We start from the raw sequence: 121896 nt of genomic DNA, 5'->3' as shown, positions 1-121896 counted from the left end.
CTTCGCCGCTGCTGCGAGCTCCGTGTTTGCCCGGGGGGGCACGGGCTGTTCAGGTTTTGGAGACATGCCTGGCACCGTGCCAGCCAGGTGAGGCTGCACGTGGCCCACGGCATGCCAGGCGAATGCCTCGCATGCCACCACCCCAGGCAATGCCAGCGCCACGCAGCACTTCTCCGTGCCCAGCCCCAGGGCGGGAGCTGCAATGAAAGCAGCTGCAGATGGAGAGAAGAAAATACAGGAGATCTTCGAGAAACTCACATCCAGGTGGCCAGCGATACCTCCTGCATGGAGGCCCGTGGAGGGGACCACGGACCGCAGGAGATTGTTCATCACAGGTATCCCAGGTCAGGCGGAGCAGGGACACAGACCGGCATCTCCAAGCGAGGGTGACCATGGATGCAGGGAGGAGAGGACCAACCCGGCATGGGGGCTGCAGAGCGGGGCTGGAGACCTCCTGGCCTCATCCAGCACACTTCTGTGCCACGCTGGGTCTAAAACCACGGAGAAGAGCAGGCAGTGGATGAGAAATGAGCCAGGCTCTGCCGCCAGGCTCTGAGCATGGCCAGCGGGAGTGGGAGCCCGGAGGAGCTGCGCTCGCGGACGGGGCTGGCTGGCTCCCAGGGCTGTCCCTTGCCGGTACAGCAGCCAGTGCTTCCCAGCCCTCCCCAGCAAGCGCTGCGGGACAGCGGGTTTAAATAGCTTTATTAGTGGAAGCTCTGCCCCCGCAGCCCCCACCGCAGGGGTTGTGGGGATGCCAGGCAGCCCCCAAGTGTCCCCTCGCCAACGAGGGAGAGGGCCGGGCTCCCTGCACTGTCCCTGCCACCAGCCCAACCTGCTCTCCGGGGTGACCTGTCTGTGTCCTGGGGCCGCGGCACGGCCCCGGCGCCCCGGCATGGGGCTGGGGGGGGGGTCCCAAAGCGTCCCGGCTCGGTCCCGGGCACGCCAGGGAGGCAGCGGTGTGGCGCGGGCGTCAGACACAGAGGCTGAGCTCCTGGCGCACGGAGCACTTGCGGCACTGCACCACGCAGCACCAGTGGAAGCGGCAGAGGCAGTTCTCCTCCAGCACCACGGTCTCGTCCCGGTGCCCTCGCCCGCAGCACAGCAGGTCGCAGCCGCTGGTGTCCATGGCCGTGCTGTTGCAGACGCGGCCCCGGGTGCCCAGCGAGCCCGTCTTGCGGTTGGCCGAGCAGAAGTCGGGCGAGTCGGCCGAGTAGATGAGGTCCTGCTTGTCGGGCGGTTTGATGTTGTCGCCCACGGGGATGAGGGTTTTCCCGTCGTTGCCCCCCATCACCTTGAAGGCGCCGTTGAAGCGCTCGAGCAGGCGGTCCCCCACCTCGCGGAAATGGGGCATCTTCCGCCAGCAGGTCCGCAGGGTGCAGGAGCCCGACAGCCCGTGGCATTTGCACTCTGTCCTCATGTAGCTCCGCACCGCCTGGGGAGACACGGGGACGCTCAGCTCGGGGCTGTCCCCCCAGCACCTCCTGGGCACCCGCATCCCCGGCACCCTCCATCCAACCCTCCCCCCCCAGCTCCTGGGTGCTGCCCTGGCCCAGGGGAGGGTGCAGGGGGGAGAGGTGTTTTCCAAAGCACCCGCTTAAATATATTGCTCCATATTTCCTCCAGGAAGGTGGCGGGGGACCCACCATGGGTGCCAGTGCAGTGTGTGGGAAGGGAGAGCTGCTTCATGGGGGAGACACACAATGAGGGCTGGGCTGGTGGGTGTGGGGGGGTCCCACTGCAGCCGCTCCGTGGTGCAGCGGAGGGCAGGGAGCGGTGGGGTCCTTACCAAGCGCCCGGCTTCGTTGTTGTGCAGGTCGATGAGAGCCCGGATGTCGTTTTTGCCTTTCTTGCTCTTGGCATCCATGAACTGCTGGGACTTCTCGTAGCCGAACTGCACATCATCCCCGCAGCCCCCCCACTCCCAGGCCGTGCCCTCAGTGCCCGGGCCAGCAGTGGGCGAGGGGGGAGCCCGGCTCCGCGTCAGCTCACAACCGCACTGCAGCAGCTCGCCCATGCTGCAGGCCTGCGTGATGGCATGGCTCACCCCAGCCGCCGTGATGGCGTACACGAAGGCTGTCTCCCGGATATCTGCGGGGGAACAACCAGGTCCATGATGTGGGGTCGGCTCTGGCAAGGACCCTGCAAGCAAAGCAGGCCCCCACCTACATCCCACGGGTGCTCGGATCTTCCCTCCTGCCCCCTCCACTGCGCTGGGAGCTGCTTGCTGGGCGATGCGCCCACCCCAGAGCCAGCTGCAGGAGACAGGGTCTCTCTTGCAAGCAGGTTTGCAGGAAGGCCGGATTTTGGCAACAGCCAGGCCAATCCTCCACCTATCAGTAGAGTCCTCAGGGCTACCAGTAGGTAAAAACCCCACCCCCAGCTGCAAGCTGGATCGCAGAGAGGAGAAAAGGGTAATGGCACTGGGAGACACCCTGTGGGTGCTGCTTGCCACTCTCCAGGGTGCCAGCCATGAAGCAGTCCCGCCTGGTCTCCCCCCTTACCCCCTTTTGCCATGGGGTGATGCCTGCCCCCCTCCCTCCGCCGGCACAGCCTCCACCCTGCAGGATTATTTATTATTAGTATTTGTTCCTGTCTCTCTCTGCTCCGGGACACAAATTCCAAGCATCCTTCCCCTGCCCGGACCTGCCGCTCGCAGCCGCAGCCAGCGGGGGATTCTGGCAGTGGGAGCGCAGCACTCTGCTCGGGGGGCTCCCGCGCTCCCCCCATGCCAGGCGGCCTCCTGCCCACCCGAACGCCGGGGTGGCCCAGGGTGGGGACACGCAGAGGGTGCCTGTGGCATGGGGATGGAGGGGGAGGTGGCGGGACAGCGGCATGGCCCATGGAGGGCTGACAGGGGGCGATGGGGGGGCTTTGCAGCCCGCATAGGGACAGACAGAGGTGGCTGGGGGGGAGAGATCCACCCCCAGCTAGACCCCCGGCTTGGAGCCAGGATCAGCTGTAGGCCCCAAATGCAGAATTGGATGGGCTGAACGTCCCCTTCCCGCAGCCCCGTGGCAGCTTTTGGGGGCCTCATCCTGCCAGAAGCAGCCCAGCACCCCAGCCATGTGTGCTGTGCACACATCCTGACCCTGTGCACTCCTGGGCTTCAGGCAGCCCGTGCAGGACTGCAAGGCACGTACATGTGTGCAACGAGCACGCGCGGTGCACATGTGCAGCAGATAGGTTCCTGGCCTTGTGTCTTCACACTTACAGGGGTAGGTGTGCACACCTGCACCCCAGAGCTCTCAAATGAGGGGTCCCACGAAGGGTGTCTTCTGGCCCCAGGGCATCCCCAGCTGCTGTCACTCTGCCTCCAGCTGGTGACACACTGTGGGTCCGGGGACATGTCCCAGCAGTGTGGCGGGGGAGTGCCATGCCGGGCATGATGGTGAGGACGGGCTGGAGCTGGAAGGACAGAACTCTGGTGTGCAGAAGGGCTCCTATTTTCCCGCCACGTGCCCAGAAACGCCCCACGCTCACACGGGCGGATGGGACCCTGGGCTGCAATGTGGGATGGGACCAGCTCCCCATGGGGTGCCGGAGAGGGGCAGGGGGGCACGGCTGGAAACCAGGGCTAGCTGCAGCATCTCTGCTTGGAAAGAGGAGGCTGCTGAACAGGAGATGCCAGGGCGGCTGGGAAGCCCATGGAGCCTGGGACGGCTTGTGCAGAGCTAAAGCAAGGCTGGTGCCTGCCTGCAGAAATGCTCTCAGCTCGAGGCAAACTGTCTGCTTGTTGCCCACGACTGCGGCCCCGAGGAGCTCTGCACCTCCAGCTGGGATTTCCCGCACCCTCAGCCTCTCCTCTCTCCTAGCAGAGGGCCAGGGGCTCCCAGACTCACCGCTGTCCCCGGGACACTGCTCATATCCATGACCCCAGCAGTGCTGCTGGGCCAAACAGAGCCTGGTGGCTCCTTCAGCATCCCCGCGCCCAATGTGTCTGCGACTCCTCCAACCCGAACTTCCCTCCAGATACCAGACAGTTCATCTGCCAGCATCACCCACTCGCCATCTGGTCTGGCTCTGGCAGCCTAGCACATCCCGCTTCCAGCCTGGAGCCCATCCTGGCAACGGTCCCACCTGCCTCACTGCCAGGATGGCGTTCAAACAGGTTACTCCGGAGTCAGGACTGTCCCCCGTGTGTCCCTGGCTGTCTGCTCCCAGACTCAATACATCTTCCCACATCAGGGGGAACCCATGGCTGCAAATCAGTACCTTAAATGAGCCTGCCTCCCCGAAACGAGCCGGTTTCCAGGGAACAGGGGAGCGCCGCGGCCGCGTGCCCCCGCGCAGGGGGCAGCAGTGGGTGGCCCCCCTTGAGCTCTCCGCTCTCCCCTGCTTTGGCGTGTTCGGCGCTGCCTGGGCGCAGGAGTGGCACGCTGCTCCTCCCTGCTGGTGGGCAGCTCTTGGAGCAGATTCCCAGCTCGACAAAAATGAGAAGCATCTCTGTGCTGCAGGGAGAGCTTCCCGGGGAGCTGCATCTTGTCCCTGCTCTGCCCCCCGCCTGTGCCTGAAGCCGGGGGGTGCCCCGGACGCTCGGCCCTTGCCAGCACCCCCAAGGGAGCAAACCTCCTGCCGATGGGACACAGCCACCCCCACCTCCTTGCAAGGCCCGAGGGCATATCTGCTCTGCCTTCGCCTGGCGGATGCACACAGTGCCAGCGCGGCCAGCTTTGGGGCTTTGGGCATCCCCATGAATTTGCCTAGGGCCAGGCCGGTGCCCATGCAGGACCTGCTTGTCCCTCCCTGCCACCAGCCCCTTTCCCTCGGGCACAGGAAGGGCACGCAGGGGTGACATCTGGGTGCCCACCTCAGGGGCTCGGGGACCACGGGCGAGCTCTGCTCCCCCTTGCTCCCTCCAAGGCCGGCACACGGGGTTTGCAGAGCACCCGTGGGGTGAGGGGTAGCTCCCAGTGGCCACGTGCTGCCTCCCACCCGGCCCCCTTCCCCCAGCACGCGCCGGGGTCCTGGGGGAGCAGTAAATCACTGCCAGACGAGGGTGCATTCTTGGGCTTTGTGAAGCCCTGTGCTGTCTGGGAGCATCAGTAATTGCTTCATTACAACACGGGGAGACATGTCCCAGCAGTAAAACCTCAGCATGACTGCGCTGCGGAGCACTGAGCAGCCCCCCCCTACACACACACACACACACACACACACACACACACGAGCTCACACACACACACACACACACGCGTGCACACACACACACTCACTGCGAGGGGCTGAGCTGCCACCCAGCTCCCCCGCGGATGTGCACACCCACACACGCACGCATGCACGCACCTGCACAGCCCAGCGCAGCTGCTCGCCAGGCATTGCACCCACGCTCTGCCATGAACCTGGCCCCACGCGGCTTGCGGGCACACGCACGCACGGACAGGCGCGCACCGAGGCTCTGCTCCGGGCGTCCCAGGGCAGTCCGCAGCCTCGTGGCTGTGGTGCTGGGGAAAAGGCGGGGCCGGGGCGGTGGCCTTACCCTGCTGCAGGATCTTGCCGAAGTACTTGCTGTGGCTGGTGCAGTTCCAGCGGCGGAAGCGGAACTGGTACTGGCACTCCCGCACGCCCAGCTTGGTGCCCTTGGCCACCTCCTGAACGATCTCCGGCTCCAGCTGGCACAGCTCCGCCTGCTTCCCCGCCAGCCGCTTCGTCTTGCGGCAGATGCTGTTGGGGTCCATGACCAGGGGGCTGCCCACTGCCCTGCAGGAGCGACAGCGAGCAGAGCAAAAGCAGCGCCAGAGCAGGGCCGGGCCGCGCTGGGGGGCCCCCGGGGCGGAGGGGACGGCAGGGCAGCGCTGAGTGTGGGTGCGGAGGAGCCGGGCATGGGTGTGCAGGGCAGTGTGGGTGGCACCTGGGCGCCAGCACCCGTGGGGACACCGTGCCCTGCCCAGCCAGGTGGGGCACGGGGGAGACAACCCACCACCAGAGCAGGGCGACGGAGGTGCCCCCGCAGGAGGTGGTGGAGAGGCCCAGGGGCCGCGCAGGGGCAGTGGGGACCTTGCACCGCCCCAGCGCTGTGACCAACACAGGGGTCCACTCCGGCTCCCGGCGCCCCGCGGGCATGATGCCACAGCGCAAGGCAGAGCCCAGCCGCAGGCCACATTCCTGCGCCGTCTCCCCCCCACGCCGGGGGCACCGCGCTGCTTTTCCCCGTGGGAGCCGAGCCCGGCGACCTTGCCAGAGATAAAGCCCTTTGGCTGGGGGCCAGGTCCCTTCCCAGCTCCCATGCTCGCCTCCCCCTGCCCAGGCACCGGCCTCGGGGGCCAGCGCCGCGGGCTGCCGCGGTCACACGAGGGAGGGATGTGTGCAGCATGGGCAGCCCTGCCGATGCCGGCGCGGGAGGCGAGCCTCGGCCTGGGCTTGTGCCAGTGGCAGCTCCTCGCCAGCGCAGCTGTAGCGAGGTGCCTAGCTCTCCAGGCTAGGAGGCGAAGTCTGAGCATGATGCCGCGCTCCCTGGCATGCCGCTGGCTACAGAAACTCCTGTACTTTCTGCACACGTTTAGTCTCAAGTGCCCTCCGAAGCACAGCTTGCCCCAGCTGCGCAGCCCGCCAGAGCCAGCGCGGTGCCCCGGGCAGGCAGGCGCCCCGCGTGCCACGTGCCTCCTGCCCACACCAGCCGTCTCACAGGTCGGGGACACATTCAGCCGGCACGTAGCCACCGACTGCCTGAATTGAGCAGGCCCCAGGGCTACGAGAAGGCTGGAGCCCAGCTTGGACCCTGCAGGACTTTTGAGGGTCCTTTGCCCTGCAAACTGGAGCCCCTTTGCCCAGAGATGCTGCAAACCCCCGGTGTCTCCACACCCTGCCGCAGGGCACCGCGGCGGTCCCAGCCTCCTGGAGCAGGGCGCATTTTGCTGAGGACACCAGGGTCACTGGGGCTGGGACAGCAGAGCCAGAGCTGCCCCGTCTCCGGCGTCGAGCGGATCTCATGCACTGGCCTTGCCGTGGACTCTCTCCCCTCCTGGGAGCAGAGGCTCCTGGCCGTGTCTCCCAAGGGCCCCCCAGGGACAGGCACCCATGCCGCCCGCAGCCCCGCTCCCGGGAGAGCACAGGGTGCTCCACAGCTTCCAAACCCCAACAAGCCTTTATAGTCTGGCCAAGCCCCAAAGGCTCCAAAATCCTAAGATGAATCTCTGTGTTTAAATATCTTCTGAGTTTCTTTTTTCTCTTTCGCAGCTGGGGGGGCTGGAGATCTTTGGCTGCGTTTGGGATGCAGGCCTGTAGGACTTGGCTTGCAAGCCTGCCCAGCATGTGGCCCCCTCCTAGCTGCAGGTCCTGCCGGGCCCCCCTGCCCCACGTCAGGCTCCCGAGCCTGGACCGTGTGAATCCATCCCTCACCCCTCGGCACCAGGAGCCTTCCCTCAGCACCCAAGCCAGGGAAAGCAGAGTCGAGGCCAGGCTGAGCTTTGTGCAGCTCCCATCCCCTCCCTGGGACAGCTGATGGAGCCTCACAGCCCTTCCCACCAGCACGGACCCCACACCAGCCTATGGGGCCCCTCCGGCAAGACGTGGGGCAGATGAAGAGCCTGGGACTGCCTGGGGGGCCGGGCCGTACCCAGCAGTCACACGGGGGATGCACAGCTGGCTGGGGCACACTGCCACCAAGCCTTGTCACCATGCACGCAGCCGCTCCGACCTCTCGCAGCGACGGCAGCCGGGGGACACGGGACAAGCAGCGACAGGGTGTCGGGATGGGGAGATCCCCCTTGGAGGCTGCCTGGCGAGCAGCTGCTGGACCCGTCTGCGAGAGAGGCTGGGTTTGGGAAGGACGTGCCTGCGAGGAGAGCCCTTACGAGGGCTAAAGCATCAAACAGCTCAGTCGAGAGACACAGCCGGGAAAGGTGACCTCCAGCGGGGAAACGGAGGCAAGCGCGCTTGTCCATGCCCGGGGTGCCCAAGGCAGCGTGCCGAGAAACAGTCCAGCCACCGGCCCGAGAGAGAAACTGAGGCTGGCAGCAAGCCCGCCCCGTGCCGCGATGCTTGCGGCAGCATTCGCACCCGCATCTCCAGCTCTTAGTGGCAACCCTGCACCCAGCCGTCCCCTCTGCAGGTGCTCACCCCCGCCGCGGCGCACCCGGCCAGCGCCGGCCGGGGGGTCTGCTGGGGCCGCGCGCTACCGAGGTCTGCCGTGGCGAGGTTTGGCTGCCTGATCCAGTGGGGTGGGGGAGCCGGGGAGCCGGGATGGGACTTTTCATTAAAAGAGGACTCTTTGTACTCTTATAAAAACGACGCGTGAGCCCTCGGGCTGTCAGATCAAATGCTGAACTACAGCTCACCCCGGCCCGCCAGATCAGACGGGCCGGCAGGACGGGAAGCGCTGGGCCCCGGCGGGCCCGGGGGCTCGCGGGCGGCTCGCCGGCACCGCGCGGGTCCCCACCCACGGCCCAGGCCATGCAGTAGCCCGCTGGCCTCGCTGGCGAGGCGTGGGGCAGGCTGCCTAAGTCCGGCGCGATATTAATTTCCGCTGGGCTCTGCTTTCTCGCGCGGGGAGGCTGCCGGGAGCCCGCGAGCTGTTTTGCTTTGTAGGGTTGGGGGGGGAGACAAGGGCAAGAAAAATGCTGCCAAACTGCTACTGCTTTGGCAAGGGCTCCGGCGCGGGGCCCAGATCTGCCTGAGCTTGTCCTGCTCCCAGGCCTCCCGCATCTACAATTAAGGCGCCCCACCTCTGCCGCCGGGCTCTCCTCCCCCTGCCCTGCTTGGGGAGCCGGGTCGCCAGCACGGCCCCCCAGGCTGCCCGGGCGCCCGGCCGCCGTGCCTCTGCCCCCAGCCGCCGTCACCCCCGCAGCCCCTTGCAGCTGCTCTCCGGCCTCCCCGGGGCTCCCCCAAACGGGGCTGCTGTGGGCACCCGGGCAGGCACATCCTGCTGGGTCACTCTCTCTCCCTCTCCCCCAAAGGAGCCGGGATGATGAGCCCTGCTTTCCACAGTGATTCGCAGGACCTGGCACTGAATCACTCCCATCCTGCCTGTTTCCCTTTGCTGGGAAAACCATTGCCAAAAGGGGAAACTGAGGCACAGAAGAGGGCCTGGACCGACCCTAAGGGCTGCGCAGGGAACGGCAGGACCAGGAACACGACCCGCGGCCTCGCCAACCCGCTGTCTGCAGCCTGACTCCAGCCCCGGTGACGTATGGGAAACAAGACTTGCTCCCGTTTCTGAAACAGTCCCTGCACTCTGGACATGGTCTCTGTTGCGACAGAGCTGGGGGCTCATAAGACACATATTTGCAGGCTTTTCCGGCTCAGCTCAGGGTCACAGAGCCTCCAGTAGGTCCCAGCCTAGTTCCCAGCCGAAATCATAGACGAAGGAGTCTGGCACAAATCCCTTTCTCCCCTTCGGACACTGCGGATGGCGTGGATCAGGATTTCTTTTGGCCACTGTCAGCAGCCCCAGTGCGAGGGGAGCAGCTGGGGTCCCGGGCTGCAGGGAGCAGCCAGGGAGGCTGCCGGAGGAAGCATGCCTCCTCTGCATTCCTCCATGTAGCGAGGAAGAGGATGGTCCCAAACGCCACGTGCACCTTAGGCAAGGCCAGGACAGCAGATGTGCATGGGATGGGCCATGCAGGAGAGAGAGGAAGCCAAAGAGAAAGGCGACAGGTCCCTCGCAAGCCACAGCCTCTGGCTCCAGGGGTGTGTTAAATCCTCCCAAAAGGAAGAAGCGACCGGGTGGAGGCTGCCCATACACCTGTGCTTGGGCTCCTGGCAGCAGAGATGCTAAGGTGTGATTTAGCTACGCGCTCTGCTTCCCTTCTCCCCGCTCCTTCCTCCAAAGCCCGTGTTCCCTGTGCCACATCCGTGCAGCAGGGTGGGACAAGGGGCAGCGACAGCTCAGCCCACACGAACGGATGGGACGTCTCTCTCGCGCTCGCCCTGTGGCCAGCCTGCGGGGATGGCTTCCAAAGCAGCGATCTCTCTTAGCAAAGAGGTTGCTGTCAGGGTTTGGGGTTTTAGCGAGCAGGACATGTTCTTTCCGCACCTTGCTTGGAAAAATGTCTCCTTTGGTGCCGATGATACTTCCCCTGAAACTTCTGAGCAAGCAGCCCTGGAGGATGGAACAGCAGACTCCCCGTGGTGGCTGGGAGCTGAGCTGTGGCCTGGGGACCTCCCTGCAGATGTGCTCCAGAGGAGGAGAGACGTGAGCTAAGTCAGAGGGCATCTCAGTCCCAACGGGCAACAGGGCCCCTGGCAGAGGTGGGGCAGGAGAGGTGCTGGGAAGAGGCCTGGATGCAAGGAGGAAAGGGATGCAAGGGGGGGTGGCCAGAGGGATGCTCCCTGCCCATCACCGTGCTCCCAGGCCTGCTGTCTGCCCACAGCCGGAGCTGCCTGAAGCAGGGTTTTGGTTGTGCCGCACCGGCTCCCTGTGGGATCGGCTGTGGCTGTGCCCGCCGTGTGCTGCTGCTGGGGCTTTCCCGCAGAGCGGGTGAACCCCACTCTCCTCCCAGCCAGGCTCCACGCAAGCCTCCAGGTGCCGGACGATGGGGAGGCAGGGCGCCAGGGTGCGCAGCCACCACCCCGAGCCCAGAGACACTTCTGCACCTTTGTTCAGAGAGGCGAGACACAGGACACCAGCCCCGGAGACCCGAGACCCCGGGGAGACATCGCAGCACCTCCAGCAGCCCGACGCAGCTGGGGTGTGGATAACCCCGCAATCCCCATCCACGCTGCCCCACAGGCAGGCACGCACTCGGCGGCTCACAAGCCGCAAACCCAACGACATCCCTGCGAGGAAATTGGACTCCGGAGCCGGGGTGCTGAGCCCTGCTTCCTTTGCCCCATGCCTGCGGACGTGCCCGTCTCTGTCCAAGCTGTGCAAGCGGGGTGAGGCGGAGGACACCACGTTTTGCCAGTCCAAGTCCCGGCAGAGCACAGCTCCCCTTCAGCCCCCGCGGGCGCGCGGCAGGTGCCCAGGCCCTCACCCGGGGAGGTGCATGAGCGCTGCCGGAGGGGCGTTGCTAACTGGGGCAGCCGGGTGTTGAAAGCGGAGCAAGAGGAACACAGCGGAGTGGATAAGCAGCAAGTCACAGGCCTGGGCGGCACGGCCAGGGCTCGGCTGCCAGCAGCACCTGGGACATGGAGGGAGCTGCAAGTCCCCGTGGGGCTGGGCAGAACAGGGGGACCCCGCTACCTGCCCTCCTTGGAGGACCAGGTGCATGTGGCAAGAAAGGGATGCAAATTTACTGAAAGCTGCCCAAAGGAAAGAGGCTTTCGCATGGCATGGCATTGACTCATGGAGCTACCTGCTGCAGGGTGATGTGGAAACTGAGCTGCCCCAGTGCAGCAGTCCCAAAGCGGTGGCCAAGCCCTAGAGACTCTGAGATAAGAAGAAAGGGGTTTAACTGGGCTATATGCCACTAGTGGACGCTGTGTCCTTCCTTCGGTCTCTGGGAGAGCCTGGAGTAGGGGTGACACAAAGGCTGGCCCCTGTATTGCTAAGCACAGTTGCCGTGTATGGCTGTAGGACCCTGTGTGCCCCTAAGCCCACCTGAGCGAATCCTGGGGTGCTCTGTCCAGCACCTGGCACCCGCCTGCATGGGAAGGAGGCCTGGGGGGAGATTTGGAGGGGTCAAGCCCCAGATGCAAAGCCTGGCTGAGCCCTCGAGCTTGATGCATGCGCGGGGCACACCTGGGCACCCTGCGGGGTCACCACAGGAGAGCTGTGGGGAGGGATGAGGGATGGCATGAGGGAGGAGCCCACAGGGGTGTTTTGGCTGAGCCAGAGGGAGAGGGAGAGCCAGGCCCTTCCCAAAGATGAGCACCAAATAGGCAGCATCTGGAAACCCTCCTGAACTGTCTGGAACTTGTCTGAATCCTCCCATGGCCATTTCGGCTGGAGATGGGGGGAATGTTTCCAGCCTAAGCAGGAGACCCTCTGATACCTGCCCGGCAGAGGTGGGAGTCATGGTCAGCAAGACCAGAGGCACAAGCTCTGCAAGGTGCTCTCCTACCTGCCATGGCCCACAGCCTGTCCTGCTGCTCCGCGCTGGGGCAGTGGGGCTGAGTGCATGCCCGGGACAGCCGGGCAGTCCCAGCCCACTGGGCACTGTGGGGGGCCGTGGGCTGCGGGTGTGGGTCAGCGGGAGGCTGGCGCAAGGCCGGCGGGTGACTCACAATGCTCTCCCCAAAGGCATGCCAGGCAGGGCTTTGCAGCCCAGCAGCCTGTCCTTACAGGCTTGGCAACGGGCTGCGGTCGCCGGTAGGTGTTGATCAGACTGGGAGTCCACTGGCGCAGGAAACCTGCACCGGGGCTTGCTGGGCTAGCCGGAGCGTGGCTGCGGGGCGGTCGGGGCTGGGAGCCTCTTTGCTCTCCCAAGCAGCGGCGCAGCCGGCTCCCCGGTGAGGGAGAGCCCATGGGTGTCAGCAGCCAGGTCCTTCCCAAGGTCTGCTGAGGATGGATGGAGATGGAGACGAGGCCGAGGTGAAAGAGTGCTGAGGAGCAAGGGCTCAGTCCAGGGTGCTGTGGACATGGGTGGGAACGCAGTGCAGGTCAGAGATGCTGGGGGATGCACATCACTTGCATGCATGTGTGGGAAGGGGACGCTGGGCAGGTGCCCCTGGCAGGGCTCCATCCCTCTGGGCCACATCGGACCCACAGCTGGAGCTGAGCAAGTCTCCTGCAGGACTGCTCCTCCCTTGCTCTGACACTGGAGCTCTTTCTTCCACCTCCTGACCACCATGGTGCTCAGTCGTGCGTGGCAGCATTACAGAGAGCTGATAGGTGTTCGGGCAATGGAGAAAGTCCAGCTTTGCTTTCCCCCTTCCTTCTTGGCACCCCACATTCGTGCAAGAGCTTCCCTCCAGGCTTGCAGTCCCTGGACAGAGTCAGGGGATTGTGTGTGGTGTGACCCACTGGCCACAGCAGTGGGGGGACTGGACCTGCACGTCCATGCTGGCAGCGTGTGAGCAGGGCATTGCATGGGACAGATGGTGAGTGTGGTGGGGATGCAGCAGCAGGAACACGTGTGTGCACGGCAGGGGCCGGGCTCCCGTGCCAGCCACACATGACTCCATGCCTGTGTGGGCCAAGCTACCCCAAACCGAAACCATCTCAGCTGAAACCCTGCTGTAGTCCTGCCCTGGACCAACTTCTTTTTCCTTAGGGCTCCTGAAACGCTGGGTTTGCAGCCCCTTGTCCTTACACCATCCAGGCTAGATGGGAAGCCAACGTGGACCCTATCTGCCCTGTTTGGGGAGGAACTGTCACTGCATGGGGAGCCCGGTGGGAAATGAGAAGAAACAATGAAGGGAGGAGAAAGAAACAGATCAGGGATCATAAGGGCAAGACAGACCTAATCCCTGCAGCCTGGAGCTAACCAAGGGACCTGCAGCCACGAATGGCACACATGCCCCACCAGTGCTGAGTGTGGCCAGCTTCTCCTCGACCACGGAGCATCTGGGTGTCTGCCTGTCCCTGTCCTCTGACTTTTCTCAAACACAGGGGCACTGGGAGTGTAGGAGGAGGCAGTGGCATCTTCAGGAACCTGTCTGGGGACTGCTGCAATGAGGATGCTCTTCCTCAGGCTACAATGTCATCAGAGAATCATGATGTCACTCCTCTGACATCACACCCAAACCAGAGTTCCTTTTCTCTGTAAGTGCAATTGTCTGCCAGGATTCCAACCAGCAGTTTTACACCCATGAAAGGCTAAGCTCTGCTGTCCCTGGCTGGGGACTGTGCCCCGCTGGGACCCAGCCCTGCTGCATGACTGTGCTTGTGGCTGTCATCCAGCCATGCCACTCACAAATCAGTTCCCTTGTCACCATGATGGGGAAAAACCCTCAAACAACCCGCTGGGACAGGCAGCCCCATGGATCCCCCTCCATTGCACATCCAATGCACTGCAGATGGGGCAAGGGGAGGGAAACACCTTCCTTTCCTGCCTGGGGGCATGTGCCCCCTTGGCTAAGCACCCACGGGTGCCCCCACAGTCTCTTGCAACCCCAGGAGGGTGGATGGAGATGCAGAGATGAAGGCATGACACCAAGCTCCCCATGCATAGGTGACAGGGACAGCAAGAAACAGGATTACCAAAGCCACCAGCCCCTGAGGCCCCCAGTAGCCTGGTACAACACACAGCTTCATCCCAAACCACTTCTCAGCAAGAACAAAGCCAGCAGAGCCAGGTGGCACCCAGACTTGGCTGAGAGGCCAGGTACCAGGTGCAGGCATGTGGGAAGATGCCCATCTTGAGATGGCTCAGAGGGCCAGGCACTGCCTGGAGCTCTCTCCCCCTGGAAAATGAGGGACGATCTCAGCTGGGGGCAGAAGATCCTGAGCTCTAAGTAACAGGGGAAACTGGCTCATGAATCAGCTGATCTCTCTGCACCAGGCCAGAAACAGTGCCCTGTCCTAGGATGCCTGGCATGTCCGTTTGGTGGTGCTGGCCAGCCTCATCGCACATCGCCTCCTCCGGGCTCACTTGCTCCAGGCTCCAGAGCAAAGGACAGTGCATGCTGGTGATTCCCCTGCAGCCGCTATACTGCCCGAGCGCATTCAGCCACTCTGTTTGCAGCTGAGTTATTATTCTTAAATTAAAGGTTTCTTTTCTTCTTTTTAAGGGAAGAAAAAAGCAAGTTTGACCCCTTGCTCTCCTCTGCCAAATCCTTCTAATCTCCCCAAGCCAGCGATGCCAGCACATGCACGGCATGGTCACAGCACCAATATGACCTGTGTTTGACGGCAAGAAGTGGCTCTGAGCACCCAGAGCAGGAGGCAGCGGTGCTCCCGGCACCCTGGCCGTGCCAGTCCCAGCCAGCCACCCCCACATCAAAGGCAAAGCAAGCTCCCGTTTTACCCCTGCCCGCTCCGGCCATGGGATGGGTGGCATCACTGTCCCCAGAGCTGACTGAGCATGGGGATATGCTGGGGTGCAGAGCATGAGTTTGGGGACCACAGGATTGCCAGGCAGTTATGGATGAGGATGGGACGAAGATAACAGGGGCAGATCAAGAGACAGCCCGAGAATTAGCCAGGGAAAAAACACAAGTCTGTCACTCATCCGGAGGGACCATGCCCCGGGATAGCACGGGTATCCAGAGGTGTGTGGCAGGGAGCAAGGGGACCCACCACCCGCACCCTGCCCTGGCCAGGGCTTGTGGGACCGTACACATGCTCTCGCTATCCCATCCTCTGGCGAAATACCAGCGCAAGCCCCTCTCAGACCTGCATTAACCCCTTCCCTGGCAACAGACACAGCGCTTGGAGTGCCGGGCCAAATTCCTGACTGATGTAAAGCCAACCGCAACGGCACTGATTTCTGCCCACCAAGGCCCCCCCTTTTGCCTCGTGCCCCTAGAGCTGGAGCTAGTGAAGGGGATGGAGCCGCAGAATAAATCACTGCTGGGCAGGCAGGAGAACGGGAGGGGAAAGGCTTACGGAGAGCTTTATTTTAGGGGTCAAAAGAGTGTGACAATGTGGAGACGAATAGCCTCAGATAATGAATGATAGCCTGGACGGCACGCCGGGGAGCTGGAATCTAAGCACTTAAAACCGGATAAAGACAGGCTGGGTGAAATTCTTAATAGATTTAAATAGTTCATGTTTCGACAGATACCTGGGCTTTCCAAGGCTGGGTCCCAGCTCTGCGCCTGTAATGAATCCCCCACCCCCTCCGGTATCCTGCAAAGCACCGTCTCTGCCTTTGATGAAGGCACCATTACAAACAGGGGTTTTGTCCCTGCCGCATCCAGGGGCACCACTTGGGAGGGGACACCATGGGGACCCTCAGGCTTTTAATTAAAGTTGACTTATTGGAGAGGTCTGGAGGCTCGGCTCCCCCTCACTGCCCCACACATGCACAAACCTCCCTGGCGGTGGGTTTAGGGTGCAGGGACGGAGCCTGCAGCTCTCTCTGCAGGACCTGGGTGCCCCGTACCCCGCCGGGGCCATGCTGAGGACCGCCCCCGGTGCCCAGGTGTGTCTCCCTAAGTCCCCCCAGAGCATTGCCTCCCAGCCAGTCTCCAACGCGCCGAGCGTCCCTGGCCATGTGTGAGCCCAGTTCGGGGCAAACCCTGACAGTGTGGGGCAAAGCCCCCCAGCCCCAGCTGGATCTACCCCAGCATAAGGCAGTGGTCCCCACTGCAGGGGTCCACAGATATAGGAGACTCGGTCTCCTAGTGGGAGCAGGGGGTCTGTCCCCGGAGCGCGAGGGTCCCCACATGCCCTCCTCGCACCCAGCCCCGGGATGTCCTACTCACCACCAAAGGCCGATGATGTTGGCGGGGCAGAGGAGGATGAAGAAGAGCCCCAGCTGGGTCCGGGAGGAGGGCAACATCATGCCAGGGGTGGGGGGCAGGTAAGGGAGCAGAGCCCCCTCTGAGCCCCCTCCTCGCTTCCCCAAGGACAGCGGGGCAGGGGGTGCTCGCCGGCCGGCGGGCCTGGCTGGTGCCCCCGGCGGTGCGTGCCCGCTGCCTCCCTCCGCCAGGCCGTGGCCGGCGGGCACCCCGGCCAGCTGGGCTGGGCAGGCACCTCCGGCAGGCGGCTGGAGCGCGGCGCGGAGGCTGCTCCAGAGAAGGAGGAGGAGGGACAGGGCTGCGAAAGCATCTGCCTCCGACAGGGAAACCGGAGCCCGGGGGGACGGACAGGGCGGGCCGGGCGGGGGGACTCCTGGATGCCAAGCGGCAGCTCCGAGGGCGCAGCTGGCGACACGGCGCTGCCGCCGGGCATGGTGTGGGCGCACCGCAAGGCACAGGCTCCGGCACGGGGCCACGGCGGCTGTGGCCCCCTGCCCGGCCGCGCGTCCTGACACCGCGCTTGGCACAGCCCTATCCGGCTGGGGGTCCCTGGCAGCGCGCCTGGCACAGCCCTGGGGGCCCTCAGCGGGGTCTGCCTGGCGCAGCCCTGCCTGGCACGGCCCTGGTGGGGTCCTGGCACAGCCCTGCAGCCCTTGCTGGAGTCCGCCTGGCACAGCCTTGCCCAGGCTGGGGGTCCCTGGCGTTGCCCACTCAGCCCAGCCTTGCCTGGCCCCCGTCTCTAGGAGGGTCCGCTTGGCACGAGCCTTGCTCTGTGGCCGTGGCTGAGTGGAACATCACGCGGCCCCGGGGCCCTGGCACAGCCCCAGCCATCTGGCTGGTCCCCACCTGGCTGCTCCCGCTGCTCCACCGCCCCCGCCATGGAGCAGCCTTGCTGGGGTGGCCACGCATGGGCAGTCAGGCCAGCAGGGCTGGCTGTGCTCAGGGAGGCCAGCTAGCCTGGCCTGGCAGATTAGGCTGCCCTGGGGACCTGGGAGAAGTGACTCCAGCCACCCCGCTTCCCCCAAGCATCTCCCCCCTCCCAGCTTCACTTGAGGTCCCATGGGGGCATTTTCCCAGGGCAGTGGGAGACGCAGATGGAGAGATGGGAGCGAGCCCCAGGAGCAAACAGACAGCGAAAGGAGCAGGAGAGGTGTGCGGGAAGGGCCAGGTTGTTTTCGGTGATCTCATCTCAGGTGCAGCTGGGACCTAGGAGGGATCCCCAGCCCCCAGCGCAGGATCAAACCAGGCAGCAGGGAGCTGCCTGGGGCAGGGGGAAGCTGAGGGGCCTGGGACATGCGTAGGGGCAACATGCTGGGGCTGAGGGGGCTGGAGACAGCAGGGACCAGTGCTCCTAGGCTGCCTACACCCATTTCTGCACCCTGAGCAGCAACGGGAGAAGTTTCCCCGGGTTCAGCCTAGGGCCCTGGGTCTGCCCTTCCTCTTGCACCACAGGATGCCCTGGCACGGGCCCGCGACGCACAGCAGAGCTTGGGGATGCAGCTCAGGGCCAGGGATCCCTTCATGAGGGGCTGGCACAGAGCCGCCTGGGGGCCACAATGCACTGCTGCCCCCATGGCTGTCACCCCTCTCCTGAGCACCCTGCCACCCCACCGCTGGGCTCAGGGGAGAAGGGTCACCCATGGGAAACAGGGGGTCCAGCCACCAGCGATGGGCAAACCAGAGCACCCTGCCTGCCCGGGAGCTCACCCTCTCCCTCCAGCAGAGATCTGGGCTCGTTCCCCCACCCGGGAGGATACTGCTTCCTCCACCCCTTGCCCATCTCTGCAGCCTCTGGGCTGCCCAGCAGTGCTCCCCTGACCCCATCAAGGCAACGTCTTTCCCCTTCCCCGGGCATGTTTTCATGCTTCTCCTCACCCACCCTGGGCACAGAAGGTAAGAGACTGCCACCATCTCCGGACGCTCCCCACCTGCTCCCGCCCTGCCCTCCCACACAAGATTTGGGATCCCAGTCTGTGCCCTTGACAAGGTGAGCGGGGTAGAGCAGTCCTTGCCCCAGCCAGGCCCCAGCCAGTGCCAGCGTGGGAACACCAGGACCTCTCCTGAGCTGGGTCTGGTCCTGGGGGGATGTATCACATATCCACCTGCACCCCAGCAGCCCCAAGGGGCATCTGTGCCCGGTCCTCCTCTGCGACGCAGGTCCTCCCTCACCTCCTCAGCCACGGCACCGGGCAAGGCCCCACCGCCGCTGCATGGAGGGGACGCCCGTGCCCAGGCTGGGGACACCGTGCGCGGCCCCTGAGGGCAGAGCGCGCCGCCACCGGGTGCTGAAACGTGAGGCTCATCTGCCGCCTTGCTGAAAGTGCCTGTTGTCCCCCCGCCCCGCACGCCCGGCCGCTCAGCCGGCTCCACGGGAGCCGCAAAGGGAGCGCAGGGCAGGTGAGAAGCCTTTATCTGATTTCCTAATGGCAGAAAAATCCCTTTGATTTCGCCCCGAAAAGAGGGGAGCGGGGAGGGAGGGGGCGCCCCGGAAAGCAGGTGCGCCTGGCACGCAGCGGCTGGCCTCATTGCGCTCGCGCACCGGGGGGGCAGCCCGGCGCGAGCAGAAACGAGCCCCTCGCGAGGCTGGAGCGGTGCCGGGCGGGCAGCACGTATGGGGGAGAGGGACTGATGGAGAGGTCCGGGTGAAGGCTGGCTCGCTGCCGACTCCCCCGGCAGATGAGCCGAGACGGGCTGCCCTAGGGATGCCCTGGGACAGCCCCCGCCTCCCCCACTTGCATGGAGATCCCCCTTTAAAGAGGGGAAACTGAGGCACGGTGCTGCTGAGACCTGCATGGGGAACCTGGGGGCAGTCGCCTGCCCCTCGGGGCACCAGGACCTGACTCATTCACCCTGCTGCTGCAAAGAGACCCCAGGGGCTACATCCTGCAGGGGACCAGACTGCAGCACGGGTGCTGAGCCCCGGCCACAGGCAATGGGGCTGCCGCCGCTGCGGTGAAGCAGCCTTCACGCCACAGCCGACCCTTTGTCTCTGCCTTCGCTCACCTCTCACAGCTCAGCACCCCCCGCCCCGGCTTTTGTGTTTTTACAAATTATAAAACAATTTTTTCCTGCCGTCCCGCATTCTTCTGCCTCCTGCAAGAATTTTAATGTATTTATTTTTGCTATCAGGGAAAAGCGCCATGTTCCTCAGCCACCCCTGGGCGGCCCCGGCCCTGCTCGGCCACCGATGGAAATCAATGATGGCGAGCGCAGCGGGGACGCAGGTGCCCCCGTGGGAGGCACGCAGGGCCCGGATGCGCCCCCCCACCCTGGCGTGGGCTCCCAAGTGGCAAAGGCTGGCCGCACGCCGCAGACCACTGCAGCTTCTGGCAGGGCTGTTTCTGGGCTGGGGACACGGGGGCTTTTCGCACCAGTGCCAGAGCAGGGCTGGAGGGTGGGTGCATTAGGGTCCAGGCTCGGGAAGCTGCAGGGCGCCCCGATCTCCACCTCGCGCCCCCCAGGCAGGGCTTGGGGCGCCCTGCTCCGCGCGGGAGTGGGAATCGCCCTCTCGCCCGGCCATTCAGGCGCAGGGAGGGAGGGAAACGGGCCCTTCCCGCTGCGGGGAAACGCGGCGATTTCCAAGCCAAACACCCCGGCGCTCAGCAGCCGCATACTTTCCCAGCGTCCCTCCCCGCCGCTATTCCCGAGGACCTTGGCGATCAAACCGGAGCTGGCCCCATCTCCCACTCCTGCAGTGAGGTCATCGCGCTGTGTTTGTGACATCCTGGCATCGCCATGGCAGCGCGCTGTGATGTCATAAGCCCAGGGTTGCGACCTCACGACAGGAGCAGAATGATCTTATTAAAACAACACAGTCCCCGGCAGCGGCCGCGGGCGGACGGGGGACTCCGGCGCGGGGAAGGCTGCGGCGAGTCCATGGCGGCGGAGGCGGCACGGAGATGACGGCAAATTTGGAGATGGTCCCGCGAGGGTTCTCAGCCCAGGGCGCCCCGTGGGGCGGTGGGGCCCAGGCCGCAGTGCTGCCCCCCGCCGGGGCTGCGTGCCTGCGGCCTTATCGGGGCGCTGAGCCTTTCATGTCGGGCGGGCGAGCAGAGCTGACGAGGACCTGTCCCCAGATCAGAGCGCCGCCCGGCGCTGACAGCGGCCGCGGGGCCGTTCTTAAATTAGACTGGTCCCCCGCCTCCCCCCGCTCCCGCAGCCTCAGCCCCTGCCCCGTGGCTGGCCCCGCAGCCGGCACAGAGCCATGGCTGGGCACAGCCCGCGATGCCCCGGCCTCACACGCAGCCCGCTGTGTCCCGCGGCACACATGCACACACACACACACACGTGCACACGTGTGCACACAGCACCCCCGAGAGGAGATGGTTGGTGGCCGGGGCTAAGCAATGCTGCCTGGGGCCGAAGGCCCTGGAGGGTGCAAAGCCGGCGTAACCGAGAGGTCTCGGCCCCAGGGCATCCCAGGTCAGCCCCAGCCGGGTGCTGTGGATTTGGGTGTGTGCTGGCAGGCTGTGGGGAGCCTGCAAGGAAGGGACCCAAAATGGTCCAAGCTGGGCAACTAGCCCTGGGCACCCTTGGGCATGGAGGGAGAGTCTCGCAGCCTCCCGATGCGCCCGATGGACAGTGAGAACTGTGCCTGGCTCTGCACGCCTTGGGCAGGCGGTCCAGCCCTCAGGGACAGACAGGCAAATGATGGATGGATGGATGGCAGGATGGATGGACGGATAGGCAGATGAATGGATGGGCAGGTATGTGTGGGGATGGATGGAAAGATGGATGGATGTATTTGTAGATGGATGGATGGGTGAGTGCATAGAAGGCTAAGTAGATGGATGGAGAGATGGGTGTGGGATAGAAAGATGCTTACATGTGTGGATGGATGGATGGATGGATGGCCTGAGCACTCCTTAGCAAGCCCCTGTGGCTTTGAATGTTATTGCTCTTTCCCAGCAACCTCCATTTCACGAGACAGAAGTCAAGGCCCAGCTCTACCCTGGGAGGGAAGGGACCAAGTGGGGGCCTGACCTGCTGCAGCAGTCCACACCTACTGCTAACACGGGATCTGCTCTCCTCTATCCAGGGTGGCAGCTAAGGCACAGAGGCCAAGAGTGACCTGCCTGCAACGAAGTGCAGCCAAAACCCTCCCAGGTTGCCCCACTTCAGGGGAGCGCGATGCTGCTGCCAGTCCCGCTCCCTCCGGCTGCTCGCGTGTTTGTCTGCCCAGCACGGGGAGCAGCGGACACGGAGCCGAGGGCCGAGCTGTGCAGTGATGGGCCAGGCAGGACACGTATCGCTTGGGCAGGCTGGGAGCAATGCTGCTGGGAGGGGGTGTCCTTGGGCCCCCGCGGGCTGTAAACATGATGTCATGTAGAAGCGTACACAGCCTGCACTGTGCACGGGTTCCCGAATGGGCTTTACAAGTCCTGCGTAGGAGGCATCAACCGTGGCCCACAGCCAAGGGAACTGGAGTTGGGAGATAAAATCAGGTTTGCTTTGGGCTGGAGCAAACAGCCGTTTGCAGCGGGAGTAAGGGAGAGCGGGAAGCACCCAGAGGGGGGGAGCCCCTCTCTGCCTCGGAAGGGCTCTTGGGAGCTGCAGGGAGCAGAGGCAGGGGGAGACGTCCCAGCCGAGCCAGGCGCACGTCTCCGCGCTCCCGTCTCGATCCCAGGACAAGGCTGGCCAGGAGCGGGGTCAGCTCCCTCCGTGCCTACTTGACTCAGAATAACTCTGTAGCCACTTCAAGTCACTAATCAGCCTGGCCCACTTGAGAGCAGGCCGGGGCTGCCCCCGGCCCCACGATAACAAGCTGCCTGCGCTCTGGGGCCGGCATCCCCAGGCCAGCTCCAGCACCCGGCTTCTGCCTTGGAGAAAGGCCCTGGACCCCCAGGGTGCTGTGGGGCAATGACCAGGGGGGACTGGAGCAGGGTTTGCTGCTGAGACTTTGTGCCCAGGTCTGGATGGGTCTTGCCTGCCAGATGGAGGGAAATGCAAGGATGGGACCTCTGGGGCCCCAGCAGCCCCCAGAGAGGGACAAGAAGGTCCCTCTTGGGATGGAGGAGAGCAGCCAACCTGGGCCTGGCATGTGCCCCCGTCCCCCCCGGGTGTCCCCATGTCCCCCTGGCCAGCAGTGCAGCCCCGCCGCTCTGCAGTAGGAGGTCCCGGGGTGGCTGGTGACTCACATGGTGACAGTGCAGTGACACACAGCTGCATGGCGTGAGGGGCCAGCTCCAGCTCCAGAGCTATTTACAGTCCCCGGGAGGCAAAACTCGGCCTTCTCACAGCCTGGGCTTTCCTGGGGGTGACTCAGGGGATGCCCTCCCGTGGGACGCTCCACTTCCCCGGCTGTGGGAGAGCGAGGCGGGGGACACATGCAGCCCTGGGAAAAGTTTCCAGCTCCTGGGTGACACTGCACAAGTCACGTAAAGAGGCTGTTGCTCCACCCCTGGGGGCCACATTTCGAGCAGCGGGTGCTCACTGGGGATGAGAGTCTCCCTCGCAGAAAGGCAGAGCAGCAGAGGCTCAGCGCAGTGCACTGAACAGGGACTGGAGGGGCATCAGGAGCTCCCGCCGTGCCTCTGATCTGGCTCTGCATCCCTAAATATGGTGCAGTGAGGGGCCACTGCCACTCCCAGCTCTCCGTCCCCTGGGTAACCACAGCGTCCATTCGCCTGCCTGCCCGCTTCAATCCAGACGGATCCTGGGGTGGCCCTGCACCCCAGGGTTCCTGCTGGTAGCATCGCTGTGGGGATACCCTGGCAGGGCTGTCCCCTCTGGTCCCCACCTCACCGCCAGCCTCAGCAGCAGCCCCCCCACCCCGGAGAAACAAGGTCCCCAGGCTGCCGCGGCAGCCGATGAGCTGTCCCGGGAGCTGGAGATGCCCCAGGATCCCTGCGGCATTCTCCGGCTGGAAATGTGTCATGGCCCAGTCACTTCCTTTTGGAAGTCCCCGCCAGGCCGCTTACGGGGCAGCCTGACTCACCGACCCTCTCCCTTCCCGCACGGCCTCCCCCACAGCCCTTATCAGCCCCACCAGGCCGTCCCCGCTGACCCCCGCCGGCCGCCCCCGCACCAGGACGGCCACCCGTGCCGCCCGCTCCCTGAGGGGCGCTCAGCCGCGCCGCCGGGCTGGCCGAGCCCCGAGCGGGGCGTGCTCCCCGGGCGCACATGCCACCCGGCCGCGAGCAGGGCGCCCGTGACTCAGCCGGGCCCCCAGCCGCAGGGCACCCGTGGGAGCTTTGCTGGGGGGACACCCGGGGTGGCGCAATGAGGGACCCCGGGGTCCGCGCTGCCCCCGCATCCTGCCAGCCGCGCGGCGCGGGGATGCCCACCGGGCACCAGGGCCTGATCCTGCGGCGGGGCAGCCAGGGCTCGGCGGGGCTGCTGGCCTTTGACACCTCCGCTGCAGAACTGCTGCTGTCTGAGGTCCCCGAGCACAGCCTAGCGGTTGGAGCGGGAAGGAGCCGGGGCGCCTGGGTTCCCTGCCTGGCCCGGGGACAGGACTGGCCCTAGCAGCTCCTTTACGGCTTTAGGAAGTGCCCTTAGGATAAACCTTTGCCTCGGTTCTGCCGCAGGCTGGGTGTGAGCTCTCTGTGGCCTGGGTTCAACTTTCACAGCTGCCCCTGTCCACCTGGCTGGGTGCCCCGGCGGGGGGGTGGGGGGGGAGGGATTTTGGGGTCCCTCAGGAGTTTGAGCTAGGCTCATAGCACCATTTGCTCGTACCTCCTGCCTGTTTGGACCAGGGGCTGCCCCCCTTTAGGCAAGGGGCAGCGGGGGGAAGCCCACCCCCAGCCCTCAGCTGCCTCTGGGGCTGGCTGCCCCCGCCATCAGTGCAAGGATGGGGCACCCGGCGGGCAACAGCAGCAAGGCTGTTAGGAGGGGACCTGGGAGTGCGAGCAGAGCCCCCGGCACGTCGGAGGCTGTGGAGTGCTGGCTTGGCTCCGCTTTCCTGGCCTCAGGGGCTGCCAGATCAGCTCCCAGGCTGGCCACTTCCTGCCGTGGCCTAGGCTGGCCCTGGGGCTCTGTGCCCCTCCGTGCGTCCACCCCAGCCAAACCTCCCGCACACACTCTTGCTGCAGAGGGGAGCACCTGAACCCCGAGCCCATCTGCAGGGCATCCAGCCCTGGCCCTGAGCACACCAGCCAGGAGGGCATCAGCTCCGCAGCAACACTGTGATGAGAGTCAGAGCTCGTGTACAGCGTGGGAATGCCCTCCAGAGCCTGCCTTAGTCCTCTGGGCTGCACTCTGTGCACTAATTTCAACCCCCACCCCCCACCCTGGGGTGCCCGCAAGGGCTCCATGTACCCAGCATCACCACCAGGCCCTTCGGCCCCACAGCCCCCAGCAGATAGGACGTGCCCCAGCTGGGCTAGGCCCTGGGTCTGCCCCCCGGGAGCAGCAGCATCCCCCGGTGCTGGGTCCTCTGGACAATTCGGATAGCATTTCCCATGGGGCCTGAGCAAAGCCCTCTCCCCAGCAAGGGGACATGCAGCCGCAGCAGACAGGGACAGACCAAGGTGTGCAGAGCCCCAGGCAGCAAGAACTCTTGGTGGCCTTGTCCCAGCAGGTGCTGTGCAGGGGGACAGTGCTGAGATCCAGGCTGGAAACCCCAGAGCGGGGCCAGGGGCACCTAGATGCCCACCTTTCCTGCTGCCACCAGGGTTGCGCCCCGGCCAGGGCAGCGCGGGCTGCGGACCCGGCTGCGAGCAGCCATGAGGTGGCGTCAGGCGCTCACACTTGTGTCCCAGCCCCGGTGTCTCATGCGAGTCTTGGGCACCGAGCACATTGGGCACCGAGCCGGAGATGCTCCCTGCCTGCCCAGGGGACAGAAAGTCCCTGTGTGGGTCCTTGAACCCACCACCTGATAAGGGCAGGTGGTGATGAGTACTGGCATGTCCCAGCCAGGGCCACGGCACCAGCCTGGGAGCAGGGAAGACACCTGGGCACAGCAGTGACGTGCCCCAAAGTCTCCGGGGACCTGGTGGTGGCACCAGACTGTGCCGGGGGGCAGAGGGGACATGCTCGCACCCGGGCAGGCTGGGCAGGAGCTAGTGGCACGGTCCCTGGGGCGATGACAAACCAAAGCCGCAGCGGAGCACGGGGGGAGGCTGCGCCTGCGGAAAGGCACCGGCACCGCGCTGGGCACTCTGAGCCCCCCCACCCGGGCTCCCGGCCGGCAGCATGGGGAGGGAGCGCGGGGGGAGGCCCCCTCAGCCAGGCTGGGCTGAGGCCCGCTCCCTGGTGTGCCACCCTGCCCCTCGCCCGGGCTGCAGCGGGCCCCACACCCCCCGCAGCACTGCCTGCACGCCAGGCGGGTAGAGCCCCCCCGGGCTCCCCAAAACTGCAGCCCCCCACCCCAGTGCCTGTCTGAGGCGGGTGCCTTTCTCCTTGTCCCTGTGGGCCCTGGGGCAGATCCCCCCCAAGGGACTCACCGGGGCGCCGAGTGGCGCCGGGGGCTGCAGGGGGGGTGCGGGGGGGCTCTGCCACTTTCTCTGCGGGATGGCAGTGCCGGGGCAGGGAGCGGGAGAGGCGCAGCATGGGCAGGGGCGAGGACGAGCACAGAGCCGGGGCAGGGCAGGGGCAGAGCCAGGAGCAGGGACAAGGTGGGGACGGGGTGAGATGAGCAGGGGACAGAGCGGGGGCAGGGACGGGGACAGAGCGGGGAGTGAGAGGCACAGGGACGGTGCAGGGCAGAGGGAGGACAGCGCAGGCCAGGACAGGGCCCGGCGGGCGGTGCAGGCAGGAGGGAGTGCAGGCCCGTGCCGTGCCCGCCGCAGGTGTGCGACGCTCGGTGTCGGCGTGCCGTGCCGCTGCGCTGCCCGGTGCCTGTTGCACCGCGGCCGGTGCCGGTGCCCGGGGCGCGGCGGGCTGTGCGCGGTGCCGCCCCCGCCCGCCCCGCGCCGCCCCGCGCCGCCCCGCCCCTAGTGCCGCCCCGCGCCTCCCCGTCCCGTGCGCTGCCCACGGAGCATGGCGGGCCCGATCGGCGGGGCCCGGCGGCTGCCGCTGCCCCCGCGCCTCCGCCCGCCGCCGCCGCCGCGCAGCCCGCCGCCGGGGCGGGGGGCCGGGGGCTCGGCGGCGGCGGCGGCGGGGCCGGCGCGGCTGAAAGGGCCCGGGGAGCTGCCGGGGCCGGGGCTGCTCCGCACTTTCGTCTGGCTCTTCCTGCGCGGCTACCTGCTGCACACGCACCGGCTGCAGGTGCGCCCGGGGCGGCGGGGGCGCGGGGGGGCCTGGGCGCCGGGGAGCGGGGTGTCTGGGGATGCTGCAGCGGTGCGTGGGGCTGGGGGTGCGGCGGGGGTGCGTGGCTGGGGATCTTGGCAGGTGGCGCAGAGAGAGGAGAGTGGGTCTGCCCTGGGGGCAGGGGTGAAATGGGGCTGGGGGTGAGTGTACGAGTGACTGCAAGGAGTTAAGCAGGGGGAAGGCAATGCTGGGAGAGGGGAGGGCTTGGACAGGGAGCCCCCTGCCCCCGTGGGGTGATGCCAGGCTGAGCAGCACGCTGAGGCCAGCAGAGAGCCAGTGGCACCAGGAGGGGTCCGGCCAGGCCGGGGCTCCCCTGGGGTCCCCGAACTGGGCAGGGTGAGCGCTGTGCCCTGGCTCCCCATGCCGCGGGGCAGAGGCAGTGTGGGACTGGGGGCCCTTCCCCAGCGCCTGCAGCCCACGAGCCGGGGTGGTGGAGGCCTGTGCAGGGTCACCCCTGCCTGCAGGCTGCCTGACAACCGCACAGCCCACGCGATGGCGTGACAGGCCCGGTCCCCCCCCCCCCCCCCCCCCCAGGGCAAAAGCTCACGTTGACCTGGCGCCCCTGGCCAGCCCAGGCTGCCCCAACCGGGGCCATGGATTTGGGGGGCAAGGCGGCTGGGCAGGTGTTTGGCCAGATGGTGCCCGGGAAGGCAGAGGAGGAGGACACGGAGGTGCTTGTTTTCTTCTGCCAACACTTCCTCATAGATCAGAGGAAGCAGGGAATGGCTCTGGTGGCAGGGAGCCAGGTGGCATCTCCAGCGCCCTGGAGCTCCGAGCGTGCAGGGCCGGGGCTCCCCGGCGCCGGCAGGGCGCAGAGCAGTGCCGCCTGGGCAAGGGGCTGTCACACAGGACCCTGCCGCTCCGGGCGCCCCGGCTTTGCAATTCCCTGCGGGCTCCGGGGCTGCTCCTCCCGGGAGCTCTGACTTCTCCCTGCCACCCGAGGCCTGCGCCGGGCCAGGTTCGGCTGCGAGCAGATGCTGGCAGGCTGCTTTAAGCCCGAGAGGCGGCTGCCTGCAGCGGGCGCAGCGCCGGGAGCCGGGGCGGCCATCCCTCCCCCTCTCCTGCCGCCACCCGCGAGGAACGAGGAACGTCTCCCCACGGTGACGAATCTAGCTGAATCCGGGCTCAGGCTGCGATGCAGTCAGTCACCAAGGGAGATTGTACCACGTGGATCCCCGCAGCCGGGGCGGACCGGCACCGGGGCTCGGGGTGGCCGTGCTCCGGCGGGGAGAGGGCAGCTACGGCCGGCGGAGCCTGCAGGAGCCCTCGCCTCAACGCGGCCGCTGTGCCCCCCGAGCCGGCCGCCTGCCCTCAGAGCAGCCCAGCCTGCTGGTGACCTCCTAGTACTGATCATTAACCACGCTTATCAGCGGCAGGTTCAAGGCCCCGCGCGGGGACTTTTGTCCCTGGGGTGGGCAGAGCACAGTGCACAGCGAGTGGATGGGGTGGTGCTGGAAGCGGTGCGGTTTGGAGCTGGCAGCTGCTGCAGTGGCCCTGCATCTCTGCAGAGCCCCATGCGTGGCCATCATCCCTGTCCCTTCTGTCCCCTCTTGGTCTTGACTCCCCAGAAGACCTGCCAGGCCCCCCATGTGTCCTCAGGATGGATGAGGGATGCCCCAGGCTGTGCCATGGGTCGGTGCCTGGTGTATTCAGCGCCCTCCCCACTCACACTGGGGACTTGCTCTTGCCACTGGTTGGAGGCAGGCGCTTGGGCCCAGCCAGTGCTGAGGGGTCCCTGGGCCGGGTGCAGAGCACATGAGACACACACAGGACAGGATGGGGGCAGGGAGGGACTGATCCTGCCCCAGTGCTGAGCACTGCTCCTCCTGATGTCTCAATTACCCTGCTGTGCTCTGGTGCATCGCAGCTGATGTCGCGGCGCATTTACGGCCCCATCTGGAAGTCGACCTTTGGGCATTACGAGAACATCAACATCGGGAGCCCCGAGGTGCTGGAGCAGCTGCTGCGGCAGGAGGGCAAGTACCCGATGAGGAGCGACATGGCCCTGTGGAAGGAGCACCGGGACACCCGGCGCCTGCCCTACGGCCCCTTCACTGAGTGAGTCCTCTCTGCGGGGCGACAGGCAGCTCCTGCCCCTTCCCCAGGCCGATCACCTCAGCTGTCAGATCCAGGGAGGAGGTCACACTGCTCCCTCTTCTGCCAAGCAGCGTGTCACCCCCAAGCAGACGGACCTGGGGATGGAGGGTGGAAGGACCCCCGGGACTCAGGCGATGCCCAGCATAGCATGGGGAGGATGCACCCAGGGACTGGGAGCCTGCTCCCAACCAGTGCCCCTTGCCTGGCCACCCCAGCGCTGATGCCCCGTCCCCACGCAGGGAAGGGGAGCGCTGGTACCGCCTGCGCCAGGTCCTCAACAAGCGGCTGCTGAAGCCCTCGGAGGCAGCGCTGTACGCGGGCGCCATCGGCGAGGTGGTGTCAGACCTGATGGTGCGCCTGCGGGCCGAGCGGAGCCGCAGCCCCTCAGGGGTGCTGGTGGGTGACGTGGCCAACCTGCTCTACCGCTTCGCCCTGGAAGGTAGGGGGTCCTCACCCTTGCTCCTGCCCTGCCCTGCTCGTCCCCTCCCTGCGGGGCTCTGGACATGGCCTGTCGCCCGCAGGGATCTCCTACATCCTATTCGAGACCCGCATCGGGTGCCTGCAGCAGCAGGTCCCCACCGAGACCCAGCGCTTCATCGACTCCATCAACCTCATGTTCAAGAACTCCATCTTTGCCACCGTCCTGCCCCGATGGACCCGGAAGGTGCTGCCCTTCTGGGACCGCTACCTGGACAGCTGGGACACCATCTTTGCCTTCGGTGAGGGGTGGCTTTGGGAGGCCCAGCTCAGTGGGATCAGATCCCTCTAAGGACCCCCCAGCCAGCCCACCCAGTGCAGCAGGGGTAAGCGGGGACCCCGCAGAGCTCTCCAGCCACCAAGAGAGGCCAGGGCCTGCTCCTCTTTCCGCAGCCCTGGGTTTGCACCTCGGCACCGGTTGCGGGGGGGGGGGGGGGGGGGGGTGATGCCACCCGTGCAGCCACTTCTCCAGTGTGAGCTGGGATCCCCAGCCCCTTGCCTTCACCACCTCTCGCTCCCTCAGCGCTGGGTCCTGCTGTCCCTGTCCCCACAGGCAAGACCCTGATTGACCGTAAGATGGTGGAGCTGGAGGGGCAGGTGGAGCGGGGCAAGGAGGTGTCGGGCTACCTGAGCTACCTGCTGGCCAGCGGCCGGCTGAGCCTGGAGGAGGTCTACGGCAGTGTGGCCGAGCTGCTGCTGGCTGGTGTGGACACGGTAAGAGCTGAGCAGCTGCCACCAGGGCATCTCCACTGAGCTCTTCCCTGGGGCATCCTTCCCTTCAGTCAGGCTGTAAACTCAGCTGGTGGTTTGGGTGGCCCCATGGGGGAAAACCCTAGGGGATTGGTTGGTGCAGACCCTGCTTGTCCTCCCTGCTCCACCACTGCCTTGCTCCGAGTCTCAGTTTCCCCCGTGCTCGCTGGCCCTTGCCCCTGGTTCCCCCCTGCACTGGTGCAGGGGCCGTCTGTTGCTGTATCGGTGCAGCGTTTGGCGCAAGCAGACTCTGGTGCCAGAGCCGCATCCCTCACTCCCCTCTGCGCTCTGCTCCCCCAGACCTCCAACACGCTCTCCTGGGCCTTGTACCACCTCTCCCGGGACTCGGGCATCCAGGAGGCCCTGTACCAGGAGTTGATAGCCGTCGTGCCCCCTGACCGGGTCCCCGGTGCTGAGGATATCCCCAAGATGCCACTACTTCGTGCCGTTATCAAGGAGACGCTGAGGTACAGCCCAGCCTTGCCCCTTGCCTGAGGGCCCCTATGGCTGCCCTGTTTCCCGGGCCCTGTGGCAGCTCCATGCCTCCCTGCTTGGGGGTCTGGGATCAGGGAGCACCACCTGGGATGGCAGGTAGAGGTCCTGGGGGCTGGGGCCTGGGGACATCTCCCAGGCAGGGTGTGTGGCTGGATTTGAGTCCCCTCCCTAGGGATGGACACAGAGCCACTGAGCAGCGGGAGATGGTCCCCCTTGTCCTGCCTGGGGGGACGTCTCTCCTTTGGAGGCTGGTGGCCAGATGGGACCTGCTCCCGCGCTGACTCTCCCTGTGTCCTGGCCCAGGATCTACCCCGTGGTCCCCACCAATGCCAGAGTCTTCTGGGAGAAGGACATCGTCATTGGAGACTACCTCTTCCCCAAGAACGTGAGTGGGGCTGTGCAGCGGGGACCCCGCTGCGCTCGGAGGGGACAGCCAGGGGGCATTAACACCCCCCCATTCCCGCAGACCCTCTTCGTCCTGGCGCACTATGCCATGTCCCACGACGAGACCCACTTCCCCGAGCCTGAGCGGTTCCTGCCCCAGCGCTGGCTCCGGGGCCATGGCTCCCCCCACCACCCCTTCAGCTCCATCCCTTTCGGGTACGGGGTCCGCGCCTGTGTCGGCCGCCGCATCGCTGAGCTGGAGATGCACCTGGCTCTGGCGAGGGTGAGTACGGGGCACCGCCAGGCGGCTCAGCGCCGCGGGCCGGGCTGGGTGCACGGGGGGCCCCGAGGCTCTGACGCCCCCCTCTCCTTGCAGATCATCCAGGCGTTCGAGGTGCGGCCGGACCCCCGCGGCGTGGAGGTGACGTCCGTGTCCCGCATCGTCCTGGTGGCCGACAAGCCCATCAACCTGGAGTTCATCGCCCGTCCGGCAGCCCCCTGAGTGCCCCTGCCCCGGGCACTGAGCCGGAGCCGACTCTGCCCCCGAGGGGCAGGGAGGCAACTGCCCCCCCCCTGGCACCCTCGGGCCCCTTTGGCACTCAGAGATGAGCCGTAAGCGCCCAGCACCCACCCACTGCCCGGCTTTGGACGGGGGGCTCCCAGCCCTGCTGCAGGGAGCTGGAGGGGGTGAGGGCTGCCCCCAAACTGCCCCCGGGGCACTGGTCTCCCCCCACCCCGTGTCAGCAGGAAGCCTGGGGAATCGCTGTGCCTTTCACACGCCGCTCGGGCTGCCGGGGCTCTGCCTGCCAGGGGGCCGCGGGGAGGGGGCCGCCGCCGTTCTGTCTCTGTCCCGTGATTGTGTAGCTGCGCATTGACCTGTGCCTGCTGGAGCCAGGATGCCTGAGTCCTGCCAGAATAGCTGACCTTGGCCGCAGCCACCGCTCCGTGCCTCAGTTTCCCTGCTGGCCGGGGCCGCGCATCGCCTTGCCGGGGGCGGGGGGGGGTGAGCCGCCAGTGGGGGCTTTGGGGTTTGTGCACGGTGGAGCAATGACACCAGGGGGGTGGCCCTGGGGGGGAGCACACCGGGAGCCCATACAGTCACGGGGACACAGTAGGGGGTCAGGGCCACCTCCGTGGCCTTGGACGAAGCAGCCAGGGGAGGATGATAGGCTGCCCGGCACCTCTCCGGGTCTTGGAGCCCCAGGCGGGGGACGCTTTGCCCCTTCCCTTGGCTGCTGCAGGGCTGGGACTGCAACGGGGGCCCAGGTGATCCCGGCACGGGCGCCCCAGCCCAGCCGAGCAGCCGGCACCCCCGGCCTGTCTCCGCCAGTGGAGAGAGGGCAAGGACACGGGGCCTGGAGAAGACTGGTTTATTAGCACGTGGCTGAACGGGACAGCGAACCCCCCACCCCAAACACCTGAAGGGTCCCCCCACTGCCAGCTCTGAGGACTGTCCAGGCACCAGCCTCTGCCAGGGGGCTCCAGCCCCGCGCGACCCTACAATAAACAAGCCGGTGCGTGCAGCGGCACCTGTGCTACCCACGCGCGTCCCACCCCCAGCCCGGGGCACCAGGCACGGCCGGCAGCACGTGCCGGCGGGCAGAGGGGGCCAAAGCTCTCCGGTCCAGCAGCAGGATGGGCCCGGGGTGGCCGGGATGGGGGAGACGGCGCAGCCGAGCCCCCGGGGTGCTGTGGGTCCCCGCTGGGGTGCAGTGCAGCGCCCTGTGGCACGGCGCCTGCCCAGTATCCCCGCCGGCACCCTCGGGGCAGACGCTCCCGGGGCCTCGAGGTGAGTCCCGGGGCCGAGGGGGTGGGCAGACCCCCTCCACAGGGAGCCTCCGAGCCTCCTTCCACAGCCCTGATGCGGCCCGGGGCATAGCCAGGGCCACGCGAGAGGCTCCCGAGTCGGGCAAGCCAGTGGTGCTTCGTGGCGTCTTCGGAGCGAGCATCAGTCAATGCCTGCAAGGCGGGAGAGCGTATGGGGCCGTGAGCCACAGCAGGCACAGGGCCAACCGGGACCCCCTTGGCACAGCCCTCCATCTCGCCCCAGCGGCCACAGGGGCAGCGCAGGGGCGCGAGGGCTTCAGCTCCAGCCGTGGCCACCAGCCTGGGGGGTAGGAGCAGGAGCTGGCCCCAGGGGCACGTCCCCGGCACGGGGGCAGCAAGGGGAAAGCAGAGGGGCAATGCCCCCAGGAGCGGGCACCCAGCCCCATCCTGCCCCACAGAGGGGGCACACGGGGATCAGCCCCCAAAACAGTGCCCACACACTCTGTGTAACAGCTCTGCCCCAGTGACAGACAGCGGCTTACACCAGCGCTGCCCCACGCCTCCGCCGGGACCTCGGGGGCAGCACCCTCTCTCTGGGGCCAGCACCCAGCTGGCCTCCCCTTGCCCCACGGTGGGCGCAGGCAGGGCTGGTTCAGATGGGGGGGTGCATGTGGGGCCCGAGGGAGGGGGCAGGCGTTCTGCGGCCCCGAGCAGCGCCTACCTGAAGTGGAGAGAAATGGAGGGTGCAACTGGAGAAAGCCGGAGCATCGTGGGCTAAGAGTTAAGAGCATCAATACCTGCGGGTGTGAGCACGAGGGCCTGGAGGATGTCGGAGAGGGAGACAATGCCCCGCGGGTACCGGTTCTCGTCCACCAGCACCAGACGATGGACCTGCAGGCGCAGCCAGAGCATCAGAGCCGAGCTGAGGCGGTGGGATGGGGACAGGGACGGGGACGGGGATGGGGACGGCACTGCGGTGCAGGAGGGATGCGCCCTGTGCCACTCACCTGCTCCTCGGCAATGCGGTCGATGATGTCCTCCATGGTTTCATGGGGGTAGCAGATCAGGACCCCCTCCAGGCAGATGCTGCGCTGCCGCAGGGCCTCCCGCACACTGATGTCCAGGTTGTTGTAGGTCTTCTGGGCTGCCAGGTGCTGCGGGAGGGGAGGCCGCACTCAGCACCCTGCTGTGCCCGCAACAGGGTCCACCGGTACCAACAACAATGCTGCCCTGGCACCGAGCAGGGCACGAGTCCGGCAGCAGTCGGAGCGGCAGGATGGGTGTGCACGGGACCGATGCACAAGGGCACATCGCGTCTCTGTGCATGGGACATGTTCCTGGCCCGCGCATCTCTCCGTGGGGCAGGTGTGCACAGTGTGTGCGCGTCTGCGTAGATGAGAGGTGCACGTGGTGTGTGCACACCTGCACGCAGGCAAGCACAGGTGTGACCGCGTGTGGAAAAGATGCACACAGGCATGTGCGTGCCTCTGAGACCGCGACACAAGTGCACTGGTCTCCGCGCACGGGACCGATGTGCACGGCCCACACGCACACGCGGTGTGAGCCCCCCAGCCAGATGCATGCAAAGGGCTGCCCACACGCGCCTGTCTCTGGCGCACCCCTATTCTCCCCCACTCATGCTGCCACGTGTGTGCGAAGATGGGTAAACGCGCGCTACTCACAATGACGTCAAACCTTGAGTAGAGGCCGACCACTTGCCCTGCAAAGAGACATGAGCACAGGGTCACGGTGGCTCGGGAGGGCCCCGGCTGACGTGCCCCCTCCAGAGCCCTGGGACAGCAGAACGGGGGACGGGGGGCTGCTGGCGTCCCACCCTGAGCCCAGAGGTCCCACGTGAGATGGGACAGGGAGGAAGAGTCTGCTGATGGGGACGGGGCAGGAGCCCCAGGCAGGGGGAGAAGGGGGCCGCCGGGCCCCCCCCCAGGTACCTGCGTCGTTGACAACCGGCAGTGCGGAGACGCGGCGGTCCACAAAGATCTCCAGTGCGGCATAGATGGGGGCAGACTCGGGCACGACGGCCACATCGCGGAAGGTGCCGACACACAGCTCCTGCACCGTCTTCTTCAGGAAGTGCGGCTTGGGGATGGTGGAGCCCTGCAGCAGGGCGGGCCAGTGGGCAGAGCCCCTGCGGCACACCAAGCCGGCCGCCCGCCACCCCAGCATGCACCCAACGTGCTGCATGCGCGCACTGTGCGTGCACATGCCATGCGTGCATGGTCTGGTGCACGGGCTGTGCACGCTCACACCCAGTCGATGCACCCGCAGAGAACCTCACTGTGCACACTGGTGCTCCGTGCATGCTCGCATCCAGCGGGTGCACACACTGATACACTCGTGTGCATGCACACGCTGCATGTGCACACGCACATGCCACATACACGCACTCCGCTGTGCACACCCCCAGCCCAGTACAGGCACACCCCACATGCACACCCCACACCCAGGCACACCCCCACGGAGTGTGGGTCCCTGAGGCAGGGGCCCACCGCATGCCTGTGGGCCCCGTACAGACCCCCCCCGGCCCCATTCGCCCCCGCACTCACGAAGATGTGGAGGAACTTGAGGATGCGCTTGTGAGTGAGGATGTGCAGGACGTTCCCCGAGACAGGCTCGATCACAGGCAGCCGGTGGATTTTGTGCTTGATGAGGGAGTAGACAGCGTCGAAGAGGCTGCAGGCGACAGGGCCACCGTGGGCAGGGGGACACGGCTGTGCCCAGAACCTCCCCAGCATCCCAGGCACCCCCCCAACAGGGTTGCCGCTCCCCGCTCCTACACCCCCTGCAGCCACCAGCAGCTGGGGCACCCGGGCTCCTGGGCTCCTTTCCCCCTGCTTCTGCCATGCTGGAGCCAGCCCCAGGAAGGGGCAGCCTCAACGCCGAGGCCCCAGGGATGCAACGAGCAGGTGGGGAGCTTCGGACTCACCTATCGCTCGGGGAGATGTGGACCAGTGGCTTGAAGGAGCCTTGCAGATACACCTCTGGGAAGGGAGAGAGGTGGGAGCAGGGGCACCCGCAGGGCTGTGCCCACCAGCAGCAGGGTTCAATTGCACCCCCCAAACATCACCTACAGCCCCTCCGTGCAGCCGCACGCCCCTGTGACCCATCGTCTCGCACCCCCCAGCACCCACCACCACGCCGAGCATGATGTCCCCAGCCCCGACATCCCCTTGTACCTCTCCACGTCTCGATCTTGTGCTCCTCCACCTCGTAGATCTGCACCTGAGGGCAGCGAGAGGCTCCATCACACTGGCAGCTGCGGGGCTCTGGGAGGGTGCAGCGAGCCCTGGGTGCTGCCCCTTCACTGGCCACCCCACCCCATCTCCCTGAGTGTGGGGTTCAGGGCTCGGGGACCTCTTGGGTGCCAGGCACAGGGGGCACTGCACCCACCTCCACCCAGGCAGCATCAGAGCAGATGCACCACTGGGCCCTTCCCCGGCATACTGCAGGGTGCAGTGGCCGATGCCAGGCACAGGGTGGGCTCAGAGCACCCCCAGGGTGCAAAAGTCAGCCCCGAGGGGAAAATAGGAGATGCGGGTCCCCAGGAACCTGGGCCGGGGACAGACCCATCCCTGACCGAGGGCTGGCTCTGCCCCATGCCCACCCTGGCAACCCCACCCTCCCCAGCACCCCGTGCCCCCGTGCCAGGCTCACCAGGGGCGAGCGGTAGTAGCGGTGCAGGATGTTGATGAAGTCAGTGATGGTGAGCATCCCTGCGGAGACGCGTGGGGCTGGCACTGCCGCCGGGGCAGCCGCAGCCCTGCGGTGATGCCCTGGGGCCCCCTGAGCTGCCGGGCAGGGGAAGGGGCGGCAAGGCGCTCCCGGCACTCACCCACGAAGCTCTGCATCTTGCTGTCCCAGAGCGGGGCTGCCCGCACCCCGTTGGCCACCAGCGCCACAAAGGCCTTCTTGATCTGCCGGCAGAGCAGAGAGGGGCATCGGGGTTCCCCAAACCTGCTCTTCCCCCATCCCCGCTGACCCTCGGATGCCGCGGTGCCCCACGGCCTCACCTCCAGGGTGGTGTCAAAGACGACGAGCTTGCAGCTGGTGGGGATGGCGTCGTAGCAGCAGTGGCTCCTCATGAAGTGCATGTAGACCTCGGCGTCGGGGCTCTGAAACTCACTGTCCGGGCCCGGCCCCAGCCCCAGCATCTCGATGCCCAGCGTGAAGGTGATGGGCCTCGTGCCCCTCCACCTGTCCTCGTCCTCTTCCTCCTCCTCCTTGGTGCATGGCGCCTCCAGAAACCCTGCAGCTGGACCTGCCCCAGCCCTGGGTGGTGAGCTGAGCTGCCAGGTCTCAGCAGAGGGCACCAAGGGGATGCTGTGGGGGGAGATGCTGTCCCCACCGCCCTGGCTGGCAGAGCTCTCCTGTGCCTCAGTCCCCAGGGCCAGGGATTGCACATGGCACAGCAGTTCTCCAGCTATAGGGCCTGGGGGACATGGGGAGCAGCTAGGCGGGAGCTCGGGAGTGGGGTAACAAGTGGCACCGGCAGGGCTGCATGGGGGACACGGGTGGCCCGAGGCTGGACACACACACCACACACAGGAGCATCCTGCCGGGATGGGCACGGCTCACCTCCCGCCTGCTACCCACCTTCCTCCTCTGGGCGGGCATCAGCATTCAGCAGCGACATCTGAGGGTCACACAGAGCAGGGGATCAGCAGGAGCCAGCCCCCCCTCTCCTCCACCCCAGGGTGGTGCTCGCACCCGTCCCGCTGGCTCAACACCCCCTTCCACAGGGCCAAGCCATGACAGTCCCCACGGGGCCAAAGCCCCCAGCCTGGGCCAGCCCCAGCCAGCCCGGCACCCCGGAGCTTGGCCCTGGATGCCTGGGTCCTCTCTTTGCCGTCTCAGCCCAGCAGGTCCCGCAGCAGCTCCAAGCCCTTCCTCTCCCTCCCCTGGCCCCAAGGTGTAAATCCCGGTGCTGATTCCTCCTGCCCTTCGCTGGCCTGGCCCACCCAAGCAGGGCAGGCGATGCCAGGCACCTGGCCAGCCCCACCTGCCACCTGGGCACCGGGTCTGCCTGGTCCCGCACCGGGGAGCCCCTGCAGTGGCAGCGCTGGTGGCACCAGGCGGAGGGATGGCCGTGCGGTGAGCGGCTGGCCCCGTGTCCCCCTGGGCTCCCCGGACACGCTGCCAGCACGCGCTGCAGCAGCAGCAGCCCCAGACCGCAAACCCACCGGCAGGACCAGTGTTTACAAGCAGCCCTGCCCAAAGGCAGCCCCACGGACCACTCCACCAGGGAGCCGAACCCCCCCGCAGAAAGGAGGGGACCCGGCGATAACACCCCCCACTCCCCGGCCGTTCCCGTGGGGCTGGGGCAAGCCAGCGAAGGGGGAGGTGCACAGGTCAGGCCATGCTCCAGACCCTCGTCCCCAGGGCCGCCTGGCTGCAGGAAGGGGGCCGCCAGCCCCCTGAGCCCCCCACCCAGGGGTACCCACGTCCCCATGAGGGGGGCTGCTGAGCCGGGCCCCCCTGTCCCTGCGGTACCTGGGGAGCAGTGGGGCTCGGGAGCTGCTCCATGCCGACTGCAGGGCAGTGCTGCTATTCTGGGCCAGCGGCTGCTCCGGGGCCTGGCAGATAGGGTGTCAGTGAGCAATGCCAGCCATGTCCCCGCCACCGCCGGGGGGGGGCCGCTGGGCTGCCGCGCCTGCAGCCGCCGCCGTGCCGCCCCAGACCACAGCCCCTGCTGGGGGCGGCGGCCTGGGGGGACAGCAGTGGCTCTGGGGATGCGGGGGGTGATGGACAGAAAACCTGCCCTTCGCAGAACCCTTTCCTCCACAGGCAGCACTCAGCACCTCGCAGGATGCAGCCCTGCATGCTCAGATGCTGCTGGGGCCTGGACCACACTGCCCCCCACCCTGCCTGCCCCCAGGGATGCCAGCAGGAATGGAGATGGGGGCTATCATACCCTCACCGCCCTCAGGGGTGCGGGAGGAGGGCAGGCCCCTGTCCCAGGCTGGGAGCAGCCACAGCAGCTGAGGACAGGGGGACAGCTCAGCCCAGACCCTGGTCCCTTTGCCCCTGGGGTCCCACATCCCCAGCGCCACCCCTGAGTCCTCTTTGGTTCAGCCCTTCCCCACGGTGTCATGTTGGGGGGGATCTCATTGCCAGTGGGGAACCTCTTTCCTCGCCCCGCTGGGCCACCGCCTCCCACCCTCTGCTTGCTCCCGGCTCCGTTTCTATTTCAGGAAGGTTCAAATAACCCCTTGGCTGGCTGCCGTGCCAGGCCAGGAGCCGCCGTGGGCGTGCGGGCCTGTGGCCGCTGGTCCTGCCCATGGGGAGCCCAGGGACACAGTGGCTCCGGCTGACCACGGGGACGGCTGCAGCCCAGCCCACAGGGGGGCTGCAGGGTCCCCAGGTCACAGGGCAGCAAGTGGGAGATGCTGTTCAACTTATTCCTCAGTAACCCAGATGAAGGGACAGAGCGTGCCCTCGGCAAGTCTGCTGACGATACCAAACTGGGAGCAGTGGCTGATACACCAGAGGGCTGAGCTGCCTTTCAGAGAGACCTGGACAGGCTGGACAGCTGGGCGGAGAGGAACCTCATGAAGTTCAGCAAAGGCAAGTGCAGGGTCCTGCACCTAGGGAGGAATAACCCCATGCACCAGGACAGGCTGGGGACTGACCTGCTGGAGAGCAGCTCTGTGGATAAGGACCTGGGGGTCCTGGTGGACAACAAGTTAACCTTGAGGCAGCAATGTGCCTTGGTGGCCAAGAAGGCCAGTGGTATCCTGGGGTGCATTAGGAAGTGTTGCCAGCAGGTCAAGGGAGGTGATCCACCCCCTCTACTCAGCCCTGGTGAGGCCACATCTGGAGTGCTGTGCCCAATTCTGAGCTCCCCAGTACAAGAGAGACATGGCACTACTGGAGAGAGTCCAGCGTAGGGCTACAAAGATGATTAGGGGACTGGAGCATCTCTCTTGCGAGGAAAGGCTGAGAGAGCTGGGCCTGTTTTGCCTGGAGAAGAGAAGACTGAGAGGGGATCTTATCAACATATACAGCTACCTAAAGGGAGGGTGTCAAGAGGATGGGGCCAGACTATTTTCAGTGATGCCCAGCAACAAGACAAGAAGCAATGGGCACAAACTGAAACACAGCAAGTTCCATCTGAATATGGGGAAAAACTTCTTTGCTGTGAGGGTGACAGAGCACTGGAGCAGGTTGCCCAGAGAGGCTGTGGAATCTCCTTCTCCAGAGATATTCAAAACCCGCCTGGACGCGATCCTGTGCAACATGTTCTAGGTGACCCTGCTTGAGCAGCGGGGTTGGATGAGATGATCTCCAGAGGTCCCTTCCAACCTCAACCACTCTGTGACCCTGCCAGGCCAGGCCAGGGTTTAAATCACAGTTGACAGCTTCCCAAAATACACGCTGATTGCAAGAAGGGAGGGGGGAACCAGCCCCAAGCACCCAGCCAAGGATAAGAGGGGCAAAGCCCCCGCCTCAAGAGGGTGGGGTGCAGGGAGGAAGAGGAGGGATGAAGACAGGGGGCTGGGCAGCAGCATCAGGGCATGGCTAGGCCCAGGGCAGCACAAAGGCACAGCAAGTGGCCCAGTCCTGCCTGGCACTTGCCATGCAGCAATGCAGGGGGTGCGATGGGGACAGACTGCTTAGTGCAGCTGTAAGAGACAGCCACTGAGCCAGGGCCGCCTGGCTCCGGCCCGGCTACCAAAGGGGTGCTGGCAGCAGGGAAGGGAGCATGCCTCTCCCCTTTCGTCCTCGCACCCCGGCAGCTATTTTAGGGTGCTGGAGAGAAGCCGAAGAGCAATGAGATTGTCACCAAGGAGACTGGAGAAACAGACCGAGCTGCAGGCAGTGGGGGGGCTGCGCAGAGAGAAGGGCTTTCTGCGAGCCGAAGTGCCAGGGGAGCAGCGCTCAGCACCCTGCCTGGCACCAGGCCAGAGCAACCCCTTCCCCTGAGGGGGGACAGCCCAGCCTCGGGGAGACAAGATACAGCTCCGTGGGCCAGAACCTGCACCAGCCAGCTGGGAGCCGAGCACCTGGGACCGGGGCACTTCCCCTAGAGCAGGGAAGGATTTACAAATCAGGGAAGGGAGAGGCATCCTCCGAGTGCCTCTCCCAGCCCCAGGCACACCTCGTTCCTCCCCCTGCCCAGGCTTTGAGGTGCCCAGGAGCTGGGACTAAAGCCTTCCCCAGCCTGCAGAGCAGGGCACACATCTTGCAGCACTGCCTCTCACTGTGCTGCCCGAGCTCATGCCTGCCTCAGCCCTCACAGCCCTGGGGGAAGGAAAAGCCCCAGACCAAGCCCGGCGGGGCAAGCTCATGCAGACTTTGGTTAAGCACTGCCAGCAGAGGCAGACTGGCACTGGGATACAAGGCAGACCCCAGAGCCAAGCTGCAACACCAGGAGCTGCTCTCTTAACTGGGGGGGAGGGGGGGATGGGGAATATCATCAGGCCACAGCCCTGCTTACCTGACACCCAGCTCAGGGCAGGATGGAGGAGGAGCCCTCACTGATCCAGAGGGAAAGGCTAGGGGGTGGCACAAACCCTGCCTACACCTGAGCCTGACAGAGCATGGGGGGGAGCTGAGCTGCCCCCTGTACCCAAACGCACCAGGGAAATGCAGCAAGGCCAAGTCCATGGGAACAGCTGAGAGTGCTAAACTTTAATGGAGATCCTTGAGAAACAAAGGGAAAACGGAGATCAGAGCCCACAAGAATAGCACCAGCCTATGGCGCCTGTGCACACATTGCAGGGTTACGCAGCAGAGCCAAGAGCCTTGAGAGGATGCTCCCTCCCTGGCAGCTGTACTGGCCCCACTACAGATGGTGGCCACACTGGTATTTGTGGCCTCTTTCTGCAGGCGAGCAGTGGTGACGTGTGAGCCTGCGGCTTTCTTCAGGCCCCGAGGCTGGGGGAGGGCAGCAGGGAAGGATCTTGGCACAGGCTTTCTGGAAAGACAAAACAGCTCAGTTAAAAGTCTCAAACCCTGCTACCCTCAGAGGAGCCAAGCGGTGGCAGGAGAACCAGGGTGCTTTTTTCTCCTGGGGCTGCCAGTCTCTCCCCTGGGGCCAGGCTGCAGTGAGGCCAGAGAAGATTCAGCTCCGCTGGGCTCCCAGCGGCTCAGGACTAGTGCACAGTGACACAGGCAAGCAAGGGCTTGGCCTGTGCTGGTGGGGAAAGGGAAGGCCAGGCTGACTCTAAGCTCAGCCAGCTCCCACACAGCAAAGAAGCTGCCACCACGTCAGGCTTTAACAAAAGCCTAAGACAAAGGCCAGACAAACCAGACTTCCCCAGGCTTCGCCATCTGGAGATTTCTTCTGTTTTAAAAATCTGAAGCTAAACAGCTCTCCCCTTTGCCCAGTAAAACATCCCTCTCTAAAAACAGCCCACAAGCAAGTGTGCAGTGCAAGGGGCTCCCACAGTCCTTGGTCTCTGGAGCCAGCTCCTGTCTCTTCCTTTGAGGTAGGTTCAGGTGTCCCCAAGGAGGGACGGTGGCTGCCTAATCATATCACCAGGGTAGCGTCTGAGAGGCAGCCAGCAGGTTTCCGGCCAGCTCCATCAGTGCACTTGTTGAGAGGTAAACCCTGCATAGGGCTGGGCTCCAGGCTTCTTGTGGGGTCCTCATCATCTCTTGAGGGGAGGAGTTTGCTGCAGGAGAAAGGAGACCCCATGCTACTTAGGGACAGTGAAAAGGATCAAAAGGGGCATGGTGCACTCACCTGTGGTACCATCACCCACAGGCTCAGAAAACTGGACTGCCAGGCTCCCCTATGCCATCCCCCTCCCAGGCAGCACCAATCACCCCAACAGACGTCCAAGACAGTGAGGGGACCTTAGGGCGAGAGGCTGATCTCCCTGGCTATACATAAAGCCAACTGCATCCTGTCCCAGGCACAAGAGCAGGGATCCCCTTCCCCTTAACACCAGAGATCAGTGGTGTGCCTGTCCTCCACTTTAGCCCAGACAGCTGCCTGCACAGAGATGGAGGATGACGGTTCATCTGAGTGAGCCAGCAGAGCCTATTTTGCAGTCCAGCTTTGCTTAGGGAAGCTGGCAAGGTGCAGCAGCCCAGCAGGCCTCGCTGCTCTCCCAGCCCCATGCTGGAGGAGAGTCTCACGAGAGCCCCTGCTCATTGCTGGCCACGTTAGAGCCCACAGAGGTGCTACAGGTCCCCCTGGGGAATATCTTGTCTGCATGTCCTGCCTATGACAGCTCCTCTCCAAACATCACCCAGTCCAGCTGTTCTCCCTGCAGCCTCACTCCAACAAATGCTGGGCACACAGTGCCAAGGAGACAGGCCCAGTCCTGTAGACACCTCGCCAACCCTACCGCTTGGCTATCCAGAAAGCAGAGGCTCAGACCCCATAAGCCAACCTGTTCCTCTCCTTCTAAAGAAAGCTGCTTTCCTTGGTGCCTATTCTCCCTCACACCACCAGTCCTAAAGCTACACTGTAAACATCATACACATCACAGCCAGTGAAAACTCACCCCAGTCTGCCCAGTTCCAGTTTGCTGAAGCCATTTGATTGAACATTGCTTTTCTGGAGGAAGAAAGACTTCGGCAACGACCACTGCAGGAGGAAAGACAATCAAGTGGCTACCCAAGTTCCTGACACACAGCAAAAACCCTCACTCCGCTGTGCTCCAAGCAGGCTGGGCTCTGCTATAGGCTGCCCTAGTGCTCTTGAGCTTAAACTGCCCTCACACCACCATGCATCGTCACTGCCACCAGTCTGTCTGTTCCTAGAATAGCAAACACAGCAGTCTCTACTCTCTGCTTAATGAGTCCCTCTCTTGCAAGTGGGAGCAGTGCATCTTGAGGTCGAACAAGTGGGTTTCTTTCACTGCATGAGCCTGTTCTAAGGCACGGGAGTGACAGACAGATTGTTCCCTCACAGAGGGAAATATAGGGCAGATCAGATTCTAAATATCTGGGGCTGTGCCCAGCATACCCAAGGATATTCAGATGCAAAGTACTTGCAGATCTGATTTACTGGGTGGACTTCACACTGGAGAGAGACAGAGAAGTGTGGGTTTTCCCAGACCCCTGGAGGCCCTGGCACAGAGGGAAGAACAGCACAAACACAGGTAGGACAGGAGTCACAGGAAATGAGACAAGCACAAAAGCATGTCTGAATCATGACAACCCAGAGAGCTACAGGCCCTCCCTGCCTGCCCCTGAGCCAGGAACCCCCCAGGACAGTGGGGCATCTGTCAACAGGAAGCTTGTGCTTCCCGCTCCCCCTCTTTAACAGACTTCAGAGCAGGCAAAGAACAACCTCTCTCTAGCTCACCCACAGCCAAACTCACCATCTGGGCCAAATCCATCCCTGCCCCAGTGTGGTATCCTTTGACACACCAGTTCCTCAATAGCTCCAGACCTGGGAAGTGGCAAAACAGACAAGAAACAAGAATGAAGGACAAAATCTGCGGAGAGTTGAGTCCTCCCAGCCTAGGGCACACAAGAACACCGCACAGGAGGGAAGTGACCATGCAGCATGTGCCATGCCTTAACTACTTGAACACGTGGCCTGGGCCCCAGCAAACACAGGGTAAATTAAGGCCATTCACCTTTTGTACAAGTAAACACCACTGAACATCAGCACGTGGTCTGCCGTGGCACCCGTCTTGCTCCCAAAAAGCCAGACGCGCTGTGAGGCAAGCTCAGCTACATAGGGAAACTGGGGCAACACAGGATTTGCCAATTTATACCAGACTGTCTGTCCTCTTGAGCCTGATGCCTGCCAACAGGAGCAGCCGATTTGGGCTGCTCTGGAGGAATTTTCTACAGTGCAAATGTAGAGCAGCTTTGTTGTCATCAGCCTCTTTCCTATAGGAGAGCAGCTCAGGTACCCTTTTCCCTGCACCTATGAACTGCAGCATCTCAGTACACCGTCTCCTCTCTGCACTTGATCCATCCAGGCCACATGAACACACACAGGTCTCAACACGGCCTGTGCAGTCTGGGCTGAGACCTGGTCTCCATCGGTCTCCATCCCTGGCAGCGAGCAAGGCTGGCACAGACTGAGTTCCCTGACAATGCACACAGATGCCCAGGCTGTGTGGTTGGAAGGGGCCATCCCTCAGGATGGTCTCCACACACAAGACGTGCTGCTCCAGAGCACACAGAGGTCACTCTGAGGCATAGGCATGTGTCTAGCTGCACTGAACAGCCTCCATTTCCTCCAAGGCCTGCTCCACCTCCTGCTAGCTGTCTCCAGTACAACCAAGCTCCCTGCCATCTACTAACTAGGTGATTTTGAGAAATACAGGACTACTGCCTTCCCTTTTTCTTTTTAAAGATCCTTAAAGCCACAGCACAAGCTAAGTTGCCTTGAGATTTAAGAACTAGCAAAGCAAGGGCCAGGAACTTGATGCTGTCCAGCTGGGGTTACTGTGGTTTTGCGATACGATACCAATCCTGGCTATAGGAGGAATCCTTGTTGTCCAAACTGTTTCTCTTTGACCTTTCAGCAAGCCCCAGGACCCTGGAAAAACTCCATGTCTTGGGGGCTGAGCGGAGCAGGGCAGCCTTACCCCAGCTCTATGCATCAGACAGCATTTTGCACCTTGCTGGCCAGGGAGAAGTGATGACTGTATGAAACACGCAAATGGAAAGGACACAGGAAGACTGAGTTTTGCTCAGAGGTGAAAAGCAGCACCAGGTTGGGGCAATTCTGCTTTCCAGGCTAGATCACTGAACCAAGTTCCCAGCTTTAGCAGCGAAGCTCAGGGCGGCACTTCAGTGAGGATGATGACAAGATCTTTCCTCCAGCTGACAGGAGAGGATCCAGCAAAGGTATTAGCGAGATGAAGGACAGACACGCACTGACAGTGCAGCTGGAGAGGGCTAAGAGGCTACTATATCTCTGTGAAAGACGATTACTGACCCCTTTCGCATTTGCTTAAACAGCGGTGAGAAGTGACAAAAGCGTTTTCTCCACTCTGTTTTAAAGTCAGGCTAGGAGCACACATACGGCCAGCTCAGTAGAGAGTCAGCGCCTTCAGAAACCTTTCCATCTAGATCAGATGTGTGATAGAGAGCTCCAGGCTACAGTCTCTTTCTTTTCAAGTTCTCTAACACCTCGCACTAGGCCTCTGCTAGTTCTTTCTTGCAAAACAGCCTCTCCAGCTGCCCTGACAGAGGCAACTCTGAGCAAGAAGGAATTAGTCTGGCCCAGTTAAGCGTCATTAAAGGACTGTTCTTACTGAATCAGAGCCGTCCAGGAAAGGTGGAGGTGACAGCTAAATTCCTACTGCTTAGGAAAAAACCTCCTTTATCCTTTGTGCACACACTTTTTCATAGACTAGAAAGCAACAGGACACCAGGCAACAGGCCCAATTTTCCCTTTACTTCACAACATACCTTTAAGGAACAAACCCAATGACTCAAGCATTTTCTCCCTTTAAAGAGGGCAGAGATATGCAATAAAGGCCAGATTTACAGGTTCAAGGCAGAGTCCAGCCTGCTTCAGGTGGGGACCAGAAATGCCTAGGACACCTGCAAGTGCTTGCGCTGAGTAAACAGGGGCAGTCAGCACCTGGTGATCAACTCGGAACAAGTTTTTCCTCACATGTGAAGCAGTTTGGGAGCAGAACATATTTTCTAAAGCTAGTGTAGTTCAGCACAGTTCACAAGACTCCCATGACTGCAGGCAGGCAGCCTGTCTGGCTCAGGTAACCATGCTAGGCTCTCGGTTACCTTTGTGTTTATTCAAGTAGTATTTGAGTTCCCACTGGGTCACCAGGATGTTGAAGTAACGAGGCTGTTCAAAGAAGCGCAGGTACCGCATGGAGATGTGGGTGGGGAACACCCGCTCAAACTGCCCGCGGCGGGAATACTCGTCCTCTGTCTCCACCAGGATGCGAACATCATCTGGGGTCAGGATGTCCAAGACAGAAGAATAAAAATCCTGCAGACAAGAGCATCCCCAGATCAGAAGTAGTGAACCATGCTTTGCCAATCCCCCTTCGCACCTCCTCAATCTCCGTACCCTTTCAGGCAGAGATGTTCGTGTGCCTGGGACCTTTGGGACACAGACAACACAGGGAGAAAAAAGAAGTTTAGGCTCAGTGGTGACATCCAGGCTGCACAGAGCTGAAGAGATCCCCAGCTCTGCAGCCCTACCTCCTACAGACACTGCCAGCTTGCACACAAGACAAGTGTCCCTGCTACCTTGCACAGAGTCAGCAGGCAAACACTATGAGAGTTGCACAGCATACAGACGAACAGGCGGTGCTCAGACCCTGTCTGGGGACCAGCGGGTAATGTGCCCCTCAGCATAGGTCCATTTCATAGCAAAGAGAAGCCAGAGCAGCAGCAGTTTAAGCAAACCTGTCTTATTTCTGACCATGTGTCTTGTAACCCACTGGAGCCCAAATGGTCCCCATCATCTGGCTGTCCCCAAAGGGGCACAATCTGAAAAGGAGCAAGGAATACACATATGGGACCGGTTGGGACAGTGGCTTGGCAGGATGGTGCAAGTATTAGAGGAGATGGTATCATACCTGGTCAGGTACCTTCTGTGTCAAGTAATATGCTCTCTTCATCTTCTCTGCTGTAAAAAGCTCAGAGGCTGGCTTGGGCTTCTCCTTCACAGCACTGCCCTGACTGAAGACATAAGAAGAGCCAGTAGAATATTTATGCAGACAAGGCAAAGTCCTGCCATGGCAGGGCTGTTCTCAGCAACTTCTGTGTGAGCACTGACACCCTCAGGAAGATGCTGTGGATAACAGAACACTTTCTCCAGGGATTTTGTTAATTTTGAGGTCAGTGAAGCACCCCCGGCCTTATACCTCAGCATAGGACTCCGGTGGGATGCAGGCAGGGGAAATGACAGGGCCCTAGCAGCCCCTCACTAAGACACTACAGCATTCCTTCATCCAAGAGGCGAAGGATCACCTCACACTCAGGTAGGAGGCAGAAAGGCCAAAGACACACCATGAACTAATATGGAGCACTTGAAGTCTGGTAGGATCTCAGATTTACATTCCCCCTGGAACACAGCCTTCTAAATCTAAACACAGGCCTGGATTCAGGACTAGGAAGGAGAGATCTGTTGGACCAAAAACTTCTTCTTGCCACATCCAAGAGCTCAAATTCAGCTCCAGCTCCATATGCTGCAGGAAATTCTGGACTTTTGTAAGATCTGACCAGCAACTGTCTAAACTGTTCTAAGCACTCAACTGAACCATTTTGGGATGCCAGAGTCTGGGAGATACTTGTCCAATACCTGTTAACATGTGTATCCACACAACTGAAGTTGTTCAGCTGATGCAAAAATAGTTAGTAATGTACAGCTCAAAATAGTGAAAGCAGATCCCCAGGGCTGTGCTGCATGGTGCTCAGGAAGCACACCAAAATCTACTAGAATTATGCCCATATTGGGGGGGGGGGGGGGGGGGGGGGGGAGGAAAAAAAAAAAAAAAAGAATCGCTTCATATCCTTTCTAGGACAGGAAATACTGTTAAGCAGGCTTTCCCTGGACACAGGAACTCCAGTAATGCATGATCTGAACCATGTTAAGGATCTGGTTAATCCCCAGCAGGTTCCTACGAGGACACCTGCCCTTCAGCACCTCTGTTGCAAGCTGCAAACAAGCGTGTGATCAAAGCGCCGCAGATGAGCTGGCGAGAACTCCCCAGGCTGGAACGGGCCCGCACTTGAGGCTTCTCCCTTTGCTGAGGGCACTGGGCAGGCAGATGGCAAGAGTCCCATCTGCCTACATGTCCGTACATCACCATGTGCTGATGCTCACCTCAACAAGCAGCCCGTTCAGTGAGCTACAGCCAGCAGCCACCCTACTGGAGGGAACAGGACTGGTTCCCCCTCCCCCCCACTGTCAGGTCTGAAACTGGTAAAAGCCCAAGCTGAGAACACAAACAGAGAAGCAACAGGGACCTTCCAGCAGTGCTCGGGTGGACAGTACTCAGGAATGAGCCATATGTAAGAAAAAGTCATGCTGGCTGCAAGTCAGCCTGTGCACACCCATAGCCATGTGTCTACAGCCTCTGGCACCCACAGTCCTGCCTAAGGAACAAGGACCTCTGTCCTTTGCAAAATAACAGTCACTCAACTTGCTCAAGGAGGCAAGAAGGCAACCCTGGGGGATGGGATAAGTGGATCCAGCCCCAACACAACCAGCCCTCCAACCACAGGGAGAGGCAGTGCGGCTCAGCATCGTATTAGTTCTGGCAGGGGGAAGAAGGAGAAGGAATGATGTGACTAACTGCAGAGCAAGCACATATGGCTCCGGCCTCTCTTCTAATTATGAACTCACAGATCTGGCACAATCCTTCTACCCTGAAGAAACTGCAGGAACCAGATACCCAGGCAATGATGCAAGTAAGTCCCTCAGACCCATAGCTAAAGTCCCAGCAAACACAGGCTCTCCACAGCACAGAAACCAGCATTTACTGTGCTGAAAACAACCCCCCAAAGGTAATCCTCAAGGGAAAAGCCCACCTTGCCCTGCTCCCCTGACAGAGAATTGGGCTGACCTGGGGGTAGAGCTGCTTCCAGTTCCTGGCCTTGAGGCTATACTGTCCATGCTGGGCAGTACGAAGCCAGCAAGGTTGAGGAGGTCCCGAATCATCTGGCCCTTGATGCTCACGTCCAGAGGGGAATTTGAGTGGAGGCTGCAGGAGAGAAGGATCACAGTGTGCTAGAGTGGAGCTGCTGAGCCCCACAGCACTGACATCACTCTGTGGGTTAATACCAACTGGGTACAAAACCCAAAGTGTCCCTCACCTCATGACAGACATTACAAACACGAGACAGTCAGAAAAATCCTGAAACAGCTCTTTGTATGGGGCTTCCCCACAAGAAACATTTCATTTCTTTTCCTCCTTCCAGAAGGTTACCAAAAATCAGCAAATCCAACTCCAGAGCCCCATCTGGGATCACAGCTCTGTGTCTGATTCATGCCCATCCACCCGTGCAGGTGGGAGAGGCTGTGCTCGCACACACCTCAGCTCCCAGCCCTGCCTGTGCACCGAGACTGGTGCACAAGGCATGGGAGCCACTGATCACTGCAGCCCAGGCAAAGAAGAAATCTCTGCCATCATCCATTTGTTATATGACACATCCCTCCTTGGCCTTCCTTTTTAACACACTCTTCCCTCATTCTAACTAGAATGTGCCCAACAAAGGTTTCCGAGTTGGGGAAAGATGTTGCTTTTGCAGCAGGGAGGACTTTGGCTCCTGCAATCTGCAGGGGGAGGCTTCAAAGCCCAGAGTCTTTCAGCACACAGTGCAGGGAACATCACAGGCCAAATTTGCTTTGTGGTAAAAGAAAGGCCATTATCCACCCTGCTCTGGCTCAGAGATAGATTTCGGAGCAGGAACTGCTTTACCTGGGGGAAATGTTGACCTCTAAGATCCAGGGCTTGAGGTTTTCATCCAGCATGATATCAAACCCAAACAGCTCATGGCAACAATATGGGCGCCGCACATACATCTTCACCAGGCTGTTCACATAGGGCTCAGATCTGCAAGCCAAGGAAGAAAGCTTGTTTCCAACTGCCAAACAACAGAGATCTGACTGTTCACAGCACATTGCTGGTTCTGAAAGCAAACGTGGCCACTTGCTGTGGGAACAGATGGGCGGAGAGGCCAATGCAAGCAGCGAGAGCTACTGCTGCATCGTATATGGATCCAGCATCAGATCCTGAGCACCCCCACCTGCAGCTGCCCGCAGCCTCTGGCTACAGGATCCACTTCTGAACACAAATTCTTCCAGCAGCAGGGAACCTTTCTTTCCCTTTCAGGCGCCCTGCCTAAGCAGTGGAGCGGGAGGCAAGCTGGGCAGAGGTGCTGGGTACTCTGCACCCTTGTACTGCAGGGCCCAGGAAATTTAAGGGCAAAGCAGCTTCTCAGCTGTTGATGCAGAAAAGGTCCCATCTCACAGAGCGAACACACACCCATGGGCCATTCAGCACTGGCAGAGTGAGACAAGCCCAACACAGCTAGATCAGGCTGTCCAAAGCTCCACCTAGAGCTAGGATCTTGACCCATTTCTATTTACCCCTTGCGGCTGCTGCAGCATGAGCTTAAGAAACTGAAAGAATGGAAGGATCTAGAGAGAAATACTGAGGCTGAGACAGGACTGGATAGACAGAGGTGCCAGGGTGCAATGCTGCAGCCAGGCAAAAGGGCAAAGGGTGGCAGGACTCACGCAATGATGGTTTTAATAACGATGTCTTTAATCTTCTCCCAGATAGTCTCACTGTTAATTCCCTTCTGGGTCAGGTAACTCCAGAGTGCTTTGAGAGCCCTGGGAGAGAGAAAGCAAAGGAGACAGCTTTGTAGCCCCTTGCTGCCCAGCACAGCACCGCTACAGGAGCAAAAACAGAGGGTGTCTTGACAAAGCTCTCCCCTGACAGCAAGCAAGGGTGCATCTCCCACCTTTTCCCAAGCACAGCCATCCTTCTGCCAATCCCCAACCCACTCAACTCCTGGCTGCTGGCCCCTGACCTTGCAGGGGCAAGCCACCAGAAACATAAATCTGTCCTAGACTTGTCCCAGCATTGGAGTATCAGGTCCCAAATTAGCACAAGCAGGGTATGTCAGCCCCAGATTTGCTCTTCCCCCACCCTCCGTGTCCTCAGCAAACCTCCTCCTTCTGCAAGCTTTCCCCATGAGCACTGCAAAGCAACTCAGCAGGAATCCATCAAGGCCCCCATAAATCTTTTATCTAGAACCATTTCAGTGAGGTTTGGGGGAAAGTGGAGGGAGGAAAAGAAATATCAGGAGAAAATAATGGTGGGGGGGGGGGAAGTGTCTCTGCTTTTATAGGAGTTTCCCACACCACACCAAGTGCTGCAAGCTGCCCTGACACCAAGCCAAGGATGCTCAGATGTTGCTCAAATGAGACCATGTGTCTAATGGCCAAGAATCCAAAGGTCACGCTTCCTGCATACAAGATGGAGTTGATTACAGCCACTCATCTTTAATGTGGGAGCAGCCAGCTTTGATTTCCCTGGCAATACTGAAAATCCACACAATCCCACCCCCATGGGATTTCAAGTGCCAGGGGACAGCAGACCTTTTCCAATATCCCAGTGGAGGAACAGACAACTGCACAGCAAGTCCAAGACATTGAAAGAAAGCCTATTACAGCAAACTACATTCTGCAGCCCTCTTTGAAGTGAAGTAGCCCAGCCGAAGGTCGATGAATTGAGAACTCTATCCCACACTATTTTTAAAAGAGTTCAGACACCACCACAGAATGACGGATAAGTGCCTGGGGATTTGGGCCAGTCCGCCAATAGACAGCAGGGAACAGAACCCCTGCAAGACTGCAGTCCTCTTCTGAGATAACTAGAAATAGCACTGCTGCTCCTCAGTGCTCTGTACCATTCACACCACTAGCATACAGATTACCAGTTCTGCACCAGAATTGTTGCTTTCTCTAGCTCCCTTGGGAAATCAGGAGTGAAATGGCAAGAAACTCCCATTTAGCCAGCTTATGTATCAGAATTGTCAATTAAAGTTCTAATACTGAAATCAGACTCAGGTTTAACCACATTCCATCAACTCCCAACTAGGGCAGGAGAACGAATGCACACAAGATGAGAGTAGAGTTTGAATCAGGGAACAGTACAAGCATAGGCAGGGTGGGATGCAACCAAGTAGTAATGGATGGGATGAGTCACAAGCCAGGGAGAAGCCAGAGCAGTCTCCAGGGTAAACCACAGAAGTGGCAGCTTCCCCAGGGTGACCTGGCCTGAGGCAGGGAACACAGGGGCCAGGGCTGCCTGCTGATCCATTGCAGTTGTGTGGGAGGTGCTGGTCTCCTGGCAGGCAAAGCAGGTTACCAGCAGGTAAACCTGAAGGTACCACCCACTGGACAGGGAAGATCTCCAGTGAGCCATGGGCAGAATCCAGATTCTACTGATGCTAACCTATGCAAAAGTCACTCTGCTCCCTCTGTGCCTCAGCTTCCCCATGCAGAAGCAGACAATACTGGAAGTACCTTCAACCTTTGGATAGAAGTACTGAAAAAGCAGCTGGCTTAACAATGACAAGACAGAGTTGGCCCTGTGCCCCGAAAGCCCCTGCAGTACCTACCATTTGTGTCCCTGACAAGCAGTCTCATCTGAGTTGGACTTGTACTCTGTATTCTTCTTGTTCACACTGTAGTTGGTCAAGTGCATGAACTTGTTGCTGAGGCTCTTCATCGAGGAGGAGTACCTGGAGGTGGTAAGAGGAGCACAAGCAGTCTGAGCTTGAACTAGTTGTCCCAAGGCCCACAAGGCAGGCAAAATTTCTGTTCTCATCTAGGACATTACCTCTCCTCTTGGCCACGCATAAGCCTTGCTGCCCTGCAGCTTTCCCCAGAGTGCCTGAAGCAAGGTGTCCCTCCATGATCTCTATCCCTGTTGGCCCAGAGCTAATGGGACAAAGCGTGAAGCATGCATGGAGCACACTGCCTTGGGGCAGAGGCATGCAATCTCCCCTCACAGCAGGTCTTTAAGAAAAGACCAAAACACCAGTGAGCAAAAGTGCTGACAGAACTGTAACAGCCCAAGGCAATGTATTTTATTACATCAACGGCCAACACTGGAAGAAACATGCCAGCTTCTGGTATGCCAGCTCTTACCCAGAATGAAGCACAGACGGCATATTTCAAGAATTGCTTTACATTGAGCTAATCTTGCTTTAAGAAAGGTGGATGAACTAAGTATCCTCTCACCTTCCTTTTCAACACTGCTTCCCAGAATACTCCCACATTTCCAAACTGCTTTCTCAGCAAGGAAGCTAGAGCTCCATATATGGAGGGACTGCCTCCCGCCCCAGCCTAGGCTACCAACACAGCGACACACAGCCCAGCACTGGGCAGCCCTCCTGCCGCCCAGCACTGCTCTCCTCACACAACCTACTTGCAGCTAGCAAAGCGAACCAATCCATCCTTGAACAGGTAGACCCTGAGGGGATCGTAGCAAGTGACATAAACGTAGATCCTCAGGTCAAATTTGCTCCCGCCAATGAGGTAGGGTTTGTGCAGATATCTGCAAATGGAATCAGGCAGCAGGAAAGGGTTACGATGCCTCTGTGCAGGAACATCTCTAGCCCCTCTGACAGAAGGCTTGGCACAAGCAGTGATCAATTCAAAGAACAGGCAAAGCCCTTTTGTACAGTGTTTCCAAGTAAAGAGCATCACAGTCTAAATGAGAGAGAGAGAGAAGCTTTCTCATATACAGGGGAGACCCTGCGGCACGTCAACAGTATTGCTTCCTGCTCAGTCCCATGTTGAAGAGATTTTTTTCCGGATCTGAGGCACGGAAGTTCTTCTACAAGACTGACTGCAAAATTCAGGAACATCTAAGGCATGCAGTGGGCCACAAACTCCCAGATGGTTTGGTTTAGTGAGCAGAAGCAGCTGGAAATATTCACCCAAATCACTTGATTATTCACCCCCTCCCTGATCCAAAAGAAGTTCATGATTTCCAATGGAAAAACCTTTCACTTACATAGGAAGGGGACAGAGAGAACAGGCAAACCAATACAGGAACTCCCAACCTGCCTAACACCAGGCAGTTTTTCCTGCCCTTACAAGATCTTCCCAGAAGGTAGCCACTAAAATCAAGATAAGCTATTTCATTTTTCTGCAAAAGAGAAACGAGATTCTGAACATCTTATTTAGGAAGACAAGAAAACCCTTTGACCAATTTCCATGCACGTGCAGGCTGTTCATATCCAAATTAGAACTGGACAGTAACAAATCTTTGCGAATTCCCACCTCTTCCCCTAGAACTTCTGCTTCCAATGTGATTGCAGGCACTGCAGAAAGTTCACTTGCCTCCAAAGATATCAAACCCCAGAATAAAAAGCAGTGGGAGAGGGATCACAGCAGAGCTGAAGTTGGATCACCTGCCAGACAGAAGCTGCTCCAGAAAGCCTGTGAAGCCAGCCTACGTGCTGTTTTGTACACGAGACCTCTAAAGTCTATGCAGAGATAGCAGCTCTTCTGTAACTCCAATTGCAGCTGATGGAACCAGACCTCTGACAGCAGTGTTACGCCCAGGCAACAGAGAAGTTTCCAGAAGCAATTCAGACCTTGCTGCCCAGATCTGGCCAGAGACAGACGAGACACTAGGAGATCCCAGCCTGGCTGCCCACCTTGCTTTCCTTCACTCACCTCTGCACCAGCAGTGGTCTCCTTTTGGGGAGTTGGCTCCATTTGTGGATGACCTGGATGCCAATGCCTCTCGCTGACGCTGGCTGTGAGACACAAACAAGAGGGGATCACATCCGCTCTCTACAGCTGCATCAGGACAGAGGACTGAACTGTGCTTTGCTCTTACTGGTTTCACAATCCATTTCTGGCGGCTAGCTCCCTCCTCCCATGCCTTCCTCAGCAGCTTTATGTCCTGGGGCAGGATGAAGGACTGGGGGAAAAAGTTAAATTCCTTCTTCCCATGGCGAGTCTGCATCTTCAACAGGTTGCGCCACAGACGATCCTTTCTCCCAATTTGAAATGAACCAGGGAAGTGGTTTAGCTGGAAAGGAACAGAGATCTTGTGAGATCTCCCCACCTGTCCCCAGCTCCTTGTCTCCCCTTGCTGCTCCATGGTCAGCGGATACATCCTCTGTGAAACTACCTGCCCAGGGCAGGGTAACACTCCTCCTCAATCCCCTCTCAGGACTGCATGAGGGCAGGACCCACCTGGTCTTGAAGCTTTGCAGTGACAAACACCTACACAGTGCCCTCCACTGGTTATGGAGCCAGCAGCTGCAGCCTGGTCACCTCTGATGTCTGATCAGCACCTGGGCACTAACCCTCAGCCTTTCAGCTTCCTTTCAGTGGGGGTTTTTGCAGTATCCTCTACCACAGTAGTTTGCCTGTTTGCTTCTAAACTGGGTGCCAGAGCTCTGTCCAACTCATCACAAATACCATGGACAGAAAGATGACATGCTAAGTCAGGAACAGGACTGGAGGCTGCTAGCTTCCAACCCTGGATGCTGCCTCAGGACTGTTCAGTTTGGAGCACCACTTCTCCAGTAAGAACATGCATGTGTGATACATAACAAACCTCTGGACACTCAAGCATTTCCCAAGCATGTGCCAACCCCACACTTTCTGTGGCCTGAGTTACACACCCAGCCTCTGGCTCCTGCTGTGCTGGTGGAGAGGGCACTGGCCCCACCTGGTCACTACTGCTCAGTTTTGCTAGAGGAAAGACTGCTTTAGACAATGTTAACTGGATTGAGTTGAGCTCACAGGTGAACACAGCTTGGCTACAGCCTCACTGTACAAGAGTCTCCACACAGGGGAGGTGCTCACACTGCTCCTGGCTGTGCCCATGTGTCAGGCTGACCTCCCAGCAGAGGAATACCAGCTGCCATGCTGTGACAGAGTACTTTGCAAAGACAGCCTGCACAGCAGATGCCTGGCCCTGAAGAGAGGAGCACTCAAACTGCTCCCAACATGCATGTGAGCGAGGCCAGCCCAAAACATTCCCTACCTTCTGGTGCTCCCTGATGGCTCGGAAGCTGGGTGATTTCATGTGGTGGCCCCAGCAGCCCAGCCAGTCATTGCTTTCTGCAGGAAAGACAGAAAGGTCTGTGATCAAGCACACTGCCCCACACAATACTTTCTCAACCCAGGAGCAGCCCATTTCCTGGGGCTGGCAGAAGCATGCCAGGGATACTACGCAGTGAAAGCACAAAGCAATCATACCAGCTACTGCAAAGGTAATAAACCAAGAGCTGTCACTGTGATCCAGTTTACCACTTGGGTCATAGCCCTGCAACTGTGACTGGTGCAGGGGACTGAGCAGGCACAACGTCAAAGGAATGTCAGCAGAGCACCCTTAACTCCCTGTTTTACAGCAGGTGAATGAAGCAGTGAGCTACAGAGCACTGGGAGGTGTGGGATTGCAGGACTTCCTAGTGCTTGCTCTGCCCTGCTTATCTTGCTATACTCCCCCCACTCCAAAGAGCAGGGTGAGGGGGAAATCCACTGAGCAGATACACACAGAAGCCCTGTAAGTACTGTTGGGAGGCCACATGCCATGGTACAGACCCAAGCTCTGAAAGCTCAGTGCTACCCCAGCCCCCTCTTTCACATCTCTTTAGCAACAAGATCCCAACCCTGACAGAGCTCCCCAGCTACAGTCGGAGAGAAGGATGGCATCTCCCTCCACACTGGGTGACCACAGGGACAAGGGGCGGTGCGGGGTTGGCACTGGGTGAATGTCAGCTTCAGAGCGGCAGCACCACCTAGAGGCACAGCCTAAATAAGCCAGAGCACACCCACATACCACCCTCGCTGCCCTGGGCCAGATATGACAGCCCCCAGTTATGGCCTTGCTGCCCATGCCAGAGACAAGCCAAGATGGAGACTGGGCACTTCCAGGACCCTTAGGGCTTGGAGACCACAGGTCAGACACGCAGAGACATGGGAATCCAGTGTCCTGCAGTGACCAGCCCATACTGCTCCTGTTCTGCTCTTTGCAGGCACCCTTTCTTCTTGCACCCATGGGCTGGAAGCAATGGAGGGCACAACAAATCTCCAACAACTTACTCTTGCTCACTCTGAAGTGGGACCTGCTAATGGTTTGCTTCACTATGTTTGGTGTGACTGTGCTCATTTTCCATCGCAGCAGCTTCCTCTGCTCCCAAGGCAGCTTTTCCACTAGGAAGGCAAACAGTTAAGGACAGAAGGAAAACAAGCAAAACACCCTGATGTTTCTATAGCTGCACCTACCCTGAACATTATGCATGAGCATTTGTAGGCCACAGGACACAGCAGAAGCCCCATCCAAGGATCAGGAAGCCCAGAAATGGCACATGCATGTTCCTGCTGGAAACCTGGGACCTGCTCTCACCCAGAGCAATTCCCATGTTTTGGTACAAGAGCCATGAACCATTCAGGCCTGAAGGGAGGCCAGGCCTTCAGAGGGCAGTACGTAACCCCCTTAACAGAACTGGAATGAAGCAGAAGATCCCACAAATGAGTGAGATCAAGGATCTTGAACCATTCGTTCATCCCCTGCCCAATGCTGCTGCAAATGCTGTTCTTGGCTGTACCTGTATCAGCAGCCTCACTCATGCTCCAGGCTGTTTGCTATTTACATTTATCCCACTGCAAGGAAACAGATCCCAGCTCACCTCTCTCATCCCGAGTACTGAAGTAGATGGTTGGAGGCACATTAGGGAATAAACTGCAGACAAGAGCTGGTCTGAGTACCTGCTCCTGAGCCTCAGCTGGTGGGGTCAGGCACTTGATGCAGTTTCTAGGAGAGAAGAAGCTGTAGGCAGTTGGATACAAGGTGAGAAGCAGCACAGGGAACAAGCACAGAGCCAGGCCCAGCACTTAGTGCCATCCCCTGGAGCACTTGCATGTACAGTCACGCAGGGACCTCTTCACGTCCCAGCGTCCAGAAATTCACATGTGTGCTCAGAGACCAAAGGCAGGAAGCCACTGCAGAGGCCTCGAGGTCAGCCCAGCCCGCAGCCCACACAGGAGATGTGGCCAACATCTGTGGGAGAGCCCAGCCTTCCCCATTCCAGTAGGCATTTGACTGAAGCACTGTTTCCCCACATCTGCCGCAGTAGATGCCTCAGGAGGCTGACTAGCCAAGCCCCGCCAGAAGAGGATGCTGTTCCAACTCATGCTGTCTCGGCAGGCCATGCAGCATCCTGAGGTTCAACATTTGCTCACAGTAAGCCTTACCTATCTCCCAAGTAAGTTACGACATGATTGAAGGCAACAAGTTGTTGAGCAGAGAGCAAGCCCAAAGTGGCCCTGGTGCACGAACAGAACAGTTGCAAGGACCAGCTGCCACTGCTGGATGGACAAGAACAGCTCCCCCAAAGGTCTGTCAGGAGCCACAGAGGCAGGGCCCAGATGACCCCTTCACAGCCCATCCTGCTGACCAATCCTTCTGAGAGACAAGACCCCAGGGAGTGATTGCAATCTCTGGCCCAGGATGCCTCTGCTCCTATTCATCTGCAAGGCAATGACACTGCAAGATCCCAGTTTAATCCAGTAAACCTAACCCAGTGACTGGCAGTTGCAGTGAAATTGAGACCCCTGTTTCGCTGTGGTGGATGCACCCTCAGCATTTTGCAGGCTGCTTTCTGTAGGAAGAGAGGTAAGCTTTGGTTTCCAGGGTACATGCTACAGCTGCCCTCTGTCATCAGGTATGACAAAGATGGACAAGTTTGGATAAAGATACCACGCTGCAGAGAACAAATTACAGCTACTAACCTGGAAATAAGAGCCACGGAGCCATTGGGCGACAGACCAGCAACGGATGAAGCGTCCGACTCACCTGCAGGAGGGGAAAGACTCGGGTTTGGTCTCTTTGGAGAGTGAATGCATACAGAGTTAACCAGGGAGGAGAGGAAAACAATGTTCCTGGAGACAGACCCTTCACAGCTGCCCCAAATCCTTGATCCCGAGTCTCACCCACATCTTGGTGGCATAAGACATAGGGCAGAGGGTGGAGCTGACAGCTCCGCACACAGACGATCTGGACAAGTATCGGAGCAGGATAGTGAACTCTAGTCCGCTCCACAGTGGAGTCTGTGTAACTCCTCCCTGTGCTGCATCCAAAAGCAATTTAGCAGAAATCTCCAAGTCATCCCAAAATGATGGCAGGGATGTAAGACAGGGCACCATTTCCAGCTTTCCCAGCAAGACAAAAGCACTGCTACCCCAGAACACAGCCCTTGGCAAGTGCAGGAGAGCAGCTGTGCTCACATCTCACTCCCCAACACCCCTGCGCTCCCCCGCCTCAATAAGGCACAGAGCACAGCCCCCCTTGGGGAACCAGCACTCACTGTCCTCTTCCTCCTCCTGGCTGCAGCTCTCATCCAAGCCATCAGGAAGTTCTTCCTCTGCATCCTCCTCAGGACGGCTCACCTCCAGCGGCAACTGCCCAGCAGTGACACTGGGACAAACAACATCACACTTAGAGGCAGCGGCCACATGCTTTCCCAGGCCAAAAGACCAAGAGCCCACAATGCACGGTGCGACAGGTGAGCAGGGGAGGGACAGCACTGCCCTCCTTTGTGCTGACATACAAGCATTCATCTCAAGTGCTAGTACGGCCCCTTGCAGTCGGTAAGATGCAGAGGACCTAGGCACCCTGTAAGAGAATGTTTTCTGGAGCAGTCAGAGGGAAAGAGGCGCAGATCACCCTGATGGGAGAGGGTGTCTGACAGTAGCATCACAGCAGCCATCAGCCATGGCCGTGCCTCCCTCAGTGCTTTCTTGGCTGGAAGAAGATAAAGCCTCAGCACACATGGGATAACAGCAGAACTGCCAGTAATAGCGTGTGAACTGTCGGTCACTATCCACAGATTGACAGAAGAGTTGTCTTGTTCTGCAGCATCTTGTGGAGGTCACCCTCCCACCCTTTCGTGCTCCTCCTCATCTTCTGCCTCTGCATTTCTTCAAGGTTATGATTCTTTCCCCCTTCCCAAGGATTGGGAAGGGAGCTGTACCCCTGTGCAACCCAAGTCCGCTGCCCCGCATCCCCCATCACTTCCATGTTCTTTTACACACTAAGGTCCCACATTTCCTATAGCCGTCACGTGCCTCTGCCCAGCAGAAGCCTTGCTGGAACTGGCTTGACAGTAGGCTTCACCTGAAATACATGTCCATTTGTAGAGATTACCACAGCAAGCAAGGCTCCACAACTATGCAAGGAGTCAGCTAGAAGGATACCTCCCCTGGGAATCAGAGGTATTGGCAAGTCCCAAGCCCTGCCTTCTCAGGGCATGGAAAGCCAGGAGAAAGGTGGCCTCCAGCGGGAGAGCAGGAATGCTACAGGTGAGAGGGGAGCTGCAGAAGGAGCTGGGAGCCTGCTCCAGGCTCCTTTCCTCTCCGGAAGAGAGGAAGGGCTGCGGTGCCATCAACAGCATTTCCATGTTGCATCAGAAGGCAGCCACACCAAGGAAGCCGGGGCTGAGGAAGGTGGTGGCAGGGCTTGGCACCACCCCAAAAGCTAGTGGAAAGCTGGGAGCAGAAGGAAGGGTCCCATAGCATCAGGATGCGGCAGATGGGCTTTGCTCATGGATGCAGCCTGTGGCTGCCCTTACAGCCACCCCAGCAGTGCCTGTGACAATCTCTCCCAGCTCACAACTTGCACAGACACAAAGGCCAGACCAGGCCAACAAATCTCACCATAGTCCCCCCCTCCCCAACCGCTCTACTTACTCAAGCTTTCCTGGGAGCACAGCCTGGGAGCATTTCCCTTCTTTCTCCAGTTGGATGGTGGATATCTGAGTTGCTACTTCAGAGACAGCAGCAAGGTGTGGAGGCTCTGCTCTCACCGCCTGGTCCCCACTGCGCATGGTCAGTATATTCACAAGCTGGCAGTCAGTACTGTGGTTGGGGGAGCCAGTGCGTGAGGCTAAGAGATGAACACTGATCCGTTTAGTGCAGACGACGGCACCATCGGTGCCTATAAGGCTTGAGTTACCATTAAGGCAATGGCTACCCATCTCCAGATTCAGGGGGGCAATGGTTTCTTTTGGGGTGAGCTGTGCTATAATGTGTTGTCCCCACCGGCTCTTCCTATTGGACAGGCTGCCCATGTTCATAAGGCGAGAGCTTCTGACTTCATGTCCAAAGTTGTCCAAAGCAGTAACCTGTCCAGCCAGCTTCTGCACAGTCTCTGTAAGGCTGATCTCTGGCCTCTTGTCCTTTAAGCTCTGCAGTCTCCTTTCAGTATCCTCCAGCGGCCAAGAGCAACGGTCCTTCCTGAGGATCACTCCGCTGGACACAGGGGTCAGGGAGGGGATGGTGGTTTGCTCTGAAATAAGGTGGCTGCTTTTCACTGCTCCATTCACAAGGCTGCCAGGGGAATAGTCCCCACCATCCCCAGAGTGGGGCCAGGAGACAGCAGGAAAGCTGTGGATGTTCTTCAATTTCTTGATCTCTGGTGACTGCGGCAAAGGCACTTGAGTATTGCTTGGCCGTAGGAAGGAGTTATTATTGAGCACTGGTCTGTATGAGCCGGAAGCCTGCTTACCTGAGCCAAGGGCAGAGCCTTTTGCCTCAGGCCCAGAGCGCTCCTCAGTCAGTGCAGGCAACAGGCAGGGCTCCATCAGCAAGGAGGACATCACCCTTCCCGTGGCAGAGCTGGTGACCTGAGAGCTTCGGAAAGGAAACCTGTAGGGCTTGGATCTGAGGCTGGAGCGCCGATAGAGCAGAGTGCTCCCACTGAGATCTGGGCAGGGCTGGGCCAAGGGCAGGCTCAGGAGAGCACTTTCACCAGGGTGCACATCACATAATGATGGTGGGTACAAGAAGAAAGATTGCTGCGGACTGATTCCTGAGAGCAGCAGGCTGTGATCCTGGAAAGTACTCACATGCTTCCCCTCTGTATTCCAGACAGGTTTCACCTGCTGCCGAGTGAGGTGACAGGCCCGGCGCGGCAGGGCTCTCTCTGCCTGTGGGGTGCCTGACCCAAGTCTGAAGCTCTTCTCCTGTTTGGGGCCTGGATTATTGCGTTCTGGCCCTGCAGAGGCCATGTAGAGCCATAGCATGGGAGGCGAACGCCAGCACAGAAGAGGAAGTCAGTTGTTCACAGCAGCATCTTTGCCGGCCTGGAACAAAGGAGATGGCACAAAAGGCACTGTTACCCTGGCAGAGCCCACACGGTGAAGCTCCCAGTCCCAGCAGGGGCAGGGGACTGCTCTGGGGTAAAGCAAGGGCTAGCGGGAAGAGAGTGGTTTCTCCCAGAGGCAGCCAGCCAAATCCTCTGTCTGTGCTGTCTTTCAGGCAGGCCCTTGCCACTGAGGCCTCAGAGTCTGGCTCCAAGCAAGACAGAGGGAGGCAGTATCCCGTCCAGCTGGAGGGCTCATAACGCCGGCAGGTCACTAACGTTGTATAGCCCTCGCCAAACAAAGGCAGTGGAGGTAAAGGCAAAGTCAGCCACGCAACTCAGACACCACTCAAAGACAACAGAAAGCCCCAGCCAAGAGTCAGGACACCTACCAAGACGAAAGGGCCTGTCCAGCTGCTCCATCCCCCCAAAGGCATTCACGCTTTCCCCTGCTCCCCAAACCTCACTACCCATTTGTTTAGAAAGGAAAAGCCAGCTTAGAACAAAGCTGGCTATTTCTGCGGTCAAAATACAGGCTGGCCAAGTCGCATGCAGACCACATGCTTCAGCCACAGCTTCGCTAGCGTGACTTTTCCTTGCAGCCCAGCCAACTTGCTGGAGCAGAGCTGGCTGTGTGAATTGCCATCTGCCCCACCAATGTCACGGGGCTCGAGGGCCAGGCCCAGCTCTGCTGCTGGATGAGGATAAATACAAGCTGCTTTCCAGGCAGGATGGAAAAACACATCTCCCCACTTAGCTCCCTGAGGATCTCCTGGGACTGGGCTCAAGTCAAATAAAGAGCCCACATCTCACATGAAACCAGACACAATGAAGGACAACTTATAGAGGGCCCTGGGAAAAGTACTGTCTGCACAAAAGCTTTTATTTTATAAATGAAAAGGACTCCTTGGCTGCCAGCCAGGGCTGCAAAGCAGCAGTCACAAAACAGCAACCCTGGCTGCAAGGAGAGGCAGCTTGCCCGCCTGCTTCAGACCTGGCGCGACAGCCAGAGCCCATTCACACGAGTGTGTCTTCCCAAATTGCTTTGCGTGCTCCACTGCCAGCTCTCCTGACTCCACTACAAGCTCCAAAATGTCTGTTTGTTTGTTTTCCTAAAACCTCAGATGCAAAGGTCACACAATTATGCGAGGAGCTCAGCTCTTGCTTTTACAAGAAAGAAGTTTCTTATTTTTGTGACCCCACAGAAAAGCTCAGGGAGAACTGAGTGAATCTTAAACAACTCAGGAACAGGAAGGCAAAGAGCAAAACAGCAAGCAGGGCTATTCTAACAAAAACATCTCATCACTTACAGCAGACTGGCAATATTTCCTCTGAATAACAATCCTACAGAAGAGTCTTTTTGCAAGGAGCAACTGGCAGACCACAGAGCTGCACAGATGAAGCATCCTAAATCCTCCTAAAATCAACTACTGCACCACACCTGTAAGATCCTTTCACCTGAGGAAAGGGGAAAAAGAAAACAAACCATGTGCCAGATATTTGTCTTGTTTTAACACATGCCTAGAGGGCCCCCGGATACTGCTGTGATAAGAATTTGTATCCTAAGCAGGCTGAATTACTGGCTTTCTTTTGCTTTCCACCTTTCAGCTCTCACAAGCTTGTACACTAAAAAGAAAGCATAAAAGAAAAAGGATAAGCAGAGCATCAACCACCACTTATTCTCTTAATTTTCTTGCAATACACACCTTTCCCATCTGGAAATCAAGGCTGGCCTGCAGCAGTTAAATGGTAGCTACTAGATGCCAGGGCTGCTGCACAGCACCATGACAGCGACTTGGGCCCACCTCAGGGAGACACACACTGCACAGCCATACTCCCTAGAGAGACCTCCCAGCAAGCCTGAGCTGCTGCAGGAGCCCACAAGACCTGCTCAACCTGTGAATCAGGCCCCCAATCTCCAGTATGAGTTCAAATCAGGTCAGCAACACCCCAATCAGATGCTGCTGGGGCTGCTGCATGAGGTGGGAACACCCCACGCAGGATCCTACAGGAGCTGTATGTCCACAAGGAGAGCTCTGACCCTGCCAAGCTCTACAAGGAGGCATGGAGGAGATCAGGTCTGCTCCGTGCTGTACTGCCCATGGCTGCATACATGCTGGGCTGTCCAACTGCCCTTTCTCACTTCCGAAGGCTGCAGGGATGACTCTGGGATCCTGCAAACCCGAGGACATTTTATTCGGCAGTGCTTCTGGCCTCTCTGCTCTTTGTGACCAGGGCACCAGTATAAAACAGCGCTTGTTGCAATCACACTTCGAGTTGCCTGGTGCTAACCTCATCAGAGGATGGGCTCTCTGCCCCGCTCAGCACCACCACCAGGTACAAAGCTGAGCAGGGCAACAAGTGTCAGAATCCAACTGACATCCGGCCTCATTCAGCTGCAAGGCCCTGCGGCGTGTTACGGACAGGATACCCTCAGCTGCAAGTCATCTTGCACTGCTCATTAGCACTTGTACGGTTGTGCCAAGCATTCCCGCAAAACCTGCCGCTCCCAAGGAAGACTCAGAGGTGTCTCGCTGCTCAAGTCATGGGGCAGCTATATCCTCCTGCAAGCTGCAGCCCAAAGGGGCTCCAAACCCTCTACAGCTACAGCAAGAGGCACAGCACACTGCGTTGCCCCAGGAAAGGGAATCCCAAGCACAGCGCAAAATTAAGTTGTATTGCGTTACCTGATCTGCACCCAGCAAAAAACTCTGCAGTGTTGTGACATTCACAGCGATTAGCACAAAGCAGAGAGGCTGCAGCTCAGCTGCCACAACCCACCCGGATCAAGTTTCCCCTTGGTAAACAAGTGACCTAAGCTTGGCTTCCACATACCGTCTCTCTGATGCACCCACACCACGAGCGTACTTAAACTGCGAAGCAATCCCAGCAGAGCAGCAAGGATAGATGTGAAAGAACAAAGCAAAAATAAGAGGGGGTCAATGAAAGAGTCCACAATGTCCCCATGCACAGTTAGCTTTCACCGAGGACTCACCATGCCCTTTGCTAGCTTGGCCAATGCCTGTGCTCTCACCCGGCTGTGAATGACCTTGCAACACTAGCCTCCAGTGAAAATCACCCATATCTCCTCTCCTATAGGGCTTTACAGCTATGAATGAATCATCCTGCCATAAAAATAGAAGTAATTTGTCCTAATGAAGCTGTAACAAGGGACGTGAATCAGACAGCGGCATAGGCACAGCGGTACAATGCATCAGTAACAGCTATGTCGGCAGAAACCTTGTGTGGCCCTGCTCTAGAATAACTGAAAACCACCGCATCGACGTGCCCAGCATACGGGGTACCACGCAGAGGCACCCAGGAGACACCGACGGCCCTGCCAGCGCGGAGATCTGGCTGTTGCCACAAACAGCTCAGCAGGAAAATCAGCGGCTGAAAATCAACCCCGCAAGGTGCAGAGGGAACCTGTGCCCAATTTTCCCCCTGCACCAGATCACTTTTGCCACAGAGGAGGAGAAGCAGCTGGACTGGCACAGGACAGGGGGTACAAGGGAGGCAGCAGCTGCAAAAGAAAAAGGCAGAAAGGCTTTTCACGCAGAGCTTCCACACGAGGGATTATGCCAACAGATGGTAACTGCCACTGTTTCCCCATGGAGACCCAAGACCTTAGAAAGCAAGGGCAGGAAAGATAAAAGGAAACAGAAAGTAGAGTATGGCAGAGGGGAGAAAAAGAAAAAAAAAAGAAAAAAAAAAGAAAGTGCACCAGCAAGATCAAAAAAACAACTCAGCAGGCCCAGAGATAAAACCCCCAGGAAGGGAACACCAACTCTCTCTCAAGCATTCTTGATACTAAGAGATTTTAGTAGCATGTTTCCTTATAGAGCCAAAAGGCTCAAATCAGGTAAACTCAGAGCACATTATTATCCACTTTACAGCAAAACTTCCCAGCAAGGAAGCACAAAGAGGAACAGATCACGGCCAGCCCCAGGGAATATGCCTGCAAAGCAAAGGGCTTCCCAAGGCACAGCTTCGCTCCTTGTGCCAGGCGAAGGACAGAAGGAAGCACAGCAAGATGTGCCGTTCGTCTACCAGGAGGCTGTTTGGGAATTATGCCCATGTCCCCAAGGATGATGTGGCATGCTAAGGATAACAGTGGCCACTGACACATTAGTGCAGCAGAGAGGGGAGCTGGCTCTACATGGCGCAGGGTAGATCAGGATGTGCCAGAGCAGCGGCAACGGCTTAAGCGGTCCTTCCCCTCCCTGCCCTCACTCCTGCCCCAGCTCTGCTGTGCCAGTTTTGACCGGGGTCTGGTTCCCCAGGAGGTCATGTAAGGAGATGGGGGGCACCTAAATGAACATGGGGCAGCTTCTCTGGGCTGGCTTTGCTGCCAGAGAGGGTTTCTATAGCAGCAATATGAGCTGGGGTCAAGGCAAGACCAAAACCAGGCATGAACCAGGACTAAACATCTCTGACTGGAGCCATGGCTCTCCCTCATTGCCAGGGCTCCTACCCTCACTGCAAGGACAACTCAGCAAAGCAGCTGCCAAAGTCAGGGAGAACGAGCGGAGATGGAGGCACCTTCATCCACTGGGCTGCGGCTGCAACAGCAGCAGCTGGAGCATCCTCGTGGATCTGGGCAGGAACTACCTGCCCTAAGGTAAACTGCCTCTGGTCACTGATCAGTAGAAAAGGGAAAAGGGAAAAGCCCAGCTCTACTCCCAGGGCAAACTGGCAGGGCTGGAGGTCAAGTCCAAACATCATTACTAGTAATTAACGGAGTCTGGCTTGGACTTATTGACACACAATAAATACAGAGGCTAAAGGTGTCACTGTAAGTGGGTGCAGCTGTACAATCACTTTAACAATGATTTAGCTAGTATCTTTTATTATTGCACAGCCTGCTCACAAGCTTTGGGACGTCAGCTGGAGTGTTGCCAAAGCCTTTACAAATGTCACATCCCAAGCATGCAGGGGCACCAAATGCCTTGGCCTTTGCAGTCCCCACTAAGCATCTGTGGAAGAACAGAGCTCCTTCTGCCCCAGTCCTCCTCGCAGCAGGCCGTGCAGCACACACTGTGCGCACCTGCAGCAGCAGTACTACGGCTCCTCACACACTAATTTTTAAGAGAACTAATGAGCCTATAAGAGCCTGGGTGCGCAGACCACACCTCTGTCCTGTGAGTTTTACTGGGAAGGTTATTTTAAACGCGGTTGTGACGCTCTTAAAATAACAAGAGCTTGCAAACATATGAGCTACAAGCTGACCTGATAAAGTGCTGCCAGCCTCAAGCATCTAAGAGTCATGAGAGGAAGGGAGAGGGAGGGGGAGGAGGGAGTCAAACAACTGTCATTTGCTACTATTTTATACACCATCGCAGGGCACAATTTCAGTCTGTCCTTTATGGTTAGGAAGGATAAAACATCTTTCTAAGCGAAATCTGACATCTCATCAAGTCCCTCATTTGAAGTTCTGCCACTTTTGACTAAAGTTTGAACAAGAGAGTAAATAACAGTGCAGTATAAACAGTTTTTACACCCAATACACATTTCAAAGTAAGGATTTGAACTCCTTCAAAAAGCTAAACAACTTTCAAACAAAAATCAAACACATTGATCTAAAACCAATTTATTGAGAGTGCCTAAGCTGATCCTACACACCTGGTAATCAGGTGCAAACTGCCACGTTTCAAAAGCACAGAAACCATCCCTCATTTAGATCAACTCCAGGAAAAAACAAGCGGCCGCAAAACCAGCGTGCAGTCTCACACTGTCATGCGAGATGAGATAGCACCCAAGACCACCTGTGAATTCAGGATAAAGAGCAGAGGACTCTGCTGGCCACAGGAATAAGCCTGTGAGGGATGCCAAGACAGCTTAAAGACAGAGCTACAAGCCCAGCCTCTAAAGAAATGCACGTGGCACAGGGACCAAGAGCATGGCGTGCTCCTTTACAAAGCAGTTGTGCATCAGACCTCCCTCTCAGCTCCAGTGTTGTCCTGAAGACCCAAGGGTTAGCTGCAAAACCAGAGATACCGAATGATAACCAGTTTCTTTCCTACCTAGCGCAGACCGCAAAACAACAAGTTTTTGTTTGGCCACTCAGGTCAAAAAAAGACCACAGTGAGATACCCACCTGCTGTTGAGATGTGTCAGCAAATTCCACATGCATCCAGGGATTACGTTAATGCTTGGCATCTAAATCTATGTTTATGCTGTGGCTAATCATTCGAATTCAATGGTTGTGGCTTTGAACTTCACTTCATGCTAAACCAAAGAATGTGTGAAAAGTGCATCACTTCCCAAAGCAACCCTTTAAACAGAGAGAGGCTGCAAGAGCAGACCAGCTCCAGCTTGCGCTCTCACTCACCAGGCGACGGGGAGGGAAGTAGACCTTTTGGGCACCAGGGCACAGGACCAAGACACAGGAGAGCTGGATTCTAGTCATGACTTCACTCTGCAAACGCAAGCAAGCCCACCACACTCCTCCCTGCGCAGGACGGACGCCTCCCTCCACACACACCAGCTGGGCTGAGGAACGAAGGCCCAATCCATCCAAGTCCACAGGGGATTTTGCACTTTCCTCACTGCTTTCAGGATGCCAGAGCTCGGTGTCAGATGAGGTTAGGGACTCCAGCCTGATTAGGCAGAAAATCCAGGGCTGCAGCTTTGTCACAGAGGGAGTGCCCCAGGGAAGTCTAAAATAAAGAGCTGACTCAGCACTTGCCTCCGGCACTGCCAAGACGCAGCAGGCTGACCTCACCGCGACTGGAGAGCACAGCAGCTCAGCCAGAGGCAAAAGGTCCAGAGCATGGAGCAAAATCCATGACGAGCTGCACAGCGCTGCTCAGGCTGCCTTTGGGCAGATGTCTCCCACAGCTTAAGGGCACTGCAGGCCCTTGTGAACACGCAGAGAAGGGACTCGCAGCCCTGCCGCTTCTGGCCCCGGCACAAGACCCCAGAGGAGCGTGACAGTTGAACAGAAAGAGTCTATGAGAACCACGAGCATTAAAACACTGCATCGCAGCCCCACAAGCTCCCAAGGCATTTCCTTGAACATTCCCGGCAGTCTCCACCAACATCAACTTCTCTCCATCAACAGAGCTCCCAGGCCTTCCAAAGAAGACCTACTGCACGGTAACAGCAGAGCCACAGCTCTGTACTCCTCAGCAATGAAGCTGAGAAGTCCCCGCCTTCACTCCTGCCCCTGCATCATAGTTTCTCATCCTTTCAGCTATAGGAGCAACTGTCAGTATCACACTATAAACCACAGCGGGGAAATGAGTCTGGTTTAGAAACAGCCAGTTAAAGCGTGGGGTGTTTTATAGCCTAGACTGTTTCAATGAAGCGGTCTAAAGCATCTTTCTGCTATTGTCTCCACTGCTATTATATCCAAGTAGATACCAAACCAAAGGGACAGGCTTCTTAATCTAGCTTCGCAACAGGAGAAGAGGTGTGAGGGAATTACACAGACAAATCTAGAGAGAGTTTGACCCCCAGTGAGGGAACTGACAGGCTCTCAGCACAGAAAAGTCTGGTTTGAGACATTCTGGCCCACTCTCAGCCTTGGGCACAGAAATAAAAACATAAAACAGCAATATGCACCAAGGAAGCAAAACCTGCCTGATTAGCTCAAAACATTTCAATTTTCTTTGTCCTCTTTTCTTGATACCTTTTATCTGAAACATACCTGAAACCAGAAGAAAAAGCCCCCAGGTCTGTCCTTCAGTATGTGATGAGGACTCTTCCCATGCCAATCTGAAAGCCAGTTTCCAGTACTTCAGAAACACACGCACACACACCACTGGCCTACGAGGAGAACTACAGCCTCTGTACAGCTGCATAACCTGCAAGAACAACTCCAGTTTCCTCCTAGCCTGCCAGGGAAGGAATGCCAGACAGTGTAGCCTTGACCAAGGAGGGAGGAAGATATGTCTAGAGACGCTGTAACAACCAAGTTGGAAAAAGCCATCAAACAATCCCAGGTTTGCTGCACAGGAGGAACCCAGGAAAGGCTGGTGAACAGACAGCTCGGGCAGTGATGCTCAGCTAGGCCAGCCAAGTCCCCAGAACCACGCTGCTACCCCTGGGACACGACACCTCCATGCAGGCATTCCCCACAAACAAAGCCCAGGGCACATTTTCTGGTGACTGTGGCATTTGGCCCTGTCAGTGTCCTTCAGGCAAAGTGATCCTCGCTGCGCAGAGCAGGGCCGCAGGCCTGACTGAAGACTGAGAGGGTCTGATTTGTGATGAACAAAGTTTGCCCAATACAAAACTTAAAAACTACCGCAAGAGAGCAGTACAAGCATGGAGAAGTTTCACAATCCACTGGATACAATTGCGAAGAGACAGGAAAAATTATTAGATAAAGGTGCAAGTGGTGAAATGTTTGACTGTTACTTCCCCCAAACTGTCTGGGTCAAACTCAGCCTGCAAACGCAGCCGCGTTATCCCTGTGCAGCACACAGCAGCCCAGGGCTCTGAGTGGGAGCTGCCAGACACGCACACTCAGACCAGGGCACATGGCAATGAGAAAGCGGAGTCACATCGCAGGGAATTACACAGGGAGGGTTCTGATGTGGAGCCACAGGGCTGAACTCGTGATGCTCATGAGATATCTGCAGCCTGCCCTGTAACAGGACAGTGGGGAGCAGCCCCACACGGGCAGGGAGAAAGCAGAGTGACACGGGACACCGAGGCTTCCCCCTGCCTGTGATTCCCAGCCAGATTCCTGAAGACATTCAGGAAATACCTCCAGGCTTGCCGCGGCTCACCTTTCAGAGTCACGGGCTCCTTTTTATGACAGCGGAGCAGTCCGCCAAGACCTAGATGAATGAATGAACAGCGAAGCTGCCTCAGCACCCCTCATGTGTGCCATTGAGCCCAGCACCCATCCTTACTAGAGCACCGAGTACCATTAGGGAGGCTCACTCAGAGCATAGCTAGCTGGAGAGCCAACCCCTCCTCCTCCCTGGTGGCTCATGCTGGAACATGCTGTTATTTGTCTCTTCCAATAAAAAGATTTTAGGGTCAAAGATGCTACTGAGACTGTATCCTGCCCCAGGAGCTGCCTCCTCTGGACAGGGAGGCACACCAGTGCCCCAAAAGCATGGGATGAGAGGGCAGGTTGGGACCCCAGCGCGGCAGGGAGCCCAGGACCCCACAGCAGTGGGAAGGAGAGGCCTGCAGGGATGGGGGGCAACACAGGGCGCTCTTTGCTGTGGTTATGGGCCCCATTTCAAAGGGGTCCTGGGGGGACAGGGCCCACTCCTTAAGGGGGGAGGTAGCAGCATCCCCACTCCTCAAAGGGGAACCCGGAGGGGGCTCTTTCTGGGGCAGGGATTTGGGGGCCTTAAATGGGGCTGGGGCCCGCTCCGTAAAGGTAGCCCCAAAGGAGGGGGGCCCGCTGCTAACGGGGCGGGGCGCGGAGGGGGCCTCCACCCTGGGGAAAGGGCCCACGCCGCGGAGGAAGGCCTGAGAGGTACCGGGGAGAGAGGGAGGGACCCCGCTCCCGGGAGGGCCCCGCGAAAGGAGACACAGCCCCCCCTCCCGTCGCACTCACCGGCTGGGCGGGCGGGCGGCCTGGCCCCCCGGGCCCCGCCGCACCACCGCTCCCCACACGCCACCACCGAACCGCCCGCCGTTACCATAGGGATCCGGGGCGGGGCCGCGGCGCCACGTGACGCTCCCCGCCCGGGCGCGCGCGCAACGGCCGCAGCCGGGACTACAGATCCTGGCACGCACCGCGGCTACCGGTCCGGCTCGGCCACGCGGACTACAGCTTCCAGCAAGCCGCGCCCCCCCCCAAATCCACAGCGGCCCCTGGCGGCGGAGCGGGGAGGCTGCGCAGTGCGGCTCCCCGGGCCGCCGCTGCCCCCTGCCCCCGCAGAGCACCCACGGGTGTCCGCTGCAGCAGCACAGCCGCTCCCCGGGTGCACCAGCGCACAGCCCCCGGGCACGTCGGCTGTGCCGCCCTCCAGCGCTGCTCCCGGGGGCACAGACCCGTTGCGGCAGGCAGGCGCTGCAGCCCTGCACTAGCAGCACCGGACCATGGCCAGGGCCGTGCAATCGCGGCACCAAAGCTAAGCAATGGGAAGGGCAGCATGCAGCAGCCAGAGCTGCCCAGAGCTCAGACACAGGAGATGCCCCCACCTGCCTCACAGGACTAGCGCGGGCAGCGAGCGCTGGCTCTGCCCCAGCACAGGCAGCAAAGCAAAGCCCGGAGGTAGCACAGTGCGGCCCAGCCTTGCTCTCCCTGCTGGCTCCCCGACCTGAAAACATCAGAAGTGTGCAAGAAGGTCCTGGTGGGGAAGGAGTGCTAGGAAATCAGTCCCTGTCTGAGGGCTGAGAGCTGGCTGCTGACACAGCTCTGAGACCAGCGAGTGAAATCTGCTCTCCCTGGAAGGCAGCACAGAGGGGGACAGCTGGGGACACAAGATAGAAGAGCCAAAGGGACAATCAACACCCTGTGTGACTCCCGCAGGGGACCTGCAGACATACAGTGTAAGGAGGCCTGTTATCAAGAACTGGTTTCTTTAGATCTAGAGGCTCTTTCCCAGGAAAAGTTTCACCTAGGAAGAGCTTCCACATAAAAGCTCGAAGTGCTGGAAGGTTTTACCCTGGGGAGAGTCTGGGTGCAGAGCTCTCTAGGCACAGAGTGCACGGGGACTCCATAAGTCCCCACGCAGACACCTCTTATCACTGTTAAACCAAAGTCCAGGGATGCCATGTTTGCCGCACATGGAACGTTTTGGCCAAAGACGGCTGCCCCACTGCAAGGAGCATGTCCCTGTTCCTAAAGACTAAATCTGTCCAGGTTGAAATCTGGCAACAGCCAAGGACCTGAGCTGCTGGGCAGGGTCCCTCTCTGGGTAGATGAAGTGGATTTTGCTGAAGGTCAGGGCTGGAGCACAAGGAGGAAGAGTGTTTCTCTCAACCTGCTGGAGAGTTTCAGTGGAGGCAGCCTCCCAGTGACCACAGGCTTTAGCTCTCAGTGCTGGTGCAGGGCAGGAGACAGGAGCACGCACTGCTTGCAGGCACTTGCCAGGATCTCGGGGGACAGGTGACTTCCCAGCGCTGGCTTCCTCAGGTGCTGTGCACAGGTGCAAGGAGGTGGATGAGCTTCTTGCAGTGCCAGGTAGAAGAAGGCCGGGGGCTGCCACCAGCAGAGGACAGGGAGTCCCTGCTGGCCAGCGCAGCCAACTTCTCAGTGGCCTTGAGAGACAGCAGCACCTATGGAGCAAAGAGAGGGCACAGGAGTCACAAGCCAGCCTGGCACCTTCCCTCTGCCCCTGCAGTGCTGTCAGATGTCCCACAAAAGAGCTCAAAAAAAGTCCCCCTGAGCATCCATGCTGTCACGATATGGGAGGGCTGGGCAGTACCTGCTGTATCGCTGGGTGCTGGCTGATGGCCCGCAGCGCAACGAGGGCTCCTTCCCGCACGCTCGCCTGGGGGTCCCAGCAGGCCACCTCCAGCAGGACATGGGGGGCCTTGCTCTGGATCAGCAGGTCCCCCAGCTCCGCCGAGTGCCGGCCCAGGTTGCCCAGGGCCGAGGCTGCGTTGCAGCGCGTCTTGGCCTGCACATCGCTCAAGAGTCTTGTCAGCCTGGGTACAGCCTTGCCCAGAGTCCCGGCTGGGGAGGACTTGTGGTAAGCAGCATTGCCCACTGCAAAACTAGCTGCCTTGCGCACATTCTCATCCTGGTCCGCCAGGCACTCCAGAAGGCTCTCCAGCAGGCCAAGCTGGCTCTGCAATGCCTGGGGAAAGCTGTGGCTGTGTCGGAGCAGGTTGCCCAGCAGATTGCAGGTTTTGGCACGTATGCAGTGTTCCCAGTGGCCAAGCAAGTGGGTCAGTGGCTGGTAGGCCACATCTGAGCCCCGCAGGATCCTCTGGAGAAAGGGTAGGTGCTCTGGACAGACCCGGGCCACATGGGTCAAGAGGGACAGGAGGTCGGCTGTGATCGTGGGGTTGTCTGAAAACAAGACGGTTGTCAAGAAGGCAATGACATGCTCCGAGGCAGCAGCCTCCCTCACAGTTTGGTCTATGACCTGCTCATCAGACACAACGAGGTGGCACAAAAGCCTCATGGGGAGTTCCATGTCCAAGAAGGGCAGGTGGTGACAGCAGGCCTAGGAGAAAGGAGACAGAGCAGTGCTGAGTGAATTGTTCCCACATGTGGGCTGGACAGCAGTTGAGGCTTAACCCCGCAGCAAGTCATGCAGTGGCTACAAGCTACCAGCAGGATGGTGTGGAGCAGCTGACCTGCTCAGAGGGCTGCGTGGCACCTGAGCGATGTCCCTGTGTGGGCAGAAATCTGCGGTGCTGGCAGGGTGTGAGACAGTGCCATGCATCAGGGACAGGAGGTGCAATGCAGGAAGATGTCTCCAGAGTGTGGAAGAGGAGGGAGGCTTGGGGCCAGGCGGCTGGGCACAGGGGAAAGAAGGGGGGGAAGACCTCAGGGTACCTGCAGCAGGTGGGCAGGGATCTGGGAGTCTCTCACACCCTTCGTGACTGATGCCAAGGTGTCTTCATCCACATCCAGGGCAAAAGGGAAACAGAGGAGCTGGCAGGCCTGGAGCACCACAGCTGGGACAAGCTCAGGATCCCTGTCCTCCCCTACTTGCCTGGATTTGTTGGAGAGATTGAGCTTAATACAGAGGTGATCAGAAAACAGCAGGGCAAGAGGCAGACAGCTTTCCTCATGCCAGGCACCAGGGAGAGGCTTTGCGGATGAACTGTGCCCTGTGGCTGTGCCCAGCAAGAGCCAGGTCAGGTATTTCTCAGCCTTCTGCATACTAGTATCCAAGCTGCTACCAGGTGACAAACTCTGCCCTTCTCAGCACCCCCCAACTCACGTCTGTGCCAGGCATGCCAGGAAGCTGGGGGACAGCAGCGTCTTCAGCGTATCCATGAGGACACTGCAGGGCTGGGCGAGCTGAGGCAGGCATTGGTGCGACTCACACGTGAAGATGAAGAGGGCCAGGCTGAGGAAGAGCAGGATGCCTGCAGGGGGAACAGCACAAAACTAAGGAAGGCTGCAGAGTCTTCTCCCTCCTGTCCGCCCAGTGCTCCCCATGCTGTTCCAGGTTTGCTTCTGCACTTCCCTGAGAAGGGACAGCTCTCTGGAAGGTGCTCCATGGCAGCACCCACAGTGGTCACTTTTGCCAGGGTGAAGCATTGCCTGCTGCAGAGATGCCCTTTCTTGTTTCTCTGCCCCTGGCCCAGCTGGGCTTCTGCTGACTTGGCACAGTGTTGGCCAGCCCAGCCTTTGCTCCACGGAAGAGAATAGCAATGCTCAGGAGAAGTCCCTTGAGCCCCTCTGGCCACAGGGACTGAAGGCTGATGGGGACGGACATGTGGGCAAGTCAGAGGGCAGGATGTGGGGCTGGGTCCAAGAGAGATGCCCTGTGGTCCCCCAGCTCTTACCCTGAGGAGAGAGGAGGTTCCAGTCCGGCTCTGCCGTGGGGTTGCCTGCCCCCAGGCTGTCTCCTTCCAGCGCTGCATTCTCACTGCCCACATGAAGCACCACAGCAACACTATGCCATACAATGCTCCACAGCTCTGAGGCAGCAAAGCCCCGCTCCACGACCACGTCCTCCTAGTGATGGGGAGGCAGGTGTCAGGGGCTTCCTAGCCCCCTGCTCTTCCCTAGGGCTTTGGTCCATGTGTTCACCTGCCCCATGATCCTGGGGACGTCAGTGCTGGGTGGACCAGGCAGCCAGCAGCCCTGCAGTGCCTGCTGATACTGATGTCCCACGGCATCTCTGCCCTTTCCCCCTCTGATGTTTCCATGAATCCCCATTCCCTACCTCTCACTCTCTTGCAAACCCTCCAGAGCTCCACCAGAAACCCAGGAATGCTGGGTGACTTTCACAGGCTCAGCCAAAGCTCCCCAGTGCCCTGGTTTGCCTCTGCCTTCATCACCGATCCATGTTCAGGCCTTTCTGCCCCAAAGCCTTGGCAGGGACCAGGCAAGGGGAGAGGGGCAGGCCAGTACCTGGGCAAGGAGCTTCAGCAGAAGGAAAAAGAGCCCGTCATAGATACCAGCACCCATTGGTGGAGGCAGCTGCAGCTGTAAGAGAGTGTGTGGGGTAGGTTGGAGCTGGGTGCTGGGTCTGAGGGCAGCAGCACCCAACCTCCACCTCTCTGACCCCGTCTCTGTCTGCACACCTCCACAGTGGTGCGACAGCACAGCCCCCCTACTCCTCTGTCTCTGTCCCATACCTTGGTAGGTGCCGTCAGCGCGTTCCTCACTGCTGGCAGGATCTCCTCTTCCCTGAGCGCCATGGTCACCCCGTGCTGACTGAGCTGTGTCAGGAGGAATGCTGCAGCACCCTGAGGGAGCAGGGAGAGCTCAGCACCTTTGGGACTTTCCCTTATGCCCACTCAAGACTGACTCTGCGTCCCCCACCCCAGGGCTGGACAGCCAGGCAGCACCCCCGCAACCCTGGGTGAGGAATAGTAGGACCCAGATGGGATGTGGGGTTCTGCAGGGCTCTAAATGGTGGCTCTGGCTGGGTGGACAGACTCACCACAAGGGAAACAACAGGAGACTGGGTGATGATATCCATGGCCACAGTAGCCACCTCCTCAAGCCTGAAATACAAGGACCAGGAGACAGCTGAGCCTTCCTCCCAGCACTATGTTCCCAGGGCTTCACGTCCCACAGAGCAACAGCATCCAAATTCCCAATCGGCAGTGCTGGGAGGCAGCCACCATGCAGGACGAGAGCAAAATGTGGTTCACAGCACCTCCTCATCCATTCTGTGTCCCTATAGCGTCTCCAGCACCCAGCCACACTGCCCAGCATCCTGCCCATGCATTATGATCAGACAGACTGGAGACCAGAAGCCCAGCTGTGGGCAGGGGGTAGGACAGAGGCTTGTTCAAGGCAGGGTTCGTCTCCTCTGCTACGTCCCTGCCCCAGCGCGAGATAGGCACAGGTAAAGGTCGGTGCTTACCTGGGAGGGGAGCTCTGGAGCTGCAGGGTGAGCAGGGCCAGCAGGTGCAGAGAGGCCTCGCAGGCTGCCCCCCGGGCCACATCCGCCATGGGGACCTGCCAAAGGAGCAGGAATCACAGGGGGGCACAAGGCTGGGAGGGAAGGAGGGCATGTGCTTGGGCCCTGCAGGGAAGGTGGCACCTGCATCCTCCAGGCAGGGCTCCCCCAAGCTACTTTCTGCACGTCCCCCAGCCTGGTCTGGTTTTCCCCTGGCAGGATCCTGGCTCAGCCTTTCCTCTTGGTCCCATCTCTCTCCTTCTCCACACCACCCTTGTCAGTTCCCACTGGCCTAGTCCCACTGCCTGCACCAAATATACTCTCTGCCCATCCCACATCCCCAAAGCGCCAGAGCCACTGGTTTCTCCTTGCTCCATCTCTTCTCCATCCCTGCTCGAGTATCTCTGCCCATGACAACAACCAGCACCGGGTCACACTCCCTGCAGACAGCTCTCAGAGGGATGTGTCCTGCCCACCTGCACTCCTACCCCACCATCAGGGATGCAGCAAGTCCTACCTTGCCCTTTGAGAGCTGCATGAGGGAACCCCACACTCGCTGGCTCCTTCCCAGGTGCTGGCACAGGCTCGGGCTGGCATGGCAGCCAGCATAGAGGATCTGCAAGGCAGAGGGGGAGAGATGCACACCAGCCCCTGAGGACAGAGGTGCAGCTACTAGGCCTATCCCCATCAGACCCCGTGGCTACCATGGGCTCAGTTACTCAGCGACTGACACCACAGAGATGGGAGTCATTGAGGGCTGAGCCCACAGTTTCCCCTTCCCCGTGCCCCTGACCCCAGACAAAGGGACCAGGTGCCTCTTAGGACAGCCAGACAAACAGCCCAACAGGCTGCATGGACATCCAGATAGACTGGGACTGTTACCTTGAGCACATTCAGGGAGCAGCTTGGGTGCTCAAGTCTCCCCAGCAGCCTCCCAAGCTGCTGGCTCTCTCCCTCCATGAGCTTCTCAGCCACCTCCTGAGAGACCTGCAGAAATTGGTCTGGTTTTCACCCTGAGCACCCTGAAGCATTGTCCAGAATTAGACAGTGTAATACTAGCAACAAATTAACAATTAAAGAATGCCTCTGCTCCCTGCACAGTGCCTGCGTTCACTCGAGGGTGCCCATATGCCATGACCCAGCATTGCTTTGACACACAGTCCCTGAGCTGAGAAAAGCAAGGTGAGATTTCTCCTCTGCCTCCCTCCTTGCTGATTCAGAGTGGAAATTAAGGATCAAATGTATTCTTGTTTTCCTTCATTTTCCTTCTTATTTATTGTCCATTCAATTTCAGATTTTCTACAGTTTATATCACTGTCATATAAGAATTCACTTCTTCCCTGCATTGACTTTTTCATTTAGTCCAGCCCACAGTTCAGATCCCAAGTGTGAGTCTTTTAATTGACCTAGGAGTCCTTAGATTCTTCTGGAGCTCAGCTCCTGCCTGGGAAGGGGCAGCCTGCAAAACCCAGGGGATTCCAGCCCTGCAGCCATCAAACCTGGAGAATCCCAGCCCTGCACTCTGCTGCTGAAAGAGATTTTCCTGCAAAAGGTCACTGCTTCTGCGGGGACCAAGGATGCCTCACAGCCCTGCAAAGAGAGACGGCCTGACCTGCTGCTTGGCTTCCAGACACCCGTTCCTTCCCAGCGGAATGCTGCAGGCAGCAGCCAGTGCAGCTGTAAAGAGATCTGCCACATGCTGGCTCTGGTCATGGGCTGATTTGGGCTCCATCACTGCGCCTGCGCAGGGAAGAACTCAGGAGACATGTTCCAAGGGTGAGGGACACAGAGGGGCTACAGGATGGGGCTGGGGAGCAAGAGAGGAAAATTCAGGCTTGGGAGATGAGGAGGCTGAGCTCCAGGATTGAAAGGGAGGACAGGAGAGCCCCGGGTAGCAGGGGTTGGAGAGCTTGGGCAGAGCAGCGTTGTGGGGGGATTGTACAAGAGCCACCTCTTCCTGGCAATGGTGCTGCAATGCCAGTCAGCGCTCCAAGGGAGCCCAGGGGCTGGAGGGAGAGGGGATACCCTCAGGGAGCTCCGGGAGAAGGTGGCAGGCTGCTACCATCACTACCTTGCAGAGCAGGCTGCTCCAAGGTAGATCCCTGGAGGAGTCCATTCAGCAGGGGCTGATGCTTCTCTCTCAGGCTGGCATAAAAGGGGGCAGAGATGGAGGGGCACCTCGTGTCCAGGCTCTCGCAGAGCAGGGTGAAGCACTGTGGGAGACACAAGGGCTGCTGTCACTGCAGAGAGAGGGAGGGAGGGAGGGGAGAAGGGTGATCGGGGAGGAGGCTGTGGGAGGAGAGCTGATACAGGAGAAGAGCTCATGTGATGGAGCCACAGAGACCAACACCCTTTCCAGTCACTCAAGTCCCCTGGTTGCTGCGTGGGAGCCATATGCAGCTGCATGCTGGCTGAGGGAGAGCTACACACAGGCACATTGCCAGGGAAGGTGCCCCCTCAGCACCTCAGGCGCTCCTTTCTGTGTGCAATCCCCCCAAAACCCTCAGTGGGTAAGATAGCCTGTCCTGCCACGAATGCATGAGACCCCCACAGCTGGGAGGAGGGGTCCTTGGCCTGTTCTCCTCCCAATGCACACAAGCAGTCCCACAGCTTGCGTACCTGGCGGGGAGGGTGGGGAGAGTCCCATGGGAGAGAGGAGGCAGGGGCAACCTTACCAGGAGGCTTTGCTGGCAGAGTCTTGTCTCACTGTCAGCCGACTGGGCCAGCAGCTCCGGCAGCAGGGCTAGAAAGTGGCCGACACACTCCTGGAAGGCCTGCAGGCTGGGGGAGGCAGGAGGCAGTGGGGGCAGAGAAGAGCAGAAAATCATGGCCCCTGGTTGCAAGGACAGGATCCGGCCAGGCCCATACTACCCTGCCTAATGGAACAGGCAGCACACTGCGCTCTGTAAGCCAGGATCAGCAGCCAGCGCATCTGAACTCTGTTCTCAGCTGTGCCTCCTCCCTTCTCAGCCTGGTGCCTCAGTCTCCCCACCCATGGAAAATGATCCTCTGCAAGCACAGTGATATCGCACAAAGTGCTTAGTCCACAATGCTTCCCCACGGAGATAGCTCCAGGCACAGAGTAGAAACACCTCCCTGCTGCCCGGAGCTGGGTCCCCACCGTGGCCACAAGGTGGGAAGAGACCTCAGAGCACACCGAGTTGCTGCAGCCTCCCTACCTGCCCTTCTGCTGGCTCCCCTCCAGGCAGCACTCACTGCTGAAATAAACTGTAGTCACCATGATGAGGTCCGTCAGCACCACAACACACCAGGGCTGCTGCAGGAGCCAGAGAGAAACAGCAAATGGGGATTTTCCACTGGCCACCCTGACACAACTGTGGTGGGGTCTTTCCCTGTCAGGACCTCCCCCTTCTGAAGCAGGCTTGGAAGAGGTGACAGTCCTGCAAGCCAGCTCCAGTAGGACACAGGGGCCTCCAGGAGGCATCTCCCCAGCTCTCTCCTAGCACCAGCGTTCTGCAGTGCTGGAGGGAGCCCCACACTGCCTGCATTCCCACACCCACCTGCTTGGTGTTACTGTTCTCCAGGATCTTCTTGGCTAAACACAGCAGGAACAGGGGCATATCCAGCTCTTGGCAAAAGTGGTGCAGAAGCTCTGAGTCACACTGGGTAGCCAGGAGGTTGCCCACAACACGGAGTGCAGGACGGAGATGGGAGGCTCCCTCCAGCATCCCTTCCAGCACCTGGGCATGGAGAAGCCAGAAGGGCTCATGATTAGCAGTGGTTATGGCTGAGGATGTAACAGCCTCTGTGCTGGCTGTGGGGCTGCCCTCCACCCGCTAAGACAGGGGATAATTGGGGGGCAGATGGCCAGCTAAATGCATGGGACAGCTCCAGTCCCTGGGGAAGGCAGAGAATCTCCTTTCTGGCTGGACTGGGGGCTCTCCCAAAGCACCTAGTCCAACTTTGGGAGAGGAAAAGGCATCCGTGCCTGGCTCAGAGCCCCCAGTGCTAGTTGGCTGGGTGGGCCAGACATCGCTCACCTGCTGGCTGGAGTCTGCAAGACGGGCCCAGACACGCTGCCGGAAGGCCGAGTCCCTCAGGAGACTCAGCGGCGTGCTCAGTTGCATGGCTGAAGGCTCTGTGGCCTCGATCAGGTGCTGCCACTCCTCATCACTCTCCAGCTCCTAACCACAGAGGAGAGAGGGCTGGTATCACAGGCCCTGCCTCTCCCAGGGTCCCCGTATCAGGTGCTAGGGATTGGGCCCTGCTGTCTTCACCACAGGACACCATCTCACCTCACTCTCCAGGTCCACAGTCTCAATGCTGCGCCTGCCCTGGGGCTCTGTCCTGATGGAGCCAGGCTCCGGAAGGGTCCCTGGTCCAGGAAACTCTTGCTCATAGTCTCCAGTGATGCTGTGCTCCCAGGTCACAAAAACAGCACAGTCAGAGAGCTGCCCTGCCTTCCCCCCTGCCTCCCTTCTCAGCCCTGGCCCTCCCTCACCTTGCGCTTGGAGGAGGCTCCTCCAGCTCCCACTCTGCCATGCTGCTCCCTCCTTGCAGGATGCCTGTGTTTTTCTCTTTGGAAGCAGCTGGTAGCTCTCCTTCCCCAAGAACTGCCTTCACAGGTGCTGCTTTGGGTTTATGCCCTGGACGTCCTTTGCCAGCATCCTTCATAGATGCAGTATCTGTCTTCAGCTGCCCCTGGGTGTTGACAGAGAGATTTGGTCGGGGCAGGGCTACACAGGCAGTCAGCTGAGCCCTCTACACCCCACCGCCCTAAGGACCCCACATCCTGCCTTGTATGTGGCTGACACCCAGCTTGACCCATGTACCTGCTGTCCTCCCCAGTAGGTCCCATCTCCATGCCCTCCTTGGCCCTGACTGTGGAGCAGGGCCAGGGGGACCCCACACTTCCCTCTACCTTTTTCCGGGCCTCCTCAACCATCTTCTGCCGGGCCTTTCTCAGGATCCTGGACTGGCCACTCCTGGGGGCCAGGGAATGGGCTTGTTGCTCCTTCAGGGCCTGCAGCTCTGGGGACAGCTTGGTGGTGAAGGGGTTTGAGATCCCATGCTCTTCTGTGTCATCAATCACTGGGGAGGCGAGGGGAGGACTCTGTCAGCAGCTCTCCCTTGGGACACTGGAAGAGTGACTGGCTCTGGGACCCCACAGAAACCCTGAGGGTCCCAGAGCCACCCCAGGGGCAGGAGTTAGGAGCTGGTGCTTGGAGGAAGCCAAGATGGAGGAGGAGAAGACTGGGGTGGTAAGAAAAGCAGGGCAGAGTGGTGCTAGCAGCCTCCCCCAGGACAGGAGGAGGAGGAAACAGATTAGACCACTGCTGGAAAAAGAGCTGGTACTCACCAGTTACCCGTCCAGCAATGAAGGGGTGGGAGAGCAGCTCTGGCCATGACAGGCGCTGGCGGGGATCCTTCATGAGCAGTCCCTGCAGGAAGCTCTGCAGGGCAGCACAGTGCCAGAGGCACCAACACATGCTCAACACCTGCCACATATCGTCCAGGGACACACTGCACCCACCAGTCTCCCTCAGTGAGGACACCCAGGACTCCTAGGTTCTCTGTCTGGCTCTGGGAAAGAAGCAGATCTAGCACTCAGGGCAGACGGGCTACAGGAAGACACTGACTTTCCTTACGAGCCCATTAAGTCACTCCTCTGCTCTTTGTCTCAGTTCCCCCACTTACTGAGGGACAGCAGTGATATGGATCCCTCTCCTAGGGGGGCCACCCTCTCATCCCCTCACTGTGCTCTGAGATCCCCGTTAGGGGAGAAAACCTAAGACTGACCTATGAGTGCAGCCAAAGAGGCTTTCCCATTAATGGATCTCCCCCCACAGGCAGGACCTTCACCCTTACCTTGAAGACTGGGCTTATGGCCTTGGGCCATTTGACCGGGTCCTTGACGATGAGGCTGACAAGCTGGAAGATGCTGCTGGTGTAGAAGGGAGGGGTGCCCACAAACAGCTCGTACAGGATGCAGCCCACGGACCACAGGTCAGCCGTGTGGTCGTATGGCCGCTCCTCCACCAGCTCAGGGGACATGTACAGGGGGGTGCCCTTGATGGAGGTCAGCACCATGGTGTGGATGCTCATGGCACGGGCAAACCTGCTCGGAGCAAAACGTGAGTGGCCATTTGAAGCTGAAGCCTCCACTGCAGCCCCCAGGAAAATCCCTAACTGACACTCCTCTCCCCTCTGTAGTCCAACAACTCCCATCTCTGCCAATTCGTGAGTATGCAGAGAAGCCAGGACCCTTCCCACACTCCCTCTTCTTCTCCAACACCCAGGACACCTGTCAGCTGCTCCAAACCCAAGTGCCCCCCTTGGCTGGCCCCCAGCACCCACCCGAAATCACAGAGCTTGATGACGCCGCCTTTTCCCAGCAGGATGTTCTGGGGTTTCATGTCGCGGTGCAGGATACGGTGGGAATGCAGGTAATAGAGAGCAGAGACCAACTGGGCAGCTATGGTCTGGACCTGCCAGAGATGTGAGAGACTCACCCTGTATCCTACAGTGCCCCCAGTCCCCCACCAGCACAGCTGTAGGCTCCCCCACAGCCTGGCTCCCCAGCACCGCCCCCTTCCTGCTCTTGCCCTGTTTGGGGCAGAGACCATCCCCATCCATGTGTCAGCAGTTCCCCTCTGACCCAGAGGAGTGGGCAAATGGCCACAGCAGCAGCCTCGTGCTGTGGCTCTTGGAGAGCAAACAGGGAAGCTGAGGTCCCTGCCAGACCACCATCCCCCAATGCAACCTGGCTCCCTTTTCATCCTCTCCAGAGGCTCTGCAAGGTAAAGCCTGAGAGGCACCTTCGCCTTCCTGATGCCCACAGCAAAGACCCACTGCCTGACAGATGATCCTGTGCTCTTCATCCTGCAAGAAGGCCTCTGAGTGGCCACCGCTGTGACAGTCACCTACCTGGTCCTCGGGCAGACTCCCATCATCCTCCAGGATCTGGAAGAGCTCCCCCTCTGCATAGTCAGTCACCACCACTACCTGGAGAGAAAAACAGCACGGAGGGATCAGGCACTCACCCAGCCACATCCCCACCACATCCTGGGGACCAGAGCAGAGTGAAACAGGAAACCAATGGAGGAGACACTGCATTGTCAGGAGCTCGCAGGACACAGCTGATCAGCTTGGGCTGGTTTCAGGGACAAGAGAGAGCCCCCGTGGCCACACTGCAGCAAGGGCCAGTCACTTAGCAGTGCCCTCACAGCCTGACTGGTAGGAAGAATCACTCCCTTGAGCTTGTTTTTAATCTGTTACCTGATAACTTTATGTGATGTCCCCAGTTCCTGTCTCTTAACAGTCTTCAGTTCTTCCCTACTCAGCCTCTCTACACGAGTTTAGATGAATGCAAAGTCCCAGTTCCTGAAGATCCCACCCTCATCCTGCAATTCCAAACTACTCTCTTCCAATAGACAACCCCCAGCAGCTCCTTCACTTCTTCACATGACCTAGTGCATCCCACGCAGCCCAGCTGGGTGCTGGCTCCCCACCCATACTGGAGGGTTCTGGAAATCAATGACTACCCACCAGTCTGGACTCCCAGTCCTCACTCAGGCAACCTCCAAGTGAGGTCCCTGCACATCCCCAAGGAGGGAGGGAATGCCCTGGGGGCAAGGGATCCCAAAGTGGCCACCATAGGGAACAGAGTAGGCTGGTGGCAGGACTGCAGCATTTGACATGAGTGGGAAAAGAGGGCCAAAGTCAGCAGCTGGGATCAGAACAAACCTGGCTTGCTGAAAGAGCTGGTAGAAGCCCTGGGAGGGTGTTACCAGCATCTCCTGAGAAAGAGGTCCCTGTGACAGCGAGGGCCAACCCATGCCCCCCTGCCCCATCAAGCAAAAGCATGTGCCCTGAGTTGGCCACTTCACCTCCTTGTCGGTCTCAAAGCTGTCAAGCATCTGAATGATGTTGGGGTGATGGAGGCCTCTCATGATCTCAATTTCCCGCTGCAGGTTCTTCAGCTCCTTCTCTGACCGCCCCACCTTGGGGATGAACTTCAAGGCCACCACCTTCAAAGGGGGCAAAGCTGGGATCAGACTGGGGTCCTACCCACCCTGGCAGAGGCAGCATTTAACCCAAATGGGATTTCACATTTTCCAGCTGAGCACAGTGAGCAACCCCGAAACAAGATATTGGTCTACTGGATCCCTTGAAGCTGGGGCTCCCCCCAAAGCCCTTGCACATCAGTGCTGCTGCTCACAGTGCTTTGCACACTGACATTTAAAGCAAAGAAATATAATCAGTGAGCGCAGACAAAACTTGGACACATGGCACTTCCAGAAACAGTCTAAGCATGGGACAGGACCTAGGGATGCTAGTGGACAGAGAGCTAAACATAAGCCAGGAGTATGTGCTGGCAGTGAGGAAGACTAGCAACACCTTGGGCAGCATTAACAGGAATGTAGGCAGTAGATCAAGGGAAACGATTATTGCCCTTTACTCGGCAGTTGCTAGACCACATCAGCAATACTGCAGACAGCTTTTGGCCCAGAAGACATTGATAAAATGGAGTTGGTCCAGCAGAAGCCACCAGGATGGTTGTGGGGGTTGCAGCTCATGGTGTACAAGGAGAACCTGAGTGAACTGTGCTTGATTAGCCTGGAAAAAAGAGGGCTCAGGGGATCCTAACAGCGGTCTCGCAGTTCCCAAGAAGAGATGAAGAGCCAGGCTCTTTACAAAGATACATGGTGGGAGGATGAGAGACAGTGGTCATAAATTGAAACAGGGGAGGTTCCAACTTGATAAACTGTAAAACTGTTCACTCCAAGTACTGTCAAGCACTGGAACACCAGAGAGGCTGTGGGGTATCTGTCCTTGGGAGTTTCCTAGACCCAACTGGACAAAACCCTGATCTGAATTCAGTCTGGTCCTGCTTTGAGCAGGGGATGGACTGGAGACTTCCTGAGGTCCCTTCAACCTGAGTGACTGTGCGCCAGCAGGGGCTGACCAGGAATATCAGTGGAAATATGAATGAGTGCTGAGCCCTGAAAGCCTGGCAGGGCCCCGGAACTGAATAGCCCACCAGAAAGCAACACCCAGCCCCGCATGAAGAACCTCTCAGCTTTCTCCACTGCACCCTTTTTCCTCACCTGGGCACTGTATTTCCGGCGCCCCTTGTACACTCGCCCAAAGGAGCCTTCACCGATCATTTCCAGGACATGGTACTTCTCCATTGTGGGCATTCAGGGAGGGGGTGAGAAGGAGCCCTTCACCCTCTGCTCTCTCATGTCACCCTCTACCACCGACTGCAACAGAGTAACAGGCAGGGCACAGCCCTCAGCCAGGCTGCCTTCAGCAGCTGCAAGCAGGGACCAGAGATGAGCTCCAGCATCTCTGAGCCAGGAAGGTAATGCTGCACCTCCTGCTGCTCGTGTGCCTGGCACAGCCACCCAGGCTGATCCCGAATCCCCTAGGCCCAGTGCTTCCCCAGCCAGCCTCCTCCTCAGAACCGCATGCCCAGGTCTATTGGTTTCCAGTAGGATCTATCCTTTCCCCAGATGGCATGCATCCACCGAGATCCACCCACAGCCACCTTCCCAAATGGGATTGATCCTTCAGGATCCACCCTAGCCCTCCCATCCAGATCCAACCCATAGGATCCACCCACCGTCCTCCTCAAACAAGACTCACCCCACTGATCAACCAAACCTGGTCACACTTCTACAGGAGTCTCCCCCATCCCATCTGCTGTCCCAAATTCAAGCTGTTCCCATTGGGATCTCCTCCTGCTGCCCCTCCGCCAGTGGTGCACAGCCCTAGGGAAGCCACCTCAATCCTGCCCATGAGCCCTAACCAGCGCCCGTGGGAGCCATGGCAGCCCCATGGCTATTGTATCCCCCTCGGTCTTCCCCAGAGATGAGACCCAGCATCCAGCAAACTCTGTCATGGGCCCCACCTCACCTCCCCAACAGGGACCCCATGCAGGACCCCTGCATCTCCCCACAGGGACTCCCCGCAGACCCACCTCACCTCCCCACAGGGATCCCCGTGGGACCCACATCAACCCCTACAGGGACTCCTGCAGAACTCACTGCACTGCCCTACATGGACCCCACACGAGACCCCCCACATTTCCTCACAGGGACCCCTGGAGGATCCACAACACCTCCCCACAGGGACCCCATGCATCTCCCCACTGGGATCCCCATGGGACACACATCACCCCCCGCAGCGACTCCCATGGAACCCACCGCACCGCCCCACGTGGATCCCACACGAGACCCCCCACATCTCCCCACAGGGACTCCCGCAGGACCCCCCACACCGCCCCACACGGACCCCACGCGGGCCCACTGCGCTGCCCCACACGGATCCCTGCGGGACTCATATCACCTCCCCACAGGGACGCCCGCGGGACCCTCCCCCCGTCTCCCCACAGGGACCCCGCGGACCCACCGCATCGCCCCACAGGGACCCCACACGAGACAGCCCCACCCCCCGTCTCCCCACAGGGACCCCGCGGAGCCACCTCACCTCCCCAGCGGGGAAACCCCAGCTCCTAGCGGGAGGCGCCGCCGCCCCCCAGCGCAGTTAACTCCCACCGCTACCGGCTCCCGCCAGCACCCGCCGCGGCCCGCCGCCGCGTCGCCTGGCAACGGCCCCGCCCGTCCTTCCGCTTCCGGGTCGCGCGGCAAGATGGCGGCGGCCGGCGAGGAGGCGGAGGCGGCCGACTGGTAACGGCGGTGCCCGCAATCCCCCCCACCCCGGGCTGCCGGCGGGCCCGGTTCCCCCCCCTTTCCCGCCGGGCGGCCAGGTCCCCGGGTCTCTGCCTCACGCCGGTCTCCCCGCAGGGCGCTGCCGTCCGAGGTGGAGGTGCTGGAGTCCATCTACCTGGAGGAGCTGCGGGTGGCCCGCGGCGGCAGCAGGTAGCGTAGCGCGGCCCGAGCCGGGCCGGGCTGGACCGCGCGGCGGCGCCCCGGGCCGGGCCTCACCTCAGCCCCTGCCCCCGCAGGTCGGAGCCCTGGGAGATCTGCATCACCCTGCACCCGGCCACGGGCGAGGACCAGGACTCGCAGTACGTGCGCTTCACCCTGGTGCTATCCGTGCCCCCGCAGGTAGGGCCCCTGCCGCCGCCGCCCGGCTGCCGCGGCCTCGCCCCCGCCCCACATCTCGCCTCTGCGCCTCTCGCTTTGTTTTTGTCTTCCAGTATCCCGACAAAGCTCCGGAAATCGCCATCAGGAACCCGCGGGGGCTGTCAGATGAGCAGATTCAGAAGTGAGTCCTGGGAGAGAGGGGATGGGAAGGAAGAGGATGAAACTCTGCTCTGGAGAGATGGGAGGGAGACAACTGGCGGCATTTAAGTGCTTGGAAAGTCTTTTCCCAAGTTCTTGTGGATCCCCTAACCCAGAAATGGTCACAGGCCACTTCTTGTCTTCTCATCTTAAATTACATGTGAGCCCCTGACACTGAACTTGGCAGTGAGGGATTAACTCTCTGGATGGGTTGTTCCACTGTGGTCTGCAGTGAAATGCAGTGTACATCTCTTGGGCCTGTGAAGGTGTTGGTCCTGCTTTGGCAGAGATGGGACTGGACTGAGTGCTGGTGCTCAGGCAGCCTCTTGCTGCCATTGTGCTCCTGTCCTTGGTGCAGCATGATATGTGTAGGGAGAGCCCGATGCCCGCTGGCAGCACAGGACCTGTCAGACCTGCCTTAAGGGTCACCCTGTCAGAAAATGAAGCCTGAGCATCACCAGAACTGAAGGGCTTCTGGGTGAGCTCAAGCCGGGGCAGTCTGTGAGCCTACTCTTGCATCTCCTCTGAGGACAAAGTTGTCCTGGGCACTGGCTTGTGAGGTGCTAGAAAAGCACATGAATGCATGTATTTGTGTATGCCTGTCCAGTGCTTTAGGCAAAGCCTGAAGCCCAGCGCCTTCCTGTGTGATTAGTCTTTCTTCCACTTGTCATTGTGGTGAGGTGACAGGTATGTGGGAGAGTACAAAGGTATGTCTAAACTTGCATTAAGCATTTCTTCTTCTTTGCTCTAGGATTTCACAGACCCTGGGACATGTTGCTGAAGCCAGGCTGGGGACAGAGGTGCTATATGAACTGATTGAGGTGAGAGTTAGGGGAGTTTGGGTGGGTGGCCGGCCATCGATGCTGTTCTCCCCTAGGCGATGCCGTGCAGGTGGGACGGCCTTGAGCCTGGGCCCGTAGGAGGCCCCTGAGTGAAGTATTTCCTTTTTGCCTTCCACAGAAGGGGAAGGAGATTCTCACTGACAACAACATCCCCCATGGCCAGTGCGTGATCTGCCTCTACGGATTCCAGGTATGAATGTGTGTCTCAGCCCCTGCCACTCAGTCTCTAGGCAATGTTATTTAGCAGGTACCATCCTAAGGCAGCATATTCTGCCCTCCATGTCAACCTGAAGATAGGTTTCTGCAGAAACAGGGTGTAGGGGTGGTGAGTGTTGTTGGAGAGTCTCTAAGCAAGTGAGTGGGGTCTGCGCGTAGCTGCTGGTGTGTCTCAGGCTCCCCTTGTTGGTGAAACCTTTCCTGGAGTTCATGGCACAGGTGGTCAGAGGAGACTGAAACGCATTCATGCAGGTGCTGAGGTCTGCAGGGACAAGGGAGCTTGTCTTGTCCAGGCTGCAAAGAGAGGTGATCCCTGCCTAAGAGGGAGAATACAGCAGGCGGGAAGAGATCTGCTCACACAGGAACACATGCAGATAAAACAGTCACAAAAACCTTGCAGCTTGACATTAGGAGTGTTTCTGACTCTCAGATTAGGGTGAAGTGTCTCCATAAGAGCTGAGCAGGAGATAAAACCCAGTGGAAGAGGTTATGTGGCTCAGTGCCAGCAATAACAGTAGTTCCCTGCTGCCAGTGCTGACATTAGACTGAAAACCTACCTCAGATGGGGAGGCCACACAACCCTGTGCTCAGAAACCCATTAAAGCTGCTCTCTTTCTTCTACAGGAGAGAGAAGCCTTCACAAAGACCCAGTGCTACCACTACTTCCACTCCCACTGCCTGGCCCGCTATGCCCAGCACATGGAAGAGGAGGTCCTCATGCAGCAGGAGGAGAGAGAGCAGCACCTGGCACCTTCCCCGAAACAGGTACTGGGCCCTGATCTTCCTCTCCTGAACCCCTGCACAGGCCCCCATGACTTCTGTGTCACTGCCCTGGGGGACATGGAGCAAGAGCTAGTCTGGCCAGCAGCCTTGTGCAGCACGGTCAGTGTCATGCCCACGGCCAGAAATCAGAATGGGGATTGGACCAAGTGACTTCCAGGGGCCCTTTACAACCAAAATTACTGTATGATTTTTAGTACTTCAGCAGTTAGTTTATCGGATTTCTGGGTCACTGCCCGGTGTACAAGGGACCGGCGGAGTTTGTTACATTCTTAGAATTCTGGAACCACAAGACTTGGAAACTTTTTCAGCTAAAAGGGTGAGCTCCTTCCCTAATCCTGTAACTCCAGGGGTTTGCAATACTCCCAGTCGTGCGAGATAAACATGACTTCTGGCATTTGTAGCAGTCGGCCAGGCTATTTTCACAGTGCTATAATCTCTCTGCTCTGGCAGAGGAGTGCTCGTGGTCAGCTGAAAAAGGCCACCCCGTTTCACTTCCAGGCAGGGGATTATCTGGAAGTGTGTGGACTCGGTCGGAGTGTGGGGTTGATATCAACTCTCCCCTCCCTGCAGGAGGTCGGTGTGCAGTGCCCTGTCTGCCGGGAAACCCTCGTCTATGATCTCTGTGCTCTGAAGGCAGCGCCGCCCCCGCAGCACCCGCTGGTAAGAGATGGGGTCTCATCTGCCCAACTGTGTCTGCTCTCTGGGTGGCTTGAACTGGGGTGTTAAAATGAACGAATGAGCATGTGCTGCAGCCCTTCGTATTTTCCCAGACAGTCCATCCAAAGGGTAGCTCACAGAATCTACCAGGATGTCTCCTGTCTGTTTGACATGTCCACAAAGAGCAGGTTTAGTTGTTTAGCACTGAGTCTTCTTCCCGTAAACTATGATATGAGATGCTGTGTCCCATGTTCCTCATGTATGGTGAAGCGAAGATGTGTCTGTGCACAGCCACCAAGCCCTGGGAAGGGAGCCTGTTGGCTGGGCCTGTTCATGTGCCCTGCCAGTGACTCTAGAAAAAGAGACAAAAGCACAAACTCTGTCATGTGCACATCCTAGAGGGGACCGCTGCAGCTCCTCTGCCATGGGGAGGGGCCTTGCCATAGAGAATCCAGCTTCAAGGATGGTAGGACAGAGGGCAGAGGGACAGAGGGAAGAAAAGGAACTGTGGTTAAATCTGCCTGTGTAGCTAACACTGTCTTGTGGGAAAGAGGCAAAGATGTGTAGTGTCATCAGTCCTGCTCCCCTTGATGAGCAGATGTGCTGGGAGGGAGGTGATTCTGCCATGGGGCTGGGAGCGCCTGCACGGAACCTCTTTGTGCTCTCTCTGCTCTAAGGGAATATCTGTAGCTTTCCTTGAATGTGTTCCTGCACACACTGGGACATCACTAGGGTCATGTGAGTGACCCTGGCTCATACAGTGCGTTCAGTGGTCCCTGACCTAGCCACCGTGCATCTCGCTCCAAAGCAGGAGGTCCCAGGGTAGTCAGTGCAGGGAGCAGTGGGTCTGCACTGGCATGCTCTGCCTCCATCTAGGGATTTCACGCAGATCTGTAGGCCTGGCTGATAGTATGTGGTGAACAGGAGCAGGTTGTCCAGGTCCTGTGTCATCAAAGGTGGGTTTGGGGAGTGACTGTTAGTACTGCCAGCTGCCTGCCCACCCTAGGTGTTGAGAATCCCCCTTCTCCTCCTCCTCTTGCTTTCTGCCATACAGGAGCCATACAGGCCAGATGCCAAGACACTGCAGCACCAAGAAGAACTGCGCTTAATCTTCAAGAGACAGCAAGAGAAGGGAGGCATTATTGACCCTGAAGCAGAGAGGAACCGTTACTTCATCAGCCTCCAGGCGGTATGGGCACCGGGGGCAGAGCATTGCTGATCTCCGCACTGGCGAGGGGGTCCCTGGGCTGCCGGGCCCAGTACTGTCATGTGCTGTGGGGCTACCCTGTCCCTTTCTTCACCACTGGCTTCTTTCTTTCAGCCTCCAGCTACTGTTGATCCAGGCCAAGCAGCTTCTGCCTCCGAGCCACTGGCGACTGCAAGCGCTGTGGATTCTCCCCAGCCACCCTGTCAGCCCTTGGCTCCAGAGCCCACCACGCCTCCAGAGGCCAGGGCAGAAGCCAGGCAGCCAGAGAGACCAGCTGTGCCCAGGGAGCAACAGAGCAAGCGAGAGAGGCACAGAGGGGAGTGGTCGGGCCTCAGAGGCCAGGGCAGGCAGTTGTGCAGCGATGCACAGGGAGCGGCAGAGGAACCCTGTCATCTGTTCCATGCCTCCAGGGGCTCCAAGGGCTTCAGCCGGAGACCAGAGCGGAGAGAGGAGAGGAGCCAAAGATCTGGTGGAAGACACAGCCAGGAGTTTCCAAAGCCTCACGGCAGAAACAGGGCTGCAGCCCTGGCTGAAAGAAAGGAGTTGAGCCCTGAAGACCCCTCACCAGTAACAGGGATGTTGGACTTGAAAGAGGATTACCATGATGTGGGGAGATGGACCCTGGAGCAGGGAGCTGAGGCCCAGGGCAATGAGGAGAACCCAGCACTTAACCGCAGCGACCACAGAGGAGCCCCCAGGTGGCAGGGCCACCACAGGCCCTGGGATTGCGGGAGGTGGGAGAGGTCCAGGGTCCAGGAGCATGGCTCCTACCCCAGAGCGCCAAGAGGGCGAGGGGTGTTCAGGCCTGGTGGACGTCGAGAAGCCCATCTCCTCGAAAAGGAGAGTGGCTCCTAGCAGGACTGGTGAGGGGCTGGGCTAGGGGAGGGAAGGGCTGTTTTGGGGGAGAACGATGCAGGCTCTGGTGGAGCAGTAGCAAGCAGACACCATGCCCCTTGGAAAGGAGGAGTCCCACCCTGGATCCCCACTGCATAGCTTGGAGGCAGTTGGCACATGGCAGAGCTTGGGCAAGGTAGTGTCTCTAGGGCATATGTGCAGAGTGAAGCATCCTAGTGTGGCTGCCTGGTGTGAGCCACCACCAGCGTCAGAGAAGCTGACTCCCAACAGTCATGGTAACCTTGGTCTCAGAGGATGCAGAGGGCAGGGGAAGCCTTGACCAGGGTCTAGCGCCCACCATGTGTGAGCTGGCAAAAACATCACTGCCTGCAGAGCAAATGGATCAGGCCCAGCATGGTGCCACAACAGAGCCAGAGTTATGGTAGGACCTTCCCTGGAACCAAGCATCCCTGTTGAGCGTGGTGGCACCAGGCAATAAGGTTGTACCAGGGCAGCAGCCTGGACCTCAGCTTGCTGCATCCCCAAATGATTTTTGGACCATGTTCTCAACCTGCTGTTCCTTGGAGACAACATTGCTTCTCCCCCAGCCCCAACCTCCACTCAGGTGATGGGCTTGGCCAGACGGGTCAGGCAAGGCCTTTGTACAACAGGACGCTTCCAAATCGCAGCCAGGGTAGCTAAGCTAGGCCTAAGCCAGCACGTTGGCAGGTCAGGGCTGTCCAGTGAACAAGGCTTTGGGCTGGCTCCTGCTCCCTCAAGAAGTTCAAATTTAGCTGGAGTTTCTGCACTGTCCCTCAGCTGCCTTTTTGCAGGCAGTGGCTGCACTGGAGAGACTTGGGAAGAGCATTCTGCTCTGTGTCCTGTATATTTCTGTTAGGATCTCTTTCTAAGCCTAGGCTGTCTTTTGGAGCTCACAGAGGCCCAGAGTGAAGACAGGTCCCAGTACTTTGAATTTTCTTATCTCCTTTCATCTTTTCATGCTGCTCTTGCTTTAAAGAAATGGGGATTTGCTTTTTATACTAACATGTCCCTGGTGCAGTTCCTTCTACTGGTGCTTCACAGATTTAAACCATGTCCCACTCCAGAGACATGATGGGAGATCTCAAGTCTCTGGAGTGGGACATTGCTACAAATTTAATGCATTGGGTCTTCTTTCAAATCTGTTCCTTCTGCATTCTCTGCCCCCCCACACACACCTTTTTTTAACTGTTTGGTGCCCAGTGTTGGTCTTTAATACTGCTTCCTTCCCCCCTTTCCCATGTGCTGGTGTTTCCCTATGACCAGAGCCAGGGCAGAGACCTACTCCTGGGTGGCAGAGCAGCTCTCCTGCTCCTGGTTTTGCCTGGCTCAGTATAAGTTGTCCAGTCAACGCAGATCATATTGATTCTTTCACACTTGTTTGTGCCTTGTGCCCCTGCACACACCTTTTTGGCTGTAAGGGGGCTCTTACGGTCTTCCTCCTCTTGCTGAGCATTCTTTGAGTAGTGGAAAAATCACCATGCTTTGGATTTACCAGGGCTTCCAGTGCACTCGCTAGGAAAACGACATCTGTCTCCAGACTGGGAGAGCATTTGCTTTTCATTTGCCTCAGTTTGCCTTTCAAACTCTTTCTCACATAAGCAGTGCACAGAAGCCTTTTCTGACAGGGGTCCTCCTGACTGCCTGCTCTGCTCTCTTCCCTCCTAGCCTTTTCCTGATGATGCTGGTTTAACCTGCTGCCCAATGGTTGGTTGATGGTTTGTTGGTTTTGGTTTGGTTTGTTTTTTGTTTTTTGTTTTTTTTTGGGGGGGGGGGGGAGAAGGGGAGAAGGAAGAATCTTCCTTGCTCAAATTTCTAACATAGGCCTATTTTCAGCCTGATCTCCAGCACATTAATGCTCTAATGAGCTTTTCTTTCTTTCTTTCCTCAGTCTGAGCTTATACTACCCATTTTGGGCTTGGGGATCTGAGCACCAAACTGTATGCCCTGCTGGGGACCAGGGCTGAACACCCAGCCACTGACTCCCTGAAACGTGCCCTCATTTTCTTTCTTCAGTGCTTGCTCTGTTCTTGTTCCAGCCTGTGTGGGGGTGAACAGCCATTTGGGTGAAACGGGAAGGTGTAAACTTTAACTGACGTTGATGCTGTTTTGCTGCCTTCTGCCTTTACGTGTGAAATTCCTGTTCTTCAAAAAATAGTTTTGATCGTGTCCTGAAAGAAACACAAAGATCTCTGCCCTTTGCAGCAGCTGTAGCTAAAGCTCCTTTGCTTTCTCCAGAGAGTCGGATTCAGTCGCTCCTCATCTGGAAAGGTGTTGTGCCATGTGTCTGGGAGCACGGGAAGGCAGCCATGGAAATCCCAGTGAGCAGAGACTTGGGTAATTTCAAACAATCAAATGCCGAACCTGTTAGAGGGGAGGGGTGTATTTCTGTGTGTAGGGATTTGGGAAAGGCCCTCACCTTTCTAACTCACTGCTGTCAGCCTGGAGCAGAGGAAATCTTGCAACTGCGTGGAAAGGAATTTGGGTTAAACAAAACAAGCCCCAGAAAAGGCTTGGCAGCAGCAGCTAATGGCTGCCAAGATGGCCGTGGGCAGGGCTGGCTGGCCAGCAGAGAGGAACTTGACCCTGGCTTGAAGAAGATCTTGGGGCGTTGTGGGAGACGTTGAGGCATCCCAGCGTGATGCATCCCCTCCTGCACCCAAGAGCGGCGAGATGTCTGGAAGGGAGCCTTTGCCTGGCTCCTTTGCCTACACTTGTCTAGGGTGGAGATTTGGGATGGGGGAGGAATAGTAGCCCTGAGGGTCCTCACTTGGTGTCTGCCTGCATCCCTCCTCCTGGCCTGGGGGGTGCCAATGCTGACCTACCTCACAGGGCTGTTGTGAGGCTTAACTGGCAAAAGTGCTCAGAGGTGCCAGTTGGAAAGGCACCGGTGGTGTCTGTAGTATTAACACTATTAAAAGCAAGCAGAGTGACTGATGTTGCTGCCTGTGCTCTTGTGTAGTGGCATTGGGCTGGGGGATCTGTGTGCCTGCCTCCTTCACCACATCACCATCCATCCAGACTGTGAGGTGTTGGCTCATGGCCTTGCTGTTTGACAGGAGTTAACTGGCTGGTTTCCCCGCCCCCAACAGTGGGGAGAGAGGCTGGATCCAAGCAGGCAATCTGAGCACACACAGGTGGTGTTAGGGGGAAAGATGAGCACAGGGTTTGAGCTGCCAAAAGCAGCATCATGCTCTGGAGAGCAAGTCTAAACTGTCATGCTTGGTTTAAGCCTGCTTTTGCCATCTCACAGCCAGGCCGGGTGCAACTCTGCTCTGTGGGTGCAGGGCCTGAACAGCGTGTGCACGGGGTTAGATCTAGGCTCTGTGCTTCCAGCCCTTCACCTATCCTGCCTCTGCTTGTCCATGTGTCCCAAGGAGAGCTTCTCCTCCCCCTTCATTCTCGTGCTTGCATTATGGACCAGCAAAGGTGCTGACTGCTCCAGGTCTGCACTTCCAGGCACCATCCCCCCTACCACCCACAGGAGCCAGACTGAGTCACTGGAAACTCCCTTGTGGCAGCAGGATCAACCCTTTCAGCCCCGCACACGGACTGGGTTGCTGGAGGCTCCCCAGCACTGCTGTGCTGCTTGGGCTGCCCGCTGGGCGTGGGCACCCAGCAGGAGACAGGCGCAGCTGGTGCAACCCCTTCCTGCCTAGCACTGCCTGCCAGGCTCCTGGGTGGAGGCTGTTCCCAGTGCAGCTGCAGGACGCCATCCTCAGTGCAACACCTTGCACACGTGTGGCATCGCTTGTGGAAACATCTCTGCTAGTCTCAGGCTGCATCAAAGTGGTGCCTTGTTTCCACTGAAATTCAGCCAGATGGCATCAGCTGGGCCTCTTTGCATCTCCTATAAGCTCTTTACTCTTGGCCCTGCGGAAAAACAGCTGAGCAGAGACCTAATGGATTAGCTTTGGCCTGAAACCAGCTTCCACAGAGCCAGGCCCATGACCGTGTTCCACAGCCTTTCTTGTTCAGCATCAGCCAGCCCTGGTGGTAACAGCACAGGCCTGCCTCCCTCTGTGAGCCACCACCAAAGGACCCCAGCATGGGAACTAGCAGAGATAGGAGCACCATCTGCCCCCACCATGGGGTGTTGCAAATGGACTATTTTGGACCTGCAGCCTGGGTGCTTTTACACCATTGAAATTTGTTTTGTCACAGAATCTGTCACACGCTGCTGGGCTGGGGCCTGCGAGCGAGTGGGCCCCTTGCTCCAGGGGCCGTGTCCCCTCAGAAGGGCTGGGGAGCAAAATGTGGCGAGCCACCGCCTCCCAGCGGAGAGCCAGGACGGTGGCTCCCCAGCCCACGCTCCCTGCCCACGTGCTGCCTCTGCCCTACAAACCTCATTTGACTCACAGCTCAGCTGCGATGTGACGGCAACGCTACCGCCCTGAGCACTGAAACCAGGTCATGGAAAGTAAGGTAAAAACACTTTGAAATGGGGACTGGGGAGAGGAGATACTCGGGCTGGCTCTTTCCATGTGAGCATGCCTGCACTGACCCCCCCCCCAAGCTCTGTGGTGTTGAGAAGCCGCAGAGCCTGCCTGGATGAGGCCTCCCCTCCCGGATTGCATTTCAGAGACTCCTGTCTCCCCCCCACTTCCTCTTGGGGGGCTACTAGCTCATCCAGGAAGGACGCCCATGCAACTGCACCCTTGGTACCACAGCCAGCAGCCTGAGGGAGAACGAGCTGTCTCTTGGGAGTTGTTTTTCTTTTCCTGAAACAGCTCTGGATTAGCAGTACCAACTGTGCCAGACCCTCCCTTTCCCTCAGGCACAGCAGATTTCGAGGCTCACAGACTTTGCTCAGCTTGAAACACAAAGCACACTCCAGCACAGCACCCAGGCCAGGCTGGCAGCAGCCCTGTGCTCGAGGGAGAGAGGAAACCTCAAACCAGCAGCACAGGTCAAGCAAATCCCCTCCGAAAGGGCACAGGGTCTGCCCAGGTTACTGGGTGCAGTACCACCCTAACAGCCCTGCTGGCAGGCAACCCCCAGAGAAGAATACAGTCCCAGGAAGATCAAAGGTCCCAGACCCAATCGATCCTTTGGCCTGATCTCTCCTTCCAGCACCAGGCCATCGTTACACCAGGAACCGCACGCTCAGAAACGCAGCCTCTGGGGACAATCCGGATGCCCTTTGGAGCAGGGATCCAGGGCTCAGACAGCCCCAAAAAGTGCCTGGAGCAGTGCTGCTCCCATCTGTCAAAGTTGGAAAGGGCTTTGGGCCAGGATCTGGACCACAGGGCAACTAACAAGCGAGGGGGCAAAACTGTCATTTGGCGGCACGTACACAAAAGCAGACAGGACCCAAGAGCAAAGAGCCATGTTGTACACTTCACAGAGGACATTCACAAGACAGTGAAGACTATTCTGCTGAAGACCTCTCTCTACAGATCTGCAGCTCTCTTCAGCACGGCAGCATTGCAATGCCTTGCCTCAGGAAAATGCAAGTCAAAGGGGTTGACTTGTTACGGTTTCACGTTCAAAAGCCTTGGCAGATTATGACAATCCCAGCACAAGGCTCTCTGGCGAGTGGGGCCAGTGTATCAACACCCAAGTCAGGGAGCAGCAAGAGCTGATCCCCTTACCCTGCTGCAGGACTGTCAGCTTCAACTCTCTGTATGCTTTAACAAAAAGCCAAGGCCTTGGTGAGGTAGAGATGAACAAAAGACCTGGCCTGTGTGCCTGGGCAGCTCCACAGCATCCTCAGGATGGTCAAGTCCTTGCCCCAGCAGTTCCCAGGCCTCACAGAGTGGCAGGGCAGGGCTCATCCCTTGTCACAGCAGGATGGAACGTATATTTTCAGTGGCTCCTCTGGGGTCTGTCTTGTAAAGCATGAAGTGGCCCTGCACCTGGGCAGCGCTGATCTGATTGGAGACTGCCAGTGCCTGCTCCGCAAAACGGTCAGCTGAAGCCAGGGGCTGCTCGGGATAGAAGCGCTGGAACATGCAGGCAAGCTGCCAGCGGGAGCAATGGCCCACGTACTGCTTGAGATCCACGCGCCCGGGCCGCACCAGGGCTGGGTCCAGCCTGTCGAGAAGCACAGAGAAGTGAGAGATATCCCAGCCCTCCTCTACCAGCCGGTCCAGAGGAGCATCTCTGCCTGCCCTCTCTGGCCAGGCTTTGTTTTGCCGCACTGAAGAGGGACCTCTCATCCTGGAGAAAGGCTCAAAAGTCAAAGAGTGCCTTGAAAACTTAATCGAACTGTCTCTGCAGGATGAGTCCAGCAGGAAGCGCCCTCCACACTAAAACATGCTAGCATAGGATCCTGGCATCCCGTCTGCCAGGTCCTGTGTGCTCTGGGATGGCGAAGGTGGGGAACAGCTTTGTCCCTAGGGGCTGTGGGAGGGATTGATCCAGAAGAGGGAATAGAGCTAGGAAGAGCTGGCTGCTGGGGAGGACAAGCTTGTCCTGGGAGCTGGCTCTGCCCATCGGTGTCCTGTGGGCACCCTCCGAACAAACCAGGCAACCTAGGCCATTTTGGTCTGGACTGAGCCAAGCCCGCTGCAATGCAGCCTCTGGCAGACCCATGAACTGGGTTCCTGAGCGCAGCAAGGGTGCCAGCAGCCAAGGTTGCATCCTGCCGGCTGAATGGGCAGCGCGCAGCACCAGCTCTTCACCCATGGCATATAACTCCAAACCCCCAAGACCCCTGCATGCAGAAGGTGGCACCTCTCCTGAAGGGAGCAACCAGCACAATGTGGTCTGAATAGCAAGTGAGCATCAGAGGGCCCAGCAAAGCGGTGAATAGGGATCCCGGGATCTGCATCCTGAGGATTGGGAAAACCTGCTATTTGGCCAATGAACCCCCAAACCTCAGACTGGAGGGTGCAAATAACCTTCCACAAAGCCCATGAAAAGGGCTCCAAGAGAGCAAGTTTTCCCCATGCCACCTTTCCCACTCCCCTGATAGGGCAGCTCTGACCTGTCCATGTAGTTGGTGGTCATGAAGACAATCCTGGCCTCTGTGGAGGCCACACCATCCAGGGCGTTGAGGAGGCCACTGAAGGTCAGGCGCCCCATGCCTTGGTACACAGCAGAGTCTGGGAACAGAGATGTCTCAGATCCCATCTGCCAGCCACTCACCCAGGGCAGTCTTGTGGGCCACCTCCCCACGGCCTAAGGCTCCCCACAGCTTGCCAAAATGGCTGCCTGGCTGCTCCCATCTTAAGCAGAATACTCTGCTCTCTCCTTCCCCTCAGCAGGCCCTGCCTCTCCCTGGCTGAGAGCCCATACCCCTTTCCTTGTCCACAGGCACCCCAGGGAATCCAAAAGGCGAAAGAGGGGGAAAGCTGCCCCCTCCATCATGCTGAGAAGAGCTCAGCAGGACAAATGCCTTTGCCTGAAGTACTACTAGGACAAGGGACCCCAAAGCTCTTATTATATAGCCCAGCCAAAACTGAATGAAGTCCAGTTTGGGCCATGAGGACCAAGACAACTGCCCACTCTCGATCTCTGCTGACCTGGACCCCAGGGAACTGGTACAGCTGCAAGGAGCCCAGAGCCCAAACCACCTCCCAGCACAGCCAGCCCATCTCCCTCCCACTGCCCAGCCCAGGAACAGGGACGTGCTCACTCTCGGCAGCAAGGTCACGACTGACAAAGGCAGCATCCACATCCTCCAGAAGGATGATGCTCTGCTGTGGTGCCACGCTCAGGAGGTGATTGAGCCGGTCATCAGAGAGGCTGCGATCGCTGAGGCTCAGCAGGCAGATACTGTACTGCAGCTCCCCAGCCAGGGCTGTGCTGGGAAGGACACAAACCACAGGGGTGAATCAGGGCAGGAGAGCCCTGAGCAGACAGAGGTGGGGGAAGCTGGAGAACAAGATCTCCCTGCCCAGCAGCACAGGGCAGAGGGCGCATGCCTCCTTCCCCCAGCGGGGATCAGATATGAGTGGCAGGTGTGAGCCACGCAGCCTAGTCAGCCTGCTTGGCACTGTTGTTATGCAGGGCTGTGCAAAGTAAGGGTGCGGAGAAGCGCTGTCACCCTGAGCTGGTAACGGTGCCAGCAGTGCAAACACTTATGCCAGGCACGGTGCAGGAGACGCAGCCCTCTAACTCACATTCCTGGGCAGCGCATTACTGCATTCTGAACCCAAACCTATCCATACACCCCCAATAACTGCTGCATCCCAGAGCAGGCAGCTGGCAGGGAAGCCACTGTTACCCAGCCAGTAATACTCACATGAAGCTGCTCTTCCCACAGCCAGGTGGACCGTACAACAGGTAGCCTCTTCGGTATGGGATCCCTAGGAAGACAGCACAAGGCCTCAAACACAGTCCATCCAACTGCCCCCCACCTGCCACAGGTGACAACCCTGAGCAAGGAACCCAGGTTGTAGCATGGGTTGTTCTGCAGCCATGTTTTGGGGAACACTGCTTTAAAAGGGTCTGCACCAACTAATTACCCAGTCTTCATCACTGTGGCTATCTGCCCACACAGACCTGAGGCACCAACATCAACTAAGGCATCTTCACAGTCAGAACAACAGGTGCTCCAGACTGAAAGCCTCCCTTTAGGGGGACTGAGAAGAGCCCACAAGTGAAAACCACTGGTGGAAAGGGGGAATTTCCTCCCCTGGCTGCACAGACCAGTCGAGCTGGATGCTCTGAGCTCTCTTCCGCAGAGCACCACGAGGGCTATGCTGAGCATGGAGGATGCAGCAGGGGAAGGCAAGAAGGACAAAAATCTCTCTGCAGCTGTTCCCAGGGAGGACTGCTGGCATCCTGCCTCTCCCCACAGCAGCATCACAGGAGCAATCGTGGCTCCTGGAATTGGAGGCTGGAGAATCTGCTCAGGAAAAGCCTCCTCCCAGGAGCCTGTTTAACTGCAACACATGGCAGAATGCCCAAAGAGCTGGAGGAAGGGCCAGTAGAGCCCTCTCTGTCCTCAGAGATAGGAGGAGAAGCAGGAAGGTGGAAAGTGCTATGAGACAGGACTGTAGCAGACACAGCAGCAGAGGGCTGAGAAGCTGCAGAAATGGATGTAAGCAACAGCCTCAGCACACACTAGGTTTGGCCCTTGCTAGTGCCCACTCCTTCCTTTCTCCTCTGTGCTGATCTGTGTGACATGAAGGGCCCCTCATCAAGGCAGGAGCAGGGGCAAAGATCAGCAGAGTTGGTAACAGCCTGAACACAGCAGGGGTGAGAGCACAGCTTTGTGCCCAGGCTCAGACACGCAAAGGACTTCTGCAAAGCAGCAAGGCTGTGGTAACGGAGCCCTCAGCTGCAGCAAAGACAAGGTATCCTCTCAAGTCTCACCAGGATGGGTCTATAGGACAGGGGAGACTGCAGGACATGGACAGGACCTCTGGATCTTAACTGCATGTCTGAGTCCTGAGGCCCGACTCTCACTGAACTGAGAGGAATTTGTCCCTTTGCAGATCCAGGCCTAACCTCCGCACCTCAGCTGTTAGCGGGATGCATGTGAGACAGTTCCCCACAGCCATGGCTGCAGAGGGGTGAGGAGCCGTGCTGGGCACAGCAGGGAGGACGCTGCGCCAGAGCCTTGCCTCTCTCGCTGTACCACTTGGGGTTCTCGATGAACTCCTTCACATCTTGGACCAGCCTCTCCGCAACACCTTTCTCCAGCACCACAGAGCTGAGGGGGCGGCGGCGGCGGGGGAAGCCAAACTGCCGCCACTCTGCTCCCATGGCCGTGTACATGATCGTCCTGCCCTCTTGCTGCTGCAGAGCCAGCTCCCGGGCTGCAGAAAGAGGCAGAGGGGATGGTTGGCGGGGAAAGGGATCTCCTGCGAAGCACCAGGTGTCTCCAGGGAGCAGACTGTTCCCAGCAGGGCCCAGAACCAGAGCTACCCTACAGACCTTCCTGGAGGATGTTGAAGAAGATCTCCCGGTTGGTGCCTAATGCGGTGAAGGTGACAGATTCCCAAGGGGTCCCGGTGTGCAGGTCGATCATCTGCTTCTCCCGGTTGCGCTCGATGCGAATGCACTTCCTCCGATACCTGGAGCAGGAAGATGAGGTTGGGGGGAGCTGGGCCAGAGCATACCTGCCTGCACCCACCTCCAGCTGCAAGCCACAGCTCGCCCTCCACTCAACTGAGTGCAAGTTTCAGCTGCTGCCTTTCATTTCCCAGCCAGATGGGCCAGTACTGTCCTTCTTGTCCCCAAAGCAGGCACAGCAGGGGACAGGCTCAGCAAGGGGATCTCAGAACCAGCATGTCCAGTGCTGACTTGGCACATCAGGACTGGCTACATCCAGGGATCTGTTACTGCTCAGCTAAGCCCAGACAGAGGGCACAGCTTAGATCATGTACCAAGGGGCACATTCATCTCAGATAAAGAAATCAGTTCACTCTGGTGAATATGGGCTTCTCATCTTCTGTCCTAATCTGGGCACAGGAAAGAGGCAGGATTCTCTCCCTTGCCTACATAGGCCCCGCAGATTGGAGTTTTCTTGCCAAAACACTGACCAGTCCCCAGATTGCTTTTCCTTCTTCCTCTGCCCTCCCTTACCAGATGAAATGGTTCCCAGGGCTGGGGACAAAGTCGAACTTGGTGCTGACACGGCCACTTTCATGCTGCAGGTACGACGTCTCAACACTCAGGTGCTGTGTGTGCTTGGCGTGGTGTGAGATCCAGCTCAGCAGCCAGTGGTAGCTCTTATCCTTGCTGGGCACCTCCAAGGTGATCATGTAATGGCGCCTGAAAGCCACCAGCCCAAACTGAGCCCCCTTCCGGGCTAACGCCAGGGCTGTGCCCACCCCTACGAGGCCAAACCCAGCCCCAAAGTACGGGTTGTCCTTCAGTGCCAAGACAAAGTCAGAAAAGGGCATTGTGGGGGGTTAAGCAGCTCCTTTCAACAGCATCGTCTCTGTGATATGGAAACAAACCTGTGTGAAAAGAGACAGAGAGGTGAAAGGACTGGATGATGAAGCAATGCAGTACGGCAGTGGCGGACATACTGGACAGCCCACAATTGCCCCACCTGTATCGCGGCCATGTTCTTGAAGTGAAATGTGCCTTGGCACACTTGGATTCACCCATATCTACACCTTCCCTTAGAGAACACAAACTCCATCTTGATACAGACAAAACCTTTAAAATGAAACATTCAGCACAATAAAAATCACAAGAGACTGCAGAGAGCCCCAGCCAAGGAGTTTCTGCATTTCAGCACAGCTCTGCTGTGGGCTCATCGAGCTAGTGGAAAACCCCAGAGGTAGTATCTCTCCCAGGGAAGTGGTGAGCGACAGTATTTTTCAGCTAGCTCAGCTGTCTGAGCAGGCTCCCAGCACAGTCGCCCCAACAGCTGCACTGGCGCTAACTGGAAGAGCGGCAGGCTGTGCTGTGGTACTGCTACAGCTTGATCAGATGTTGCTGCAAACTGGCCGTAGCCTCCCAGTAGCTGTTAGCAGCAAGGCACAGCTGCACATGGCATCCAGTCCCCCCAGACTACGCTGACCACGAGCCTGTCTCCTTCTGGGCACAGGTCACACTCTGTCCCCACCACTTACTGCAGGTTTTTCAGGGCTGTGGAGAGTCACTTTGATCCTGAACACAGAGCTACCAGCTTGGCCTATTATCAGAGACTGTCTGTAGGAACCTCCTCCCTTTCTGCAAGCCACTGGGATGCTAAAATGCAGGCAGAAAGCAGCCAGGAGCTGGTCAAGCACGAGAGCATTTGCCAAGATACCAAGCCCCAAGTTTTACGCTGTTTTGTTCTTTACACAGCTGGATATCACTCAGCACTGCAATTATTTATGATTTATTGCCTGAACAAGCTGAAACGCATCCACAGGCCAAGCCTGAGAGCATGTTCTTTGCTGCTAGCAACTGGTATGTGACGGGAAAGGAAGCAGCACCTCCATATCGATGCTGGCAGGCCAGCTGCACGGACTTCAAAATGAGCGGTGGTTTGTGCGTATTGAACCAGAGAAAGGGTTCAGGCTGGGACCCAACCTCCGAAGCTCTCCTTTGCTCAGATCTTTTATGGAGGCCTTTGGTTTTATGGTGAACTAAAGGGACGTGAAAGGGAGCAGGCTTATTGTACAGCTGAGGGTTGCATTTCCCGTGGTCACTCCAAAGCTCTTTAAACATCCCAGCCTTCAGTGCTGGGCGAGGGGCACTGACACTGCACTTAGGGGGCCTGAACGCTCTCCAGCTCGGGTCTGCCAGGCAGAGCAGATGCTTCACCCCAGACACACACGCACTCCCCACAGAGGGACCGGAGGGCCAAAACTCCAGCAAGCTCTGACCCATCCCGAGTCAGGGCTCACCCCACGGCACAGTCTGCTTCCCACGACCCATCACAGTGCCTGACCCCACATCCCTGACAGGACTGCCACTGCAGCATGACCTGCTCCCCAGAGCGGGACCCCACCTCCCCCATGACAGAGCTGTGCTTGCAGCAAGGCTCCCTCTCCTGCACCTGCCCAGAACATCCCCCATGCCCAGAACAAGGCTTCCATCCCACGGCACGGCCTCTGCCCCATCCCAGCAGGGTCTGGGCCTCATAGCAGGGCCTTGTGCCCCATCCCAGCAGGGTCTCTGCCCCATAACACAGCCTTGTGCCCCATCCCAGCAGGGTCTCTGCCCCATAACAGAGCCTTGTGCCCCATCCCAGCAGGGTCTCTGCCTCATAGCAGGGCCTTCTGCCCCATCCCAGCAGGGTCTCTGCCCCATAGCGGGGCCTTGTGCCCCCCCGCCCACAGCAGGGTCTCTGCCCCATAGCGGGGCCTCGTGCGCCCCCCGCAGCGGGGTCTCTGCCCCACAGCGGGGCTAGAGCCCGCAGAGGGGTTCCCCCATGCCCACGGCCGGAACTCGCCCCCCGTCCACGGCAGCCTCGGCCCCACCGCAAGGCCCGCTGCCCCTCACCTCCGCGCAGCGCCGCTCCCGCCCGGCCCTGCTCTCTATGGTTCCGGCCCGCACTTCCGCCGCCGTCGCTTCCGGCCCACTCCCGGCACTCACCATAGAGCGGGGCCAGGGAGCGGGGGCGGCGGGGCAGAGCGGTTGGGTGAGCCGCACAAAGGGCGGCGCTCCCTCCTGCCCGGTGCGCGGCGGGCACCATCGAGATGCGCGGCGCCGGGGGGCATGTGGCGGCGGGCCCGCAGGTGGGGGCTGGGGGCATCGGGGGCAGCGGTGGGGTGCGGGGTGCGGGGCGCGGGGCCCGGGGGCATCGAGGGCAGGAGGGGGCGCTGAGGTGTGTTGGGGGGCGGAGGGCGTGTTTTTTGGGGGGGGGAGGGGCAGGGGGCTTGGAGGGTACCTTGAGGCACGGAGGGACCGCCCCTCTTCTTCCCCCCGGGAGGGAGCGCTGGGGAGACCCAGGGCAGGGGCCTTTCCCCGGGGCAGGGGCTCCCCACAGGGGTTTAGGGTGAGTGGAGAGGAGTAGTGGTCCCCTGGGGAGCAGGATGGAGGCACCCGTGGGAGAGGAGGTGGGTGCTGATGGAAGAAGCTCCCTGGGGAGGGGATTGGGGCATGGCCAGGGGCCGCAGGGGCCTGTGAGGGACAGGGGCGAAGGGGGCTACCACCAGCCTCACGTGGGGGCTGCATTGCCCTGTATCCCGGGGCCCTGGGTGCCCCAGGCACAGCTCCCCTCAAGCCTCCCAGCACCCACGGATGACTGCAGTGGGGCAGAGCTGGCTTTCTCATCCTGGGGTGCTCTGAGCACCGCTGCTACCTGTTTAGGACAAGGAAAAGAGGCAATCCAGGGGAGCGCAAAGTTGCTGAAGGGGATCAGGCAGGTTTGGCAAGAAGGATAAGGAAGCAGGTCTGGGGGATTTTGCCCACTGGGAAGAGGACCCTGGGGTACCATGTGCTGCAAATGGGGCAGCATCTTTGCTCTGTGCACATGCCTGCTGTCTAGGTACATTCCTGCTGTGTGCAAGATAAGGTCCAGGGAGATGGTGGGTGTTGGGAAGCACTCCATGCTGCAAGGATGTCCCTTGGGCCAGGGATGTGCGCAGTGAGGGGCTCTGTGTGTCTGTGGCTTCTGGCTTTTGCTGTGCACCTTGCAGATGTGCCCAGGCCCTGCCCTGCTGCAGGGACACAAGGGTGATTTAGGTGCTTGGATGGGACCCCTGCACTGGAAATAGCCTTGTTGTCACAGCTGGTGTTGAGGAAGCCCTGGAGCGAGGCCAAGCTCGAGTTGCTGCGAAGCGCTAGGGGCGCAGCAGTTGCTGTTGGGTCTGGGTGGTCAGTACTCGTGGGCAGCAGCTCTGCAGGCACCCAGACTGGGGAGGGATCCAGGCCTGGCCCTGGGTAGATCTGGGTGATGGGGCCGAGGCTGGTCACAGGGATAATCCTGTCAATGCTTCTGCTCAGGCAGATCTGGGCTGCGACATCAGGACCTGGCTGTGTCACTGAGGCTGTCTTGCAGTCAGACTGGCTGAACACTTAGGGTTGGTGGGGCACTGTGAGCTTCCCAACTTGGGATGCCTCCAGCCTGTCCAGACTTGCAGCTCTCACCCACGTGCTACACGCTCAGGGTGCTGTTTCCTACCTGCTGCTGTGGCATGGCCCTCGTCGTGGCTCAGATGAGCTTGGAGCTGTGCAGAGCAGGGCTGGCCGCTGGCCCCTGTCCCACAGACCTCAGACAGGCAGTGCTGGGATCCCTGGTCCTGTAGGATCCCTGGGCTCCTGGATTCACCTTCATTTAAGCTCTTTCATCTGTTTCAGAGCCATAAACCCTCTTGCCCAGCACAGAGCCAGTGCCCAGCAGCAGATAAAAGGCAATGAGTGTGGAAACAGCTGCGTCTGAGGCTGCTGGTGGGGAGATGGAGGCCTTGTGCTCGGAGCTGCTCCTGCCCACACCGGGAGATGTAGGAGCTGTGGGAAGCTCCGGTGCTGCCAGCGCTGGCCTGACTGGGACACCCCCACTGACTGTAAGCCAGAGGTTGCTGCTGACCGAGGCCTCGATGCCTGGAGAAGGGGTTCATGCAGAAGGAAGCAACATGGAAATATTCATCGAGGCTGTTGCTGGCAATGTGGCACTGAGCAATGCAGCCAATGCCACAGGTACAGGGTGCGGGGAGGGCAGTGTGGGGCTCTGGGGGCTCGTTGGAGGGAGAGAAGTCCAGCCAGGGCAACGTGGGGTGACTCTCCAGCCCTGTCCCCTCTAGCTAGCACCCTGGGGACATCCTGGTGGCTCAAACTAGGTGTGCAGATGGGGAAGGGTGCCTACAGGAGCCTTGTGCCCCCTGATGGGGTTGCTCTGGACTGTCCCAGGCAGAAGTCTCCGTCCCAGAGCCTGCTGCCTCTCCCAGCGTGATTTGTACCCATGTCCAATGTGGCCAGCATCCTGCTAGAAACAGAGCTGAGCTGGTCTCACAGCCCTGGGTGCCTAGAAGGTGCTAAGGGAGGGATCTGGTGATCGTCATTGCTAGAGGATGCTGTCCCTTTTCTGACGGGAACATGCATCCCGGGATACCCAGGGAGGGGAAAAAGCTATAGTTCTTGAACTGTAATTCATGGTCACAGGGTTTTATCCTTCAAGTCCCAAGCTGGAATTAAACCACCAGTCCCAAGCCCTGGGGCAGGCAAAAGCTCTTTCTAATGCTTACCCTTGACTCTGTGCAGAGGTGCTGGTCAAAGTGGTGGAGCTGTATTTCTGCGAGAGGTGCAGCCAGAGTTTCCCAGAGCCCTCCCTGCTGTCCCAGCACCAGTGCCTGCTGCTGGCATCCTCAGGACAACTGGAGCTTGCTGGGGTGCTGTCGGCACCCGCCAGCGAGGAGCAGAGCGAGGCAAGGAGCGAGGAGCCGCCGGGAGCAGGTGGGCAGGAGGGCTCTGCCCCTGAGCCCCTGCTGTGCCCCATCTGCCGGGAGGCATTTGTGCAGCCTGGCGAACTCAAGGAGCATTTCAGGACCCACCGTGGCCCGCAGGGAGCCCTGCCCTGCCCTGAGAAGGGCTGCCACTTCGCCACAGAGGACCGCAAGCAACTGCGCAGCCACCTGCGTCACGTGCACAGAGCCTCCCCTGTGTCCTGCGCCTATCGGACCTGCCCCCTGCTCTTCCCAAGCCGCCCGGCCATGGAGCAGCACCACCGCACCCACCTCCCCTTCCACTGCAGCCACTGCGACTTTGTCACTGCCAATGCCAAGCTCTTCTGGCAGCACAGGAAGGGCCACGCAGCGGAGCCCCCCGCCGAGATGCGGGCAACAGAAAGTGCCTGCAGCTCCGCCGCCCCGGCCAGGACCGGCCTTGAGCAGCCCTGTGTCCTGCTGTCAGGTATGGCTCGGTTGGGCCAGGGGCAAGGCTGGGTGGGGAGGCCTGTCCTGGGCAGGGTTGGAGCCTGTGGGTGCTGCAGGGCCTGGCTAGGTCTGTGTATCCCAGTTGCAACTGGGAGGAGTGGGAGTCCAGGCTGTGCTGTTGGAGGGCTGGGGGAGCCCTGCAGTCCAGCAGCTTTCTGCAGCTCTTTCCCTGCTGCAGTATGGTTTGTGGAGAGGCCACACATGGCCCTGGAGAGCCCCCTTGTCTCAGCAGGAAGTTTCTTACACATCTGTGGGCAAGGGGTGGTGGCTGCTTCTCACCTGGAACGTGATCTGTGATCTCTCTTCCGGCTTTGAAGCAGAAGAAGGGCAGGAAGATGCAGGGAGTTGCCACCCTGGCTGGGAAGCAGTGGCAGAAGCAGCCAGGCCAGCAGAGCCTGCAGGCACCAGGGAGGGCTCCTTGGAGGGGCAGAAGGCATCAACTGGAGAAGAGGACTCGGAGAGCGGTGGGGATGAGTCGCTTGAGGAGGATGGAGAGAGCCCCTATGAGGGTGAGACCAAAGAGGATGGGAAGGAGGCTCCTGAGAAAGCCAAGGTGCCCCGAGCACAGCACTTCAAAGGTACGATACAGAGCACCATGGGGCTGTACTGGGAGCTGCTCGGGCCTTTTGCTTGGGAAGGAGCAGCATAATACAGAGATGGGTAATGAAACATGGGCTGGGCTGTGGGACCCAAGAGTCTCATGGCATCCTGCCCCTGGACCCTCTCTGCTCACATCTGCATGTATCCTGCAGTGCAGTGTTTCCCCCATTCCCTGCTCTCTGCCCATGTGAAAACATTGCTTCTTTCCCGACAGCTGTCCCCAGCCGCTGCTGGGCTCTGGTTGGCCAAAGGCAGGGCACACTGCACCTGGAGCTGTGTACATCCCGGCTGCGTGGGAGATGGGTGTCCTTATGACCAGTTGGGCTGCCTGGCTTTGGGGAGCAGGGGCATGTGGGCAGGCCTGGTTTAGACTGTGCTGGATCACTTTTGCCTGTGTTGAGCTGCAAAGATCCCATGTGAACCATGCTGGTGGCTCAGGGTGGGGACAGTCCCTCCCAGCACATAGCTGCTGCATGCCTGTGCGTGTGATAACCCCTTGCTCCAGCATGGCTGGACTGGGAAGAGAACATCTGCTTGTGCCCTATTTTTCTGTCTCTTCCCTTCTGATGGCTCCCCCTTCTTGCCTCTCACAGGGGATGTTGTGGAGGGCTCCGAGTACCTTTACAAAACCCACATGTGCCCCGAGTGCAAGAGGTGCTTCAAGAAGCGGACGCACCTGGTGGAACACCTCCACCTGCACTTCCCGGACCCCAGCCTGCAGTGCCCCAACTGCCACAAGTACTTCACCAGCAAAAGCAAGCTGAAGATTCACATGATGCGGGAGACGGGTGAGAAGGCCCACCGCTGCCCACTCTGCCACTACAGCTCAGTCGAGAAGAACGCCCTCAACCGCCACATGGCCAGCATGCACGAGGATATCTCCAACTTCTACTCTGATGTTTACTCCTGCCCTGTCTGCGAGGAGAAGTTTCGGCTCAGCCAGGCCCTCAAAGAGCACTTGAAGACTCATAAAGCTGAGCCTAAGAGGCTGAACTGCTTCCAGGGAGACTGTGACTACTGTGCTGAAGACCGGAAAGAGTTTGTCCGCCATCTCAAGGATGCTCACGGCATCAAGGCAGTGGAGTGCAAGTACCATGCCTGCTCGCTGCTCTTTGGCACAGCTGAGGCCATGGAGGCTCATCGAAAAACCCACTATGCTTTCCACTGCCAGCAGTGCGACTTCATTTGCTCCAACAAGCACGTCTTCCGCAAGCACAAGAAGCAGGGGCACCCGGGCAGCGAGCAGCTCCAGTGCAGCTTTTGCCCCTACGCCACCTTCAACCCTGTAGAGTTTCATGACCACGTGGGCAAGATGCATGCCAATGAAAAGATCCACAAGTGCACTGAGTGTGCCTTTGCCACCGCGCACAAGAGGGTGCTCATCCGGCATATGCTGCTGCACACAGGTGGGTATCTGCTGAGGGGCTCGTGAGAGCCTACCTGCTTGTGGGGTCCTATCTCTGCTCTGGGTGGGCAGGGAGGGCTGGGACAGGACTGCTGTGGCCTGTCACCAGCTCTGTCACACCGCAGACCATAGTGTCACTTAGCTGAGCACAACCAGGTTGGTTGCATATTCCACCAGAAGCAGGCCTAGGAGTCATGATGTGCCCCCATCCCAGCTACCCCGAACTCCGGCCAAGCTGTGGTTTCACTACAGAGGGAGGCAGAACATGCTACCCCACCTGGCCATCGTGCTGAAAGCATTTCTGTGTTGTCTGTAGGAGAGAAGCCCCACAAGTGTGAGCTGTGTGACTTCACGTGCCGGGATGTGAGCTACCTGTCCAAGCACATGCTGACCCACTCCAATGACAAGAACTTCATGTGCACCGAGTGCGGATACATCACCAAGTGGAAGCATTACCTGAACGTCCACATGCGCAAGCACACTGGAGATCTCCGGTACTACGCCTAAGCTGGCTGGCCTCGCAGTGTAGTTAAGGCTCCCCAGATCCTGCTTTATGGGTCCACTGCTCTGGGCTGCATCATGTGTTAGGCGCTCTCATCCCTGAGGGTGGCTGCAGCCTGCACTGACTTGCACATGTTAAATGCAGTCTTTGAGCTTTTGAAGAGTTGCCAACATAGTGCTGTGGGGGCAAAGCTGTCTTTGGTGTTCCAGTACCCCTGAGAAATGTATAACTGTGTCAGCACAGCTCTGAGCCCAGGGTCATGGAGTCTGCTGATGCTTATCAAACCTGGGTTAGAGCGTGAGCAAAGCAGCCTTGGGCACGTGCAGCAGTCTGCCCACATGTGTGTTTACTTCTGAATTATCACTTTACCATCCTTTGTGTCTAGTCTGCCTGCAGGCACACTGGAAATGCTGTTGGTGTGAAATGGTGTGTGCCTGTGTCTGTGTGTGTCATGGTTATTTTGTGGGACACCCAGGGAACCTAGCTTCTGTCCCCAGGCTGGGTACGTAAAGTACCAGCAATGCCAAGAGCTGCAGCAAGGAGGAACAGCTGGTGATAAGAGCTGCCTTGATTGCAAAGGTTGGCTCCAGCGAACTGAACAGTACCCCTGCTCCACATTTTGGGTTGGGAAAGCAAAGCTCAGTGTGTCTGGCAGGGCTCAGCCTGCCCCAGTTCCTCATGTTGGCTGACCAGCTCTGCTTTCCCCCTTAGGTACCAATGCAACCAGTGTTCGTACCGGTGCCACCGTGCCGACCAACTGAGCAGCCACAAGCTGAGGCATCAGGGCAAAAGCCTGATCTGCGAGGTGTGTGGCTTTGCCTGCAAGCGCAAGTACGAGCTGCAGAAGCACATGCAGGCAAAGCACTCGCAGAACTACCAGGTGCCCATCTTCCAGTGCCAGTACTGCACCTACCAGACCAAGTACAAGCAGGCGCTGCTGAACCACGAGAACTGCAAGCACACCAAGCAGAAGGAGTTTCGCTGTGCCCTCTGCTCATACTGCACCTTCAGCAACACCAGCCTCTTCTTCCACAAGCGCAAGATTCATGGTTATGTCCCTGGTGACAAGGACTGGCTGGAAAACTATGCCAGCAAGGAGCTGGAGATCAGCTCATCCGAGGCACTCTTTGGCTACGAGCTCAGCACGGCCCTGCGTTCAGATGCTGGCTCACCCCTCTCTGGCAAGGAGCAGTGGACAAAAGCAAAGCCACCTCAGCTGGAGTCCCAGGGGGAAGAGAGCTACCAGCAAGCTTTGGTGGTGCCCCTTCTTGGGCAGGGTGCTGCTGTGCCAGAGGGTAGCACCAAGGTGGGGAGAGTTGTGGGTGAAGGGGACCAGAGCTGTCCCATTGCTGGCGATGCCCTGGGAGATCCTTGTGCGCAAGCTGACCCTGCTTCAGGCTCAGCTCAGTTCACTGCTTCTGGGGATGTGGTCGAGAGCTGCACCTTGCACTTGGAGACCCTGAACGTCTCATCTGACCCCGTGCTGGAGCATTTGGCCGGAGATGCCTGCGCATCGCAGCCAGAGAGCATGGAAATGCTGGCCTGCAAGGAACCTCCCGCAGCCTATGAGGTGCTGGGCTCCCGGGATGACCTTGGCTTGGAGGACAGTGACAATGCACTCGAAGACATCCCCAACTTTGAGGAAGATGAGGCAGATGCACACGGGAATGGAGCAGTGAGGCTGGAGGGCAGCATCATGGCAGGAGACAGCCAGGGAAAAGATGCCATTGGGGAGAACACAGGCCACCTTGAGGGGTCGTGCTCGGACCTCCGTAAGCTGGTTGCAGAGGCTGAGATGAGAGAGAACAGCCAAGCTGAGCTGCCGGAGGCCTGGCTCAGTGTGTTGAAGACAGCCGAGCAGAGCAACCCCCCCACCTTGGAGGATGTGGCCACTTCTGGTGATGATGCAAAGGGTGGCTCAGAGTCGGTGCTGAAGGCACTGCGGAAGCAGGACAAGGAGCAGGCAGAGACGCTGGTGCTGGAGGGCAGGGTGCAGATGCTGGTGGTGCAGTCAGAGAGCCAGATCTTTAAGTGCGAGAAGTGCTCGTACATCACACGGAAGGAGAAGTCCATGTCCCTGCACTCCAAAGCCAGCTGTCAGAGCCGCCGGTCACCGCTTGTGTGCCGCGAGTGTGGTGCCAGCTTCAAGCAGCAAAGGGGGCTCAACACCCACCTCCTCAAGAAGTGCCCAGTCCTCCTGAAGAAGAACAAGACCCTCAAACCGGCTGTTCAGGAGCCACCTGGGTTGTGCCAACCTGCCAGCCATCCTGGTGACAATGGTCCAGAAACATCAGAGAGCGACAGGGGACGCTTGGAGGAGTCTGGGCATCTTGAGACCCCCTGGGAAGTAGAACTAATACCTGATAAAATGCAGGCCTCGGGCAGTCCCTTAGCCAAGGAACAGGCCTCAGGCAGTCTTGCCCCTGAGAAATCCCTCCCAGATGACAGTACGGACATGGTGGGAGAGCCTATACAGCAGTGGGACCCAGCTGAGCCAGGTGGAGCTGCTTGTCCCTCCCAGCCTGGGAGAGCCTCTGAGAAATACCGCCTAGAGGGAGGGAAGCTGCACTGCAATGCCTGCTCCTTTGTGTGCTCCCGTGTCTCCACGATCACCTCCCATGTGGAGGATGGGTGCCGGAGCCTGGAGCAGTTCTGGTGCTCCCTGTGCCCCACGGCCTTCCGCTCCCGGCGGGCCCTGAAGAGCCACCATGCTGAGAAGCACATCGTGCGTCCCGAGGAGGACAGATGCCAGAGCACTAAGTCCCTGGAAGGAGACCTGGCTGGCAGTGAGACAAGCCAGCCCAGCGAGCCCCCGACGGACATAGCTCCCCTGAAAGCTGCGCTTCCCAAGAGGAGGCGTTTCTCCTGCCCCACCTGCCCCTTCACCTGCCACCAGGAGCGGGCCATGAAGACGCACAAGAAGAGGGGCTGCATGACGTTGGGTGAGTTTCGCTGTGCCTCCTGCCCCTTCACCTCCAAGGTGGCCAAGGCTCTGCGGCTGCACCGCAAGATGCACCGCAAGCACTACAGCAAGCGACCGCAGCTGCAGTGCCGCCAGTGTGAGTTCACCTGCAAGCAAGCCCGGTGCCTGCGGCAGCACGTCCGCATCAAGCACGAAGGGGTGAAGCCGCACAAATGCCGCTACTGCGAGTTCAGCACCACGCGGCGGTACCGCCTGGAGGCCCACCAGTCCCTGCACACCGGTGTGGGGCGCATCGCCTGCGGCATCTGCAGCCAGACCTTTGGCACCAACTCCAAGCTGCGCATCCACCGCCTACGGGTGCACGAGAAGACGCCCACCCACTTCTGCCCACTCTGTGACTACAGCAGCTACCTGCAGAACGACATCACCCGCCACGTGAACAGCTGCCACCGTGGCGAGCTCAACTTTGGCTGCTCCCGCTGCGAGGCCCGCTTCAGCTCCGAGACAGCCCTCAAGCAGCATGTCTTGCGGCGGCATGAGGAGAAAGTGTCCTATGGCTGCCCGCGCTGTGGCTTTGTGTGCCACAGTGAGGCCACCCTCAAGTGTCACATGCAGAAGCAGCACCCGCACCTGGAGTGCGGCACCTGCAAAGAGGCCTTCGCCACCCGGGATGCTCTGGAGGAGCACAAGAAGCAGCATTTCAGCCACCGCTGTGAGCTGTGCAGCTTTGCAGCCAAGGAACGGCAGCAGCTGGTGAGGCATTATGTGGAGACCCACGAGCCAGCTGCCCCCCAGGATAAACCCCTGCGCTGCCCCTTTTGTGACTTTGCCTGCCGCCACCAGCTCGTCTTTGACCAGCACATGAAGGGCCATGGGGGAACCCGTGTTTATAAGTGCTCGGACTGTGAATACACCACCAAGAACAGGCAGAAGATCACATGGCACATCCGTATCCACACTGGTGAGAAGCCGTACAAGTGCCATCTCTGTAAATACGCCTGTGCTGACCCTTCACGTCTCAAGGTGAGAGTTCTGCTTGGGGATGGGAGGACATACACCGCTACACCTGTGTGGGTTCGGTGGGGATAGAGGCACAGGGATTTGGGGAAGAAGAAACTTTCAGAGGGAAGTTTTCCCTCTCTTTTCTCTTCCTTGGAGTTAGTACAGGAATAGGAGGCAAGCAGAAAAGACACGTGGATGTTAACCTGTTTCTCTCCTAACCCTGCTCCCTGCTTTTCTTGGTAAAGGGGAAGGGGGATTTGTAGGAAGGCAAGAATATCAGCGCCTGTGCAAGTTCAGTCCTCCTCCTACTGACATCTCTAGTGTCCTTTGGGTGCAACCAGCTGTGTCCCAGGTCACAGAGCAGCCTGGCACCACACAAAGCCAAGTGTGGCTGCCCACTGGCTTGCAATACACCCTGTGGTGCCAGCCTAGACATGGCACAGGAAAAGTTCAGCTCCCCTGTGAGCAGAGGTCTTTGCCCCCATTTCTGGAGACAGCACCTCCGCAGGACAGTGCGGCACTGGGAGCCAGTGATTGCATCTGCTTCACTTTGTAGGTGATTATCCTCTCACATGGCAAAGGGTCTTTTCTAGAACAAGGGAGCCAGGTGTGAGGCAATGGAAAGAAAATATTCTGTTTTGCTAAAGGGAATATTGACTTTTTTAGTGGCCAGGCTGAGCTGGAGCCCTCTGGGGCTGCCTGGATGAGGCTGCCCTGAAGCACTCTGCTTGGGAGTGACCACAGCCTGCAGCAAGCCTTGGGCTGTGTTAGGCTGCTTTTGAACCTGGACTTTGCTCTAAATACAAAACTAGGGAGAGGAGCCCATGCTCTCCATACACTGGAACAGAGCAAACTCAGAAGCATCAAGGTCTTGTCCTGACCCTGCTGTGGATCTCTCCATAGTCTGACAGGCTGCCTGATTTCCCTTCTTGCCCCTTGCAGTTTGAGATGTCAGGCCCAGCTGTGAGCCCTTCCCTAGCATCCCAGAGCCCTGTGTATTCCCAGGGACGATGGCAGGGCCTCATCCTGACCAGAGGGAGCGTTCCTAGAGGATGCCTTATGGTGCCAAGCTGGGGCAGTGGGGTGGGTTACATGCATGAAGCTGCCCCGCAGCCCAGCCTTGACCCTGTCCTTGGCGTCCCTGTGCCCAGTACCACATGCGGATCCACAAGGAGGAACGGAAATACCTGTGCCCAGACTGCGGCTACAAGTGCAAGTGGGTGAATCAGCTCAAGTACCACATGACGAAGCACACAGGTGAGCGTGGCTGGCGGGGATGGGCCATGGTGCACTGCCAGCCCTGATGGCTCGAGAGGGGCTGCGGCGCTGTGTGGATGGCACCTCTGTGCTTCTCCCAGTACCAGTGACCCAGCTGGAGAAGGGGGAAGCAGTGGTCAGACCCTCCGTGGAGCAGCACATCCCAGCATGCTGCCCAGTTCCCTGGAGTTGCAGTCCTGGGGTGGGGAAGGCAGTAGGAGGAAAGGCTGGATGATAGAGATCCCAGGACCACACCACCCCTTGGAAATGAGAGGTCCTGGGATGCTCCTGCAGAGGAGCAGACAGGCTCTGCCTTCCAGCACAAGGAGAAGGTGCAGGGGTCCTTTGGGGACTGATGCTCTATTATGGGGCAGCATGAGGCTCACAGAGGCGCCACATGCGGGAGGGTACCATCCCTCCAGCCCTGGTGCTAGCCCCTTTCTATCACCACAGGCCTGAAGCCGTACCGCTGCGATGAGTGTGAGTACTGCACGAACCGGGCGGATGCGCTGCGGGTGCACAAGGAGACACGGCACCGGGAGGCCCGCTCCTTCATCTGCGAGCAGTGCGGCAAGGCCTTCAAGACCCGCTTCCTGCTCAAGACCCACCTGAAGAAGCACAGCGAGGAGAAGCCATATGTCTGCAACGCCTGCGGGCGGGCTTTCCGCTGGGCAGCCGGCCTGCGCCACCACTACCTCACCCACACCAATGAGCACCCCTTCTTCTGCCGCTACTGCCCCTACAAGGCCAAGCAGAAGTTCCAGGTCATCAAACACATCCAGCGGCACCACCCTGAGCGGGGGGCCAGTGATCTGAGCCAGGGGGTGGGCAAGGACCCCAGCACGCCCACCGTCCACCTCCATGACGTGCAGATGGAGAGCCAGGCCAAGGGGCCCCCCGGGCCGGAGCAGGAAGGGGGCTGCCCTACAGCAAAGGATGGTGCCCCGCAGTGAGGCAGAGGCGTGGACCTGACCCTGGCTGCTTCAAGACCCTGCAAATGGAGGCCCTCTACAGAGATGTATGTGTGTGTATAGGCATATATGTATATGGGATGTAAAATATGTGGCTGTATAAAAGGAATCTCTCAGCTCCTTTTAATCCTGCTTGGGATTTTTAATCCTCCTGTGGCTGTGTTGTGTCCTCCTGTTCAAATTTGGGGCTGGGGTAATGTGAGCCTTGGGATAGCTCTGGTTTTTGCTCCTCGTTAAACCTCTCCCTCAGGAATGGGTGTCCATCATGTCCTTATCCAGCAGGCTCTATCTCTTCAGCTGGGAGCCCCTCCTGGGCTCCTTGTGCGTGGGGGAATCTGGAAGCCCCTGGCCAGGTTGGACCAGGCCCCAGGAGTCATGCTGAGCCTGCTCCAGTTATGCAGGGCCAGGGCCAAAACCGCATCCCACCCCTCTAGGCAGCAGCCACATCTCAGCAGGACACTTAAGTGGGGCAGAGCAGGCCCTGGCACCTGCGGGGAAAGGGCACTCTGTCCAGCAACCCTTAGCACTGCTGCTTCCTCCCAGGACTGCCGTGATCCTGAGCCAGCCCTGCACTTCCCCCCCCCCTGCTTCCCAGGCTGTGCCCTGGTGACTTGCCCTGCTGAAGGCTGCCAGGAGGGAGCCCTGATGCCCTTGGGGGCCCAGGAGCCCAGTATGAGCTGTGGAGCTGGTTCGCAAAGCGGGGCAAGTGCCTGGGGGGAGAGTGCACAAGCCCTGTTCCCCGTACGCACACAGGCCAAGTCTGTCTCCAAAACTGTTGTCCAGACTTGAGTCTGCTTGTCACAGGACTGTTTATTACATTGTTTAAATAGAAAGGACAGTGCAAGGGTTAGTGATGCAGAGCATCCCTGGGGACTGCATGGGCGGGGGGGGCTCTAAGGTGTGGGGGGGTAGTGAGGCCTGACCCCTCTCCCAGATCTCCCCTGGCCTGGGGTTCACTTGGCTCTAGCCTTGCTCTCCCAGTTGGGGGAGATGGGCCTGTGCAGCAGAGCTGGGGTGTCCTGCACCACTTCTCCTCTTCCCTGTGGCTGAGCTGCATCTGTGGGCTGGGCTGGGCTGGGCTGTATTGGAGTGGGGGCACAGAGGGCTGCACCAGCACAGACCCTGCATGAGGGCATAGGGAGGGGGGGTGGGAGGCAGCGTCCCGGACTTGGTGCCTTTTCCCAGCCCCTGGAGGTCGCTGTGAACCAGGGCACAGCAGCAACGACGACACGAGGGACAATACAAACAGATTGACTGCAGGGTGGCTGGCATGGTCAGCTCCGTGGCCCCAGCCAGGCCAGATCTATGGCTTCCATTCAGGTCCCGCTTGCCCCAGGGACTCACTCCTGTTCGGGACCAGGTGGCTCAGTGATGCGGATGTGAACGAAGAGTGAAGAGGGTGGGATGCTGGTGCCGTCCTTGGAGAGGAGATGGATGTGGCGATAGCCTGCAGGGGGACAGCGAGGCTCTGGGTGACTGCTGGCCCTGCACCCTCCCTGGCTCCCACCCTGCTCTGTAGCACCCAGCTGAGCCCAGACACCCTTGTGGTGCTGCCCTGGCCCCCTCCCCACCCCCAGGCAGCGATGGCTCACCAGGTTTGATGTTGGTGAAGGCCAGGGTGAACTGGCCCACAAAGTCATTCCTGGACGTCTTGTCGTAATCCTCCACCACAAAGCGGACGAGGGCCAGCTCCGGCACATGGATCTGGAACTGGAGCGTCTCATCCCAGCGAGGGTTAAACCCTGGGAAGGGAGAGTAGGTGCTGGGAGGGCAGCAGAGGGCAGGGCCAGGGCAGTGCCAGGCCCCCCCATGCAAAGTGGGCCCGGTACCATGGTGGGTCTCACCATTGTTCTCTATGTACTTCGTCTCCTGGTGGGCCTGGTCCCCGGGGACCCCATGGATCTCCACACGCACCAGTGGGTCAATGACAGCTTCAGCCTTGCTGTTGGCAACTTTGGGCAGTTGCTGCCCACTGATCACCTGCACACAGGTGTAGGGACCCCATGAGCTGGGGAGCAGCCAAACCAAACTGCTGGCATGCTCCTCAGTTCCAGCACACTGCCCAGCCCAGGCATCAAGCATGCAACAGAGTCTGGGATGGCCAGTGCTGCCCTCTCCCTGCCTTCAGAGCTGGTTCGGTGCAGGGCGTGGTGCAGGGTTTGGTCCAGAGCATGGTGCAGGGAGCCAGGCCAGTTGGACCACCAGAGCCCCAGATCCAGGCAAAGATCCAACACACCCACACAGTAGCTTCGGCACATCCCCACTCCCTGGGGTCTCCCCTTGGCCCCATACCTGGATTGTCAGGGTCACGGGGCCAGCACTTTCCCAGCTGCTGGGGTCACTGGGGTTGAAGAGGGTCCCCTCATCCCTCATGAAGGATGGTTTGAGCACATAGCCGCAGCGGCCGTTCTGGCTGAAGAGCCCATCGCAGAGGTCCATCTCTGCACCGGCAGTCTGGAAGTTCAGGGCCACTGGGGGAAGGCAGCGGGGAAACAGCTTGGGAGGGCACAGGGCACAAGGATGCCAGGGCCCACCCTGTAGACATCATGCCCTGCTGCAGCTAGAGGGCAAGAACTAGCTTGCGGATAAGAAATAGCCTGTCCCTGTGGCCAGAGAAATGCAGGGCCATTGTGGGGGACAAGGCACCAATGCCTGTGTACTCCTGGGCTCCCAAAGTCAGGGCAAGAGCCTGCAGCCAGAAGTGGCTCCAGCCTGGGATGTAGCTGGCACCAGTATGGGTGTTGACGATGCCCTTGGCACAGGACCCAGAGACACCTCCCCAGCCCACATCCCTGATGCCCCTTGGCCATACCGATCTGGCACCCCACATTCCACATCTCCTGGGGACTGTAGTTGGAGGAGTCGGTCCGCATCCCGCTGGGGTAGATGCGTGTCAGCTGCCAGGCATTGTGGCGGACAAACTCATTCCCTAGGGATGAACCATGAGGGCCACTCATGGGGTTATCCCCCAGCCTGCACAGCCACCCAGACCCTGAGCTGCCCAGCAGCGCATCCACACATCCATCCAGCTGTCCATCTTCCTACTCAGCCCTCTACCCATCAGTCCATCCACCCAACCACCCATCCATCGATCCAACCACCATCCATCCACAGTCCCATTCATCCATGCATCAACTCTCCTCCCTCTCCCCTCCAAGGAACCCGGATGTCCTGCCACACTTTCTAATCCACTAAACCCCTCTTGCCAGCCAGATCTAACAACCCAACTTGCGTCTCTGCTGCCCTAAACCCCCTCCCTTCTAGACAGAGAGGGGATCCCAGTATCCAGGGACTTCAACCCTACCCCTGAGGAAGCTGCCTGCCCACCCTGGCCCGCTCCCCCCATGCCTCAGTCCCCTCCACCTCACCTGCCTCCCGGATGAGTTTCCTGGCCTTGGCCTCGGCGAAGGAGGAGATCTCAGAGGGCCGGGAATGGCTGCGGGCCTCCTGGAAGCCCTGGAAGGCCACGCTCTTGCAGTAGACAACGCAGTCAGACAACGCCTGCGCCAGGCTCTCCCTGTCCTTCTGCAAGGCAGAGCCATGTCAAGTCCCTCTGATGGCAACGCTGTCCCCCAGTGCTCACCCAGGACAGGGGCTTTGCCAGCCTGGGGCCATAGGGCAGCCGCAGCCAGCTGAGAGTGGCCACGGGGGATGCTGGGGAGGCAGTGGAGCCCCTCACATCATTTTGATGGCCCCACAGAAACAGAGCAGGCTGAGGACACCTGGTACAGCGTTGCCACAGGGATGCTGTGCCACAGGGGGCTGGCAAGGCTAGGGGCAGAAAGGACAGCCCCCCCGTCTGGTGATATCCCTCGTGGTCGCTGCCTCTCCCCTTGGTGCAAGGACATCACCGCAACCCACAGCCATGACAGGGGGGTTCAGTGCTCCTGGCGCTTCCCCAGCCTGGGCCACCCACCTTCGCCCTCCGCTTCTCTTCCTCTGCCTCTGCCCCATTGTCTTCATCAGACACCTCAGGCACCTCGTCCCCCAGCCCGTCCAGCGTGTCCTCCAGCCGCCCGATTTTCTTCCCTTTCAGCAGGATCTTGTGCTTCAGCTCCTATGTGGTTGGGGATGGAGAGGTGGCCCTGTGCAGGGACCTCAGGGTGTCAGGCTCCCCCTCACCAGCATGGGGCCTGCTGTCCCCTGGGACCCCACGCTGCCTGGGGCCAGCACCACCAGCCATCCTTCAGCATCCAGAAGGGGACAGATGAGGCCACACAGGGATGTGTGCCACCTGTGGGGGTCCCACAGCCTGCGGCTAGGAGGCCTCCACCCTGCTCTGCCCCTCTGGCTCTGCAAGGCCCTGCAATACAACCTTGGGGACAGCTCTG

General features: G+C 59.3%; 9 protein-coding genes across 24 annotated transcripts in view; 3 read left to right on the top strand and 6 right to left on the bottom strand.

The window, feature by feature from the left end:
• Positions 1–685: 685 nt before the first annotated feature.
• Positions 686–16489, bottom strand: WNT6 (Wnt family member 6). 2 transcript variants are annotated; one of them, XM_026094997.2, is made up of 4 exons: positions 16189–16489; positions 5477–5697; positions 1787–2088; positions 686–1432 (listed from the first exon to the last, which is right to left on the bottom strand). In XM_026094997.2, exons 1-4 carry the CDS (start codon positions 16266–16268, stop codon positions 971–973), a joined length of 1065 nt encoding a protein of 354 aa, XP_025950782.1. In that variant the 5' UTR covers positions 16269–16489; the 3' UTR covers positions 686–970. The 2 variants fall into 2 exon arrangements, with proteins under 2 accessions (XP_025950782.1, XP_025950790.1); XM_026095005.2 differs by having other exon boundaries at positions 5477–5692; positions 16189–16253.
• A 9616-nt stretch (positions 16490–26105) lies between these two features.
• On the top strand, positions 26106–31552 carry LOC112980321 (sterol 26-hydroxylase, mitochondrial). Its single transcript, XM_064514793.1, has 9 exons — positions 26106–26373; positions 28283–28473; positions 28752–28951; positions 29034–29231; positions 29543–29703; positions 30040–30206; positions 30538–30619; positions 30701–30901; positions 30995–31552. Exons 1-9 carry the CDS (start codon positions 26146–26148, stop codon positions 31118–31120), a joined length of 1554 nt encoding a protein of 517 aa, XP_064370863.1. The 5' UTR covers positions 26106–26145; the 3' UTR covers positions 31121–31552.
• A 421-nt stretch (positions 31553–31973) lies between these two features.
• On the bottom strand, positions 31974–40926 carry PRKAG3 (protein kinase AMP-activated non-catalytic subunit gamma 3). Its single transcript, XM_026095092.2, has 13 exons — positions 37894–40926; positions 36997–37036; positions 36414–36661; positions 36236–36317; positions 36058–36116; positions 35580–35625; positions 35330–35384; positions 34950–35076; positions 34335–34500; positions 34068–34105; positions 33393–33539; positions 33107–33276; positions 31974–32577 (listed from the first exon to the last, which is right to left on the bottom strand). Exons 1-12 carry the CDS (start codon positions 37924–37926, stop codon positions 33160–33162), a joined length of 1158 nt encoding a protein of 385 aa, XP_025950877.1. The 5' UTR covers positions 37927–40926; the 3' UTR covers positions 31974–32577; positions 33107–33159.
• Positions 40927–41005: 79 nt separating this feature from the next.
• On the bottom strand, positions 41006–71625 carry TTLL4 (tubulin tyrosine ligase like 4). Of its 10 annotated transcripts, none has more exons than XM_064514787.1 (21): positions 71467–71624; positions 60548–61941; positions 59167–59276; positions 58592–58655; positions 57490–57629; positions 56903–57013; positions 55842–55918; positions 54681–54875; positions 54515–54597; positions 53256–53384; positions 52444–52566; positions 50549–50647; positions 49728–49862; positions 48873–49010; positions 46881–46983; positions 46708–46791; positions 46367–46399; positions 46075–46285; positions 43683–43753; positions 42861–42943; positions 41006–41320 (listed from the first exon to the last, which is right to left on the bottom strand). In XM_064514787.1, exons 2-21 carry the CDS (start codon positions 61879–61881, stop codon positions 41035–41037), a joined length of 3609 nt encoding a protein of 1202 aa, XP_064370857.1. In that variant the 5' UTR covers positions 61882–61941; positions 71467–71624; the 3' UTR covers positions 41006–41034. The 10 variants fall into 10 exon arrangements, with proteins under 10 accessions (XP_064370857.1, XP_064370860.1, XP_064370858.1 ...); XM_064514790.1 differs by having other exon boundaries at positions 57490–57614; positions 71467–71623; XM_064514788.1 differs by lacking the exon at positions 71467–71624 and adding an exon at positions 70679–71406.
• A 795-nt stretch (positions 71626–72420) lies between these two features.
• STK36 (serine/threonine kinase 36) lies at positions 72421–87511 on the bottom strand. 4 transcript variants are annotated; one of them, XM_026095120.2, is made up of 28 exons: positions 87356–87511; positions 86513–86637; positions 85972–86127; positions 84751–84891; positions 83789–83866; positions 83219–83349; positions 82730–82979; positions 82221–82314; positions 81783–81952; positions 81363–81562; positions 81157–81274; positions 80902–81045; positions 80422–80601; positions 80080–80177; positions 79576–79681; positions 78972–79113; positions 78513–78640; positions 77783–77887; positions 77418–77516; positions 76865–76959; positions 76436–76499; positions 76128–76238; positions 75901–75975; positions 75330–75501; positions 74759–74906; positions 74368–74527; positions 73286–74032; positions 72421–73136 (listed from the first exon to the last, which is right to left on the bottom strand). In XM_026095120.2, the coding sequence occupies exons 3-28, from the start codon at positions 86062–86064 to the stop codon at positions 72990–72992; spliced, it is 3996 nt and encodes a 1331-aa protein (XP_025950905.2). In that variant the 5' UTR covers positions 86065–86127; positions 86513–86637; positions 87356–87511; the 3' UTR covers positions 72421–72989. The 4 variants fall into 4 exon arrangements, with proteins under 4 accessions (XP_025950905.2, XP_025950910.2, XP_025950899.2 ...); XM_026095125.2 differs by having other exon boundaries at positions 86531–86637; XM_026095114.2 differs by lacking the exon at positions 86513–86637.
• Positions 87485–95628, top strand: RNF25 (ring finger protein 25). Of its 2 annotated transcripts, none has more exons than XM_026095142.2 (10): positions 87485–87555; positions 87673–87747; positions 87834–87936; positions 88029–88096; positions 88865–88934; positions 89074–89145; positions 89796–89936; positions 90525–90614; positions 91666–91800; positions 91933–95628. In XM_026095142.2, exons 1-10 carry the CDS (start codon positions 87518–87520, stop codon positions 92671–92673), a joined length of 1533 nt encoding a protein of 510 aa, XP_025950927.1. In that variant the 5' UTR covers positions 87485–87517; the 3' UTR covers positions 92674–95628. The 2 variants fall into 2 exon arrangements, with proteins under 2 accessions (XP_025950927.1, XP_064370856.1); XM_064514786.1 differs by having other exon boundaries at positions 90453–90614.
• Positions 95629–98004: 2376 nt separating this feature from the next.
• On the bottom strand, positions 98005–105614 carry LOC112980381 (mitochondrial chaperone BCS1). The gene is made up of 8 exons (XM_026095182.2): positions 105535–105614; positions 103174–103550; positions 102523–102662; positions 102210–102404; positions 100883–100946; positions 100274–100443; positions 99623–99740; positions 98005–98727 (listed from the first exon to the last, which is right to left on the bottom strand). Exons 2-8 carry the CDS (start codon positions 103491–103493, stop codon positions 98475–98477), a joined length of 1260 nt encoding a protein of 419 aa, XP_025950967.1. The 5' UTR covers positions 103494–103550; positions 105535–105614; the 3' UTR covers positions 98005–98474.
• ZNF142 (zinc finger protein 142) lies at positions 105591–117692 on the top strand. 2 transcript variants are annotated; one of them, XM_026095167.2, is made up of 9 exons: positions 105591–105770; positions 107335–107673; positions 108235–108882; positions 109226–109483; positions 110099–110911; positions 111227–111404; positions 112124–115358; positions 116489–116594; positions 117048–117692. In XM_026095167.2, exons 2-9 carry the CDS (start codon positions 107391–107393, stop codon positions 117545–117547), a joined length of 6021 nt encoding a protein of 2006 aa, XP_025950952.2. In that variant the 5' UTR covers positions 105591–105770; positions 107335–107390; the 3' UTR covers positions 117548–117692. The 2 variants fall into 2 exon arrangements, with proteins under 2 accessions (XP_025950952.2, XP_025950942.2); XM_026095157.2 differs by having other exon boundaries at positions 109223–109483.
• A 678-nt stretch (positions 117693–118370) lies between these two features.
• The window catches only part of PLCD4 (phospholipase C delta 4), an 11369-nt gene continuing 7843 nt past the window's right edge, over positions 118371–121896 (bottom strand). Inside the window, exons 10-16 of the mRNA XM_064514784.1 lie at positions 121482–121622; positions 120934–121090; positions 120378–120494; positions 119858–120036; positions 119410–119545; positions 119158–119307; positions 118371–119012 (exon numbers count right to left, since the gene is read on the bottom strand). Of these exons, the coding sequence (XP_064370854.1) occupies positions 118906–119012; positions 119158–119307; positions 119410–119545; positions 119858–120036; positions 120378–120494; positions 120934–121090; positions 121482–121622 (987 nt within the window). The 3' untranslated portion in view covers positions 118371–118905. The remainder of the gene's footprint in view (positions 119013–119157; positions 119308–119409; positions 119546–119857; positions 120037–120377; positions 120495–120933; positions 121091–121481; positions 121623–121896) is intronic.

Source organism: Dromaius novaehollandiae, chromosome 7 (genome assembly GCF_036370855.1).
Source record: "Dromaius novaehollandiae isolate bDroNov1 chromosome 7, bDroNov1.hap1, whole genome shotgun sequence".
In the NCBI taxonomy this organism is placed as follows: domain Eukaryota; kingdom Metazoa; phylum Chordata; class Aves; order Casuariiformes; family Dromaiidae; genus Dromaius; species Dromaius novaehollandiae.
Note: the sequence above shows the minus strand (reverse complement) of the source record. Positions and strands in the feature narration are given on the sequence as shown.

Excerpts from the sequence above, each read along its gene's own strand:
- ZNF142 (XM_026095157.2), top strand. The coding sequence starts at position 107,391 with ATGAGTGTGGAAACAGCTGCGTCTGAGGCTGCTGGTGGGGAGATGGAG. Across the intron at positions 107,674-108,234 it reads CAATGCAGCCAATGCCACAG|AGGTGCTGGTCAAAGTGGTG; the intron begins GTACAGGGTGCG and ends GACTCTGTGCAG. Across the intron at positions 109,484-110,098 it reads CCGAGCACAGCACTTCAAAG|GGGATGTTGTGGAGGGCTCC; the intron begins GTACGATACAGA and ends TGCCTCTCACAG.
- PRKAG3 (XM_026095092.2), bottom strand. The coding sequence starts at position 37,926 with ATGGAGCAGCTCCCGAGCCCCACTGCTCCCCAG. Across the intron at positions 36,318-36,413 it reads TCTTTGACACCACCCTGGAG|ATCAAGAAGGCCTTTGTGGC; the intron begins GTGAGGCCGTGG and ends CTCTGCCGGCAG. Across the intron at positions 35,077-35,329 it reads CACATCTCCCCGAGCGATAG|CCTCTTCGACGCTGTCTACT; the intron begins GTGAGTCCGAAG and ends TGTCGCCTGCAG.
- LOC112980381 (XM_026095182.2), bottom strand. The coding sequence starts at position 103,493 with ATGCCCTTTTCTGACTTTGTCTTGGCACTGAAGGACAACCCGTACTTT. Across the intron at positions 102,405-102,522 it reads CTTCAACATCCTCCAGGAAG|CCCGGGAGCTGGCTCTGCAG; the intron begins GTCTGTAGGGTA and ends CTCTTTCTGCAG. Across the intron at positions 100,444-100,882 it reads TGTGGGAAGAGCAGCTTCAT|CACAGCCCTGGCTGGGGAGC; the intron begins GTGAGTATTACT and ends TGTCCTTCCCAG.
- STK36 (XM_026095120.2), bottom strand. The coding sequence starts at position 86,064 with ATGCCCACAATGGAGAAGTACCATGTCCTGGAAATGATCGGTGAAGGC. Across the intron at positions 77,888-78,512 it reads GTCTGGAAGCCAAGCAGCAG|GTCTCTCAGGAGGTGGCTGA; the intron begins GTCAGGCCGTCT and ends CAATTTCTGCAG. Across the intron at positions 74,528-74,758 it reads CTGGCATGCCTGGCACAGAC|GCAAGTAGGGGAGGACAGGG; the intron begins GTGAGTTGGGGG and ends CAACAAATCCAG.
- TTLL4 (XM_064514787.1), bottom strand. The coding sequence starts at position 61,881 with ATGCTATGGCTCTACATGGCCTCTGCAGGGCCAGAACGCAATAATCCA. Across the intron at positions 59,277-60,547 it reads GTGCTCCCAGGAAAGCTTGA|TGTCACTGCTGGGCAGTTGC; the intron begins GTAAGTAGAGCG and ends TGTTTGTCCCAG. Across the intron at positions 46,286-46,366 it reads GAACATCTCTGCCTGAAAGG|GATTTTTATTCTTCTGTCTT; the intron begins GTACGGAGATTG and ends TCTTGTCTGCAG.
- LOC112980321 (XM_064514793.1), top strand. The coding sequence starts at position 26,146 with ATGGCGGGCCCGATCGGCGGGGCCCGGCGGCTGCCGCTGCCCCCGCGC. Across the intron at positions 28,952-29,033 it reads CTACCGCTTCGCCCTGGAAG|GGATCTCCTACATCCTATTC; the intron begins GTAGGGGGTCCT and ends TGTCGCCCGCAG. Across the intron at positions 29,704-30,039 it reads TGCTGGCTGGTGTGGACACG|ACCTCCAACACGCTCTCCTG; the intron begins GTAAGAGCTGAG and ends CTGCTCCCCCAG.
- RNF25 (XM_064514786.1), top strand. The coding sequence starts at position 87,518 with ATGGCGGCGGCCGGCGAGGAGGCGGAGGCGGCCGACTG. Across the intron at positions 88,935-89,073 it reads TGCTATATGAACTGATTGAG|AAGGGGAAGGAGATTCTCAC; the intron begins GTGAGAGTTAGG and ends TGCCTTCCACAG. Across the intron at positions 89,146-89,795 it reads TCTGCCTCTACGGATTCCAG|GAGAGAGAAGCCTTCACAAA; the intron begins GTATGAATGTGT and ends TTTCTTCTACAG.
- WNT6 (XM_026094997.2), bottom strand. The coding sequence starts at position 16,268 with ATGATGTTGCCCTCCTCCCGGACCCAGCTGGGGCTCTTCTTCATCCTC. Across the intron at positions 5,698-16,188 it reads AACATCATCGGCCTTTGGTG|GGCAGTGGGCAGCCCCCTGG; the intron begins GTGAGTAGGACA and ends TCGCTCCTGCAG. Across the intron at positions 2,089-5,476 it reads CGGCAAGATCCTGCAGCAGG|ATATCCGGGAGACAGCCTTC; the intron begins GTAAGGCCACCG and ends GTTCCCCCGCAG.